Here is a 128,499-nt window from a genome sequence, read left to right as displayed (position 1 = left end):
CCCACCCAGCCTGTCAGGCTGTCATGCATAATGTGATGGTCAACAGTGTCAGATCTAGCATCAGCAAAACAGAACATTATCCTGAATAACTATACATCAAAACGTCATTGGAGATTCTAAGCCAGAATGAAATTTATCATTAATGCGGTATTTGTAGTAAATGTTATACAGAATGTAGCTACCTGTTGAAAGATTATTTCTCCACATAGAAAATCTGAGCTTTAGAATGATCCCCTATGATCTAAAACAAATAATACATCTACAGGATTCCATGAAGAAGAAACTGAAAGCTTGTTTTTCTAGTGTATAAAGTTTATTTGGCTGAAACAGAGGACAATTTTTCAACAGCTGTTGCAGAAACTGTCAGATTCTATACCCATCTTGTGAAACATTTGTGGAAGTTAAGTGATGCAAACTAAATATTAAACATTGAAACTATAATCATTACTACTGATTCATAAAGCATTCTACTATATAAGTATACATATTAATTTCTATCATTATTGTAAAAGTGCTTTTAAATAAAACATAATGTGGGACATCCCTTGAGTGTAATCATTTTTTTGCCAAGATAAATTGTACATATTTTTATACCTGACAGCTGGAAAATATGTATAGCCCCCTGTGTTTACTTGCTCAGATCCAGAATCTCCTATAATCTGCAGCACCGTGTCCTGACCTCATCATGCTAACTTATAAAATGTGACTTCTTGAACAAGGCCTGAACAGTATGCTATTTTTTTCTTGCCAAAACACATGAAATACTCTTCTAGATATTCCATTCACACACACATTTGTCAGGCCTCCCATGTAGTCCAGTTGTGTCGTGTCCCTTCATCCTTCATTATTTTCACAATTAGGGTGGAGTTTCAGGATTTAACAGTATTTTCCCTGGTAACACCCACTGTTTATAATACAAGTGTCTCTATGGTTGTCATTGTGAATTTTTCAAGTCTAGGAAACTGAGACCATTAGTGGAAAGAGAATGCACTGTCATATATACAATAAAGGAGCTTCTGTACTAATATTTATGACACAAGATTGTGTTAGTGAAAGCTGGTGTTGTCCTGTTGACGTGTCAGTGGTGTGCTTTAGGTCCCAGCAGATGTGTGAAGCTATGAATTGCAGCCAAATTTTAAAAATCTAGAAGCATACAAAGATAAATATTAGCAGTTAAATCAGACAGACCATGGGTTTCGCTTTGTAAAAAGACATTAACTCAGACATAAAATGATATAATGCAGGATAAATAGGACATGCATTATATTACATAGCAGAATGTCCTGTGGGTACGCATATCAGCATGAGATCTGGACAGAAAAGGAATTTGCTATTACCAAAACTAATTCACTGTGGTACTGTATATGCATAGCCATGTAAAACAGTATACATGGTAAAGAAATATGTAACAAGCTGTTTATCTGGCTCTGTCCTCAGTCTCTCGTACATCTGGCCCTTAAATTACAGCTGCTGAAAACAGGGAGAAATTTACAGTGATCCTGACAGGGTTTCAGACTGGGCACAGAGCCCAGACCCCTGCCTCACGCAGGCTTGGAGCCCTGAGCACACATGGGGGCCATTATTTGTAAAGTAGCTGTGGTGGCACCAGGGAATGATTTGAAAGTAGCTTGTGTGTGTGTGTGTGTGTGTGTGCGTGCGTGTGTGTGAGAGTGTGTGAGAGAGAGACTGCATGTGTGTGCTGGAACATGCAGCCTGAGTATGTTTACTCTTAGTTATCACATCCACACATCTCCAGTAAGTGGCAGGGAAAAAGTGTGTCGTGTAGAGCAGGAGATATGGAGAGATTATTGTGCTGTTTAAGCCCTAAACTCTCCCACCCACTCCTCTCTCCTTAAAAATGGATTATCTTTTCAAGTATTGTAAAGCACTTGAGTGAAATGTTCACACACACATTTATCTCACTTGCCATTTGGCAGTGAAACTCTGCCAGATGTGTTATTATAGCAGCAGATAGAGCGCAACTTAGCAAGTGTGCCTGGATAGCAAAGAGATCTGGAGGTTTAGAAGTGCTACTACAGTTAATTTAAAAATAGAATATTAAATAACACATTAACCTGGAAAAAAAAGAATTTAAACGAAAGCCAAAAGAAAGAGGGGTGGTGGCTAAAGGAGGGGTGATATAATAATAAGGGAAAGGGGATAATATCTCTGGCGTGCAGCCCCACAGCAAAGCCACTGGTTGGTCATGGCTCTGGGCTGTAGACGGACCGTCTCCTCACAGTGCTGGGTGAATTAGGCTGTGGTTCCTCAGCAAACCTCAGCCAGCCTCAGCAATGTGCTAAACCCAGACGTGACTTATGGCTACCCACCAGAGATTTGGCCTTTGGACCCAGGACTTACACCACAAAAGAGAAAAGCCAAAAGAAATTTATATCACAAGCATCACCAAAAAAAGTGGGACAATGCATGACATATGCACTGCCATGGTAAGCTTCATACAGTATAATTGTTCTAACTGAGCATGGTCAAATGCAGAAAGTCTCAGTTCTGACCAGCCACTGCCTGGCAGTGTTCACATTCGTGGTCTGCTGGTCAGTACAAAGCCACAGGGCAGAGATGCGCTCCTGAGACTTCATGACCACAGCTCAAAGGGATACTCCCAAGTAGGACAGCTATGAGTAACAGTGGTTGAACTGGTTTAAAAACATGATTTCTTTCAATGTACTGTAATGCTTGCCAGTCTAAATTTTCCTAAATAAAGGTTCATCATCCTTGAAATGGAATTTTGTCTTTCTAGGAAGAGCAAAGAATGGATTAAAGTTCATCCTAGCATGGAACTGTGGCAAAACGAGAGACTGCTTCATGTCTGCATGTGTACAACCAAAAGTAAAGCGGAAACCTAAAACCTTCTTGTTTCATTTCCAGTCACAATTAAGTCATTACATAACAAATAAAACTGCAGTGTCAGTGCTGTCTTAAGCATACACTGCATGCACGCCAGAGTGACATTAAGGTTCTTTGCTTGTTAGAACATGTGCTGATAGTTTAATACACAACTCTGAATGTCACTTGATATGGGACTCTTTCTCTTTTCATATATTGTAGAGGGAGTAGCGCTTGATTAATCAGACTCATGTATCAAGCATCTTGCTTTTCTGCTTGCAATAGAATCTGCATTTCATGCTTCAGCTAATAGACGCCATGTCCTGCTATCAAGATAGAGTTTGCTTTTTTAAAAAAAGAAAAAGAGTTTGCTTCCGTACCCAGTGACTACTCATTTGTTTGTCGAATCCTCTCTGGGATTTGACAAACTTGTACCATATTTTGTCACTTTAAAACAATCATTTAAGTTAGAGTTGTACCCTTGGATTATATTAGTTAGCGTATATGCTTGACATAAGAATGATGAACCACCATTGATGAGATTTACAGTTTAATTTGCAGCACGCAGTCATTTATTGATCTGGAAGAGCTTATTAGCAATCCCATCCACATACTTTATCAGCCACATGTATCTGTCATCCCTCCTAAGCAGCAGGTTCCTATGAGAAATCTATGGCTTTGTCTGTCACTCTGGGGAGTTAAAGAATGTCCTGTCACAATACACAGCTGTCTATTTTATACAATATACATCATGACACAGCTTCAGGCTATGCTCTCTCTATTCTGCATTTTGGGGCAAGGACATCCTTAAACTCACTTGGTGTTCTTTTTCTGTAGATTAGCACCAAACACACCATCAGTTCTTTCTAGTTAAACTATTAAAGGTTCTATTTGTGCTTCTATCGTTTTTATTTTTAAACTATAAATTAAAAAAAAAAAAAACAAGTTGTCTGTGTCACTGAAGTACAACATGCACCTGACACTCTTTTGCATTTATGTCTTGCCTAAAAGGAGAAATGCAAAATTGTCATTTATGTGTTCACAGAAAGAGCTGAAAATTTACATGTCAGTCAGCTATGGTTGGACAGTAAAGGTGAAAGGAGGCATACTTTTACTTTACTACTAATTCTATCTTCAGCTGAGACTAAGCTTGAAAAGCAATAACTCAAATTTGTATGACCTGTGGAACTCAAGTTGATTCAAATCTTGATAAATCATATATTGGGTATCCCACTTGTGTTTGCGATGATTCAGTGTCCAGAGCCTTACCAAATATACATGTAAGACAGCTAATGTCATTGACTTGAAGCCTCATCCTTGCTTCATGTTTGAATTTTAAAACACGCATTTATCCCAGATCATTTATACAGCTTCACTCTAACACATTTATTGGCCATCATCAGTCTTGCTTAAAGTATCCATGCATTAGAGATGGGGTTGCTGGGGGGGAAATTGCCCTAGTTTGATAATGAGGCCTGCAAGAGGTAGGCTGATGGCAGTGGGTGGGCTTGGGGAAAGAGACTCAGTAATTAAAGCGTACAGGTGATTCATTCAAAGAGAAGGCAGAGTATGGGAATGTGACAACATTGCAGTGAAGATGAAGCTTAATTGCAAATGTTGGCTATCTCTGAAATGAATTATACTTACTGGGGTGTCCGTCTTAGCAGAAGCATGCTGTGAGGATGAGTTTATCTATGAGAGCTTTTACTGCCTTTACTTTGTTTGTATGTGGAAATATGAAATATATTTATAAGTTTTTAATTATTTTCTTCACACATATAAATGAGTCACATAATGTTCATCAGACTTGTTTACTGGACATTTTCATAATATAAAAACTTAAAATATGATATTTCATATTTTAAGTTTTTCTCCTATTTCACTAAATATCCCACTGATTTCTTTAGTATCTCAATTGTACAGCTTACCACCAATAAATGACAACCGTCATATCTGTATGCAATGTATTTCATAGAAATGGCATTTACAGAGAAGAATGTAGCCTTGAATGCCATAATAATATGGCCTATGCCCGTGCACTGAACTGAACACTAATCTTAAATAGCTTAATATCATTAACTTGCCCACTCATTCTGTTTACAGCCTGAGAACCATCATCTTGTGACCAGTGGTTAGGAGATGCCATTGTAAATAGCTAATGGCCCAACATTTTTTAACTGTCCACATGCAGAGAAATCTTGTCTCTCAGTGTATTAGTTTTCTTCAGCTGGACAGCATTAAAAAGTACCCTAAAATATTCCTTTTACTGGATTAATATTCTTAATAAACACCAGATTCATTTAATAAATACTTCTGCTTCTATTGGTTCTGAAAACAGCAGCTTAAAGAATTTCAGTAGTTATTATAATTGCACAAGTTCTGTCCTCCTAAGATGGAAAAATAGCTGAAAAGTCAGAAGAAGGAGAATTCTAAAATGCAAAGGAAAATTTAAATATGAGGTCTCATATAAAGTAATGGATTTGCAGAGTTTAATCCCTTATTAAATAGACTGAACTAGTCCTTAATCTAGAGGAATTCACAGCCCATTTCAGATGTTTGGGTATAGTGGATCCACACGGTTGTCACTGTAATAACCCTGAGTAGGAATCCAGCTATTCCATCCACAATAATTGCTCTTATTACCAAGAAATGAATATATGGTCTATACTTATTTAAGGCTCAGCTGAAGACATTTCTCACATGAATGTGTTGATTTACTTTGATTTCAGTGGAAAAGACTGACACAAAATATCCAGTTCTTTGAACAGCAGTTCTGAGAATAGTACAGGGTTCAAAGAGTCTGTGCTATGTAACCTTTTTACAGATCTTTACACCCACACAACTATAAACAAAACATTCAGAGTTTCGCCATATTATTTCCCACATGCTACATGCTACATGCTATGCAAGACATGCACATACAATAGATAAACATTAAAGTTTTTATTTTATTTCATTTATGTATTATTTAAAGTCTATTCCAAGCCCCTGAAAGGGTGGTGGAAATATGGAACACCATTCTTCCAAAGACTTTTGATGATGATGGTGGACATTATGTTACAAGCTCTGTGTTACTGGAAAAGACTACTCCCACTACAACTTAACATTGATTTATTCCCTCTAATGGGACACATGAACCCAAATACGTATATACAGCTTTGTACGCTACAATTAGAGAAAGAAAAGCAAGAAAAACACACAAACTAAGTTTGTGTAATCAAAACATAAAACCTGTAGTGGAATCTTTTGTGGTCAGAGAGGTAAGTTCCGCCAACATGCTTCAGAAAGAACTCTGCATTGCTTTTTAACTGTGAATAATTAATTCCAGAGGCTGAAAAAAAATTAGCTATTCATGACCTTGATAGTGCGCACATTAAAGAGGGTAGCGTTTGCTAAACGTGAAATTATATGCGACTAGAAAGGCATAGCTACATCACTGAAGTCACCCCAGAGTAAACAAACGAGTTCAGCAAGCAGAGGAGGGATTACCATATCTCCACTTAACTTATTTTATCCTGTGAGAATCATCAATATTAAAGGGTAAGGAGAGGGAGAGAAACTGCTGAGGTGGGCTTTTAGCAGCAGGATGAACCACTGTGTTTAAGGAGAGATAAATGAGAGATCTCACTGGAATCTACAAAGAGAGTAAACATAGTCGTTTCATCTTTTCTTTTAACTATATAAGGTCTCTTCATTTTTAAATGGTTTAACACAGTTTGATGTAACAATCGTCCACATTCACATCCTCTCGTGGTATTGAATGGTGCCTAATGGTTAATTTGTTTGTGTTTTCAGACATTTTGTTTTCCTGTGCAGAAACATATGCACAAATATTGACTTGACATTGTTTTTTTTTGTTTTTTTCGTGTTTTTTTTTTTTTAACATATTTATAGTCATGTAATATTAAATCAATCATGGCTACATTTTGCAGCTCATTGCAGTTTTTACACTTAAACACAATGATTCTAACTGAGAAGTGACCTGTGTTTTTGTGCCTTTGGGCAACAAAGCCAGTGAATATGCTGTGCTTGCCTGTCATACCAGTATTTTGTACCATACAGAGGTAGACAGTGCTCCAGGGCTATCAGAGTCAGCATGATGTCTTTGCCAGATAAATAATCCTGCAGGGACAAGTAGTGGATTGCAGATCTACGGACTTTTATTCTGTTACTTTAATTCTCTTACCTTACCTGTCAGTCAAAAAAGTGTTGGACATTAAACAGCACTATCCCCTTCCCCCCACGACCACACCACCAATACAGTGTTTTCACATATGCCACACACATGCTAGTCAAGGCAGACACAGCCCAGTAGGAGGCCACTTGTTACACAGCCCAACCTCCAGCTGATATTAGTTATTGATAGTTTCCTGGCTGCTATTAAAACTTTAAAGAGGTTGTGATTAGATGGCTCTTAAAGCCTTTATTTAACTGTATAAAGGTGTCCCTGGTGTGTAGCACTGTGGGGCCATACAGGTATAAGAAATGAGCATCTGTGCTATGGCCCTCCAAATCTTGGGTTCCATGAAAAAAATGTTATTATTTTTTTTCTAAAGTTGTTCATTTATCTGCTTACGGTAACTTAAACTCAAGAGAAGTGGTCATTTTGCCATTTTACAGATTTTTCCTCTTATATATATATATATATATATATATATATATATATATATATATATATATATATATATATATATATATATATATATATATATGGGTGTGTCCCTTTGTTGTATAAGACAAGCAAGAATTATCTAAAAAAAAAAAAATTCTCCCAGTGTTGCTTACAGTGAAATTGCATTATACCATACCAGTTACACTCATGTGTCTAACCATCTGGAAGTATTACTAATGGACAGTCTTCAATTCAATTCAACATGACAGAAATTAGTGTGTTTCATTATCCTCTAGGACAGTCCTAAAAAACCATGACTGTGGTAGTAGAGAAAGTTGAGGGTCATTTTACTGCAAATCAACAGTGCACTGTGAGATACACTGTATAGAAAAAAGTATTAGACCACACCACTTAATCTTTAAATTCACGTTTTCAGTCCATTTGCCAAAGGTGCTTAAAATCCAGCACCTAGCCATGCAGTCAACCTTTACAAACATTTGTGAAAGAATGGGTCACTCTGAAGAGCTCACTGTACTTGAGTGTGTTACTGTAATAGGATGCCATTATTGACACCAGTCAGTTGGTGAAATTTCTTCCCCTCTCAATATTCCATGTCAATTGTGAGTGGTTTTGTTGCAGAGTGGCAGCATTTAGGAACCTCAGCAATCCAGCCACAAAGTGGCAGACCATGTAACATTACAAAGCGGGGGTCACTGAATACTAAGGCATATAGAACATAAAAGTCAGCAACACTCTGCTGACTCAATGACTGCAGTGCTCCAAACCTTCTCTGGCACGAACATCAGCACAAAAACTGTGCAACGGGAGCTTCATGGCATGGGTTTCCATGGCTGAGCAGGTCCTGTAGGTGTACTGTGTAGGTGGACCAATTCTTTTGCCTATATAGTGTAGTAACAATGGTGCTCCTGCAAGGCATCTTTGCAAATTCACACTAAGTAATGGAAGCAGCACAGTGTAATACAAATTGGAATTGATCCCCTCAAGAGATCACAGCCTTGGTTTGTTTTTACATTTGAATACAGTAATCTCTCACTTATCGCGGGTGTTACATTCCAGGACCACCCGCGATAAGTGAAAATCTGCAAAGTATTTATTTTAATACTTATACATTATTTTAGTAGTTATACACTATTTTAAGTTTTTATAAACCCTCTCCACACACTTGCACACCAAATATATACATTACTGTACAACAGTACTATGCATGTGAAGAACGAGTAGCGCAAAAACCCGTGAAAGCAAAAATACCGCAATAAATATTTTACACTAATATTGATTGAAAACCCGCGAAACAGTGAAAAGCGAACCGAGAAGTAGCGAGGGATTACTGTACTGTCACAGTGGTCATACAGTGCTTGCCTAATTGGTATGTAGCAAGCAAGAATGTAGAGCTATTGCTGCTTAATGGAGAGCTGACTAGCAGCTAAGACTAATAAAGCAAAACCAGCTAAATCCAGAGGTTCTTTTTTGCAAACACACTGAGCCGCCAACCCACCCGGCTTGCTCCGCCACTTGGTTGCCCCGCAAATGAACCATGTGAGAGACCCTCAGCAGAAAAGGAAGCTGGCTAGCAAGTACGCTCAGCAGGTTAATCAACGGAAATCTTGTTACAACTTTTACTTCCTTTAAATTGTCAAGTTTGAATAATGCTAGACTCACCTACAGCTGTGCTTATAATCTGATCACCACCAACAAAATCTGGCTCCTCAATGCAGCGCAGTGCACAAAATACTTAAATTCATATGATTCAATCTTGTGTTCTGATTAGTTCTAGGGGTGTAGAGGCTTTTGCAGGCAATGGGAAGGCTTTTGAGAACACACAGATAATTCAGACTAGGCGAAAATGCAGTGGGTTATGACATGAAATGATTTGATTGGTGTATAGTACGTGTGGAAAGGATTCTGTAAATATTGTTCTCATTTTTGACTGAGGTGGTGTTTAGTGGCTTTTGCATTTGAGCTCTTCAAATATTTTAGACACTCAGCAGAACCTGGTGTAGGGGAAATATCTTTGTGTAAGATTATCACTATATTACTTTACACTGTATACATTTTACTTTATATTAATTTCTATTTAGCAGGAAAAGGTAAGCTTTTTATATAAACAATCTATATTAATGCTTGATTTTTAAGCTATCCACTCTCCAATAATGAGTGTCTTGTTTCTCTTGATTTTCAGTTAAACTTAGACCTCAAAAGTTATAGTCTTGTACAGTAGTGGTAACATTGTACAGCAGCAGTTCATAATATTACAGTATCTAGTTATGGTATGGTAGCTAACAAGCTAACTAGCAAATGCTAAATCTAAATAATGGTACTCACCATCTGTGGCTTACTTTGCATATTATTCAGATATTCTTCAATCAATTTGCTGTAGCTTTTCAGCAAATTAGCCAATAACTGCCATAATGTTGTTTTGTATCCTTTGATCTTATTTTTGGATTTTCAATAAGGCTGACTTTGTGAATCAGCCACATATGCTTGATGCAGCTATTCCACATTCTTTTTACATTTATATGCATTTTATTAATTAGAGCATAAACATTTACCTTGTAAGCATAATGGCTGGTGGGAACCCCTTGCAAGATGATCTTAATCTGCATTGCAACCCATTGTTATTAATAATTGTTAAAAAAAAAATTTCATTGGACCTTAAAGGCCTAAATTTTTAATACAGTTTTCATGCAGTATTGCTAGCTATTAAAATTGATTTAGTTGAATGTTGTGTTAGTGCTTATCTAAGAAGGGCTGTGTGTGGTTGTATTTGTATATATGTTCATAGATGATTTTGTACTATATTATTGTTCACAGTGAGTGCACCAAAGTTGGAATGGGAGCTGAGGAGTAGAAGGTCTAGTTCAGGATCATTTCCATGTCCTCTGATGACTGTTATTATAGGGCAGCTGCAATGAAGAGGAATTTTAACATTGTGGTTACAGTAACAAGAGCAGGCCACAAACAACACCCCTTAGTCTCAGTTCCTCTTTATCCAACTCTCCTTATTATTTTCCCCATTATATATTCTCTCACTCACTTAATATTCTTTCTTTCTTCTGCCTCCCCTGTCTTTTGGTCTCTCCTTCCTCAACACCCACTGAAGCCCTTAAGGTTGTGGGTAGTCTGAACATCATCATTCCAGACCATGCAAGGTTTAGGTGAAAGATGAGCTTTACACAAAACAACTATGACAAAGCTGTCTGTTATATTAACTTGGAAACAAAGGCTTTATACAAGCCTCTGCAGTTACCCTGACATTAGATTCTAAAAAGCTGCAAAAAAAGAAAAAAGAATGAATTATTTCCTCTTTGAAAAGTGAGTCCGTTAACCCTAGATAACATCACTGTATCCACAAATTCACAGTACCAGTCAAAGGTTTGGAAACACCCATGGGTGAGTGTGTTGAAACCTTTGACTATGAGCTGGGTCCAGAAAGGAATTTACAGAAACACCAGAGGCGCAAAACACCAGCTACTGGTTGAAAGAGCAGTCACTCAGGACTGTAAGTCCATCCTGTGCTCTGCCTGGCTTGACTATAAGAAGCCTATGACTCAATGCCTCACACATGGATCCTGGAATCCCTAGAACCATACAAGATCAAAAGGAATCTAAGAGCCTTCATCAGGAATTCAATGGGGGTGTGGAAAATAGCGCTAGAAGCTAACTTCAAGTCAGTTGCACAAGTCACCATCATCTGCGGGATTTACCAAGGAGATACTCTATCCCCACTCCTGTTCTGCATAAGCCTGAACCCCCTCAGCCAGATCATTAACAAGACTGGCTATGCATATCAACTACAGAATGGAGCAAACATTGCCAGCTCTTCTACATGGATGACACCATGCTGTATGCCAGGAGTGATTGAGATTCAATTCACTGATCCACACCACTACCATCTAGTGCAACGACATCGGAATGTCATTCAGACTGAGGAAGTATAGTCAAATAGTAACAAAGGGAGGGAATGTAGTCAGAACTGAGGAGCTTGCACTACCAGAAGGCAACACTGCAGACAGAGTATAGCTATAAGTATCTTGGCAAATGGGAACTGCGAAGAGGGCCCTAGGAAACCTGCAACCTCCAAATACCTGCAGAGAGTAAGGCAAGTCCTGAGAAGTCAGATGAATGGGAAGAACAAGATCTGGGTAATCCGCAACTACGCCCTGCCGGTTGTCAGAGATGCTAGCAGGCAGGGCATCCATGGAATGCCATAACCAAGTGGCTGGCAAAGTATACAGGAACTTCTGTGCCAAGTATGTCCTGGAAGTCCCAAGGTCAAAAGTTTCAGATTATGCAGACTTCATTAAATCTTTAATTTCTGATAATCTAGTAACCACTACAGAAGTAGATACAGATAATCGTGCTGCACTACTGACTGGAAAAGTTTATTACTTTCAGTTTATGGCAGATTGCTTTTGTATATTTATTTTTTCTGTGTAAAGCTTTTTGGGTAAATGGGGGTCTATTCTAACTTCTTATATTGGGGCAATTATGAAACAAACAAAAAAAAAAGGTGAAATTATAATTAAATGTTCTAGTTATTCATTAAATATGTTTCAACAGCTCACAGGTAATTTTGGTTAGCACTTTTATGGTATTTCCTCGTTTCATACCTGCGGATTTTAGACTACCTTCCACAAGACACTGAATTGTCTTTCAGGCTACTTCATCCCTCTTTCTTCTGTTCCATATTACTTGTTATTCCTTTTGTCTTTGCACCACTAGTGCTTCTCTCTTCTTTCATTTTCTTTCTCCGTTTAGTCTTTTCAAGCTTCCTTTACCTTTTTTACTCTCTTCTATTAATTGCACAGTTTTGTGGGCTGTTACCATTCCTGGGGGAGGTTCTACCATGAAGAGCAGTTTTGGAAGTTGGCTCTTTCCACAAGAACCAGGTCCAATTTGGCCCATCTATGGTGGAAAAGCCGAGTGGTGACCACATAATGACCACTGTCTGAGGGCCTGGCTAATTTTTCATGTTCAAACAGGCGGCTGACTCCTGGGCCCAGACAAGGGCTAATGTACGGTTTGTAAGTGCCTCCAGAGGTCATAAAACATGGCAACCTGTGCTTCTAATCTCTTTTATGCAATCTTAACCATGACTTTCATAACAGCCTGCTGTGGCAGTGATAGATTTACCAAAATACATTAGAAAAAGTTCAAACACATTTTCCTGAAAAAGTCTGTCTTTATTATTTGCTTTAACATAAGTCTGCTTGACATAAAACAAACTTTTGTCAATATGTTCTTTCAAAAAAAATCATTCAGTTTGGGATTATGCATTTTTTAAAAATCTAGTCTGTTCTTCTGCACTGATTACATCAGTCCTGAAACAGAGGGGGTAATTTAGGTGGTGTGTTCACCAAAATGACTTTTCCCTACCACGCACTCATCTGACAACACCCAGCTGGGACCACTTGAGAGCATTTTGGAAGCACAGCGTTTTGTCACCTATGACACTTTGGTTGCTGTGATACAGAATATCCACCAAAGTAATGTGTTGGAAAGTAAAGTACCAGACTGTAGCTGTCTACTGCTAACCTGGTAGATCCACAGTGACCTCAAACCAGGAAAACACCAAGTGCATCTCTGTAATATTGTATCACAAACACAGTTTTGTTCCATTCTTTTATTTCAAAATTTGATGGGATTCTCTATGTCTGACTTCCTGCTCCTCATCACCTGCTCTGTGCAGCTTGACTGGAACACATCTGAAATGTGCACTATCTATTGGAACTCCAGGCATTATTTTGATTGGGTGCAATCAGCTCTGTCAGGTTAAAATGGAGCTGAAATGTGACCGTGCTCGTTGTTTTAGTGAGATAAATGTTCTTCCATAGTATTGTCATGGGTTGGGAACAGGTAATAATATTGTTTCTTTATTGCTAATAGCACTTGAATACTTGAAGCATGACGTGATGCCAGTGAAGCTTTAGTACCACCCCACTTTCACTGTAACTGGATGCCTGGGTTAAAAATTACAGTAGCGAGCCCCTTCAGTTAACTCTTGGAGATTGTGGGGAGGGAAAAAAAAAGCATTATAAGCACCTTGCCACATTGTTTTTAGTATCTTGTAAAAACCATTGCCAGCATAAAGGATGGATGTAGCCACAGTGACATCACCCATTGGTTTTGGATTCTGCATTCGAAGGTTCAAAGTTAGCACTTTGGCCGCCGCCGTGTTGCTTTTTCAAAGCCAAAAAATAGACCTTATATTTACAGCTAATGTAGTTAGCTTGGTTAGCAAGTTACTTTAGTTAATTGTATGGGTGCAGTGCAACATACAGACACACCGATTAATTCCAGTTAAATGACTAATAAAATCACTCACCAAAACTGAAGCACAAACTTCTTGGATGGTCTGTACCACACAGAAAGCCAGAATAATAGTCAGTTAATCAATTAAAATGTTATTAAAGGCTTCAACAGCACACACATGGTGAAGAGGTTCAGTTTAATGACTCAAAGCAGTGGATGAGACCTTGCAGATGCCTGTCAATCAAAGCGGCCACACCCCTAACTCAATTACCCAGGTGAGGAACTGCAGTTCCAGCCAGTTCTGCGTTGGTTTCATGTTTCAGCTCTGGAGGTTGCCCCATGTAAAAACACAATGCTCCTAGCGTGTTGGCCTTAAGAAAAACGCTTTGGTGTAAATGCTCCCTTATGTTAGCAGTTTTAGTTTAGAGCCTGAAAACATGTCAGCTAACCCTCGAACATATTATCTGAAAGCCAAGGCTATTAGTCTTGATTCTGTCATGTTCCCATTAGTTCAGCGATAGGTGTTTATGTACATTTTCTTTTGACCACAGGTCCCTGCAGAGCAGCTGCTCTTAGCTTTGGAGGCCTGTTGCTTGAGTTCTTCACTCTCTTTCCTGCCTATCCTGGTGACGTTGCTTTTGGCCTGATTCTGTGTGGTTTTGCTCCAGCAAACTGCACACAAATCATGCTTCCAAAAGGCAGAAAGATAAACATCCTAAATGTATTAGCAACAGCGTTCTCACTGCAGTATGGCAAAGAAATAAAAATATGGTTTTGGAAGGCAGTGCATCATAACTGTTAAATACAGAGTTGGCTACACTTTATGGGGTCACTTCAGATTTTAAATAGGTTACTGCAAAGTATGCAACAAACACAAATGTATTGTGCTATCTCAATACTCTAATTATTAGTAGGTATAAAAAGAATAAGGCGCACAGATGAGCTGGAGTAAGAATAATAGACCACCTCTATTGTGACCCAGATAATCCATTATGTAGATGGAAATATTCACTGCTTGTATTGTGTTAGCTGTCTATATTAATTTCTACTGTGAGCGTCTGTGTGTGTGTGCTGGTTTACCTCCTTGAGTTTACATTGATGTAATAAAACAAGATATATCCACAATGAAGGATTGCCCCTTTAGTATAATGCTTATACAGTATAATAAGCATAGCTTGTTGTCTAAGAATATGTTATTTACTACTGTCTTAATTATTGTGAGCGATCACCTTTGCACTACTTTGAGATGTTCTTGTGTGTAGCAACGGAATTAGTTTGCCACCCAAATAGATTGTGTTTTGTGTGTACTTTTATTTGCTATGGCAGAATAAGGTAACCTACTGTTGTGGTATTCCATCATTTCAAGGGACATTCCACTGACTTCTGGGAACTTTGTGGAGAGTTACCCTAATCTTAACCACTACTTTTAGTACTCAAAACTGACAAGATCCTAAACTTAAACTTAAGTCTTAACCCAAACATTGGATGAGGAAAAGAGTCACCACAGTGAATATGTGAACATACACAGTCACACAAAAAGATGCTATGATGCAGTCCAAAGATAAAATAAATAAACTGCTGTAAGTTGCATTGCAGCAGATTATCTCACACACACACACACCTTCACAGACACACACACATACACAGAATTATGATAAAATTATAATCCTTCGGGCAGATCACTTTGGGTTGTACACCATCTTTTAAACCATATCCAGTAAACATACAGATAAAAACTGTTAATTACTGCACTGACAAGCTCTTTACTCGAAATGTCTGTTTGTGGCTTTCCTGTGTGAGGAACACAGACAAGTCAGCTTCTCAATGAACCCGGACTTTTTCTTGAGGTCTTCCAATGAAGGCTGTTGTTACTGCAGTACAGGATGTAGATCACTGGCATCTTCATGTGCAACTTACTTGAAACCCTCTATGAAAGTACCTTGTGGCCTCTTGGAATGTGAATGAAGAACAGTTTGTTTTTTAAACAAAAACTACAAGCAAAGGAAAAGACAGTGAGAGAAAGTTTCTGCTTGGGTAGTCATTTCATTACTATAACAGTTGTGGTTTTAGAAGGTGATTGTACTATATGCTCTGCAAATTAATGTCAGACTTAAAACATTGTACATATGATCTTGAATATGTTAAGCAGAATTGCTGATTATAGGGCAGTACTCAAGGACAGTTTAGTGGGAGATGTGTTTTCTAATGCCATATGTATTAAAACTGGCCTATGTACTCCCAAAAGTACTATAAGTACTATGCGTTATATAAGAATTTGTGGATAGAGTGATGTACTGTAAGTTCTTGTTTGTGTGTGATAAACACCAAGGTCTATACAGAGATATATTAATTTCAATATGTGGTTTTAAAAAATGTCTGATACTCAAATGCTGCACTTAAGGAAGCATGGGTTTCTCATTGCTCTTGCTGACACACAATATCCCAATGATTGAGTTGTGTTTATGCCAGTAGCTGGAAATCTAATGCAAATGTGACGCAAAAGAGGGCAAACTAAAAAGATGGTTGGAAAAAGAAAAGACAGCTACTCCACTTCTGGGATTGTGGCTACACAGTAGCTGCCAAAACTGAGACAAACCCAGTAATTCAACCAAATGTTAGTCTGTTAATTTATGGTATCTATACCAGATAACTGTAACATCTATAAGCAATCGAAAAGATACTCAGAAATGCACACAAAAAAATTTTGGAGAAAAGAAAAAGTATTTTCAGATGTGAAAAGTTGATGTTAGTCAAAAAAAAAAGCATACTTGCACCCTTGTACACAAAAATTCTTACCATCTTTTTGTACAACCTATATTGTTTCATGAGCAAAAAATAAATAAATAAGTAAATAACCCAGAAGCTATTCTTTTATAAAATGCTCTTCATCACACAATACTAGTAAAGGATTGGGAAAACGAAACTTGAGAGAGAGAAAGACTTATTAACAAAGACACCTCTAAATTTAAAGGACACACATTTGTTTATGTCTAGAAGTGTGTATATTTTTTGAGTGGGGGAGGAGGAGCTGTCAGTGGCTTGTCTCATCTGTTGGCAGGCCTTCCATCCATCAGGGCTTAAGTAGTTTTCCAACAGTACATTGACCTTGAGTGCCTGGTATTGATTTCCTGTGGTGTCGCACTGAGAGGGGTCGTTACCACGTGGCCCCTGCCGTGGGGTGTGATCAGGAACAGATTCTTGAAATACCGATGCGATGGTGATGGATTGGCAGCCTCTGCAGACCATCAATCCTCACCTACCGTAACCAGGGTGACACCTGAACTAAATTTATCATCATACAAGCCACAGATGTGGCAAAGACAAGGATGCAGTGATACATTGTGGAATAAACTTTCACACAGGTAAAAACAAACACACACTCAGTTGTGTGTACAATATCTGACCTTAGCTGAGAGCATAGCCCTTTTCTATCTACGGTGAGCCTGTGATTAAACAGAGGATAGAATTTAGATTGCTGATGTGACAAGATGATGTATGACTAGATAAGAGTGTGTCCAGATATAGCTGTTCAGCTACATATAAAAGGCATCAACACAGTTGTAAAGATATCCTCTCTGTCTATGTGACATTGTGAAGAAGAGAAACTGAGTGAGAGCAAAACTTCTTTAGCATTTAAATACAAAAAAAAAAAAAAAGAACTTACATGACCTTCATGTCCTGTCAATCTGATTATTTGTCATCATTGGCTGTTATGAGCAAATTTATTCTTAAGAGAGAAAGTTAAATGGAGACTCAAGCTGTGCAGTGGTTACCAAATAAACACTGATTTTAAACTTCCATCTCTCACTTTCTCCATTTTATCGCCTTCCTTTTTTTAAAAAAATATGTAGCACATATAGTTTCTGTCTTCTTCATCTCTCTGGGCAACAAACATGGCTAGTACTTGTTTTGTCCTAGAGGGTGAAGTCTGCGGTGCCCTCCAGACCACAGCTCAGAGTCACAACTGTAGGCCCCATGTGGAGAACATCAGCTTACAAGTTATACCCATCAGAACACTCCCACAGTACAATGCTCCTTTTCACTGAGTTCCCCAATAGGCACCACACAAGCCCACTATGAGACTGAGCCAGAGATTTTAAGAGCAGGCACGCACACGCGCGCACACACACACACACGCACACACACACACACACACACACACACACACACACACACAAACACACGTTCAAGTTCTAATGTACTTATTTCATTAAGTCTGACAGCAAAAGAGATTAATGTAATGCATCAGTAATAGCAAAAAAAAAAAAAGAGCAGGATCTAGAGGCCCAAAACTTCTCGATATGCAGATGCCTCACTCTCAACATCCTCACAGTAAGACGTGGATTAGGTTGCATCAAAGGAAGAAGACTGTAATCAATAGATTTCTTTTTTATCTTAATTCCTTCACCAAAAGTAAAACTTCATATTGCTCCTACTTTCTTTCTTCAGTTAAAGTTAGAAAATTATATTTGTTAAAGATATGGTTTTTGTTCTATTTTTCTTTTTAACAAAAAAATTGGTCAATAATTTGCAATATACTGAAAAAAAATGTGGCAATTAAATTGTCAGAGTAATCTTTTCTGTGAATTCTTGTGATAAACTGATCCACAAGTACAACTGTTGATTAAACATAAAGTCGGATCTCGCTGTGATTATTGCACAAACTAATGCCTATATTGCTCTTTGATCTTTTCAGTTTGACAGTGGACTGGCCCCCATCTCACCAGTTTGATTGAAAACCAAAGAAGACAGGACTAATCTATCCACACATAGAAGATGGCCTCGACCGTGCTTCAGAACAGCACGCTTTGATAAGGAATGGCTTTGAATGATTCCTTAAACTATTGATTGGCTTGGAGTTGACATCCAGCAGCAGAAGAAAAAAGACCAAAAAGAAAGATAAAATCCAGAGACTTCTTACTTATAACGCCTTGAAGCAAAGGTTTGTGTATGTGTGAATATCTAAGAGGTTTTCCTTCTCGTTTCCTCTAAAAATCAGCTGCACTTGAATATCACAATTTATTTTTATTTCCATAAATGTTTAAATTAAATATCTTAACATTTTTATGTAATTAGGATAAATTTAACCAAGCTGTAAGAGAGTTTGTCAAATTAAGTGTTGAATGAAAATTATTCTTAGTGTTAGAAATATATTGATATGAATTAATTTAACACAACCCTAATGGTAAAGTGCAGCACTTAAAAATAAACCTATGGTGGCATCAGCTTGCATAGTTTCCTTCATATTTGTGGTTTCAGTGTGGTACAGCAAATACATAAATAAAGCCATGGGGTTGGAGGGGTTGCAATGGTTCTTCCTGTTTCCAGTTGTGGTGTCCTTGTCCGTGGTCTGCTTCTGGCTGCACAGTGCGCTGTAGGAACAGCTTCTCTCTGTGCACGACATAATTCAGCCTAGGAGGTAAGATCACCCCCTACAGCAAACTCAGGACAAGACATTGCTCAGTTCTTCCACTACTCCACTACATGAATTTCCTTTCATTGTTTTTGATGGAGAGTAGTTAGGGGATCATGACTTTCCAGGTTGTTATATTTAAAAGCTGGAAACATACAGTATGGCCTAATAGGTTTTATTAAAAAAAAAAAAAAAAAAAAGCAGTATGCTAGCAATAACAGACAATTTTTACTAGTCCCCAATTCTTTGTTCATATGTCTGTGCCCTTCCAATCACTGTGCTCCATTCCTCTGCCTCTCCCTCCCAACATTGACAACATTGTAATTTGAACTGCTTTTCCCTGGAGCCTAATCTTTTACTTCCTGCTTGCAGAATATGCAGGTATTGATTAGATATCAGAGCCTAATTGGGGTGCAATCGCTATCACCCTCAGATGTTCAAATCTATGATGGAAATGGCAGAAAGTAAATAAGCTAATAATACTTGTAAATAGTTCTGGCAACATGCCCTGCCACCACATAACTACAATGTCCAATATTTCTTCTTTTAATCATTTCAGAATATTTTAAACCCAGATATTTTAGACCCAAACAGTAGTTGTGAACTAGTGTTGGATATTCTAGTTTTCACTCTGTGCATTGTATGTAAAAGGATTGACCTACATGTCCTCAAGCTCCAGGAAGCCTGCATAGCTTGGCCTCTTTGGAATATTGTGGGCGGCTCCAACCACACGGTGCAGAGCATGGCTGGAATGGGAATAGACGGTTAATGGGCACTTACAGGATGGTGAAAACATTTTCCTCTGGAGATGCAGTGGTTTGGAGATTTCTCAGCAGGACACAGCCTAGCCAGTGTCCTGCCACTCACTGTCTCTGTGTCCATGTCTCTTTTTTCAGTGCACTCACCCAGTTTGTCTTCATTTCTTTGTGATTACCACCATCATGTTGTGCTTATACCGTTGCAATAATATCCTTACCCCTCTTTGTGGTACAATGCCATTCAGCTGTTGGCATACCTGGATGGTGAGTTGCAATTATTAGCATGCCGTTTGCTTATACCTGTCTGTTCCCCAATTGACTTCATTTTTCCTTCATTCATCCCATGGCACTCCACTGCACAGGTTTGGCAGACACCAAAACCATGGTGTGTCTGTAAGGGTCTGGATTACAGTGGAGCCTTTCGCTCACTGCCCAGCAGCAGTGTCTGGTGATGGGTACTGGCTGAGCCCCAAGCCTCACGTCCACTCCAGCCCAGACATATAAGAATGCCTTTGAGTCTGGTGTCACCTCAGGATACGCTGGAGTCAGCTGCACATTTTCCAAACCCTTCGCTCTGCTTTTTACTACACTGCTATATCTCTGTATTGCATCCATTTGATCCACACCTCATATGAGTTTGGACCTGAACCTCAATCTACAGTATATTTTATGTTCCATAAAAAGTGTTTTCCCATTTTCATGCTTTTTTGTTGACTGAACATGTTTGTAAATTTTGGGTCAAATGTTTTCACTGATTCGTAATTTTCCACTTATTTTATTTTATTTATTTTTAAAAATGTGATATTTATATATTAACCACATTTTTATGTCAGTCTTTGTGTTTGACAAACAACAAAAAATTGGAGGCTTGGATCAGATTACAGTGTAGTCCAGTTGTAAACATTAAAGAACACACAAAGTCTAAAGATGGCTAATGACTGCTGACATCTCTGCCTTGTACACAGTTTTCTGCCACAGTACAGAATATGCCACAGAGGATTGTTGAAGTGTAGGTGCTTATTCTCCAAGAGTGAAGGATATGTGCGCCTGTGGGAGGGATGAAATCTGCAATGGGAGGCAGAAGTGTCCAAATGTGACCCCCTCAGCAGAACCATCCAACTCTAAAGGCTTTCTAATTGACTGGATGGTGCTCTCCTGCCTCTGTCCATCCTCCCCCCAGTCCCTATGGATAGACATCAGATGGATTGTGTGAACTTGCCCCTAATCAAGACCCATTCACCACTAATGAGAGGAGGGTTAATGACCAAATAATGTGTGTGCATTAGGTCAGTGTGTCGGTAAGGCAGAGGGATACATACAGCTCTAGACAAGCAAAAAAATCCCTGAAAATTAAAATAGACAAAATTGACTAATGGGAGGGTCAGGTTTTGAAAATTAATAAATTAACTAAACCTGAAGCAAATAATTATTTACTTTTTAAAAAATGTTTAAGCAGTTGGAAAATATGGCTGGAAAAGAAGAAAGTCAGCATTGATCTGTTTTCTCTCACATTTCTTGGTAGCATAGTTGCCATTTTGAAGAAACACTGCATTTCTAGCTCCTACAGGTTTTCCTTTCAGCAAGCTATAAGCAGATGTTACATGAGCTATCATGGCTGATTCCCAACCCTCAGATAAAGCTAGTATAAAAGGTATAAATCAATAGGTAATTCTGATCAGCATCATCACTTTAAAATTAATTCAATATCTGCTACCCTTGATGTAACCTCACATTGACCATGAACACCACAGGCAGCTCTGCACCAGTCCAACATAGTGCATTGCTGTACTGGATATTGTAGGGCTGTCTTGGTTGCCTCTGCAACTTTGCATGGCGAGCTGGAGCAGTGCCTCTGGATTGGCAGATTGGGGTGGTGGTGGTTCCCATCTTCAAGGAGGAGGACTGGAGGGTGCGCTCCAATTACAGGGGGCTCACACTCCTCAGCCTCCCTAGGAAAGTCTATGCTAGGGTACTAGAAACAAGAGGTCATCCATTAAGCAAACCTCAGGTTCAGGAGGAACAATGTGGTTTTCATCCTGGTCACGGAATGCTGGACCAGCTCTTTATCCTCTCACGTATATTCGAGTGTGCATGGGAGTTTGCCCGTCCAGTCTACATGTGTTTTGTGGACTTGGAGAAGGCATTCGACCACGTCCCTCGGGGTATCCTGTGAGAGTGTTGCATGAGTATGGGGTGTCTGGTCCATTGTTACGGGCCATTCAGTCCTTGTACAACTGCAGCAAGTGCTTGCTCCACATTGCCAGCAATAAGTCGAACTCATTCCCGGTTGGTGTTGGTCTTTGCCAGGGCTTTTATGGACAGAATTTCTAGGTGTAGCCAAGTGGCAGAAGACTTCCACATTGGTGACCTCAGAATCTCATCTCAGCTTTTTGTGGATGATGTGGTGCTTTTGGCTTCAACAGGTGGTGGCCTCCAGCTTGTACTGGAACAGTTCACAGCCAAGTGTGAAGCAGCAGGTATGCGATTTAGCACCTCCAAATATAAGGCCATGGTTCTCAGGCAGAAAAACGTAGAATGTCCACTTCGGGTCAGGGACGATGGATGGATGGGTGGATGGATGGATGGAAATACAAAAACTGTACATTTAACTAGCAGGACACAATGTGTGACAAATTACACAGAATCAGTTTACTTATATTTATATTTGTTGAGCTATTTGAAAAGCTGCATTTGAATTACCTCCCACTTAAAAAATGTTCCTCTATTTATGCTTGCTGCTCTTCAGTAGCACTAGCTGTATGCTATAATACCATGACCACAACATTATTGACATCCCCACCATGAATGCATTTCATTGATGAGAAGGGAAAAGGCATGTGTTAAGGGTGTAAGAGTGGCCATGGGATGTCATGCCATCAACTGGAAGCAACACCAAGCTGCAGCACACAAAAAGTTAAGTCAATAAATGCATTAATCTGCTAATCAGATTTAACTCCTCATTAATCAAAGGTGTTGGAACACTGTTGTTGGCCACTTTAATCTTTACTTTTAGCATGGAGCAGGAGATAGTTCATTTCAGATGCATTCTCATTACTGAAAACATTTGATTTAGGCAGGTGTACTGCCTGGATAAAGTGTGCAGGAGCCAGCAAACATGACACCTACCTACCCTAGGGAACTGGCAGAGAGAAAACCTGAGGTTCAGTCTGACTGCATCAGACATGTTTCTTGTTTACACATGTAGCTCCATCAGGCTATGACTATAAAAGTTCAAGAAAAAAAACCCAAAGAAAACAGCAATTAGAAGCAAATAGTAAATATATTATCAAATCAATATTACAAATTTAATAGTTAAATCTCTATAGGGTTACCACCACACTGTCGTCAGAAAACCACATCTGGTGAGGGGAACTGGTTATTGCAAAATGCAAAACTAGCCTGGTTGAGCAGGCAAACCTGTGGTGGCCTGGGTTTAACTCCACTTTAGATCATTTGCTGTCATTCTCCTTTGTTCTCTCCCTCTTTGCCTGTTTTTTCGCTACTGTCCCTTTACCACGAACACTAATTTAAAAAAAACTATGTTAACTAAAAAAAACCCCAGAGAAAACATGATAAACAAAAACTGTGTTTTCTGTCTCTATTATAACTCTTATCTTGGTATCCCTCTTTATAACCCCATAAGCACACAATAGTCCTCACACAGCATTTGTAGATCTGTTGAAAATTGGAAACATGGAAGTAGTGGAAGTAGGTCTTTGACTAGAACTTTAATGGGCCTTGAAGAATTTCTCTTCCACTCTTTGGTGTGCTAGGTGTCCCCATGAGAGTTTAGAACCAGACTACCATTTAAAAGGCCTTGGATGACCATTTTCCAGTCTCCAATACCCCTTTCAGAGTGCAGGATAGTGCATTAAATGGGCCTTTTTTAAGCTGATTGTGTGTCATCTTTGGAGTGGAGTAGCTAGCAGGCAGCAGGGCCTCTGGTGGAGCAACATGCCCCCTTCTGCCACAGGAGAGACAACTGTGAGGATTCATCCATCACTGCTTTTGTGAAGTCCTTTCGCAAGGGAATGAGCAGCTAATGACTGCTTTGCTAAGGTTGGAAATGGACCTCTGGGGTACATCATGGTCTTGATTTCTTAGAACTGTGAACTTGATCTGATTTTGATTCCTTGATTGTAATTAGCTAAATGCAAAGCAATTTCACAAACTGTGTCTAAACAGCTCTAAGTGTTAGTGACTGTTGCTTTTGCTTTTAGTAGCACACTATAGGGTTAAGCAGAGTGCTGCTCAGGCTGGATTGTATTCTCTTCCTCCACATTGTGCAGGGCCAGGGAGGGGGAAGGGAAACAGAAGATTTATGTCCTTCTGTGACACATGCTGCTCTAGGTCTCATGTTAGTGGAAAATTGGATGTTTAAGAGTCTGGCAAAGAAATACAGCTCTCTTTAAATCCTCTGCTTGTCATCCAGTGTAACAGCATTATAACTAAAGTCCGGCATGATAATGCTCTTAATGACAGCAATATGTCATCTTTTCAGCAGACTTTCATGGTTCTTTTACTTTGCGTCCAAGTGAAGTCTTCTGCTGTTTAGAATACAGCTGACATGATGCTTCATGACCGGTCATGTTAGACACCTACAAGAAATAATTTAACATGATTTGAAGAAGCCCAAGAAGCTAAAAAAAAAAAAAAAGTGTTTCTGTGGCTGTGAACTGATTACTATTCAGACAGCAAGTTCAATGACAATGGAAGCCCAGTTTATAAATATGTCTACCCACTCTGCCTGTGCACAGAAAGGTCTGTGAGTGAAATGGGCTCATAATGCTTTACCTAAGGTCTGTGGGAAAGTGACTTAGGCCATAATTTTGCAATCTTTTCCAAACAAGAAGTCACAATTCCATACTTTCCACCCATGACAGTTAGCCTTTGTCCATCCAGTCTGACATTCCCATAATGCCCACGTGTTTCAGATGCCTCCCTCTTCCTTGTTTCTTCAATTCGGCGTCTGTTTACTTTCTAAAGGGCTCTCTCTGCCCTGTGTTCTCAGCCTTGCTGCCCACTGTTCTGTAGGAGAAGAATGGAGACTGTAGTAGCTGCTGGACTTCTCGATGACACTGAGGCTTGCGGCGCAAGATACACAGAGCAGAGGTTTTTGGACAATTACACATGTTTTTGTTGAGTTTCATCACATTCAATTTGAATATAAATTGTGGATGCTACACTAAAATGGCAACTATCTGGTTAAATTTGAATAAGTTTATATCACTATAGTAAAAAAGAAAGTGAATGTGAGATGTACTGTAAACTTTTTAGCACACTGTGCCATAATTGCTTTGTACAAAAGAACTAACTCATGGTTAATAGTTGATTGAGATTTGGGAGTGCTTTTCTGTTTCATCCTCTTACCAGTCATGGCAGATGGCCGCCCCTCCACGAGCCTGATTCTGCCTTTGGCCTCTTCCTGTTAGAAGGGAGATCTTCTTTCCCACTGTCACCAAGTGTTTGCAAAGGAGATTAGTTCTTTACCGTGCAGGACAAAGCACCGTGAAATCACTGCTGTGAACTTAAACTATATAAATCAAACTGAAATTGTTGATATAAGGAGTAAAGATGTGACCATGCAAGCGAAGGAAATGCTGGGAAGGGTGATATTGACTTGGGAGTTCTGGAAGGAAACTGTAAAGTTGCATATTTTCAGGTTCTTGAAATTATCAAATTAATCTGTACAAATTCAAGGCTGAATATGCTTAGTGAAATGTAAGTGCTCAACGTGAAACACACAGCAATAGAAATAATAATAAAAAAGAATGTTGTGTAACATAAGTGTAGATTTAGTCTTTCAATCACAAAGATCCTATGAATGCCCCTTTTAATAGATGTGTGGAAAATAGGCTAAAATATCAACTGAAGCAACAAACTTAATGTAGAGCTAGTGACGTCATAGTACAGTATCTCTGCACCAAGTTTTATTTGCATCCTGTAGTTATTAAATGCCTATGATGCAATTCAAGTAGACTATTGAAGTAGAACGTGTCTATACATTTACCAAGAGACTGTAGTTTCACGTTACAGCTGAGCTGTGACTGTAGTAGAGGAAATCTGTGACCTTATAAGGAAATCTGTGCTGACATCTGCTCAATACTCTGAAGCTTGAACTTTGCACTACTTTTACAAATGGGTGCCCAATGGTTCAGAACTTTGGTGACATATAATTACTCAACATTGTAACATTATACATACACAATAATATAAGGGAAAAACATAATAGGCCCCCTTTAAAGTAGTCTGCTTTTGGGTCCTTATCTCTTGAATGAAAAGTTAGCAGGTATGATAACATCTGAGAGAGGAATCATAATGCACTCAGCAACGGAAAAAGGTTTTTTCATAAAATATCAAATATGACAGTTATGATCTACTTCTTCTGTCTCTGCTCAATTACTTTTGTACTTTTACAATAAAAGATTCAGATCTACAGATCTAAAACTTTTAACATTTTTTAAATAATTAATTTGCTTAAATTGCTTAATATTAGTATTACTAGTCAAATTTCTAGGTCATGCCCAAGTTTAGAACTCTGCCATAAAGCAGTATGATATTTGTAGGGGTTCAAGCCTAATGTGATTTGATTTACAGACATTGTAAATTCTTTAAATGTGTACTTCTGCTGTTAATGGAAATGCACATCAGAACACGATGTAACTTACACAGTTTGTTTGCTGCTGAACCACAAAAGACACATTATCTCATCGTCTCATCTGTAAAGGCCTCAGTACCATCATCAGACTTGCAATACTGCCTGGAGATGGTTATCACCACCGGACATCCCTGTTCAAAACTTCAAACCCAGCTCACCCTCATCAACCAACCAATCCCTAAAACAACAATAGGGGAGATAAAAACAATGCTGTATAAACCAGAGCAGCTTGTCTTCCTCTTGAGCACAAAACCTGTTACCACTGCTTCCTGGGTCAGAGATTGCGGCCGGATTTCATCCAGGAAAGGATGAGTATTCTCTTAGCTAATCCTACTTCTATGGTTGTTGTGAGAAAAGCTTGACAAAAGAAAAACACTGGACTGTAAAAAGAAAAAAAAATGAATAGAAGAGTAGCTGAAATTTTTGTATATTATGTGTGGGTTTGTGCAATTACCATCACTTTTTGGGTCATTTGATCCATGAAGATGAACACAGTGGAAAAATGTTCTTCAGATGGCATTTAATACGTGATTTGTAATGCTATAGCTTAGAGATTATGCTGTTTGTATACCACACAAGGCCATCCTATTTAATCTCATCAAACATAACAACCCATATCATGTCTTCTCTGCCTGGCACTCCTTAGAGAAATACATAGCCTCATTTATCTGGTCTGGAATAGGTCCAAAATCTTCCAGCAAAACCTAAATTTGTGTAACAAGATCTGGACCTTGAGATGCACGCCTGCCACAGCAAATTGGCCTCATGTAGAGAGGAAAAAAAGAGGTGAGGTATGGGAGGGCTGCAAAGCTAGTGAAGATGTAAGCTAGCAGGGGGAGGTAATCTTAGATCCTACATGGCCTGGAGTAGCGTGCCCCCTGATGCTAAACGTTTGGCACTGGACCAAATCGTGAGGACAAACACCATGTCTTATTCAATTAGACACAGTTCTTTCCATATAAGCACAGTATATAAGTGGGTCTTCTATAAGAAAAACCAGGTGTTTGATCAACTTTATCTATTTTTTTTTTTTTAACACAGGCTTGCCGCTCCCAGTTCATCAGTGAATTGTGAATCCTGCAGTAGGTACAGTTAGGTTTCTTTTGCACTTGATAGAATGTGTGGTGTTTATCATTGTTACCGTTCTTTGTATTGGATTCTGCAGAGCAAATGAAAATTTGAAGCTTGATTTCAAATGGAGAAACATGCTCTGTCATTCCATGAAGTTTCAAACTGACTGGATGAAAATCAGACATCCTCTCACAGGAACATTTTCTGTGCAAATTTCTGTAGTCTCTCTTTGTTCTATTTTTCTTTTTCTGTCTGAAAGCAGATGCAGGTGTGAGATGAATGTGTTCTAGTAGTGTGCTGCATGGCTTGCTGCAAATTCAATGCATATCCTTTTAAATCTGAACTTGCTCTTGTTTAGGTCCAGTTCATATCCACAGCCTACTGTTCATTTCTACTTTTCATTTCCCTGGCCATGTTTTTCTTGCAGTGAAGGTGCAAATTAAATCACTTGTCCACCTACCAAAACATTTGCAGCTGCTTAAACAACAATACACCACTCATTTTTACATGCCTCAGACTTTCTGTTGGTGTTTTCTTATAACAAATATCTTAAATAACCATGAGTTGTTAATTACTACCAGCTTCCTCTCCTTTTGAAAAATACTGTAGTGTATTATTCTGCCATGCTATGTAGAACTAAGACTAAAAATGTCCTATAACGTCTCTGCGCAGCAAGTCTGGCCAAAACGCTTATTTCCAGAAGTGATCCGTGAGGCCAAGCAGACACTCACCAAATCATCCATCTGCCTGAATTATATTCAGATGCAGCTTTTTTTCCTTTTTTCTTTTGTTGGCATGAATGAACCACTACAAATATTACCACTACAAATATGCCCTTGCAACAGTTTGGTTGGGGCAGCTGCTGGGCATACAGAGTGCAGCACCATGACACTAGAGACAGTTTTCCCATCTATGATTAGGTTCACACAGTACAGTAAAAGCACTTTGGTTAATGTTAGGCAAACACTGTGGCCATGGTTAAAGGTTGATAAATACAGGCAAAGTCACTGTGAACTTCCATGTGTTAGAAATCACCACAATCATTAACTAACCTAGGCCAACTGGGTCAGTGGCTAAACATAACCATAAAACATTTTGAAATTTCACTCAAGTGGCTATTATACAGCAAGAGCAGATATTTTAGCAGATGACAAATCCATTGTCAAATATATTCATTAGTATTTCTCCAAGTTTTTAGAAAATGTAATCTGTGTGCCTATCCCTTTTTTCAAAACATGCTGGCTGTTAATAATCAGCTGTAGCTTATGTAGACTGAATTTCTAGAAACGGGGTGGCTCAAATAATCAAAGGGCTATATCAGCTAGTTTGTTGAACTAAACTTTCTTTTATGTGTAAATCTACTACTTTTAATACATAATACAGATTTCCTACATTATTTTCATTGCATTTTTTTATGCAAAGGCCTAACCTTTGTGCTGAATGCAAGAGCAAGGCCGGATTCATGCCACGAGCTGCAGAGCGCAAAGAAACATCAGCTCAATTAATGTAGCCAACACTGTAAAATTAACCCTTTCCATTCCTGGAGGTATCTTTCCTTTGACCATTTCTTGTTGAAGAGTTATTGGATATGTATCTCTCCCCTTTGTGCCTCCTGAATGCAATGGGTTAAACGCAGAGACTTCCTGTGTTGGCAGCAGTCCCAGATAAAACATGCCTCTGCACGCAGACGTGCAGAGGATGAAACATCTGTGTTGCAGAATTGACACATGCATACAACATTTTACAGTACTGCGTGCGTGCTCCCCACAAATCTTCTTTATTGTTTGTCTTTTATCATATTTTTAGATGAGACGATAACAGTGCGTGATTCACCCATTCATTTTAATTCAGAATTGAAAAGACAAAAAAGACTGAAGCTTTATATAGCAAACTTCTAAGTCATGTGAAAGACTGAAGAAGCTATTCTGATGTCACTTACCAAGAAAATAAGACGTTTTAAAACTGCTTTTAAAAGAAATAATGATTGAAGTAGCTTTAAACTTTTTGTTTGAGGATTAAACACAATTGCATTATCTTTCTAAAAATCATTTCTTGCTACAATTTATATTGCTTGTTGCATTTTTATTTATTTTTAGATAGACTAGCCTCCTCCCTCTACATCTAGAATGCTCAGACAAAACTCCTGTTAAGAAGCAGTCAAAAAAACAAACAAACAAACAAAAAAAAACTCAAATCAAACGTTTATAGAGCTTCACTGATGGTGCTGACTGTAGTTTACCGATTTGTAAAGTATCTCTTGCGGTCACAACTATTGAACAATCACAATTACGTTGCATTTGGAAAAGTGGGATGTTATTAGAACAAATGACTTCCTGTGTGTCCCTTGGAGATCAAAATTAACATGTTTGATTTGATCTTAAGCTAAGCTATTAGCTTCGTTATAACTTGCTGGAGACACTGGTGACATTAACACTAAGCCTCCAGTAATCCATGAACTTTGATGACAGCTTATTTTTTCCATTTCTTCCCCATGTCTCCCACTTTCTAAAAGTGAACAATAAATTGCACTTCGTATAACAGAGACCTTTTGTTTATTTAAGTGTTGCTATGCCAGACAGGCATTGTGCCACACTAGAGCTGCGGTGCCCTGAAGCAGTCAAATTAATGAAAATCAAAACAACTGTGAGCAGCTGAAACAGCTGTTGTGCATATGCACTGGTGAAGGGAAACTGAGAAAACCGAGAGGAGGTAGTCCCCTGGTCTCCAATACAGTGGTAATATGAAGGAAACAATAATTTACAGTATTAGTTGCCACCTGTTAAACTTCTCATCCCATCTAAACTATAACTGTATCTCCCACTTGATGCTTGTCTCTAGGTGCAGGGTGTTGGGAATATCTGCCCCAGGTGGAATTACCACCCTGACCATACCACTCGACTCGCTCATCTCCCGCTACAGGTGTGTTGTCTGATCTGGAAGTCTATGGGAGTCAGTTCTCTCTTTGTTCTGTTCCCCCATTATTTTCTGTCTTCCAGGAAAGGTACGCCTCACAATGCCAGTAAGGCATCTAGTACAGATGTCACACCCCCATCCATCGACCCAGATCACGTCACTCACTAAAGTGAAGATTCACTGAGATACAGAACTTCCGAAAATGACTTTATGCTAGATCAGCACTACAACGCAATGCTAAACCACACAAACACAATTAAAACAATTAGTCACAACCCAGCTATGGGGTTTATTTAAAAATACATCTTTTTTCTTTTTCCTCCATCTCCTTGGGGATTGAAGGGGAGTAAGCTTCACAATGGAAATCCCTGAGCTGGGTCAGCGAGGTTTAAAGCCTTCAGAAGAATAAATGCTGTAACTTTTATCAGACTGTTCCCCACAAATGACAGACTGTTACAGCAACACAGGAAACATTGTAGTGTTTTAACACGTACCAAGACTGGGGTTCCCCAACATCTCAGGACGTTATATGTGAACTTGCGGCAACACATCCTGCCTTCCTCTCACTGCTCTACCACATCACATTAAAGAGAACATATGCACACGCACGCACGCACGCACACATATACAGACAAAAGAGTCAGATAGACATATGCTTGAAAATATTCCCACACTGTGGTGTTTCAGTTTTGTTTTCTTTGCCACTGCACTTCACCTACTTTCTAGGCTTTTTTATTGCTGATTGTTTGAAGCTTAACCTCTTTAACCTCCTTTTGATCTACAGTATTCTCAAGTGAATTTTGCAGACCATGATCTTTATTCAGTATGTCAAAAGTTGAAAAATTGCTTAGCATGGCTGCTCCTGAATGCCCTACATTGCAGTATAACAGTGTAGGACATGTACTGACAGACCTTGCGAATATTAAGATATCTTTCAAAGGGGTATAGAAGTGTGAAAATGGAAATCTTAATGCAGAGAAAGAGATAAGTTTCACACTGTCTATGTCTGACTCCATGCTCAGTGTGCAATAATGACAGAAGTAAAGCACACCACAGCGATCAGTTGGGTAAGCTCCTAGACCTCCTATACACTCCTCTTCACTCTAATTGACGAGTGTAATTTGATGGCAATCGTAACAGAGTTAGAAAGCAATTAGCGTCATGGCCCATCGGCACAAACAGTGCAGAGAGGCCACCTGTGGGTCACTTTTTAATTTGGTGAGTGCTTAGTGCTTAGCGCAGGACTATGCCTTTGATATACTCAGTAGATGGTAAATCCTGTTAGTGCTAACTTCACAAACTACCCCACCAACCAATATCCATCTAATCCACTGGTTAGAAGCTCACCAAGCCACACAACAAATTATTAGGGTGTCATCTGGCCTAGGATTAAAATCCAGGCTCATTCGCATAAAAAGAGAGAAGAAAAAGTGGAGATGAAAGGGAGGGGAGGGAAGAAGGACAAGGCAATGATGGGGGAGGGTGTTTAATTAAAGCGACTGATCCGTGCTGTTTGTTGAAGGACTAATTGTCTTTCCCCTGAGAAGGCGGTTTCCTCAAGGAGCCTCTCCAAATTATACTCCAGACGGTAAATCCTTCTTGGTGGTGAGGACTATTGCGCTAACTGGAAAGAAAAGAATAATTTAAGGAAATAAGTTTATTTCAAAACAATAACAACATACAAGGAGATTTCCTTTGTTCCTTTTGTTCTTTCTAAGTACTGATGGTCCCCGGTGTCTGTGTTTGTTCTAATTAGGCCAACAGTGTTGATCTTGCCAGACATTGTGCTGTCCCTTTTTTTTTTTCCCTGGGGAGTGTGTTTAACATGTAGCCTCCAAGCAGGGTACTTGACCCAGAATGACCTTTAACCTCTAATTAAACCAGTTTGGGTTTTCCTTCCTAGCTGTTATCCCCTGGCCCAGATTTCTGACTTTCCTGCCTTTGACTGTAACCCTGCCTTTGAGCAAAACTCCACATGATTCTGGAGGACACAGTATGAACTATGTAAGTCAGTACGCATGTGCATTTTAATGCTGACAATTAAATGTGGGTATTATTGCAGTGTATTATAACAAGATCAGCTGTATAGTGGATAGAAAAATACAGTATCTGACTAGAGCTTCATATAGTCTTTTACAAAGAACTGTCAGAGGGAGTACATAAGAAATCACCCATCAGATGTTTTTAAGGATCCTTGTTTTCTTGTTTCCATGATCTGACCCAGGCCTTAAGCAGGAGTCCAAATCATATTTTGTCTAATCTGGTCAGGTAGGGGTTCTGTTGTATTGTTGGTTTTCAATATGACTAATTCCTTGATGGAGCCTAACAGACTCCCTATTAGCTCTGATCAAGTGGTGCACCATTATCATCACATGTCATTTTTTAGATGAGACAGAAAGTGTGAACTGATGGGAAAATGACATTTATTCCTGCTCATTTTGACCACAGCTGCTCATTAATGAGTGGCGCGTGATGCTGCTGCCAGTTTTAGTGTTCTTTAATTGGGTCTGTTTGGGTTTACCGCAATTTCAGATCTAATTATCCTCGGGTTCGACAGTCCTCGGGTACCATTTGGTTCAGGTCTGTTTTTTGAAAGCTGATTCAAGCACATCTGGTTCAGGGGAGTTCTTTGAGAGTTTAGAATTTATTTAGAACTTGTAATGATAGAAAAACTGGCACCGTAGAGTTTAGAATCCATAACTCTTCCTTTGGCAATTCTGATCAAGAATAGGCTTCAGCAAAGGTTAACTGAGCTCAACACCGATACACAAAGGTATGAGGACAGATTTTGGGAAATTAAATTTATGACTAATATGAACAGGAAAATTCCTCCAACTGTGAAGAGTTAGTGTTCTCGTTTCTTTGTTTCTTTGTTTTACACAAAAGTCAAACCATGCAACTAAACTCAAATAATCACCAAATCAATATATTGAAGCACTTTTGGGTTTTTTTGTTTTGTTTGTTTGTTTTGTTTTTTGCTTTGCTTATTCAATTTTTAGCATGTATGACATATATGACACTTTATAGACTTAGAAATTCTTGCACAGCCTTTAAAACACAACTGTACATAAGCCTTAGATTTTTTTTTCCAATCGCTCAGTGCTGATGATGGACTTCACGTTGTATGATTACATCATGTTTTCTTTCTTTCTCTTTTTTAAGCATATAAATCCAACAGGTCCATGATAAGTTACATGCTCATTTTCAGTATGGCTTCCAATTGGTGTAGAACAAACTGTTACTAGGCAGTTTTAGCCAGTTGAATTTCTCAACACTCCACCTACACAGACAAAGCCAAAGCTGTGGCCCCCACTTGACCAAACAAAAGAGGAGAAGAAGAAAAGAACTGAGAGATCCCACAGTGCTGGACAATGGCACAGTGTAGATTGGACATGTGTGAATGTGCGGATGCTGCATCAGCTCTTTGATTTGAAGCTGTTAAAAGCCTGAGTCATAGGGTTGATTTGTAACTATTCATAAAAAAAAAAAAAAAATCCAGTTATTCTTTTCTGATAACATGACTTGAGAGAAATATTCTAGTGGACAGAATTCTAAGTTCTGGTAAAATAAGTTCAAATGCTCTTTTTTTTTTTTTTAGCTTGTACTGCATTACTGAAAATCCTTCACAGCATAAATTCAAAACCCACTGTCCTTTTGTACATTATGTTTCCAAATCCTGCAGACTAAATCAAGATACTCCGCTGGGCATTAAATCACAATTGCATGCATATAAAATGTAGTGGTCTTGAATGCATCCGTTCTCCTGCAGTCTGTAGCTGAGGTTTTTCTATGAGGTCTGTGTGGACGTGTGAGTCTAACTGGCACTCTTGCAATATTTCCAGCCCGCACTAATGTCTTTAACAGCCAACTGCGGCCTGAATGGGGTGAAGCAGGAAACACATAGCTGTCATCAAAACACACTTTTCTACTCAGGGGTCTTTGTGATAAATAAAACAGATTTGATTTATACAATGACTACAATTTCGTGATCCCAGAGAAAGCTGGCAGTTCACTGTCATAAACTGAGTGCATTTATAGTTTTTATTTTGCATTTTCTATGGAAGAGAGAAAGTTAAGGAAAATCCAGTGGCTGCATATTCTGCCTTGTAATAGAGTGAGCAGTACTGCGTCTTCACTTCAACTCTGCATGGAGTGGGAGCAGCAGTCACAGATGGTGAACAAATGTCCTATTGAGGGAGTGTTGCACAAGACTAGGTTCATACGCGACCTAGCAGCAAGCTTTGCTGCTGATGGTGTGAAAAGCAGCCACCAAAAAACACGCTCATGGCAAACAAAACTTCTTCCATTGATTTATGGTGCAATTTAACTCAAAGAGTGGGATACATGTTTGTTTTATAGCATTTTTCACTTTGTTTGTGGCTGAACACTTGCCAAATCATTTTACTCATCGATCAGTATTGATCGGAGGAGCTTAATAAATCAATATTCTGTGAAACTAGTGTCCATAAGATACAGTCTCTAGCACCACTGAGTCTGGTTTTAAGAGAAATAGTACAAAAAACATTTCTAAAGACTGAAGTAGGGCTAAAGCTATTTCCATTACATCTGGAATATTTCATCTCACACTGAATAACAAACCAGATTTTGCCCACAAAATTGCAGAGCAGGCCATTAACACATAATTACTTGGTGTGAATAATGGGCGTAATATGAAATACAAGCATTTGGACAGCATTAACTTTTTTGGGGTTTATGTGCCTTAAAGAAACTGAGAAAATTAACAAAATATGTCAGGAAAAGGAGACTAAGTACCAACAACCCTTTTCCAAAATAAAATTTAAAAAACAGACAGTGTGTAAAATTTAAATAGAAAAGAAATAACTGCATTAAAGAAGTTTTAAAATTTGATATTGTCAATTTGTTCAATACAATATATATTCTATTTTACACAGTGCCCCAGATTTTTTTGGAAACAGGGTTATATCAAATATGTTTTACCTGGACAAAGCAGTTACACTTGTGTTCATATACTCTACATTTTATATAGTAAACAAAAGTAGTGAATACACCCCCGTGCAGATGCCTGAACATTATATCACCTTGGACTAATTCTGTTTCCTCTAAGATTAACAGTAAGTATTTGCTCCTATGTAAAATTAAAAACTAATCATTTTGATTTACTATTTAAATAGTACAGGCACCATGATAGGAAGTCAACAAACCTTTAATTACTGACACTCAGATAGCTCTCTCTATTTTTGTTTATCACGGTACATTTAGATACCAGTGTACTGATTTATGGAGAAGAGATTTGCAGAGATTTCGTTTTTTTTTAAATACAGCTGCTCTTTGGTGGAGAAGACTGACACATACATGTTGCTCTATATTTCTTTCTAGTGTTAAAAGTGTTATATTTGATTCAAGTCACGTAGCATACTTGGCCAGGTCATAGTTTTCACTTATTTCTTCTTTAGAAAGCCTCTGTGTGATTTTGGCAGTGTGCTTTAGATCGTTATCATGATGGAATATTGCTCTTCTGTCAGACCTTTGGAGAGTCGGACTCGTCTCATCAGCCAAAATATTGGAATTATCCACAGGCATTCGTGGTGCCATCAATAAATTTTATCTTCCGAACACCTTTTGCACTCCATATGCATCACCATATTGTCATACTGTCACATCCCTGCTTCACTTGCAGGACTATGCTTTCACTTCAGCAGATTTTGCCAGGCACATGCCAAACATGCCGGACACCACGTGAATTTGTCTTTGTGAAGTTTCACAATCAGATTTTTCAGTTGCTCAGAGAATTCCTTTTTTGTGGAGCCCAGATGCAGTCACAAGGTTAGACACATCCCATACAACTACTGCTCACAGGTCATTATATAAGCATCTTCATGAAATTATCTTAACTGGAAATCATGGACATATTCAATTTTATTTCAGTGATCACAATTTCCCTTACTTGTGTGTCTGTAATCAGAGGTGCATTCACTTTTGTGCAATTGATTTTCTAATTTTTTATTTTTGTTCCTTTTTGATTTTTCACAAGAGGAATTTTTACTTTTCAAATGAGAGATTATGAAATAATTAAGAGGTGACAGAACCTTGAATTGTCTGAATTGTGTTAAATGATGTAGCACAGGGTCGTAGTCACTTTGGTTGCATAATGTATATTGCGTGACGTGATACTTTATAACAAGAAGGACCCCTGATTTTGCTCTGACTAGACAGATGTGCACTGTGTTATCTATGTTGGTACTTAACAAAACCAAAGGAAAACAAAGTCCCGCAAATGCAGAGCTCTGGAAAAATCATAGATGAATTTGGAAACAACATTAATTGCTATTGAGCCTGGCTTGACAGCAAACACACTGCCAGGGCTTGTTGTCATGGCCTTTACATTAATGTGAGAGCATGCAATGACTGAGGATTCTTCTAATGAATGAGTTAAGATTAATAACAAGATTGGACCAGGAGCAGAGGGGAAACGTGGACAGAGTAATGAGGGTTGCCCTTGTGTGTGAACAGTTATGCCATTGTTTTTGTGAGTAGGTGTTTTGGTCTGGATTGGTGGGCCCTGTGCTGTAATTGCAGCTTGGAATGTCAGTCTGGTTAGAGGATGTGCTTGGACTACTGGGTGTCATTGTCTATGTGCACTCCAATGACAGAGCTCTGGAGTCACAAACTACAATTTAGTTCATGAGCTTTTATTAGCCAATTTAGTTCCTATGTTGCCATGGGAAGTGCATCTAACACAGAAAGACAACTGATTTACTGCTCTGACAAGCTGGAGCGTACAACAACCATGCCTAGCTTGAGTATTAGGCAAGCTAGGCATTTGACAGTACAAAATGCATAGTATAGTTTTAGTGTGTGTGTGTGTGTGTGTGTGTGTGTGTGTGTGTGTGTGTGTGTGTGTGTGTGTGTGTGTGTGTGTGTGTGTGTGTGTGTGTGTGCGTGTGTTCTCTTTGGAACCATGCGTTACTGTGGCTGCCATATTGTTCTGAGGGAGGCCTCTTGATGCGTGAATGTCTTTTCAAGAACAAAACGCACAAAGTGCTTTACAAGACAGAACAAGATACAACAAGTCAGAAGGTATAAATATATAAAACTACAGTACATAATGGCAAGCCAGCACAGGTGAGTCTTTAGTTACTTTTTGTTTTTTATTGTTTTTTTAAGGTACTCTATGAAGGCATCTGATCACAGAAGGCTCTGAAAGTGATCATCAAAATTTTAAATTGAACTGTGAACTTTGTGGGGATCCAGTGAAAGAAAGAATCTGTGTCACATCTAACCTTTTAGGGGATCTGGTGAGCAGCATCGCTGCAGCATACTTAATCATTTGTAAGCAATCCAGGGATGATTTGCTCAGGCAGAGGAATAATGAATTACAATAATCAAAGTGTGATGAAATCAAGGCCTGTATTATTATTTCCATTTCACTTTGAGACGCAATTTATTTAATATGGGCAATGTTCCACAGTTGATAAGATTGTATAAGACAGCTGAATGCCTGATTAAAGGTAACATCCATTTTTGTCACAGTGGGAAAAAGTGAAGATGAAAAGTTTCCAAGATTTTCAATTACTGTGGGAACAAAGCTGTAAGGGGCACAAATCAGAACTCCAAGTTTTCGTGTGTATTTAAAGGCCAATAATTTGTTGCAATCCACATCTTTATAAAGTGTATGCACATTTGAAGAACAGATGATTTCGCTACATTCTGAGGTTTGAAAGACATGTACAACTGAACATTATCTGCATAAGAGTGGTATGAAATGTCTTCAAAATGATTTGCTATGTGTCTAAGTGGGAACACTTATAAAGGAACCAGGAGAGGTCCTAGGACTGAACCTTGGGACACACCAAAAGATAAAGTAGCAGGAAAGGACACAAGAGCTGACCCAGAGATGCCCACCCAAAGTTTCTCAATCAGGATCAACTGTTTCAAAGGCAGCTGAGAGATCCAAGAGTACAAGGACTGAATATTCACCTGCATCTCTACACACTGGAATATCATTTGAAACTCTAAAAAGAACTGTTTCAGTAGAGTGCATCTGGCAAAACCTAGACTGAAATATATCTCAAATATTATGAGCAGAAACTTCAGCAACTGATTTTTAGCAATGTACCGATTCCACAGTTTAAAAACTGATGGGATTACTCCATTCATTTAGTTGTCTGTCCTGCCCTGTCTGGCTTTGAAAGAGAGCTGCAGACCGGTAATTTAGTCTCCACTGTTCAGCACTGTGGACAGGGAATGTCTTCAAACTGTATCTGTTGGGGATACACACAAAATACACAAAACAAATCCATCTGAATGCTATGTAACTAAATGTTTCAATTCAATTCAATTCAATTTTATTTATATAGCGCCAAATCACAACAAACTGTCGCCTCAAGGCGCTTTGTATTGTGGGTAAAGACCCTACAAAAATACAGAGAAAACCCAACAGTCAAAACGACCCCCTATGAGCAGCACTTGGCGACAGTGGAAAGGAAAAACTCCCTTTTAACAGGAAGAAACCTCCAGCAGAACCAGGCTCAGGGAGGGGCAGCCATCTGCCGCGACCGGTTGGGCTGAGGGGAGAGAAAGACATGCTGTGGAAGAGAGCCAGAGATTAATATCAATTAATGATTAAATGCAGAGTGGAGTATAAACAAAGTAAATAAGGTGAATGAGAAACAGTGCATTATGGGAACCCCCCAGCAGACTAGGCCTATAGCAGCATAACTAAGGGATGGTTCAGGCTCACCTGATCCAGCCCTAACTATAAGCTTTATCATAAAGGAAAGTTTTAAGCCTAATCTTAAAAATAGAGAGGGTGTCTGTCTCCCGAATCCAAGCTGGGAGCTGGTCCCACAGAAGAGGCGCCTGAAAGCTGAAGGCTCTGCCTCCCATTCTACTCTTAAGTATCCTAGGAACCACAAGTAAGCCAGCAGTCTGAGAGCGAAGTGCTCTATTGGGGTGATATGGTACTATAAGGTCTTTGAGATAAGATGGTGCCTGATTATTCAAGACCTTGTATGTGAGGAGAAGAATTTTAAATTCTATTCTAGATTTAACAGGGAGCCAATGAAGAGAAGCCAATATGGGAGAAATCTGCTCTCTCTTTCTAGTCCCTGTCAGTACTCTAGCTGCAGCACTTTGGATCACCTGAAGGCTTTTCAGGGAGCGTTTAGGACAGCCTGATAATAATGAATTACAATAGTCCACCCTAGAAGTAATAAATGCATGAATTACGTAGCTTTTCAGCATCACTCTGAGAAAGGATGTTTCTTATTTTAGAAATATTGCGCAAATGCAAAAAAGCGGTACTACATATTTGTTTAATATGTGCATTGAAGGACATATCCTGGTCAAAAATGACTCCAAGATTTCTCACAGTGTTACTGGAGGCCAAAGTAATGCCATCCAGAGTAAGTATCTGGTTAGACACCATGTTTCTAAGATTTGTGGGGCCGAGAACAAGAATTTCAGTTTTATCTGAATTTAGAAGCAGGAAATTAGAGGTCATCCAGGCCTTAATATCTTTAAGACATTCCTGCAGTTTAACTAATTGATGTGTGTCATCTGGCTTCATTGATAGGTAAAGCTGAGTATCATCTGCGTAACAATGAAAATTGATGCAGTGCTTTCTAATAATACTGCCTAAGGGAAGCATGTATAATGTAAATAAAATTGGTCCTAGCACAGAACCCTGTGGAACTCCATAATTAACCTTAGTGTGTGAAGAAGACTCCCCATTTACATGAACAAATTGGAGTCTATGAGATAAATATGATTCAAACCACTGCAGTGCAGTACCTTTAATACCTATAGCAAGCTCTAATCTCTGTAATAAAATGTTATGGTCAACAGTATCAAAAGCTGCACTGAGGTCCAACAGGACAAGTACAGAGATGAGTCCACTGTCAGAGGCTCTAAGAAGATCATTTGTAACCTTCACTAATGCTGTTTCTGTACTGTGATGAATTCTGAAACCTGACTGAAACTCTTAAAATAAACCGTTCCTCTGCAGATGATCAGTTAGCTGTTTTACAACTACTCTTTCAAGAATCTTTGAGAGAAAAGGAAGGTTGGAGATTGGCCTATAATTAGCTAGGACAGCTGGGTCCTAGCTAATTATAGGCTAACAGCTGGGTGTTTGTAGCCACAATTCAGATATTAGTGTTATTAACATTCAGAGAGATAACTTAGAGAATTTAGGTATACTTAATACAATGACACATGCAGTGGCATCGCAAATTGACAAATATAATTTTCACATATTTCTGATAAACTACATGATTTGAAATTTTCATCCGTTTTTCTTTACATGACATAAGCCAGTATTAGCTTAATTATCAGGAGAGTCACTCAAAAATAACTTCAGAGAAGAATTACTTATTGTGACATATCAAATTAAATATCCATAACACAAATAAAGTGTCACCTGTTGCTCTGTTTTAGCATTTGTTTCATTAGAACATGAAATCCCACAGAAATCTGGCATTTAAAATTGGGTTAGGTCCGAGACCATAGTCATGTGGCAGCAGCAGAAACACATCTTAAAAGTCCACATGCAACATCTAGGTGTATATATTTATGTATGACAAGTCAATGGATATGCAAACTTTAAATATGTTAGTCCACACATTGATAATATAATAAGGATTTGTCATACTACTGCTGAAGAAATACCTGATGAAGTTGCACACCAAATTCAGACCTGTCATGTAATACAACTTTTGAGATTCTATTTTGAAGCTACCACAGAGGTACTGGCTTTCACTACAGTACAGAAATAATGGTGTCAAGTGCTTTTGACCTCTGCTGAACATTATCAGTCATTAGTGCCTCACAGTTAGGTGTCCTTTTTTGAGTTGTCATTCTTTTATTGAGTTGTTGTTGTGTACTCATACTTATAAAGCTTATTCAAACTACTCCTAATATGCTATCATTGTGTATGTCATACTCTAAATTTCCCTTCTTTCATTCTTTGCGTGGGGTACAGCAGTCTACAGTGGATCAATAGATGGCCAGGCTCCAAGCGGCTGAGATAATAATGTTCACTTTCATCACGTCTCAGACAAAAATAAATCCTTAGCAATTCTTCACTCTTATGCAATAACAATAATAATAAATACATAGTTTGTGTAGTAAGTTTTTGTCTAAAAGTTGGTTGTCTCAAAAGCCAAAAATACAACGCATGTATTGTTCAGGATACCAAACAGCATTTGGTGATAAGTCTGCGACATGCATTTTACCTCATACAGAGATACCTGCATTTGTCGTGTGTGTGTGTGTGTGTGTGTGTGTGTGTGTGTGTGTGTGTGTGTGTGTGTGTGTGTGTGTGTGTGTGTGTGTGTATGTGTGTGTATGTGTGTGTGTGTGTGTATGCCTGGATACAAAGAGATGTTTTGACACACTAATCACCACATTGACTGAATTATCATCATGTGTTGATTGCAAGAAAGCAATGTGAACTTTTATCAGTTTAGCTGCCAAGAGGTATAAATGTATGCATTGTGCAATGGTGATCTATCGCTTTATCTCTCTGTTTTTCTCTCACTCAATCTCTCTGCCTATCTCCCTCTGTGCCTCTGTCAGACAAGCCCAGGAAATGCTCTCACGATACACACTGCTGGCTTGTATACTCTGGATTTAACCCATAAAACGACATCAACATTTAACTAACCAGCTCCTGTTTGCTTTATGTTGATGCCCCATTCCAAATACAAGCTGTATTTTGACAAACTACAACCAGGTTTTTCAAAAAAAACTCTACTCAGATAGAAGATGAAGCTCAAACTGTAGGAAACAACAAGGGCCATTTAAAAAAAAAGAAAAATAAAGATATATTATGCCTGTATTTTTGTTTAACTTTTTGCTTTTGAAATTAAAAGATAGAGTTCTTTTTTATTTTTTTGTCTTTGAAGTTTCAAGACACTGAGAGGGTCACAGGGAAAGCAGCTACTGCTTCTGCCACTCGTAAAGACTAACAATTATTTACTTTCATACACTGTGTCTTTCATGTACAAATACACTCTTAAAGAATAGAGAAGGAAGACTCTTTACAATGGATGGTGCCGGTGTGAGGATATCACAATATAGCAATTTCCAAAGGTTATGAAATTTTTGCCTTAGTTTAACATGTGTCTAGAGGAAGGGACTTTTACAGGCCAAACAGCCCACCTGCCCTGTAAATATTCTCTCATCTTCTGCTTACCTATTCCTCTTTTGTATGCGTGTCCACACTCATCAATCTCTATACTAAAATCTTCATTAAAATTGACTATTAAAACACACTTTTGAAATTAACTAAAACATATATTTTGAGGAGCAGCAGGCCTTTGACTCAGCATTGTTCTGTGCATTTTTTAGGATCATTTAGCAGTGATGGATTTATTTATTCACAACGTGCTTCTCTGATCTTTTTATCAGTCCTGTAAGCTGAGAATGGGCCTGACTATCAGCCTCTGTGTTAAGCCTCGTCAGTATCTTCCCATTTCATTAGGAATCACTCAGCACTTCAGAGAAACATTCAATTACGCTCCAATGGTAATTAAATGTTCTTCAAATGAGTTCATTTAAATCATCGTCATTTGGCCTTCAGTTGGGTTTTTAATGCTGTGTTCAACGCAGAGCTCAAATGAACGTTAAGCGCCTCACCCAGTGGGAGTATTTGAACGGCCTTGTTCACAATCACAGTCAGATGACTTTTAACCAGCTTAGCAACGTTAACAATTGAGAAGATATTACTAGGAAAAGATCAAGACTGCAGGATTTAAACATGCAACAGCTCTAATAATATTGGTAACTCTCTAAAGCAGGTGGTGTGCACTCGCAGGTCAGAGATGATTAGTGCAACCTCGCAGTTTCAATGTCACAATCAGTCTTTTTGCCACAAGAGCAAATGTGACATTACCTGCAGTTACTTTGCTCACTGTGTTAGATTATGTCTGATTTGACATGGGTAATAGGAATGATCTGAGAAGGACAAAACTCATCTACTCACGTTTCACTGTGACAAAGGTTTCCCTATTACAGGTTTAGAATGTATGATAATAAAAGGCTTAAATGTCATTGCAAATCCTATGATTAGACATGGCTAAAATCCAGGACCAGAGTTTTAACATTACAGGATATTATGGAAAAAGTTAAATATGATGAGGGAAAGCCCATAATAACACTTTGTACTCTTTCTTTCTTTTGCAATAGGCTTTCTTTGGTTAATCAGACAATTCATTATAAAGTCCACAGGTTCAGCTTTACAGCAGCTAATGCACCACTCTAAAGGCTGTAAGGTGTTTTCTGGTGGTGCTCCCTTCAGAGTGGAGCATAAGTGTTGCGTGTATTCACAGAAAATAAACTTTTAATTGTTCGTATTGTGTGTTAAAAGGACCACCTCCTACCACAATGGACCAGCCCTGTACAGTCCAACATAATAAATGCAATAATTATGTGTTTCTGATATAACTGTAAATCATTTAATGACCCTACAAGCGAGAGTTATTTTTAAAAGGGGATTCATCAATATTCTCCAGGGGTGTATAAAGAAAGGTCAGAAAATCTCTCATTAGGCTTGAGCATGCGCATGGGTGTGCGCCTCTCTTTGCATTCGTATACGCCCGCATGCATTCAGGGATAGGTTGCTTCTGCTTGTGTGGATTTATTTGGATAGAAGAACCATCCTTATCACCCGTTCACAAATATGCACACAAATTTCATCACTGAGTGGTCGTCTGTCTCACAAGCTTAAAAACGAAGCTGCTGCCCACACCTGTATATGAGAAGCATTAGATTTATGTACCAATAACGCACTGCATTTGAGAGTTCTTCTAAAAACGCAGTGTGTCTTATCAAACTGTTGTTTGTTGTAAGCAGACTGTTTGTCTTCACTAAGTCAATGGTCTGTATTGGCATATTTGACAAATACTGTGTTGAACACAATAAAGAGATAGTCTCATTACGTTTACTGTAATGACCATGTAAGAGGTGACAAATGAATGGGAAAAATAACATAAATCAGGAAATTTCTAAGTGTTAAACTAAGACTAAAGCACTTGTGTTGAGTCACGTTGAAAAGTATAACATTTGATGGTATTATATTATTAATAGTAATTATTATACTACCACAATCATCTGCTTAACAAGAATGACAGTGGGAAAAGGTATCAAAATATATTTTAGCTAAGAAAACAAAGAATTTTTTGCTCTCTGATATTTATTGTGGATATCTGCTCTATTTAGCTTTTTGCATTTGTGAAAAACACACAGGAGGACGCAGAAGCTGGCAACTTTCCAGAAGCTTCTGTAGAAAGCAACAAGTCCCCTGAACAGTGCTGCAATTCCTCTTGGCTCTGCGCAGATGCAAAATTATACATCATGATACAATATGTTGCAACATATTTGCAGCATGAAATGTTTGTAGCCTGTATTGAGAAATAGTAGCTTTGCATCATGTTTACTTATAGCACTTATCACTGAACTGCCATATTGCACCTAATACATATTGCTCACCAGTGCATACAAAAACACCAGCTACCTGATTCTAAAACAGTAAAACAAACAATTAAGTCAATATGTTTCATATTCATTTTTTTTTCTAAATACAAAATATGGCACTCAGAATTGTTTTCATTTCTCACAATGGCCTAAAATGATCATATGAAGTATGAAGTATACCTTAGCTTAGATATGGTAGAAACGTTTAGCCAAATCAAAACTTAAACACACACACACACTCACAGAAAGCCATGTATCAACATGATCACATAAGGACATGCAATAGCAAATTGCACAGGTAAAGGGACACACTCAAGCATCGCAGGCACACCACACATTTACACGCGGAGTTAAAGTTCAAAGTCCAAGTCGTGTGAAATCGTTGAGGACGTCCAAAGGAGATAACCCTGGAAAGCTATCCACAGTTAATATATCATTTAACTGTGATACACATTAACCTTACACATGACAGTAAACCAATACATTATGTTCATGGGAATGTAATTATGGCTAATATGCAAACCACTCTGCCAACTCTTGTACAATATTGACCAGTCTTCTTCGATTACTTTGCATGGGGTGAAGAGAATAGCATACATTTACTGGCCACATAATATTAATTAGCAACCGTGTCACTGAACCTGACAAATATTCAGCTGGAAGGGGAAGGCAATGAAATATGAGAGATGAAACCTCAAAACTCTGTGTCATCTCTGGGTCGTGTGACACTGAGACAGTCTAGAAAACATGTGCGACTCTGCTGTTCACAGTACTGTAACACATTCACTGGTTTACTGCTGGTTCCTTGCCATCAAGCCACAGAACTGATACTAACTCAGGTTCAGACACCAGAGTTCTCTGCTTACATGTAACCCACTAGCTGTAGGCTATGAAATATTTTTCATCAGTGCCAGAGCGGCCAACCAAACTCCACCTCAGACTACAAATCTGCTCTCATGCTGACCTTGTTTTGTCTTCTCTGTCCTCTATCACACCCTCTGCAGCCTCACCCTTCTTCTGACTAATGGATTAAGGTAATTGTGACATGGCTGTGCCCACATTCTGTTGGTGCAGTGAAAATTGATATTCCAGCTTTGTTGTTCTCAGTAAACTGTTGATGAAATTGCATTACAACAGAGCAATAACAGCTCATCTCATTGGTAAAGATGTGAAGCATGGGTTGCTTTTCTGTCTTCTTCATGTTACATGTTGCATTTATAGTAATGCGCAGTATGTTTTTTGTCAGTTGAGAGCCTGTTTAACTCTTTTTTTAAAAACTAAATTTCCTGCATGGTAGCAGGTGCTATCGGCTTTCAGGTATTCATGAGTGCCAACATGGACACAATAACAGTCTCTGGTCAGGGGCAACTTACAAACGTGCAGGAATGCAAAGAGGATGATTAAATGGCCTTATCAAGCCCTGCCTGGAACTGAACAACCCCTAACCACCACACATACACACACTCATACACACACAGAGAAAACAACTTACTGACCTCTGATCTTACCACTCAATTGCCTTTATAGCAAACCAGAATGAGAGATAACAGCAAAAGACCAACTTAAACGACAGCCTTCATGGTAATGCTGAAGTTCTTCTGAGGCTACAACTACTGCACTTTGCAGCGGCACTTTAGACAAGGAGTCACACAACAGAGGTTGTGTGTAGAAGTAAAAGAGCAGTACATTTGATCCCTCATCTTACTAAAGGCATTTTTAATATTGTAGATATGTTGAAGTAAAACTCTTCTGTTGAATCAAGATAACATTTTGAAGTCATCGGTCTTTCGTCAAGAGACAGACAAGTGGACATACAGTAGATAGTGCTGGTTAATGTAAATATTTCTATTTTTCACAATGTGTAATTACACTGTCGTTAACATTTTCATGCCTTGTGGGCATTTCCTTCAGCAGGGTCTCCAGACATATGTGAAGTGGACTCATAAAGTCAACAAAAGGCCCCTCAAATGCTAAGTTTCATAGTAGGACAACCCTAAGCCCTTGGCTCCATAATGCAGTGTTTAACACACTTCCCTAACACCTGAAAGATCCCTGGCTCAAGCTGGGAGGGGACACAAATGTCAAGGAGGGTTGTGTCAGGAAGGTGTAAAAATCTATGCCAAATCAAATATGTGGAGCCATCCGTTGTGGCAATTCCTCACAAATAATGGAGTGGCTGAAAGAAGTTTTGAATGAAATGATGACATGTCATTAGTGAGCCACAACACTCCAGTTTAAATAAAATGTGTTTAAGCCACAATGAAAGTGAATATGTATAGATGTAACATTGTGAAGTCATGCCTCACAATTCTTAACTTTGGGAAGCCACTGAAACCCAGTGAACACTAATGACTACAGCACCATATTTTGTACAGCATTCTAACAAATTGCACTCTTTGGTTTCATGTGGCTGCTGTGGTTTCAAAAATCTTCCAGATTTACAAATTGCCGAAAAGTCTGAATGGAAAAAAAAAAAAGAAGTGACCTATTTAATGATAGTGGTTTCACATCTTTGTAAGACAACCTCACATTGCTGTTCCATCTCATCCCATGAACTTCTTTCTTTCTGGTTTGATAGGCTCTCTTCACAGCATATACTGATCTCTCTCCATGTAGATCTCTCTCAGCTCTGCATCATCAATAACTTCAAAGGCACAAAAGCAGCTAAATTAGGTCCACCACTTTCTTCTGTCATGACTAATGAGCTCTCCCTTCGTTTGTATATTAGTCTCACTCTGCTGTGGCCATACCCCGGGGAACGGGCCACTGCTGTGCCTTCCTGTGAACAGGTAAGCCCAAACAGATGACAAGGCAACAGAATGGAAATGGAAACAATAGGGTTTTGTTTGAATTTTATTTGAGCCATATGTAGTACTGCATTACCATACAAATCCACTTACCCTTTAATAAAATGTTTGGTAACTGCAATGATGATGTTTTTACTTTTTTACTTTTAATCAACAAGAGACAAAGTATTTGAAAGTTTGTTCTTGTACTGAATATATAAGAACGTGAGTCCCACAAAACAGAGAGACAGGAAAAGAGTCCCCCCCCCCCTCCCCCCGCTACATTTAAAACTTAGAAAAGTGAAAGACATAACCTGAGCTACAGTTTTGGTCAACCATAGCAAAGTGTTGAACTGCCCATGGTTATGAAAATATCTGGTTTATTATCAGGATCATCTTCCACAGCTTTTGGCAGAATGGAGATGTCTAGTTTGACGTATCATTAAGTAGGATGCATTCAAAAATCTAAAAATACACATCGTTTCAAGGATGAGATCATACACTTGGAGAGCGAGTGGAAAACAGACTATGATTATAGGCTTTTGTCACAGGAAAGAAATGGTTATTTGTCAGCACCATGTCAAAGTAGGCCACAAAAGAAATCAACACTCTTACTGGCCAGTAGGATAGGGCCTTAGTTATAGCTTGCATCATAATTTCCGTAACAAATTGCATTATTCTTGAGTATGCTGCTATTAGTCATTAGTTAATTGCATTTTGCCAATATAGTAATAGGAGACTGAAACTTCAGGGTATACAGCCCTTACTACTTATTCTGACAAAAAAATAAAGTAATGCTTAATCTACTGGGGTAAAGACACTATAACCACCTAACTGGACAGGTTTTAGGGTGCTATAGGAAGTTGGATTACCAAGACTGACTCGTGTTAATGCTGTACACAAGTCAATTAAATGTAGGAGACCTCTGAACTGAGATAAAGTGCAATGTACAAGACTGGTTTATATAACTGCTAAAACAACGCCTGGGCCAGTACTCAGATAAAGTGATTTTTTTTTTTTTTTTTATGGCTGTGAGACAGAATATTAGTTTGCACTGGGCAACGGGTTCACTCACATTCACTTCCTCTGATATGACTTCTTCCATAAAATACAAAATCGACCTCCTTATGTAAGTTGTTTGAAATTCAGGAGTGCTGGTGTATTTTCCCAAATTAAATTAAGAAAACGACACACTGACCGTGTATGTGCGTGTGTGTTTTGTAAACAGCATATGTTTCATTCAACTTTTGTTCTCTTTGAAAAACGTGTGGATTGGATGGGAGGGAATCCCTTGCACTGGCATGCCCAAAAGGTGGCAGTGTTGAGTTTTATAATGATGTGCAAAAACATGACAACCTCTTCAATCCGCCTTTCATATAAATATATATATATTTCTTTTTTTCTTTTGATCAAGTGACTACTCAGCTTCGTTCATATATTCCACTTTTGTTTTATATCTAGTTAATACAGAATCGTTTCTACATGTTAACTGTGCTATGTATTTAGATAAATACTAGACATTGCCATTAGTAATTTGAAGTTCTTTTTATTTGTTTTTTTCCGCATAAGGTTTAGATTTTGTCTGAAAATACAACCAATTATATAAAGGGTTATCTGAACTGCATAAGAGCTATTTTGTGTGCTTTTCTCGCCTTTTTTTCTATATGCCATGTGTTAACAACTCCCATGAGTAATGAATTCAGACCATGCAGGCGCTCCTTCGTTCCACTTGCAACTTATGCTTTGAAAATAAATAAATAAATAAATAACTCAAAATTAGAATCAAAATTACGATGAGAAGCGCAAAAGAATCTGTCTCGACTGACAGTCAGCTGGTGGCGATTGACAGTGGGTAAAAGTTTTGTTTCACTGGGCTACTAATATGTTAATTAGCTCTCAGAGTGTGCGACCCTATTGGCTCATCGTCCGAGTCAATTTCCCATTTTAAGCCTGACGTCAGAGCGGCTAGACCGCTTAAACTCATCTGCTGTGTGATCCCACTAAAAAATCGCCCCACCAGTCAGTGGCTTATAACGTGCAAGTGAGCTTTTACTCCCTTACTTTCGGTGTGTTTCCTTCTCCGCGTGCGCAATGTATTCATGAAGAAACCGTAAAGTGTTAAATGTTTGAAATCCAAAACCGCCGAATTTCACATGCTGAAAAAGGACTCCGCTACTCGTACGCGCGGCACTGGTGTGTCAGTGCAATAGACTCTGCAAAGAAACTCTACTCTCACACGCCTGCAAGTCCGCGGCTGCAAAAAGGACGCTGAAAACCTAATTTTTCAGTTTCAAGACAAACGCGTAAAAATCAAACTGGCTCACGTTCTTCCCAACCAACCCAGTTTGACAGCTGCTCTTCACCCCATTTGGAGGACTGTCAGCAGCAAGAGGATGGCATCAGAGCTGGCAATGAGCAACTCCGACCTGCCCACCAGTCCCCTGGCCATGGAATATGTTAATGACTTCGATCTGATGAAGTTTGAAGTGAAAAAGGAGCCGGTGGAGCCCGATCGCAACATCAACCAGTGCAGTCGCCTTATCGCCGGGGGATCCTTGTCTTCCACCCCGATGAGCACGCCTTGCAGCTCGGTGCCCCCTTCCCCAAGCTTCTCGGCGCCCAGTCCGGGCTCGGGGAGCGAGCAGAAGACACACATTGAGGATTTCTACTGGATGTCCGGTTATCAACAGCAGCTGAATCCAGAGGCGCTGGGCTTCAGCCCCGAAGACGCAGTCGAGGCGCTGATCAACAGCAGTCACCAGCTCCAGTCTTTCGATGGCTATGCCAGGGGCCAGCAGTTTGCTGGCGCAGCCGGAGCAGGAAGCACTATGGCCGGGGAAGAGATGGGGTCCGCCGCGGCGGTGGTGTCGGCAGTAATTGCTGCGGCAGCTGCTCAGAACGGAGCGCAACACCACCACCACCATCATCACCACCACAGCAGCAGCCACCACCAGGCACCAGGCGTCCAGTCCAACGGCTCTTCTGGGACAAATCACCCACACATGCGCTTGGATGAGCGGTTCACAGATGAGCAGCTGGTGACCATGTCAGTGCGGGAGCTCAACCGGCAGCTACGGGGGGTCAGCAAAGAAGAAGTGATCAGATTGAAACAGAAGAGGAGGACCCTAAAGAACAGAGGCTACGCGCAGTCCTGCCGGTTCAAGCGGGTTCAGCAGCGGCACGTCCTGGAGGGAGAGAAGACGCAACTCCTGCAGCAGGTCGAGCACCTAAAGCAGGAGATCTCCAGGCTGGTCCGGGAGAGGGACGCGTACAAAGAAAAGTATGAGAAGCTCATCAGCAACGGCTTCAGAGAAAATGGATCCAGCAGTGACAACAACCCTTCATCTCCGGAGTTTTTCATGTGAGTTTCGACATTATCGCGAAATAAAACTATATCAGATGAGTAACTCACCCCGCTTAAAAAGTTTTAATTATGAAACTTTTTTCTTTTTTCTTTCTTTTTTTTTTTAATTATTACTTGACGCAAAGACCGCTATATGCCTAGATCAAGAACTAATTTGTCAACGTTTTGAATTTTTTTTTAATTTTATATATTTTTTTAGAACAGGTTCCCTCAAGTCTACCACTGTTGCAGATTTGGAGGGCTTTGTTGTCCGCATTTTTTAATCTAGGAGAGGCATATTGAGAAAACTTTCTACTTTTTGCAGTCATACTGAATATATTACACATAGTTTGTCTGTCAAGATTTTTTTCATCTCTGTTCATTAGATTTGCAGTGTTTGATACCTGAAAGTTGATCAACTTTATGCCGCAGTATACCAAGTGTGCATGCACTAAGTATACTCCTTTGAAGTTCATCAACTTGCCCCTTTTTTCATCATTTTACTTTTGATTCAATGTATAGATTCTTATCAAAAGTGCATCCATCGACAATATGTTTTGGCTTTTTTTTCTTTCTTTCTCCTTTTTTGTTTTTTTTTCTTTTTTGTCTGCCAAACTTGGAGGATTGCGAGCCTGCCGTTTGACGCCACCTCATCTCATGCGTTTGCTTGTTATTGTGTGGAGCAACAAAAGACTATGTTCATTACAAACTCTTCATTGTTTTAAAGAGATGTGTTGTTGAACTGCCCTGCATGCTGGACATGTATGGTTTTTTTTTTTGTTTTTTTTTTCTTCTGTGCTTGAAGATGTCCTTTTCTGTCGGATGACTCCAGCATGGCACTCATACTTCATTTAGGCCTCCTCACTTTTTTGGGACAGCGACAAAAAAGTGACAGGACTTCCCACCCCCTGTAGTGGTGCATTTCAGCTGTGTTGAAGTGCACCACCATCGGCTGTCATAAGACTGCAGTGAATGCGCTGGCATTCCTGATGGAAGTTTATCGGCGGGGACCCTGGGAGGGGAAAAAAAAAAGGAGACTTCACTATGAAGGAGCTTACCAATCCATTTCCTGGAAGTTTAGTCTGTTGCTAAGCGTATGTTGTTATTTAAATATATTCCATTGTGTATTTGTCATCATTTGAATAATTTTTAAAGCGTAATTTAAGGACAAAGTTTTATAATCTAAGTTGCAAAAGATATCATGTGCTACAGCTTATGTCATATAGATTTCTAGGGTAATTAATAATGAGATTGCTGCCCAAAACTATTTTTTAACATTGATTTAGAGAAATTGGCTCGGCTCCAATTTATAGAGTGAGCAGTATTGTGCAGTGCATAAACAGCGCTTTTGCAGCATGTGCTATGAACCGAAGTGTGAGAGATCTGGTGTCCCCCACACGTTTTATTATTATATTTTAAATAACTATTAAAAGAAAAAGTATATTTGGAGAAGATAATTCTCACAGCCGAAGTCTAAGTAAATTGCCATGCTTTTGAAAATGTGTTTCTTGATTGAACTGACATTCTGAACAGAAATGCACTAAAAAAAAAAAAAAAAAAATCTCGCCTGGTGTCATGTGGAAGTTAAGGGGAAATTAGCTGTCCACCTCTATAGATTTGACATGCGTTTACGACTTAGTCGTAACGTTTTGAGATATCAGCATTAGTTCAGGAGATACTGTTGTTTTCTCTGAAATAAACGTAAAAATTTGCAAAGCAATAACTAATTATTATAATCTATAATGTCCGGACATTATTAGATCGTCAGGGAGTGTAACCCTGCATGTATGAAAGGGGGGAGTACCATTCGCCAATAAATCTTGAAAATATGTTAATTAATCTTTCATTTTACATATAATATATCTATATATATTTTGCTGTGCAAAATTATTTCATTCACTAACCATATGTGATGTTCATATGTGCTCGTTTTTCATTTCATACAATTAAATGATATGCAATAAATGTATGTAACTGTCTTCAATAAGTTTCTCACTTTTCTTTTGACTTGTCCTGAGACTCTTTGTTGTTTGTGACTGAAACACACAGAAATGAAACTAGAAAACATGTCATCCCATATTTCTGCACTACATTTTGACACTGTTTATAGCAGCTCTTGTTGCCCCTTTTAATGTGTTTCTGCCTGAAGAGCTGCTTAGACCACTCTGAAAGAACCTGAAACATAAGGAGTTAGTTGAACCATTAAGAGAAGCAGCTCAGGCTGACAGTTTAACCATTCTCAGGCATGAATGTTGCACCTAAAAATGTGGTGATGCAAGTCCTTTATTACAAACAAGTTAATGAATTCTGACAGTAATAATAATGCTCACATTGGCCCACAGCTAACTGAATATTTCTGCTCTGACACTCTATTGTATCATAAAGACATATTTTTCTTTACAATACCCGAATTAACACCAAATAAAAACATATTCATTATTATGATGATCCTAAAACTGAGACACAGACCTTACCTGCTGACATTTCGTATTTAAACTCCTACATTATTCTATCTTGATAATCAAATAATTACGTATCAGAAACATTATGTTTGCATCTCAGTCCATGAATTCCATCCTCACTTTTATTTACAGAAGTCCACTTTGCTTTTATTTCTGATATGTGCATCCTGTTAATTTTACTGTAAATTGTGAACTGTGATCAGTGGATGTGTGTGAGGCTTTCTCTTTGTGTATATGTGTGCTTGCCTAAGTGCTAATTGTGTGGGAGTATACAAGCATGTCGTTGAACTTAGGTGTGAATCTGAATGTGTGTGTGTGTGCGTTCCTTTAAATGGCAGTATGTAATAATGAAAACTCTGTGGATTTGTGTTGGCCATGCACGGTGCATGTTCTATATTTGTACCCTCCATTTACCCTTTTTTCACATTCTTTGCTGACTTATCTGGTATGCCTGCTTACTGTGTTTTTCGGACACTCTGCGCTCACTGTCATTAGCATGTCATCATTTGTCTTTCTTAGTCTTGCCCAGCTCTATCCTGTTTGTCAGTGGGTCTGGATGTTGGCCTGAAGCAGACACGCTGTGGGAGAGGGGGTGCAATGAGGGCACAGCCATGTCAGGCATGTCAGGGGGCGCTGGAGAAGGTGCCAATTTATGTCAGCCACTGTGGTTAGCAGAAGAGTCTCCATACTGCTGTATCCAGCCTTGCATTTCATTTGGTGTTTTTACATTGTATGTTGAATTCTTTTAACATAACTTTGGCGCTGCAATTGTGCATGAACTAAACCTGACACTTTTCAGAAAGACAAGAGGAAAAGTTCTTTTTTAAGTTCACGGAATAAGCTTGTGGGCATCCGGAACAACTTGTTTGTTGAAACAGGAAGACCAATGTGCCAGAATACACTTTGTGGAAACACGACAGTTTCTGATTTGTCATCTGTTTCGCAGTTTAGCCACAGATTACGGGTGTCCAACGGACATGCACAAAGGACGCCTTTCATAAAAGCACTAAGTAATCAACTGCTAGTACTCTTTGCCGTTATAAATTTCATACATGTTAAATTTACAAAAAAGTAAGCTTCTGCATCATCTACCACTGATGATGTGCTACACAGCTCATCAAAAAACAGAGAAAGGGAGCGCAAGAGAGAGAGAGAGAGAGGAAGACAGTTTTAACCCAACATCTGAGGTGTGCACTGCTGCTGTGGTGGCTGATTTGCCCAGAGTGTTGGAGAAGCTGAGACAATAGTCAGGCTTGGGCTGAATTAAATGATTTTGCTGATGATTAATAGTGGTGTGGGCCACTGGCTCCTGCGATGTAAAGATGATAAATCGTGAGTGTAGCTCTGTGCAGCTGTGCCAGTGTTGGGTCTTAGCATGTACACACCATGCAATTTACAGCCAAGCCGTTCTCCTTCGTCTTCAATTTATCTAATTACATCTAAAGCAGTAGCACTGTTATAGCATGATATGTCGCATTAACCACAACAATGTATGAAGTGACTTTAGAGAGGATAATCATTTGCTTTTCCCCTTATTTAAGGGACATGTTTTTGCATTTGCCATTTCAAAGAGGAAATAATTTCCTCTTTACTTAAGAGTCTATTCTCTGCTTCTCTCATGGCCGTGCTTTAGTGTGGTGGAGGGTTTTTTTGATGTGTTTTGAGTGGCATGTAAAAAATGAAAATATGCTTTTTTTTTTTCTTAGGACTACTTTATAAGACTCTTAAACTTCTTTATTTTGATTGTTTCCTCATTGGAACAGATCATTTAGACCTTTAATGCCCATGTACTTAAACACACTCACCACACGCATACTAGACATGAAAACACACTCACCAACAACACAAAAGCAAACGCACAGATTTTGCCCCAGTCTTTTCTTGCAGAGCAGTGTTAACTTGTGTTTCTCTCTTTCATGGAATTTGTGTGACTCAAATAATACTTGAGTCCCCCGAGCTAAATGGCATTTTTGCGAAGACAGATCTAATTTCTAAAAAGATGTTTCCTCTTATATCTGTGGTGCCCGTGCGCAGTGGTTATGCAAGTGATAAAATGATCGATCTTCCAGCGAGGCACTCATGTGGAATGCTGGTGCTATGCAGGTTGACAGCATAAGATGCAGCACAATGTTCAGTTAAGTATCAGTACACCAGTTGACAGAACCAAAAATAAGAGCTGGCTAGGGGTTTGAATTCTTACAGGCTTTAGAAAGTGCCCGAGGAATGACTGGAGAGGATCTTTTTCTTGCTGTTTGTATTTGACTCTGTATGTCCTATATGTGTGTGTAGGTGTAAATGCATGAGTCCGTGTGTATGTGTGCATGTATGTGTATTTCTCTTGTTGTCTTTTTGTCAAAGAGGATGAGCAGAGGTCAAAAGTTACAGTGCACAAGGCTGTTCTCAAAGTCATTAGAGTAATCCCTGCCCTGGGGAACTCATACTCATTTCCCCTGCCCAGAACCGACTGAATGAGATGTACATGCACACATCCGACATGGCACAGTACCCAGTAAATTCAGAACGACTCACTGCCATTTTTTTTTTAATTTACTAACAGCCTGTATTTCACTACTGTCTTCACACTCTTATAGCATCAGTTTTTAATTTTTTTTAATTTTAACAAAATAAAACAAATATTAGACAATTTTTTTACTGTGAAAACAATATTATAACATTTGAATTACACCCTTTCTCTCAGATCACAATAGCATGAAGAAAAGGTGTTTAAATCCAGGGTGCAGGACAACTGTAAAGGGCAGGGGCACTTGACTGAAGCCTCGTGGGTTTATTTTCACACTGCCATTTATTCTATTTTTTATTTTTTTTTTTTTAACCTCACTTAACTGAGCTGCCTGTGAGTCACTCTGAGCCTTGTAATGTTTGTGGCACACACGATGAACATTTAATTTTGTTCTCACACCCACTTCCTTCAAGCATTTTATTGTGGGTGTTGCAAAACAAAGAAGCCAGTGGAATTTAGGGTAAATTCATTGTGCCTCCTGTTAAATATCCACTGACTCAGAGTGGGTGTGTTAAGCTGTGGCTTTCAGTCACGTTTTACACAACTGGGGTTAATAAAGACTCACAAAATATCAGAAGTACCAAGTTTCAACTATATTTTTTAAATGACAGCGATTTATTCTCTGTCATTGTGCAACGAATCCAAAACTGGAAAAAGGAGCTGCATTTTTTTTTTCTTTGAATTTTTACACTTGCTTGTTCCTCCTACCTTTGCATGAAATTTACCACACTCCCTCCTTCTTTCATTTTTATTCTTTCCATGTTTCTATGTTTGTAGGGTTGAAGCATCTCTGGGCACTTGTCATATTCCTAAACATGTTTGGAAGCCATCATAAGACCACAGTCATCTTGCGCTTTTGTTTTTTTATCGTTAGAAAATTATGTATATGAGTTTGGTTCTGAAAAAAACACCACCGCAGACAGAAGAATGCAAGAGAGGATGTGCAGCAACAGCAGTCAGGTGTCTCAACACAACCAGGTGGCAGCCACATCTGTGAATGGTCTATCCAAGTACAGAGACAACAACAAAAAAAAAGAAACATTGTTCTGACTTCAGAGTGTATAAGAGAGGAATAGTGCAATTCACTGGGAATAAATAAATGCCAGGAATCATAACTTATTTTATATGTTTTGCTGTCTGTGGTGTCTGTACGTTTCTTTCTTTCTTTTGTGGCAGAAAGCTTGCTTCAAATAGACATTAAGCTGATACATGTGGTGTCATTAGAGAGTCGTCCTTGAAAGACTGGCTGCAGGTTATGTTGGTAATGAGGTGGTAGGGATTTGCTGGGGTAATTTTATATGTCTGTAAATGGACCCAAACCAAGAGCCTGTGACTTAAATAAATGCAGCCGTGCTGAAGCAAAAGGTGACAGAGTAACAGAAAAAGTGAGGCAAACAGTCTTTCAAACTGTCATATGTTTGTAAAAGTTCTCCTAATAAAAAATTCGGTTATGTGAATGAAATCACTCTTCAGCCCACAAATGTTATGTTTTTTTAAGACATCAGATCCATTCCTTTGGTTCCTCGGGTGTAACTTTGAAAGTAGGTTATTATGAAATGAGGAGCTGAATGAAAAGTGATACACACGGCATACAGATCTAAGTGAGATTTAGTCATTTATATAAGTCTAAGTAATATGTCAGTATATGTATTTTTACATTGACAGTATTCTTTTAATAGTATAATAGTTCAGAATGGCAGGTTAAATAAAACATACCTGAGACATAAACAAAATAATTTATATATCTAACAGGTGATATGCACTCATGAGTTGATTGGTTACTGAGCGCAATTAAGCACAGTTAGCAGCCTTTTGATTTTTTTTTTGTAACATCTGTCATCATAACAGCTGCCTCACTGCTTTTATGCTGGTTCTATGAGGCATTTATTTGAAAATCCAGTGATTTAAAATTTCCTTCACGGCAGTGTATGGGCAAATTACTTCCACTGCTGTCATTTTCCAAGCACTTTAAAGGGACCCGGCTTGGAGTCTTCACAGGGAGCTAAGAGCTAAGCTAATGTTTTCACTTGGGTAGCCACATTTATAGGGGATATGAATAACTGCATCTGGACCTCTCTAGAGCAAAATGCTCACTTATGTTTTGTTTTATCGGTGTACTTATGGAAGTTTCAGTCACAAGGTAGCTGGGAAAGCAAACTTTATCCTCCTCCTTTTTATTTTCTGGATGATTCCTGCAACATCAGAACAATTAATTATCCAACTGAATGAAATGAGAAGGAATAAAGGCCTTGGCAAAAAAAAAGACCCCAAACATTTTGCCTTGTCTGTGTGATGGCACTCTGTACGCTTAGATATTTTAGTTTTGTCTCTTGTGCTTACAGTGTTTTGATGCATGGGTTCCGCCTGTAGAATCTATTTGCATGTAAATTTTTACAATTCCCCCAGCATCAAATGCTTACTATGATACATGTAGTGTATTTCACCAGAGAGACAAGGTGAGAGTGAATCTCGCTCAGAATGAGTCTACTTGTTTCTTTGTGATTGTTTGTGTGGGTCTTCGTGTGAGTATGTGTGTCTGACAGGGTGACGCAGACAGAGGAGACAGAAGAGGGAGAAAAGGTGACACCGTGCATATTTCCGCTTATATTAATTTATCTGATCTGATACGTCTGTCCAATCTTTTCTGCTTCTTTAGGTCATCAAGAAAATTTCTCCATCTGTGATTTCAAGCACCATCCCTCCGTGCCCGAGGATTCTTGAGGTAAACATATGATATCTTTGGGCTTTTCAAAATATTTTTTTAATTTTAATTTCTGCTTAATAACAGCAAGTGAAATCAGATTTGTAGAGTTCACAAAATATTATTTCTTTAGAAAAATATTACAGCTGTGTGCATATTATCGAACACAGCTACACTATTGAATTGCACTATGAAATCCATATTCATTAATATCAGACAGTCACATTAAATAGAGGAAATAGTCACCACATATGCTACTGAGTATTTTAATACATAATGCATATTTGTAAGCATTTTCTAATGGATACATAATGTATTGTAGCTTGTCAGCTCTTATACATTGCTAACACCTTCCTAATGTTCGCAATATCGCTCTACATCACATCTATCTCCCCAGTGCAATAACTTTGCAGGGTATTGTATCCATTATCATATTGTATTTAAAATCCACAGATAAGAAAAATCACACAGCACATGAAGTATTGAGTTTAGAGCAACATCCTTCATCCTTCTTCCCTGATTAGGACAACCAGCAGATTATAGTCACTCATTCAAATATAAATAATTATATGTTTGGGTTTTGCTTTTTTCCTCATACAACAGCAGAGACAAAGAGTGAAGAATGAGATTCTAGGCTTGAAATCAATTTGCAGTGAGAAAGGGGAAACTGGACAAACATATATTGCAAACCCAAATGTTCCTGTAATGATTCGACTGATTGTTTCAAAGTAAATACCTGTGATGTGCTTAGTCATGACACATAAGAGTGAAACAGTGCTTGCAGAATATATATGTGTATGTGTGTGTGTGTGTGTGTGTGTGTGTGTGTGTGTGTGTGTGTGTGTGTGTGTGTGTGTGTGTGTGTGTGTGTGTGTGTGTGTGTGTGTGCATTCATACATGTATTTGTATCTGCTGTTATTTACTTGATTGTCTCTAAGTGAGGAGCGGGATCAGTAGCTGGCCTTTCTCCAGATCCACTTAACTTTAGGAGGGGAAGCAGGACAAAAGCCATCAGGGAAGACAAGGACAAATCATCTTTAGATGAAGTGTTTTAAGTGCTCTGATTCTCCTCCCAAGTCATCACTGTGAATTAGATGCCCTCTGCTCACTGCTAAGGGGTGTCGAATATAAACAATGCCATGGGAACGGATGTTAAACGAATTAAAGTGGAAAACCATGAGGGTGTCTATCTTACGCAGCCTCGTAAATCTCAGTTCGCCTGCCATGCACTATAGTGATGTTGTGCTCTGACAACCTGCCGGCTGAGCTTGTAGGGGCTGCGTACAGTGTGGTCTGGTTGATCCCGATCTTAGCAGTTTCAACCATGGCAGACATTGCAGGCAGAGCCATGTCTTTGTTTTATGCAAATCCATGCATATGAAGAACGGGGGTGGGGGGTGTGGGGTGATGAGCAGTCTGGCCACGTAGCTCCAGGAGGACAAGCTGAGTGATGGAGACGGAGAGCCAGGTCTTGGTGTCCTTGCCTGGGGAAAGAGTGTCCTGACTCCAGCCTGGACTGCCACCAGGACACTATGTCACTGCGCCTCTGCCTAACTAGTTCTACAAGAAAACCAGTTTTCCAAGCACAAATGTATTTATTCTGCAAGATGCAAAGTTGGTGTGGAGATATAGTAAATAGAGGTTAACATTCATATGAAACTGCCAGTGTGCCTCACCTGTGTGTTATAAAGGCAGGCACAGCTCAGGGGATTGCCATGCAAAGAGACACTGGAGTTCAGAGCCCAGCAGGGAGTTGAAGGACCCAGAATATGCTGACAAAGATAAAATGCCAGGTGTGTGTATATGCAGTGTAAGAGGCCATGAGAAAGAGAGTAGAGTGCGCATATAGATTGGGGGGAAAAAAGGGTTGAAGTGTGTGTGTGTGTGTATGTGTTTTTGTGCTCACATGAAAATACGACATACAGTCATGTGACCAGGGTGACAGGGTGGTTTTGGTGAAAACTACTGAAGCAGCATCACCCACATACCACAACTTATAACAGTGTTTAATTTCCCATCTTAACAAGTGTCTTTCGTTTCTTCACATTAGTCTTGTTCCTCTGTGCAGTAAATTGTGTCTTTTTAATGTTCTCAAAATAGTTCTGTTCCCCTATTTTCTCTTGCCCACCCCTTCTTAGAGTTGCATGTTAACAGTAATGGTTGGTAGGAGGCTATTCTATCACAGTGTGCTCTATTTCTGGGTGCCAGGATGTTGGTCTCAGTCGTTGAGGACAGATGAAATCGATCCAGATTAACCTGTCATGTGGAGAAGAAAATGAATGAGATAGAGGGGTGCAGAGGCCATAGAGCGAAAGGGGGCAGTACAAAGTATAAAAACAACCTCCTTCTCCATATGGGTCAAAAGTTGTGGGATGATTTATTCAAGACTGGGTGCTATACCCCCACCCCCCACCCCCCAAACCAACTTGTATCTGCTCCACCTGCCTCTCGGAAAGGAGTGAGAAACTGGAGACCGTTCAAGAGGAGGTGACTATATTTAGCCTCAGTGACCAAAGACACTGTGGTCTAACTTTCAATTTAAAAATACATATATCCATGTAGAGAGAGAGGGACATAGTTTACGTCATTATGAGAGACCTAGCACAAATTTATCAGCTTGAAGTGACTCAGACTGAGGAAAGAGTGCAAAGCAATATATAGCTTTCACTAGATGCCTTTTCATCAAAAGACAGTGTATTGAGTTTTCCTGCACTTAGTACCAATGATTAAGCTCATGTTATAAAACTGTAGCATGAAGCAAAAAATTTACTCCTGATTGTGAAAATGTTGTTTTCCTAACTAGGGAAAAAGGAAAGAAACAAACAAATAAATTAAAAGAGAAGGAAAAATGTATATTTATGGTTCCATTTGACTGTGAAGTACTACGAGATTTAGCCCTGTATGTTTGGGCAGAGCTCCACTTGGCTAATTATTTTCCTGTGGCAGAGTTCTCAGCATGGCGCTCCTTTCTCACTCTGAGAAGAGAGACTCAGTGGTAAGTGCTTAGTCAGCCCTACTCTGGGTGTGAGATACTGTTGAGTCTCTAGTGGACTGTAGGGAGGCAGAGCAGCGTGGGACCAAAGCCATCACAAGGTGAAGCCTTTAAAGTGAGGGCAGGCCCATCATCATCCATCAGTGAAAGGAAGTGAGGTAAAATATGACAGCTGGGGACACTGATCAAGATTTCTGTTTAGTATCTTTCTTATTCTGCGCGATTAGGAAGTGCTGAAAGGAAGTCTCATTACTGGGTGGTTTTGGTAGTTTCCTGATGCCTCTTGCAGAGGCCTAAAGAACCCAGAGCTGTTGTAAAATTCTGCAAAGCCAGAGACTCCACTCATTACCAACTAGCAGAGGCATGGACTTAAAAATGTATCAACACATCATCATCAGATTCAAGTTATGACTTGGTGATTCTTGACTTGATCTCTGTGGAAATCCTGTCTGCATTCTGTTTCTCTCTTCCCTCTCTATTTATACTCCAATGTCAAACTTGTCCTTCTTTCTATCGCTAGCCCTCTTTTTAGAGAGCCGCACAGCTCCTCCTCTTCTGTCTGCCCTGCTATCCTCCAAATGACTCTCCTCCCAAACAAACTTAGCTTCCTTCCCCTCCCCTCTATTCCCAGCGTCACTTTCCCTCTCTCCCTCCCTCTCTCCCTTCACCTCACACTGCACCTGCTTCCCTCCCGCTTTCTGTTCCCTCTCCAAACGTCACTACCCCCCCCCCCCCCCCCCCCCCCCCCCCCCCCAACTTCTATTCTCCCCCTCGTTAGCTTGATGAATGGCTTCACTGCAGGGAAAGTGCTGATTTTCATCCCTCTGTCTGATTTCTGCTGGCTGTTATTAATTTCAAACACTCAGAGAAAAGCAAGTGAGTCAATAAATAAGGAAATGAACACACTTCATCCTGCCATATAGCAGCTCTTGCAGTCATTCACCCAGGGTGCGGGTCCTCTGTGGAGGCCAAGTCTGCATTTACACTGATAGAGTTCAGCTCCCCTCTTGAATCACAACATGGCTACATATTTTTTAAGGCAAGAATAAAAGTCATCCAGTAGCACTGCATCATATCAAATGTGCCTGTAATATTTTTAGTATCTTGCTTCAGCAGAGCTAGGGGAAACAGAATGGTACAAAGCTAATAGCTTTGAAGAGACTTCCATTGTCTTCTCTCATCTTTCCTCTTTCACCCTATAGTGCTCCATTTAAGAAATGTACACATCGAGTGACAAAGAGGAGGAGAGAAAGAGAAGCAATGAGAAGCAGCAGGCTAACAGAGTTATTGCTGCACATTAAACGGTGCTGTCCGCGCAGTGTAGTTGGGGCTGTACGTCTAAGCGCGCATTACTTACATTTCAGGCTTAATGCATTGTGCTTGCCTGTTAATGCCAAACACAAATAGCCTCTGAGAACAACACAATTCTCTCAATTTCTTGTTGTCAAATGGGAAAATTTGAACCAAAAGTTATTCTTTACTTAATGGTTTCAATTAAAATGTGAGGGTATTTAATCAGTCCAGGATCCCAATAATACATGCAGAGGGACAGATATTAGGCCTAAAATATTATCACACTGTTTACAAAGTGTTAAGGCAAGCAATCAGATGGGAGTCTTAGTCATGTACACACGTCCTTAGATGTTTAGTCGGTTCTCTGCAGCCACAAGGCTTATGTGTCTCTTGGCAATTAAAACAATATTTGGTTTTACTTTAATAAACATACAGGGCTCCTTAATTAGCTGATAAATTCCTGATACCTTACTATGTAAGTAATTTCAGCTTCATAGAGCTCCTCAGCTGAATCACTGTAGTGTTAAGCAGTTTTGGAAGTGCAATTACCAATGCTATGATAAAGACACATTAAAATAAATAAATAAAGACACATGGCCACACGATGCACAGTCAGACAACTTAGTCAGTGAGAACAGGTATTTCTTCTGGGCGGTCAGAGGAAATACCTGAACTGGTAAGATTAGATGTAGTTAAAAGCTCATAAAGAAAACTGTGTGTTAAGTTGACTTTGATAAACTGAGGAAATTGTGTAGCATGTGGAAGAGAGAAAGCTCCATCCCCCTGTGATGTGGGGACAGGAACGCTGTAACAGAAGAAACGGTTAGAGCATTTAACACTTTGTAAATAAACATCAGGATTCCAAATGCAGGTCTGTGGCTAAGCCAGAGCCCATTTAGGGAGGTGAGAACAGAAATAACATACAAGTATTTATGTTTGAGAATGTCTGGGCTCGTAGTTCAGCCAGCGAAGAACAAAATAACATAAAAAAGTGTGTAATACCTAAGAGACTGCATGTTTAATTTGAACAACAGTGTCGTACTACGCTCACCATTTCAATTTTTATTCAAGCCAAATGCTATTTGACAACTATAGAAAGCAATGGATTCCCAGGGTTCTGTTGCTTTCTGCTTACACTGATTATAAAGCATATAAGACTAAATAGTGTAGAAATAACAAAGTTGTAATAGCTGCATAGAGCATGATGTTAAAAATATACAAACTTTGCTTTTATAAAGTGATAACATACATACAGGAGGAGAGGAGAGGAGAGGAGAGGAGAGCTGTATTAGTAGCTGCAGGGGTAGTGGAGCCTGTATGTCTGCTTCATGGCTCTGTGAGCGCAGACATAACTATTGTGTTTACAAGGCTGAGTTGCTCTTACTGTTAAATTATCGAGGTGGGGGCATGTTAAAAGAGGAGGAACAGAGGGAAGGAGTGGGGGGAGTAAATATTTGTCCGTCTCTCATAGTTCTGGTTAACCAAGCTGAGGAATTCTCTTTGCATCTTATAATTACAGAATTTGGGTAGTGTCACTCTTGGAGAGTGCATGGCCTCAGAGACCTGAAAGAGGAGGCATCTCTGATGCAATGTAGAGAATGGACCTTAAAGTGTGGAGGGTGGGGAGTGGCACACTTCTGCATGTCACTTCTGTTAAAGAGGCATGTGTCAGGAGATTAGTCTGTGAAGTTAAACACCGTGTTGGTCACTTTTTTCTTTCCTTTTTTTTTTTTTTTTTGGCTTGGAGGAGTGTGAGACCTTTCGGAAAGAATGTTGCGGCTGAGGCAAAAACAGAAATGAAGAAAGAACCACAGTCCTAGTTTGCTCAGTCTTTCGCGGAATGGAGGAAGCTCTCTCCTCTCCCTCGCATTCTCCAGCGCAACCCCTTTAGTGAACAAAATCTTCTCTCCTCTTAGTTTTTATTCCTTCTTCCTCTCTACGGCTTGTCCATTAAAGGAGAGGTGCAGATTGGACTCGGAATACAGACTCAGAATAAAAAAAGTTAACACATTTATTTACAGTCAGGTGCAGTAGAAGGAATCTCAGTTGGTGGGTCCAGAGCTCCAAACACAGACACGTCCACTGAATAATTTCTCCACAGGGAAAATAATCTCTCTCTGTAACTCACTCAGATTCAATCCCAGGTTCAGATGAGGCAAAGTCACAAACGTAAAGATTGAAGGAATCAACTTCACTGTTTCCAGTGTAACAGTCAGGCCCCGAGTGCAGGGCTTCATCCATCTTAAGTAGTGACGATCAAATCAGACAATTACCAACAGGTGAGTTCATCACTCCCACATGTGCAGGGCTCCAAAGGCGGGAAACAGAGGAAGGCCCGCCCCTGAAACACAAGGTGTGGTTATCTTACACAAACGCACACATACACACAGACAAACGGAGAGGAGAGAGAAAACAAAGAGGGGAGATAGAGAGAAAAAGGGTGAGCCAGCACAGAAGGACAGGAAGACCATGACAAGCGGGATGAGTTCACAGCTGATAGTGTCTGGTTGCAAGGAGCGGACAACAGTATAGGATGACATTATCGGAAGCGGGTGCATATAGATGCTAAGACCGAAAAAAAAAAAAAAAAGACACAAACAGAAAGAGAATATTATGGCGTACTTCTCTCAGTATAAACTTCTGTCTGCTTGAATTACAGTAATGACCCCTGACAAACCATAATAAGCGACATGCATCTCTATGGATACAAGCCATGACCAAAGGAATGGCTCTCTGTTTACTTTCCAGTTTGACGTTCTGGAGTATGAGACTCTTGTTAGCAAAATCTCAAACATGATTAGTTTCCTGTTGTATCCTAAAACTAACAGTACAGTGCTAAACACGCACGCACGCACGCACGCACGCACGCACGCACGCACACAAAACAAAACAAAACAAACAAAGAAACATAAGGATTAAAGAAAGTATATTAGTAACTTGGAGACAAATATGGCACAACTACCATTAGTGAGAGAGATGTGTAAGGCGGGTGATGGACGGAGTTTACCCTCTGTCTCTGCGGCTGAAGTGGAATAGTTGTGGTGACGGGTTGTGACAGCCGAGGGAGCGAGGGAGCAGGAGGGGAATATCACTCCAAAAATCCCCAGGATACAGAGGAGGAAAGAGTAATTTAGGATGAATGGCCTGCCGTATTCTCTCAAGCAGTTTCTGTTGTCTCTCTCACTTATGGATATAGAATTGCATGTGGACAAGTCTATTTCTCTCTGACACACACGCACACACACACACACACACACACACACACATACACACATACTTTGCGTAATAGATATTTACTGAATGAATTTTTGTATTAACTCTCTAGTCACTAGATTATCATAATGATTCAGCCAATAAGTATTAATACTGGCTCCTTTGCTGGATCCCTCAGGTCAAAATTAGACATACATCACACATATGCCATAGCAGAATGAGATGCACACAAGTCCAGTACACTGACTCTCATTTCCTTCCCTCGTCTCTTGATAGTATCCCTAATAGACTTCTCTCCCAGTGGCACACTGCTGTTGCAACATTCACCTACTATTGCTTTAATGAGATGTTTGTGCCTGTATGAGTGTGTGTGCATGTGTCTGTGTGTGCCTGAGAAAGAAAGATGTTAGCGATCCTTGTGGCCCTGTTTATCTCCACGCTTGTGTTGGAGTAGAGGGAGGTCAGAAGCAGGGCTGCTTGTATCCATCTCCATTCCCACGGCTGCTGTCTCACAGGCACAGTGGTCACAGGAGGATGAAAAGACTATGGATTTTTTCTCCTCCTCCCTACACTCACCAGAGCAGGAAGATTAGACAGAAGATGAGCACAGCCTGGCCCATTCAAAGCAGCTTTAAGCCCAACACTGGAAGTCTCTGACCTGAGTTCTCTGGTTCATGGAGCACAAGTGCGCACAAGACATACATTTGCACACACATGCACAAATCAACCAAGAAAAGATTTCTTGGTTGATTTGTGCTTTTCTGGTTCAGTGCTTAGTCCTGGGTGTTAAATGCTGACATTGTGGCCTGTGTATATTAAGATGCTCCAAGCGCACACAGGTACACACACTTAAAACACTGACAGAAATAAGCCTTCACACTCCCTGCTCAGCAGCCCCAGATGGAGCCTGACAGTTGCATGTGCATAAAAAGATATTTTAGGGAAAACTTAATAGACAATAAGGTGAAGTGAGTCAGGAGAGAAGAAGGGGGGTCATATGGGGCGGGTTTGTGAGAGAGAAACTCGTAGGCAAACAGTAATAGGGAGATAAAATTCAAAGCTCTGCAGCTCTCACTAGCAATTAAAATAATTTCCGTATAATTTGAGAAAGGCCTGACCCGCCTTATCGGTTTTCAGATAAGTCTCCTCCCCCTTCTCCTTTTCTTCACCCAAATGCAGAGGGCCTGATGACTGAAAACCGACAGTACACTGATAACCACTGCCATATGGGCTGTCTCCTCTCTAGTCAATTCATTTCACTTGCTGCTCTTCCCTCTGCACAAACACTTAAAGATGCAGGCACTCACACGTTCACACATGCAGACACGAACCAAGCACTATTTCTTGGTTTGTACGTGTGTGTCCATGTGCATTTCATTTTTATAATTTACTATTCTTTGTTTATCACCTCAGTTGTGAAGAAAAAAAGTTAAGCATTTATTCTTTTTTTTCTCTTTTTTTAATTGAATGGAAATTCTGATTGAAAAAAGAGCGTAAGATTGAAAGAGTGGAGCACACAGTAGGGAAAGTGTGGGTGAGCAAAGCGAAACTAAACAGGGCCTGAAACTAGATGGTGTCTCTGTTTATGGGGCTTACATGTAAAACCAAATATAGCAGCAGATAAAACTAATGGTGTGGGCAAAAGTGATGAAAAAGGCTGCAAAAATTAAATTGGCCCAAGCGGCATGAAGTTGAGGCATCATTTAAATATATTTCATGGGACTTGATTAGGTTGCTTGTGAACATCTGAAAGTGGTGACAAGGAAACTGCAAAGGTGTAAAGAAAAGAATGTGCATCGTCTGTTCTCCTACTTCACGCCTTGAAGGTGTATCGCTGGGGAGCCAGGGAACTGCAATGTCAAGTTTGAAATTGCTTGCTGGATGAGCAATTCTTATATTTTAGTTAAAAGTCGTTTCCTGCTACTATGGGTCGACTGCTTTGCGCTGCTGTGTGTGTGGGAAGAGAGTCTTACATACTTTTTGGTGAAACTGACATACACATACAGTGAAACAGCACGCAGAGGAGAGAAGAGAAACTAGTGTGGTTGCAAATGTTGCAGAGAAAAAATAAAAAAGCCATATGTGAGGGGCAAATAATGCAATTAAGCCAAAAAAAACAGAAATTAAGTCTTTTGTTTATAAACAAAATTTGTTTATTTTCTTTTACATTTTACTGCTTTTTTCCCCACTTCTATCATTTGGATGATCGGTTCTTGAGAAAGTTGCAACATGCACAGGAACATTTTAACAGGCACTGCACTTGCGATGACATTTTAACCTGAGAGTGCGTCACACCTGACTTGAGTCAGTCTTGTGGGTAAACAGGTGCCACCAGTAACAAGACCCATTTTTGGGAAGCCAGCATGTAAGGATTCCAGTATTCTAGTGATGGTTCTACACACATGAACAGAGATAACTGCTAAGTTCTTCGTGTACAGTCTACAGAGGATTCACTGTAGTCAAACTGTTGACACTGTTCTTGGTAGATGATATGATTTGACAACTGACTACAGACCTTTTGCTGCTTTACATGAACAGCTGTGGCAGGAAATGGTCAGTGGTGATGGAGTTTTTGGGTCATGTGTAAAAAAACGATATGCTACTGTTGTTCACAAATGGTGTTTAAACCATCACCATCTGTACGTGTGTGATGTGCAAAAGAGAGAACTAGCTTTTTCCAGGAAGCATCTGTTTAAATTAGATGCAATTTGATGTGCATTATTAAAAATCAATATGAAAAATGATAAAAATAAAATGCTATCAAAAATTTATAGAATAACCTGCTCCTATGTATTGGGGAGTTGTGTATCTTTTTACCTGTGTGCACAGAGCAAGGCTTTGAAGATGGTAGCATGTCTGAATCATTTGGGAGGTTTTGCTGTCACGGACACACAGAGGGCAACGTTCCAGTGAACAGGAGGTGGGTGTAGTGACATAAGCGGGACGCGGTGCTCCTAGTATACGCGATACTCTCACAACACCTACATACGGAGGGGTCAAGGACGTGCACACACTAACTAATACACATGCATTACCGTGAGGTGCAAAACATTTCACATAAGAACCCTGACTATTTTAATAATCAATTTGGATACAATTTCTATGCAGCATTTCATTGCACTGTTATATTGTTTTTTAAAGTGACTACAATTTTTTTTCAGTCTGTGAACAGATACAGTACAATACAGAGCAAGTCTGGTTCCATATACTTGGCAGCATCCTGCGCACACACTGTGTGCGTGCTGTAAATAGCCAGAGTGTGTCGTGCATCTCTGCTGTGTTTGGACCTATTTTAGAGCTGACACAGGAAACAGGGCCATTCTGACAGCCACCCTGCCAGCCGGTACTGCACACAGCAGCCCCGGAACCTTCTGTCACACACACACACTAACACACACACACACACACACACACACACACACACACACACACACACACACACACACACACACACACACACACACACACACACACACACACACACTAGATATTTTTCATGTTAACAACCTACCAGCCCTTAATCCACCTCATAGGCTTCCACAAATCATTTAATTTCCTGTTTAAGACAACACTCTTCCTTTCATCCCTCTGTTCTTTTGCAGTTCAACACAAAGGCCTCCAACAAAAGCCCCCTGCTGTGGCACTTGGTGGTCCCCTGTCCTCATACATCTCCTATCGTTCCTTGATTACTGTCCATTTCAAACCTTTCAGTGCAGATGTGACACATCTGACTCAACTAGAAAAAAAAAATTAGCTGCTCTTCTGTGTTACAGATCCTTGCATAATGGTAAGCAAAATGATAACTTTGGCAGGGGGAAGCTCAATTACCCAAGACACAGGTTTCTGCTTTCAGCTACATGAGACAGCTGGAGATCCGGTCCACAGTTAATTTAAAGTTAATTCATGTTGTTCAGTGTGTTTGCTATTCTGGTTCCTCGTTTCTGTACCGTTCTGTTTTTTTTTATTTATTTATTTTTTATTTATCCACCAGGGTGATGTAATTTAATTCCGCATCTTTGTAATTCATTCATTTGGTAAATATTTTGGGGACTTAGTAATATACAGGCACTGACTCTAAGAGTTTAAACCTAAATTAAGCTGCATCTCAGTGATATGACAGTGCTAGCTCATTTAGAGACAGTTAGTACACAGACATAAATGCCTCTTCAAAGGCTGCAGCAGAGTCCCACTCACCAGCCTCTCATGTTTGGGGTGGAAGATAAATTCTGCAGGCTGCTTCTGCCTTCCTATGTAATTATGTGCACGGTGATGTGCCTTTACAGCCTGCCTAACAGTCGGAAATTATCTCCCGGAAATGAAGTCCAATTAATTGTGGCACTTTGCAGGCGTACGTGTGTGCAGAAACACTGTAATGACACTTAACGGGAAATTGGCTCCTGTTGAAATATTTAATGAATAACTTGCAAGGTGAAACAACCTCATATGATACTGACAAATATAGCTTGTTCTTTCAGCTTTTTTTCAACATATATACACACACACACACACACACACACACACACACACACACACACACACACACACACACACACACACACACACATTCACTTCAGTTTAACAAACTTCTCAATTGTATGGTGTTAGGTGTCACACTAACCAGTAGTTAAAAGATGCATATCATGTAAATATCACATGTTTACCTGTGGCCCTTTGTCACATGTCACCCCTTTCTTTCTCGCCTAATTTTTTCGGTTGAATAGAACTAAAAATACCCGAATTTAGTTTTGTTATTAACAGAAAAAAAAAATAGGCAGATAATTTTTTTGACTTACACACAGCTTTACAGTATCGATTCGACCTAAAATGGAAAAGTCTATAAAAGGAAACAGCAGTCTTTTAGGGTCAGTGACACATCGTGTCACACCACAGCAGCTCTCTATTGTATGGCACATTGTGATGAGTCAGCACTTTTCAGAGAATAGCACCTTTTGTTTTTGTCTCTGGGAGTCTGGGTGTTCTGCCCAGAATTACTGTCCAGACACAAGCCATTCAGGAATTAGATGTGTCTTTGTAATGAAAAAAAAAAAAGGACTTGTTTCTTAATGTGCTTATTTTCTTAGCTACCCTCTGAATGGATTTCAAGCTTTAATTCACTTTTGACAAAGAATACTCTTCCTATGAGTTCTTATAGCTGAAATTATCTAAACTCAGAGCAAACAATTACTTATAAAACAGCTTTCAAGCTATAATTTTAAAATTAAAGTAAATTTTGTAGTCTCGTACAAAAGCTGCAGTGGATTTGCTTGATTGCTGACATACTCCTCAGCAGCACACAGGAAATGAATGCATTCAAACATACATCAGATCATCTAATTGGCTTCATATTAGAATGCCTATGTTGCTCCCAAAAGTCCCAAGTTGCAGGAGTTGTACTGGCATTGTCATACACTAAGGCGTTCATTTAAAATTTGATGTATTCACCTAATTTTAAAAATCACATTCTACAAAACAAGTTTTCTCAAATGTGTACAAAAGGATGTGTGAGTTTACAGTCACCTCTACATGTTTATAATGCTAAATTACATTAGGGCCATTGTGATCTGCTTGGTTACACATAATAGAGTGTGTCTGTCAATGTATGTGTGTGTGTGTGTGTGTATACCTGCCATAGACCCGTTCAGCTCTGCAGTATGGCACATAAATGGCCACAGAGGGGTGCGAGTGTCAGCCAGAACGTGTGCTTGGCAAGCAACGGGCTATGCTATTAGCAAGCGCTAACAGTTTTATTATTAGAAAATAAACGGTGCGCTGCAAAACTCTGAATGTTATTAGCACCTCACCATCTGGGTCTGACAGCTGTGTTCAGCCACCATCATGGCTGAACTGCTAAAGGCTGTATCGGAAATCGCCACTCTTTATCTTACAGCGCTTTCACAGTGGCTCTGTGACTGTCAGTTTCCTCTCTTTCGCTCACTATCTCTTTTTCTTCCTCTTGTTGTTTTTCTTGCAGTCATAAAGATGAGTGGATAATAAGCAAGCACAAGCTCTGATTTCTCACACTGAAAAAATTCAAACAAGCTCTTTTTTTTTTAATTCTATCAACAGAGGTGTTTTAGGCCTGTGAGATGTCTTGTATGGCCATTTGTTCAGATGGTAAACTGATGCACTGAGAGTTCATTTTAAAAAAGAAAGAGACTAAACCCAAGCCACAAAAAGTATTCTCTTGTTTCCCACTGCTAAGTCCCTCTGTTCTCACAGAAACTCAGTCCTTCACTGAGTTTACTAATGTTCTATTTTGTATAAAACACATCTTACACACAACAGACAAACAGAGCATCCCTAAAGGGTGGAAACAATAAGTTGTAATGCTTTGTAAAAAGAGACATACTGTTTGTGTTTGCTCGTGTGCGACCTCTTGCACACTAAAATGCATTGCCTTTTTTCAAGCGCTTGAGAGTGTGTCTGCAGGGATACCTTTAGATTTTTTTTTTCTGCATGTGTGTTTTCTCTCCTTGATCACACAGCTTTTGCAAGGCTTTATTTAAACAGATAACCTGCTACTAGAAGCCCCCAGCATCCCCCTGAACCTCCTTACTCCTCTTCTGGCCTTCTAGTCTTTAACAACAACCCCCATCAAAAGGAGACACCTCCAGAAATTAGCACTCTTATTGCAGACACTGCAGAAAAGCCTACCCTCCAGTCTTTCTCTTTCTCCAGCAGAAAATACTTTTCTCCACTAAAACAGGCCAAGTGCTTCTAGGCATGCATCTCCTGCGCCCGACCTAATCTACATGCATACTTACCTTCCTTTATACTTAGGGGCGTCGCTACCCAGAAGCGTGAAGGACTCTGGATGGCATAAGAATCTATTTCACATATAGATGCACAGGACTAGCGTACAGGAATAGGAGAGAGAGCAAGGAAATACGAAATATGTTTTCAATTTCACTGACCCTCCATTGTATTGTGCCATGGTTACCTGCTGTCTAATTCTGTTTATTTAAGTGTTTCTTCACTGTCTGGTGGGTTTAGAGAACAGTGTTAAATAAGTTTTTTTAAAATTAAAAAAAGATGATGACAATAATAAATTATTTAGTTTCAACTATGATTCATTGATAATAATGTTTACATAAGCAGTATATACAGAAAATCCATAGCCCCAGTTTTGGACAAGCTAATGCATAAAGAGTTGTAAGTATTTACTAGTTAAACTTACAGGTAATTTAGGCTGTGTAAATGATGTTGATACAAGGTGTTGCTATATTTTAGAAATGGATATCAACAAAAGACAGACAAAAATCCTCCAATTTCTTATGCCATAGATAGACAAACTGTGTCATGTGTACATTTTTTTTAAAGAAAAAGGCTCATTTGAATGTGAAATAAAGAGCACTGTACAGTGTGACACAAAAGCTGTGTCCAGTGCATCTCTTGAAATTGATTGTGCTGCACAATATACATGGTTTTTCTCTGGTTAGGTAAAAGTGGTTTATTTTTAAATCTTCAAAAGCAAGACTTCAGGATTCAGTTTTAGTACAAACACTTGGCTTTACTTTGTAATAATTATGGGAAATGACATATGGATGCAAGAAAGAGAGCAATTTATATAGCCTTTGAGTGAGTAGTGAGCAACTGAGTCATTCTGGCAGAAGAAAAAGACAATATTTGGCTCTGGACTTGTTCAAATAAGTTACACAGCACTGACAGTATGCTTGCATTTTCTTCAGCAGTATGGTCTAAAACAAACAGCTTTTGAAACGCTTTCAGACACAGGGAAAGCAAGCACACTCATTTCACACCGCCTGAGGTTTGCAAAAGGACCATTTTGTTTTGATGGTGTGTGTGTTTGTATGTTTATGCAGCTAAATGTAACATCTGTGTGCAACGTGGTAATGCACTTGACATGAGCCTGACCACAAATCAAAGTGATGGTTAGTGAGCACCACATAAGAGAACAGAAAAGAAACAGATAAGATTTGAGATCAAACAGACCTTCCCCAGTCGAAACTCCCCTCAAGGGGCAGGACGGCTACAAAGTGCTACTTAGTGTATGTCTCATTTAGTGGAGCCAGCACTGCAACCACTAACGAGGTGATAACACAGACAGATGATAAGTTATTAGGAAAATGAAATAAGACCTGTTAAGCCACTTTTCTTTGCACTCGCTCTCTCTCTCTCTAACTCTCTGTCCATTACTGTGTCACTGTGTAGTATTTAATGGCATCTTTCAGAATAAATTCTGTGTATAAATACATACTCTGATTTCAGTACTTCAGTGACTACATAAACTGCTGTTCTCAACTGAGATCTAAGCTCAATTGGTCCGAACACAGCAGACAATTGGCCTCCGAGGACAGATGAGGAATGGCATTGATGAGAGGTTTTTGTCACTGGCTGGGAGCCAGAACTTAATGTGGATAGTGGAGTATTTGAGTTTGACAAGACTGAACACTGTTTGTCTGACAGCTTAATGCTCTGTATATGACTCTAGATCATATCCAAAAATACTTCTGCACCTTCTGCTTACCAGTAGCTTATCTGTTTTTTGTTTTTTTTTTCATGCTGACTGAGATTTTCTGTTTTTTAAACCACATATTAGTATGTTCATGTTTATTTCAAATTGGTGCAATTTTCACCACTACAAACTGAGTGAGGCATATTCTGTTGAAAAAAAAAAAAAAAAAAAAAAGCCTAAACATTGACATATGCAGGAACACTGTCTCTTGCATGGATTCACGTAAAGGCAGAGCAATTGCATTGTGGAATTATGAATGAAGCAGTCCCATTTGTGGAATAAGTCTGATAAAGCAAACTGTTCTGAGACAACTATGGCAAGGTGCCAAGTGAAAGGGGTTGGGAACCAGTGCTGTTAGCATCACTGTCTATGTGTAAACTGTTACCCCTCTCCCCTCTGTTGCTGTTCAATGTATCATAGGTAGCCACCATTCTTCTAAGAACTGGGTTTTTGGCTGGGTGACGGAATCAAAGGCAGCTTTATAACAGTTATCTCCCTGTTGACAGCCAAATTGTTCTGTCGGAGAAATCCTGACTTATCTTATCCATTGTTCCTGTGGTGCAAATTCAACCACAAAGCAGTGAATACAATAGCACACTCTTACACTTTAAATAATTTGAATTCAGCTTCCTCTCCTTTTGTTGTTGTTTTTTGTTTTTTTTTTTGCAGCGTAATACCCTAAAGACACTTGGGATTTCAAAGAGGACAGATTTGATAACTTACATCTCTACTGGAGGAAATACGCAGAGTGTGCGTGTGGGTATGAAGGGCGATGTATGTTGTGAGTAGTGGATTGAGAAAATGTTATTACATAAATGGACTATGCAAGACAAAGACTCTGATATTATCATAATTAAAAGTGAGCAGCACCATATGGTGAGGGAGAGAAAGCGGCTCATAAACAATCAAATTGAAAGCCTCTCGGTAAACAGAAATACATGAAATGCTCATTTTTCAGCCAGAAGAACAGACAAAGTCTAAACATACACTTTTCTATAACCTTCTCCTCTCCTCGTCTCTTCTCATCCTGTATGTGAGTGTTTGCTTGGTCAGTGCCCTGGTCTGCTAGGGGTCTACAGTATGCTCCAGGAATAGTCCAGTCACGTGGACGCTCTGTGGGATCTGTTCCCCTGGCAGGAAGCTGTTATATGGTTACAGTTATTTTTGTTGTCTGTCTGGGGATAGTTTTTACTGCGCTCCAGAGGATCAATAATTGTCATAAAAAGACTGTGTCACCTGGTGCCTTTTTTTTGAGCAGGACAGTGAGGTGGTGTGTGTCTGTGTGTTTACATGTTTAAAGTGTACATTTTTGGCTGTACTGAGATGTGTGAGCAGGCAAGACTGGGTGAAATGTGTGGATCTTTGTATGCACTTGTTTCTATGCATATTAAGGTAAGGTGTGATGCAACAAGAAGGGCCGGTGGTCTGCCAATTTAAGTGTGTGTGTGAAAATCGTGAAATATGTTTGTTATGTGAGAGGAAATAGGCTGCAGACAGTGTGGTATCTGTGGTTATGAGATGCTTTTAGATGTGTTACATTTGATATAAGAATGAGGTGACACAGGTCACTTACAGTGTGGGGCTGAGTTTGACCACAGCCTGCAGCCTTGTGATGGTTTCATACGTGCTATAACAAAAGCTCCGTGACAGTACATATTGCCCTTTACCTCTTTGACCTCTTGTGCCTGCCTGCGCTCTAGTCTGTCCTTTTTATTTATTTATTTTTTTGTCCGGAAGGCCACACCACGTCCTCGTCTGTAGCATGTCTGCTAAGTATCTGTGTCTCTCCTATGACTTGTCTACTGTATACAGTAGATATACAGTATATGTACCACCATAGCCCTGAAGCTGAATTCAGCCCTGGGGACTCAGAGAGGAGGTCCTATAACAGCACAGGCAACGGAAGCTGGCTTCTAGCTAATTGGTTCCTGTGTTAGCAGCACACAGAGACGGTGTCAGACTCAGCACTTTCCTCCCTCGTTCTCTCTCCTTTTCCCTATCTCCATCCATCCATCCATCCCTCCCTGCCTGCCAGCCACAGATGCCGCAGATTTAACATCCCTCTAGGACACATGCCTGAGCTAATATGTGCATTGCTTCTGTGTGTTGTGTGTTGGCGGAGAAGTTAGGTGTGGCCCAGCAGCTAATAGTTTCACAAAGAAATCCACATGGTTCAAAATGAAGAACTTACTCTCTTAAATGTTATTTCCCTTTCAAGGAAATCTACACCTTGGTCAGTGATGTCCACATTCATTGCTGCTAATCTATCCATCTATACCTGCAATCTTGCCCATCAATCTCACCCGTCATTGTCTTCTCTGTCCTTTGTATCTGTCTCAACCCACAGCCACAGCCCTCTCCATAGGTACAGCAGATGAAGGTCACTGTCTAACTCTGTTTATGTTGCCCTCCCCCCAAACACTCCTTCAACTGATGGCCTCAATGACAGGGAAGGCAGACTCTAGACCAGGTAATCACAGCTTGTAGGTGTCTGTGTTCTGAACTGTATACAGTGAGTGTGTGCGCCTTTTCACACTGTGAGAGGAGATGACTATGAAGTGAATCCCACTGAGTTAGAGTGGATTTGAGGGAAGCAGGCCTTTTCCTGATCTCACAGAGTAGGTGTCTGGTTGGCCACTGCCTGGTACTGTGTGTTTATCATCGCAGGATGCCCTGTCACAAATAGGCTCAAACTTTGTGAGCCACTTGCTAACTCACATTCATAAGGTATTATAGCCTGCATTCTTGTGTTCTTGCCAGAGGGTAAATACTGTACATCTGTGCTGGATTGCCTTGCAGTTAATGTTGATGGGAAAAAATAATCATGTATTTTGTGGCCACACAGACAATCTTAGTATTGCTTTGTCCAAAACTGAAACAAACCCTGCCCCAACAACAACTCAAATTTTGTAAGAAGTTTAAAAATCAACATATGTATATTTTTTCAATATTTAATCCTCTGAATTTCCTAAACATCACCATAAATGTTGGCAGTAGGCAGGAAGAAATATTGTGGGCTAGGAAATGTTGTCAATGAACAATTTTCATTAACTGAATTTAAATATTTCCCTATGGTATTGCATTTCTTGCAAAACGCATTTGCTAATTAAAAAAAAAAAAAAACATTATGCATGGAAATACTTTTTAGGCTGCTCTGCTGAAACAAAGCTTTACAAAAGTCTCTGACTTCTGAGATGGAATTTCTCCCACGAGACTCTCTGTGCGACAGACCCTTGTCTCCTGTCACGCTCTTTAAATCGCTATGGTCTCCCCTCACCCTGTCGACTCCAGAGATGACCTCCTGTATGAGGGTGGCAGCACAGGCTTGGCCCCTTCTCTGCTCTGCTGCATTAAACATTGATGGACCTGTAAGGGAAGGCTGGAGCCTGTCTCCCACTGTGGTCTGGCCCTTGCCTATAGCAAGTCTCTTCTCTGTCTGCAACCTGTCTCCTTTCAATTCCTCTCCCTCCTTTCATGATTTATACATTTATTACTGCTGAGGTTATTTGAATGTGGTTGAATGAAGCTGTCTGCAGCAAGTGCTACTCAGTACAAGGAGACACATCAAATCTCAAGAAATGAGAGTGATAAGTATGTGCCTGTGGCCAGTTGCACAGTACAACGTGACTTCCTGGAAATGACTGCGTGTGTGCGTTTGTGTGTATTTGATTTCTGTATTTGCATCACTGTCTAAGTGTGGTGCATTTATGTTATGCATTATGACTTTTAACCACAGAGCGCAGCTATATGAAAGGAAGTGGTAGGAGACACAAGACGGCAAATACTTTCCTTTCCTTATCACTGTGTCTGTGCTTGTGTGTAGCAAAAGCGGTGCATAACATCAGACCATGATCTTAGCGCCCTGCTACTGCTTCAATTTCACAAGATGTTCAATGGCTTCTAAAGCATATTCAGCTGCGTATAAATTATAATTACCATACAATTATAACTACCCATAATATGCGAACATGGAGTGAGTCCCAAAAAGTACTAAGTATCAGTAATAAGTGAAATTTACTCATACATTAAGCCAGTAGGACAACATGTAGTGACAAGTTCAAACACGAATATATCCAGGAGGGATTCAGTTACTGCCACCCTACCTCACCAATCTGTACCCAGTGGAGCCTTACCATGGGAGATCTGCCATACAACCAACAAGTGGTAAAGTTCAGCTGCATACCAGACCTGTTAAGACTGTAAATGTATTTATAGAGTGCAATATGAGCTGGGTCCGGGTATTGGACAGTAAGAGAATGAGACTTTGTAATCTAGTATGTATGAGAATCAATGTCTGGTGTTAGTGTGTGTTAATGTGCGAGGTCTGGCAGAAATGTGCTGTGCTCTGTGTGTGTGTGTGTGTGTGTGTGTGTGTGTTCCTGCAGTTAGGGAAAAGGTTTGTGTTAATTAGGATCATGCCTAATTATGTGGCCCTAAGGCATGGAGAGTTTATAGATAATCACAAGTGTTTTGTGCTGGCAGGCTAGTGTGCTGGGTCCTGAGAAGGTCTACTAACAGATCTCTCTGCCAGTTACCTGCTATATTAGCCCTCAGGCGAACGTCCATTCAACACACGCAGGAGTACAGTAGGACTGTTCTCAGCTCTGAATTACACAAAGCAGAGATATGATACATCCGGCAAGCGCTGAGTATTACAAGCGCAGCACACTTTTGAAAATAAGATCATCATGATGCAGTGCAAAAACACAGAGGAGATAACAAGGGTATGACTCAAATAAAAAACACTCATCTGAAGCAGTACATTTCTGAGTTTTTTCAAGTATTTTAAAATCATCTGAATTGGCAAAACTAAGCGTTCTCATTAATTTGAGCATCTCAGAAGAGTTATCTGCTTTAAGATGAGCGAAACACATGAGAATAAACCTAAGTGAAATAATCACAGCTCTGAGCAACAGTAAACGTAGATGAATAAATAAGGCTGACTAAATAAATGATCAGTGATTGTTTGGCTCTAAGTGCTGTTGCTGTAGCTCAGCATCCTGATTTACTTGAAGCCTTCAGCCATCCCTCAGTGGAGCTATGGTCTAAGCGGAAGAGAAACGGCTAAAAAGCCCCATTCTTCTTCATACCTTCAATATTCAATGAGAGTGCTAATTGCAACGTGCTGAAAGAAAGAAAAAAGGGAGGGAGGTGCAGTGGGGAGGTGGGAGGAACATACTGGCTGATGGTCCGTAGGGGGAAAATAAAGAAGAGGAAAAAAGGGGGATTTAAAAAGTTAGACATATCCTCAGGAGGTTCCTTCTTCTGTGTTTTTACCTGTGCGTCTCTTAACGCTAATACTAATGCTCATTAGCCAGTCTGTGTGATATCCGCCGAATCACGGCTACTCTTAGCCACCATCACCAGGAGCACTCTGGTGAGGTGAGTGCATCGAGTGGTTACACACATGCTCCTCTGTTGTCAGCCGGAATATGACTACCCCCCCCCCCCCTTTTTTTTTTTTTGTTTTACCTCAAAAGTTAGTTGGAAAGATAGCTTGGAATATATTCGCTCAAGGTGCACCCATTTGTGAAGAGGAATTGGGGAATGCATATGCATTAAAAAGTCTTTGTATGTATAAAATGCCAGCACAGCACTTTACCCTTCCCTCATCCTTCTACCCCTGTTTCTCCCTTTAATCTTTGGCTGAGTTATAATACAATAAGTCTCTATAATCACTGGATCTACTTCTCTCGACTTTGCTGGGATAAATAGATGGGCTTAAAAAGAGGTAAAGGAAACAGGAAAAACAAAATGATGCAAACTTAAACTTGAAATTAATCATTATAAAATAAAAAGTGATAAAACATCATTAGGTTTCATGCTTTTTGAATTTGAATATGCTGCTTATGACCACCAGAGGCAGCATTTACAACAAGTCTTTCTGAGATACTTGGCTCTGGTGTTTCCTTATCCTCTGCCTTGCAGTCAGTCCTTTCACTGTCCCCTGGTATACAACAACTGAAATACTGCTGATAGGAAGTTTTTCTCATAAATCATGCCATTCACCAAACAAAGCAATAAAGATGTTTGTTTGCATTATCGAAGGAAAAACTATTGCCTTAGGTCAGCTTTAAGCAGTGGTGTGTGTGTGTGTGTGTGTGCATTCTTATAATTCATGTTCACTTGGTTGTTTTCCTGCCAAGTATTTTTTTTCCAGGTCTAAGGAAAGCACATTCTGGTCATTTTCTTGTTTTTACTCACAGGATCAGTAATAGTATTTTTGATTGCTCAGCCAATCAAAAAAACAGCAGAGATGTATATGTGTGTCTGTGTGTGTGCTTGACTGCTAAAGTGGTGGTGGGAAGGGGGAGGGGGGGGGGGGGGGTACAGTATAATGCACAAACTTAAAATATATGTTTGGCTGCATGTCCGTACTTGTGCATAAGAGCTGGTCCACTTTTATGTTCCAGTGGGATCTTTGGGGATTATTTACAACTCTTGACAATTTTATAACAACCCATTTGGTGCTATTTATATTGATCACACAGGCTGCCAAGCACAGACTCAGAATAAAGGCTCTTCCTGAAATGTACTCTTTCTGGGCCTTTCACTATTTCCCCCTCTTTTCATTCCCTTACTGCAGTTCAACTTCCTTCATTTTTTTAAGTGATGCAAGCTCCCTGCTAATACTTGTCCCTGTCTTTTTTCACTTAGGTGTATCATCAAATGATATTCTGAATAAAGTTTAGATTGTGGCGTGCTAAAATATATATACACTCTGGAGTTACAGGCTGGTTATCTTATTTGGCATACAGAATTACAGTATATAATATATTTTCAGTTTGCAAATATTCAACATGTGGTGAAATTGTGCCTTTTTCATCATAGTAATCTCAGTCTAAAAAAATAAATATTAATAGCTAAGATAATATTTGAGCTCTAACTGATGATCCTCGCATGACTCTTTGCCCTGTTTGTGTTGTGTAGCTTCTTGCTTTCTATTGGTGAGTCACAGAGATACAAAGATAAATACACAGAAAAGCACTATGTGGTTGTGTGTCTTAATTACTGAAGTGAGTCAGGAAACTGAAAATCATAAAATAATGTTTCTACAAGGATCTTTGCCATAAAGGAAAGATTTCATATTGTCTATTTGACAATATGGCAAAAGTCAGAATACAGTCAGTACCTGTGTAACATAACTTCCACTTCTACTTGATAATTAGAGAGCAACCCAACCCAGGACTCTATCAATAGGATCCTCTGCACAGTTGGTCAGTAAACAGCATTCCAGATTAAGCTTGAACCTGGTACACTCGTTAAAATCAAACCCAAGTATTTGGTTTCCCGTCGTGACGCTTCCATGTGATTCATCACTGCATGTGTTTGTTCAAGTGTGATGAAAGATTATAGGCAACGTCCCCAGCTGTGCTGTAACTTAACCTGGTCCATGGGAGTCTGTTCTGGGCTCTTGACTGCACTCTCATGGCCTTCAAGCATTCAGCACATCATCAGAGGAGGGGTTTGTGAGTGCTTTGCATGGCCAAAATACTACTTTTATCCTGAGACCAAAGGGGAACTTAAAACACAACCTGGGAAAGTTAAAACACAAATAAGAATATGTGAGGTGATGCAGGTAAAACGTGTGCACTGGAAGACGTGCATCTAAGAAACTAAAAGACCTTCAAGAAAGGCATTACCAGCTTGCCATCCACCTGCTTTAAAAACTTTTTATGATCTTGTTTATGCTGCCTCCTCATCCTTGCCACTCCTCCCTCCCATTCTGTCACAGAATGACTGATAGTAAGTGGCTTCAACGAGGGTACTGCAGAGTGAGGGGACGACAAAGTACCTGCTTTTGTTATCTTAACACCCAGCACCGTGAAAGAGACAACCATCAAACATCCTGCACCACACTTGACAAGACCAACTTCTACTGATGTGGAGGGAGCTGGGATTGACATGCTTAGTAGAGTGTGCTGCATCCTGGGCCTGGTAGCTTTACGAGTCCAAGTAGACCATAAAGACACAGGCTTCCATGCCCTCAACTGCTCCCTGGGTTAGGGTTAGAAAAGCATATAAAACAGGGACAGGATGCCTGTTTGGTCAGAGCTCAGTCTTATCTGAGCAAGCTCTTCCCATTCACAGAAGCAAGAGTAATCGCAGGGCTGCTATAACTCACTAAGGTCTGGACTTAAAACAACATCTGTATCCACATACTACCACTAATTTTCCTCTCAAGTTCACAAACGTGTATCAAAATGAACAGTGTACCTTTCTACAGGAACAAAAATAGGCAACTACACTTCAAACAAATGTTACACTATACTGTATGTAGACACAGTTATGACCACAGATAGTACAAAAAGATAAAAGAAGCTACTGTGACATCACTTGTTGGTTTTGGACTCTGCCTTCTACACATACAGTGTTAATGCTTTTGTCTGCCGCCAAGTTATTTCTTTGGAGCCACAAATTATCATATTTGGATGAAACAGCGTGCCAAGTTATCAGCTAACACTTAAAAGTTTGATTAGCAATCTGCATCCATAAACCCTATCGGTACAGTGCATAAACAAAGATGTCAATTAATTAGCATGAAGTACAAACACTAAAATTTCACTCACTAAAACCGAAGTGCAAACTTCTTGGATTGTACCACACAGCAAGTCAGATAATCCATTAAAGATGCCTCAAAAGGCACCAACAGCACAAACAATGCAGCAGATGGTAAGTGCTGGTGGTGAAGTATGGCTAAGGGCTGAAGAAAGATAAGCATGCAAGGAGCAACAAGAGAGCTAGTATCGATAATGCAATGAGGCCAGTCAAGGTAGCGCTGCGGTCAGACAGACAGGATGTGCATGAACCTGATGCACACAGTTACTAGTAAGCAGACTACAAGAAAACAAAGAACTAGGACCTGAGTGTAACCAATGAGAAACACAGGAAATAGAGGGATAAAGTACAGGGAAAGGGGGAGAAAACTGAAGGCACACTCTGAACAATGACAGCCACAAATGCACACATGAACACATTGGAAGAAAAGATTATTTCCTGCTTTTCACATACCTGTGGCATGTCACTGACAGATGCTTGTGTCAGTGTTTGTTTTAGCAGCTAGGTTTTTAGATGACAGGAGGAAGCTCTGGAAGAGCTCTATCAGTGTTTAGACAGATACCACTGGGCCTGAAAGGCACGCATGCTATCCTCAGGCCATCAGGTCACTACTCATGGAGCAAAGTAAGTCGCCACAAAATATGGACCTTGGCCAATTTATAATGCCAAATAATTTGATGTAATAGATGGATCGTTTGACTGGGTCAAGTCAGTTTTCACTTTCTGTAATTGAGAAAAATAACAAATTTAAGAAGTAAGTCGTAATATATTGTTCATTAAAACTGATTGCATGGGTTGTGCTAAACCCTGTCAATTTGTAGCTAATACCATTAGGTAGATGACTTATTTAACATGACCAGTGATTGATTTGACAGTGTGTTTGCCCTTGTTTTCCAAGCTTTCATTGTGAGTGGAGGTGGCCCACATGGCAGAAAGTTGAACAGTGTTTCATAAAGAACTCCTCATTGTGCTAATCTCTTCATGTTAGGGAGTTAACAGGACCAGGATGAGGAGCGGGAGAAAGAAGACAAGAAGCACAGGCAAGTTTAGACACAATGAGAACACACATGTAGGCCTACATAGGCATCTGTTTCTAATGAGAAACTCATGAAGAACACATCTTTACTTTCTGTAGTTTGAAGGTACTGAGACACACAAACTCGTGCTCAAAGCTGCACTTAATGCACAGAATACATGCTCAGCCACGTAATACTGATGATGAACAAGTTTTAAAACATTTTAGGGATGCCTTTCAGCATTGTTAAGCTGAAGACAACAGGGCAGTACGCATATCTAAATGCAACTGGCCGAGAGATGGTGGAGACGTGAGTCAATGTCAGCCGCCACAGTGCAATCGCACCCTGTTTTTCTAGGCGTGTGAGTGAGCGTTCCCTTGACAACCTCTGACAGTAAAGTGTGAATCATCAGTTGTTTCATCATCATCACACTCCTCCTCCACAGCACAGTATGGGGGTTGGGACAGCTCCAATCTTGTTTTCTAGTAATGCGTTAGCCAACAAAGCTTCATACACCTTTCTTCCTACTTTCTTAAACCGCCCTCTAGTTCTATGACTCTGCCATGCTTACAAAAAAGATCAGCTTCATCTTTATGTTTTTAAAAGGAAATTGATCTATGCACTGCAAATTACATCCAAATTTTTGTCTTTGACATTTACACTAGGCTTTTCTGCAGGCTAGAGTTTATACAGATTGCGATCAGGTGACCTTTTTTTTTTTTTTTTTTTTAAAAGATTATCTCATTTCAGAAATGTTGCTCTTAAAGAGGATTCGGATTAGGAATTGTAATTAATTCAATAACTCTGTGGGTCAGTGATGAATAATTTGAAATAGTTAATGCAATAAGAAAAACACAGCTCTGTTACTTGTCTCTAACAGCTCCTGGAATTAGGATGGGGTGTGGGGTGAGGGGTTCCAAACACAACCTGTGGTAAAGGTGGTCACACTGAGGTTCACAGCTATGTGAGAGTGCTTTACTGCATTTGTGTATATGAACTTGCGCACAACTGCAGGCGCAAACCTACATCCGTGTGGGGCCGAGAGAAGGGAGAGAGGCAGGTAGTGAAGTTTCTGTTGCCACAGATAGTGTATCAATTCTCACCACCTCAAAAGTCACCGGAATGCGAGACTGCAGCTTCTGCCACTGCTGTGCAAACAAAAACACTAACAGACACTGAACATCTAAAATGCCCGCTGACATGTTCCACTGAGCAAGCTAACATAATGAATGTTGGTTTTCAGCAAACTGTCTTGACAATAAATTAACTGGATTTATTGCAATGGTACATAGTGACCTGGGCTTTCTGCTGTTAGAGACAAAACACTAATGCATCCAGTTATGTAGCCGTATTGCCTTTGTAGCTGTGTGCATTTGTGCCTGTTGTGGAAAGGTATTTTATTTATAGTTATATTGTTTGACATTTCTAAAAATGCATTATATGTGAAAGGGGTGCATTAAATTGCCTTGGAGAAAAGTTGGTACATGAGATTTAGGATGGAGTGTAGTGCTTGTGAGCTAAATATCAGCAGGCTGTTTTGGCACCTGCACACCAGTGCTGCCGTGATTCACCCTTGTCCTGTGCACAAATGAAAACAAAATGCCCAGTTCATGTAAGTAACAGCTGCAGTTGTGTAACCCTTTGTAGGTTTGTATGTGCAGAGGCATTGACAAAATCTGAAAAAAATCGCTGAGGTGAAGAGAGGCCAAATGACTACAAAATGAAACAAAAATTTAGAAAAAAAAAAAAAAAAATCACTCTCAAAATCAAGACTGAGCACAGTACTTGAACTGCTCTGTTTTTTTTTAATCCTCAGATTACAGCAGATGGTCGGTGCTGACTGCAAGCTTTGCTGCTTGACTTCATTTGTCACAGTCAGGTTGCAGACAAAAGAAATATTTCTGGTCACTTTTAATATTAACATTGATAAATTCTGTTTACTGACTTTACGATGAACCGTGAAATGTCTAATTTCTTCCAATTGTGTTCTTTTTTTTTTCTTCTGTAATGCAATTGTCCGATATGAGCTGCACCTTCCCAGCATTGCGGAAAGGATGGTATCTATTTCTTCTCTTTCCTGCCATGGCGTTTAGAGCAAGCATCCATATCTTACCAGAACCCCATCATAGTTCTCTCTAGCCTGATATCTTTCTCAACCGCAGTGAGTAAAATGCTGTTTCCTGTTTGGGCTGTCCAAGCAGTGCCAGTTCTCTCTTACTGGCTGCTCTAATGTTCCTATGTCAACTTTGACCCTGCTTAACTGAAACCACTGTTATCAGCCTAGTTTGCCCCAGTCACAGGAAGTCATGCACTGAACTCACGGCCTAAGACAGAGTTATGAAAGTACGTCTAGAAAAAAAAACAAAGAGCGAAAATGTGCACTTTGTCCTTTCAGTGAAGGCAGCCTGCAGCAGAATATGCACAAATGTACTTTTTGTGAAAAACTGAAACAAAACAAAACCAAAAAAAAAAAACCCAGAAAAAAACAAAAAACAAATTTCCTATCTCAGTGATAATACTATTGTTAACAGAAAAGAGCTCTATAAAAACAAACAAAAAAACCCCCCAACAAAACAAACTGAAATGATGTTGGTTTTACTGGGCTGTATAATTTATGCTGTGCAGAATGGGTTTATGTGTATTGTGTTGCAGTCCTTTTCTCATTTAGATTAAACAAACAGCTTAAGGTTTCAATTGCTTCCGGAGTCGGTCTGGCATAACCATCGTCATTTCATTCACGCTTTCAGACACGATTCTTATTTGACTTCCTCTTCCATCCTCCTCCATTTCTGGTGTACTCTAAACCGCTACACTCCCACACGGAGTGCTGCAGCCCAGCAGCTGAAGGGTAAGACAATGAGTAAAACATTTAAAAAGACAGGCCTCCTTTGGCTTAGTTACAGGGGCAGTCACACACAGCTAGTAGGTGCTAAGTCTCACGCTGAGTCTGAGGACAGAAGACTTACACTCCTGCAAAGCTCTGTCTCCTGAGTTATAATGTTGCGTGCTTATGCTGTTAAAGAGCCAAAGCTGGACTAACTGACAAAATATCTGCTGGGAATCTTTGATGAGTAAAAAAGTTTTAAACAGTAAAAGTAGGAGTGACAACAAATTTCATGAGTCTATCTCAGGGGGAGTGCATAAGGGACAGCAGAAAAAGATGAAGAGACCGAAGATTCAAAGGAGGGACAGACAGCACGACAGACCACTGAGTGTCCATGAAAGTGAGCATAGCACCATCTCCATCTTCCTTAATAGAAACACGCACTAGTCCATTATGGATAGGTGTTTGAGAATAAATCATCTAACAGGCCCCCTTTCAAAGCATTACCCTGTCAAACCTAATCTAACCTACCTCTGTCTGCTCTTTCCTCCCCTCCCATCCCATGCCGCACTCCCTCTCCTCCCTCCCTTAGTGAGCAAAGCCGTTTGCTGCCTCAGGCAAGGGCTGGGAACATAAGCAAAGTCAGAGCAGAGTCGTAGATTCGAGTCACCACCACAGTGTCTCCTCTCAGCATGCTTTGCCTCACAGAAACAGGCCTGCATTATGAACAGAACCCTCTGGGTTAACACCATCAATTTGTGTTTGGTCACCCATCGCAATATTTAGGCCTCAAAAATGACTTCGCTTTTTCTTTTCCAAGGACATTGTGAGTGCAGGATTTGTAAATGAATTTGTTTGTGAATTTGCAGAGATTTTTAGATGAAGAATGCCGGAGCCTTTGGTGAACCAAAAGAAAACAAGTTAATAGCCTTTGATGTGACCACTGCTGCATTGAACATAGATGAGAACTGCTTTCCTCATGTCTCCTCTGTGTCTGTCACACAGTGTGGTTTTCACCACAAGACACATCCCCTATCCTTCTGGGAACCATAAGGCCAACTTCTATAACAGAATGACAAAGCAACAAATAGACTAGTACACAGACTCTAAATAATAACAAAAAGCAGTTTTTGGAGAAACATGCAGACCGATGCTATCTCTTGTGTGGCTTAAGGGGGGGCATTTGACTCTTTCTCATTTCAGTGGACTTTTTCAAATCAATTAAGTTTGAGAGTATAAAAATTAATTTGTTGCTTTTTGTTTTTTCAATCTGCGAATTCAGACTTAACAACATAATGATTTGGTAAGGCTTCTGATACATGAGAACTGTTTTGCACAGCTTTGCACTTCCGTTCTCACTTAAGGACAAGCCCCATTGATCGGTCGGGATATCGGGCAATAAGCCTTGTGTGTTTTTCCATGGCTCTCTCCAATGCTAAAGCACGCTGATGCACAGGGCTGCTATGACTGAGACGGCTCGACCCACTGACTGACAGCACTGGATAAGGGATAGTGTGACTGTCCTCAGTGCCAGCACAGCTAGAAGTGATAAACACCAGAAACCCGATCCAGAGACAAGAGACGCCTTTGCCTCCGACAGAGCTAAAACTTAATGCACTTCTGTTCTTCTTAGCCAAGTCCAGATTTGCTTGGCTCACTTCTACTGAGTTCGATATACTAGGGCCAGGTGGAGGTCAGTGGACGTTATTCCAGTAGTTTTTGTCCACTTCTAATTGGCCCTTCCCATTGCCAGTCTATCTCAGCACTAGATAGACAAACCATCACAATTTCAATCTGTGTGCTGCCTCTGCATTATATTGTGCCTTTCAGTCTCCATTATTCCAAAAGCTTGTCCTATATCCGATATTCCTAAAGGACAAACAGGACTTGAGCATTCTCTCTGGTCTGGAATATTTATGGAAAGTTTATTTTATCTGTTTTTTTTTTATTGCTACTCTTGTGCAAATAGGCCCCCATAGAGTCTCTGGTCCCTGCCCTTGCAGTAATGGCAATGTAAACATGGGAAAGTAATTTGAATTCTAACAAAGTGGAGATTAGCTGGTGACAGTTTGTGGCATGGGCGATTATTTCTAAAATAATCCTGTTTTGATATGCATCTGCGTTCTGGCAGGGATTTTCAATTTGTTTTCCCATTGCCGCATGTAAACAAGCTCTAGTGTCTCCTTATCATGGCGTCGCACGGACAAGGAAAGAGCGTATTCCCCCCACCCCTTCCATCTCGCCACACAACCTGTCTACTCGAGCCTGCATCTGGTTAGAGTCGCTGAGCACCCGCGCTTGTCTGGGTTTCAACAAGTCTCTTTATCGAGAGCAGGTAGGGGGTTTTATGTGTGTACCTGCAAGTCATTTGCAAACATGAAGTCCTCAAAACGCACCTCCTGAATATGTTCTGCTTGAGGGGTTCTGCCCATTCCCCGTCTGAATAGGCAAATATGCAGCATGGCAAAATGGCCTCCTGTCTGCCAAAGGAGCCATCCTACCCACAGGTCTGGGGCATGTGATAAATGTTTACACTTTTGATTGTCAACCAGCAGTTCAGAAAGAATTGACTATTAAAATGAATTACTTGCATTAAAAAAATCCACTTTAAAGTTACAGACTTAATCCAAAATATTACTGGAAAATGCTGTATTAGAAAGATTTATTGTTGCAAGTGTTATCTGGCACTTCTGTAGATGTTGACTAGTGACTGACATTTCACATGGTATCATTTCACATGGTGCCTATAGAAGCAGTAAACCCATGGTAAGTCCTAATCAGCAATATATTAGCTGTTTACTTGCCCTTCTTTCATGTGGATAGAAAGCCAGGGGGCTATTTATCTTTCTCTGATTGATTGCTCCTGCCTGAAGCTGATCAGCATGTAGCTTGTTGTTTCTTAATGTTTATGGGGATTAAAGGAGGATAAACATGGTAATCCCTAGTGTTGTGCAGGACTTCCAATTATCATGCTGCTTCACCAAAAATAAGGTCACCATAGATTTAACCTATTAATGCGATATAAGCCAGCCAACATCACTCTGTTGTTCACTTCACCAAAGTTAAACCTGACATTGTACCCAGATCCAAACCCACAAGAACAGGCTAGAGCTTATAGGTGACTCATCTCCACTACAGTAGGTTGTGACTGGAGCTGACCAGCTGGGTTAGGCTGTGGTCACTGACGTGCCTGAGGCAGGCTTCCTTACAGATAGAGATAACAGGCAGAGGTGAATGTCTAGTCCATGCTGACAGTCTGGATCGATTAGGGATGGATCACTTACACGCCGAGATCGTTACAACCCCACCCCGGCACTCAGGTGGAGTCGTGGAGTGAGTCACAGCAGCACAGTAAGGTGATGATCCTGATTGTAGTGCGTCCTTGCCCAGATAGCTACCATAGTTATATGTTGCTCTTTGGTGGAGGTGGCATTTACATGAAGTTACATACACACAAGAGTCGTATCCAAAACTGTTGTCAAAGGTATCCTACAATGTCTGACTGACACAGATCACAAGATTGATATACCTTCACTTTTCATACCATTAAGGGTGTGTGAAAGGCAGAGTGGACTGGCTTTCAGTGCAAACCACCTCCACATCCTCCCCTCATTAATCTACTCTAATATATTCGGTGCAAAGAGCTGCTTTCCCGGGGAAGAGCAAGCAGGCCTTAAATTACAATACAGAGGAGTGGAATCATTACTACCTTTAATGTTCCCAATCTAATTGAGGTATTAATTTAAGTAGAGTCTCCAGTGAGGATTATTCATAACTGCTTTTTAATTTACAAGGGTGATCAGCAGAAATATTCCCAGATCAGAGGCAAAGTTCCTCCCCTGGTTTCCCATTTCACTGCTTTTGAAAGCCCCCTGACATTTACATGGCGAAGTAGGAAGAAAATACAGCAGAAGAGAATAGTCTGTTATTTTAGCAATGAGCACAAACAATAAATTAAATCTACTTTGGTGCGTTTCTTTTGTAATGCTATAGATTATGTGTTTCCGAATAAAGGGTGTTTGCAGCTCAGGGCCAAATTAAACACAAGTGACACTGACTATGTAAAGTATGCTAATCTAAATATTACTCGATGTCTCTAGTCGACTGATAGCGGAGAGGTTGATGTGTTAATTAGCTGCCTCTGATGAAGCATAAACAGTGGACTGAAGCACAATATCAGTGTTCTGTCTGAATGAGCACAGGCAAGTGTAACAGATGCTTTAGTCAAGGAAAATATATGCATGTATATATTATTCCTCCAACAGCAAAATGTTTTTGGAAATCTATGACAAGTTTTCCCAGATTGTATTCTTCCGTTTGAAATCGCTTACTTAAACAGTGAGGCTCAGCGGGGAGGATTATTTGTGATGGAACTCCATATTGAACCACAGCAGCCAAATTTGGCCAACAGGGAGAAATCAGCAGCCCAGGAGAGAAAGGCATTTGACTTTAAAACACATACCAAAAAAGAGCACTTAAGGGACAAGCACACATGCTTATGTACGCATACCAAAACAAGCACATGCACACACATGCACACGGACCATGCCCCAAGGCACTTGAGTCACGCCGATACTGTCGCAGTCCCCCTGTGGCACAAGAACCAGGCATGGCATGCCATCTGGAGTTGGGAGGAGGGTTTGTTAGAAGGGTGTTGAAACCGAGTGGTACATGCTTCGACCGTGCGGCTGACCATCTGGCTTGGCATACTGTGTATCAGTAACTTTGAGCATTCCTGCAAGAGGGAGGAGGAGGGGAGATGGATGGATGGAGACAGAGAGGTAGATAGCTGTAGGGTTAAAAGCAGCCAGAGCACAGTGGCACCAAGTTGATGGATGTATTCTGTGTTGGCTGTCTCTCTCTCTTTCTCTCTCGCGCTCTCACGGTGTATTTCTCTTTTGCGTTTGTGTTGAGAAAGGAAAGTTGTCAGTGTTGCAGGGACACAATGTGCACACTCTGTACATGTTTTCACATGGAAATTAAATAAAATTCTGGGCGCAGTAAAAATATCATCACTTTTGTTTAAGAGCTTAGTTATTATTCATTTGCTTGGAAATATCAGAAAGGGGAAATTGAGAAATATAATGTTGGATATTGGCAGAGAAAATATGTACGACTTCCAAGCTCTTGTGCAGTCCTGCACCCTTATACAGATGGTATTGCAAGAAAAGAATTACTGTGCAAAAATTTGAAAATGGTTTCATATTAAATAATTATTTTACATTGTTTGAATCCTAAGTAAAACAAGACATTTTAGAATTTAAAATAATTTTAAAAAGTGTGTTTGTCTGGGTCAAACTAGTTAAAATAATGTGAGGTGTAATAATGGTGGTTTAGCTGGTAAAGCATGTGGTTTTCAAAGGTAAGCCTAGCTGTTGAGCTAGTAACTACAAGGTTTGATCAAAAAAATAGAATAGAACCACAACAAACTTTACCTGATTTAAACTTGAGTGATATAGAATGTCAATTTGCTTTGCTTAAGATCATCTTTTTGGGCATTTTTAGATCACTACACACAAGTCCTATTACATTCCTTCAATGTGTCACAACATCAGCTGTTTAACTTGATTTTTATTTTCAGGAAATTGAAGAAATAGGAAATCTGGTTATTGATCCAGGTGGTGAGCAAAGAATTTTTTGGTATGGCCAAAAAACTTATGTGGTTTCAGTATACTGCGTGTCAGCCCTCGGTTTCACAGCTCACAACCCTCCAAATGTTAGAAAAAAGGATACGCATTCTCTTGGTCATGCTCCTTAATTGAGCTGCTGCCTTCAGGTTTAGAAACTTTGGACCCTTCTACTAAAAAAACTGCTCAGCTGTAGCTCAAGGCCCAGCTCCCATTCCTGCTGCTTATCCTTGACATGAAATCAGGGTTAGTTTGAAAAAGTTGTTTACTCTGCGGAAGTCTGAGGTGCCTAGTGAGCGCACAGAGCAAATGCTCAGAACAGGCCTTCCATGGAGTAATCTAAAACTAGCTTCTGCGATTAAATTTGTCTGGACATACATGGGAATATAATCTTGAATGGCAGATAAGCCATATACAAATCCATATATAAATGATTTATTTATTTATTTTTTTAGGGTTGTGCCGATGGATGATGATGACCAACATGATCAGCTTTACCAGTCAAGGTGATTTTTAGTCGAGTTCCCCACTGATGCATTCAATTAAAATTATCAATATGATATTAATAATGAATTAAATCCACCTCACTATAGTTTCATTTAGCTAACACTGTGTGTCTGGGCATGAGTGGGTGTGCACATACAAATTTGTGTGTGTGTATGTGTGTGTAGAGTGGGTACACTGATCCTTCAATATCATCATTATCAAATAAGAGAAGACTGAAAGAGTATATTTCTGACTATTGGATTGGACAATCAAAGAGATATCCTTAACTGTTTTTTAGGGTAATTACAGGGAAGCTAAATCATTCATTGTTGTATTTTCATCATGTAAAAGTCTCTTTACGCTGGAAGTGAGATGTAAACCTCCAGCATGTGGTCTTCTGTCACCTGTGTGCTGATTTTATTTTTTCCCTGCGTTTTGGCTGCATCGTACTTTATGCAGGGTGGATAGCACTACCCTAACAAGTGCACATTAACCTCCTCTACCATCCCGTCCCAGTGGTGATGCTACCGGTCACTGATGATGGCACAGGGGGACGAGAGAACATTTGGACTATGGAGCAGATCACACAGTCCTAATGACACATGAAAAGCTTGGCAATGACGTCAGATGCAAAATGGCTTTAAAAGTGCATCCTATGATCTAAATGTTATGTTTCATCCTGGTTAATGATAGGCATCACTGTTGCTGTGTTATAAACTTTATTGTTGGCTGCTTGGGCTGAATTTTCCTTAGTTTTTATCCATTTATGCTAAAGTAAAGACAAATAACCATGGGAGAATCCAGCGCTAAGGAAGCCCTGCTTGTGGTGTAACTGAAAACAGCCGATAGGCACGCTTTAAATCTGTGTAGCTTGAAGCTCCATGACATTTTTCTTACCACAAAGACTGACAGAGATAGTAAGGGAGGGAGAGAGCAAGAAAGCGATAAAGAGAGAAAAAGATTTATCTCGTGAGCCTATGTGTGGCCTGACTCATGTCCGCATTAAGCCAAGTGAGGTATCCACTTCCCCTTAATATTTTATGGTTTCCTTCAAAGAGGTCCTACTGCACATACTAAAGTCTCTGTAAGGGTTCAGTGCAAGAATTCAGACTTCCTACCTGGTATCCTGGACCTGTATAGAGTTACCCTCTCTCTCTTTTGCTGATCTCCTTCCACACACATTTAATTTGTATTTTCCTATAACAGTGATTGCGCAGTTAACATGAACTGGCATGTGTACATGCTGCACTGGCATGGCATACTATATATTGTAATGTCAGTGTTCTGAAAAACAGATTCAGCACACTGTGAATTAGGTCTTGTTGAATAACTCACAAGAAGAATATGATTAACTTATGAGGATAAAGGCCTCACTGTGGGAGTGTGGTAATAAAAAAAGAAATGGTAATGAAAAGAAAAGAAGATGCACTTTATGTATTTATATTGGTGCCCAATTACTGACCAGTGAAAGGGACGAAGGGATTTTAAGAAACACACAAAATCTGGTATTGCTTTAACTTCAAAGCCGGGAAAGGGTATAGAGTTCCTAAACACATCATGAATATTGCAAGATTGTAAAGTCACTCTTTCTGATCTGAAACAGAAACTTTTGAAGAGCTCCACCCCGCCTCCTCTCGCCCTCCAACTTACAGTAGCAAAGCGGACGGGCAGTCCATTAACTATTTAAATGCACACAGAGATGTGAGAAGTACTGGCCAGCATTTTAATGAAAAACAGAAAGTGAATTGGCTCCTGGCGGGACCACTCTGTTTCTGATTACCATTACTAGAGCTCACAGTTACATTTTATAGGTCTGGATGTGATTAGAGTTACATTGCTATTTTCTTTTCGTCTCTTTGAGTCTGCATATGCGTGCTCTTTTCTACAAAACCAGATGTGGGTACAGAGCCTTCGTGGCAGTTCCTTTTAATGTCTGCAAGTGTAGACGGTGACAAAGTGCTACCAAATACAAATAGGTTTGAGTCAAAGCCAAAGTGTCATCTATCATTCCTATTTTCTAACCTCTGAAGCAGTTCTCATCTCTCCAGCCTCCGTGGTCCTATCTTATGCTTGATACAAAAAGCAACCGCCTGTATTTACGCTCAGTTCTGGTTCAAGACTTGGGGTCTGTTGGGATGAGACATGGAGGTTAGAATATAACACATCTTCAGCCATTAACTCTTCCCACTTGTATAATTATGAGGAATGTGTTGTTGTAGGTCTAGATTATGTGCATTGCAATATAAAACACGTTAATCTCCACCATGTCTTCCACCAAATATTTTTCTGTCCCACTAGTTTATCAAATATGTTTTTGTTTGACAGGAATAAAATAGTTTGCACCAACAAGGTGTTTCCCAAAGAGCTATTATTTGGAAACTTGGCATATATTGGCATGGTGTGCAGTGTGTCCTTAAAACATCTGCGGAAACCGGACAAATGGAGGGCAGCCCTCAAAAACCTTTCTACAGGAGATGAACAGTATCTGAAAGTCAGTAAATCAGTAGCAGCAGTTCTTATAGAATGAATCCAAATTTGAAATTTTTTTTGATTCAAATTGTTTTCAATATATACGGAGGAGGTCAGGAGAGAAGTAGAACAATAAGTGTCTACATGTGTTCACATGTGTAAAACAGATCGGAGACTCTCTCATAGTTTGGGGTTATATTTTAGCCAGTGGTGTTATGGATCTTGTAAAAATTTATGTAAATACAAAAGCAGAAAAATATGATCAGATTTTGATCCACCATGTAATATCATCTGGAAAGTGTCAGATTGGCAGTGGTTTCATTTTTTCAGCATCACAGTGATCACAAACACAGTGCCAGTGCAATAAAAGCATATCTGGATAGAAACACACACAATGGAACACTATCACTCCTAGACTGGCCTCCCCAGAGCACAGTCCTCAACATTAGTGAAGCAGTGTGGGATCATCTTGACACAAAGCAGCCAACATTCAAAGAAGAGCTTTGAATGTCCTTCAAGAAGCCTGGAGAACTATCCCTAAAGAATACTTAAAGTAATTACAAGAAAGCGTTCTTAAGAGAGTGAAATGAATAGTCTTGGCAGCACTGTACCTTTGATACTCATGTTTGTTAAACGCAAACCTAACAGCTCATTATAAATTCAGCTAACATGTCCCAAATCCAACAAAAGCTGAACACAATCATTTTAGATTGTGAAAGCAATGCATCTCTGCAGTTTCTCCCTGTTGTTCCACTCACTGACCAGCATGGTCACTACTTTGTCTCTGATGTGTCCCAGTCTCAGCTCAGACTGGAAATTTGAGAGAAAATGTGAGTTTTTTTCAGGAGCTTATATGTTCAGTTCACAGTAAAAAGCAGCCCAAAAGTGGGAAAAAGGAAATAAGTCATCCAGGGAAGGAAACAGGATACGTACTTTCTTTAAAGGAATTCTTTCCCCACAAATTAATTGTTTGCAAACCTTTACAAATCAGCATTGAATTTTTTTTTCAAAAAAAGATCATTATATAATCTTAACTAATTACTGTGAATTCCCTGAACACAAAGAACTCTAAAATAACACTACTTAGATTTATTATTTCTCCAAATACATGGATGGTTTGTGTGCTGTCATTTTTCAGCTCTTTAGCGGAGCATGAGCTCGATATATGTTTATTCTCACAAGTCTGTTTGCATTGAACATTTCACATTTCACATTTTGTTGTTTCACATAAACCCATGTTTACACATCAGTAAAGTTTAAAATCTTTTTTTAAATTTTTTAAATATGAAACTGATATTTATAACAAAACTGAATTTTGTTATAATAGCTACAAAATTCAGCCAGCATTAAATTTCCTACAAATATACTATACGTGTGATTGTAAATCACATAAAATGACATATTTTAGGGATAGAGAAGAGCATCTTCAGATTACACAGAGATGTGTAATCTGATGTCCACTGTAAAGCCTCAATGACTCTGAGATTTTAAAAACCCCAAAGCATGTCTGTAACAGACACAAAAAGTCTGTTTATTTACCTTTGAATGGAGTTTTTGCATATCTTCTAACCAGTTTTTAACGCTGCCTCTTATTTTTTTCATCCAAGAATGGCGACTCAACAAGTCTATTAGTGCATCTAAGAACAGAGAGTGAACTTACTCCCGCACTAATGAAGCATTATTTCAAAAAGTGTCTACTGTCTTTTTAAGAATACAGATCTATCTAAAGCACAGTGCTATTCTTTATTTTCAAAGTGTCTGACTCTTTAGTATTTTTACCCAAGATGTTACAGCAACAGCCACTTGAGCTCCCTCAGGCAGGGTGCTAAGTGGCTGATAGGACTGGGAGCGCTTGTGTAGAAGACTAAAGACGTGCCTCTGTAGACACGCATGCATCTTTGCACTGCTCCTACTTCACACACAAGCTCTCCCCAGCAGAGTCAATAAACGGTTTGTTTTAAGTGTCTCTCTCACTTTCATTCACTCTGTGTATCCTTTGCTTAGCTCTGTGCTCATGTTATGAAATGCCTCTCTCTCTCTCTCTCTCTCTCTCTCTCTCTCTCTCTCTCTCTCTCTCTCTCTTTCTGCTCTTCTGAAGCAGTGCTCAATCTTGCGCTGCAGCGCAACAGGAAGCCGTTTAGAGTGAAGTCCCCACCATTGTTCCAGTCTGTTTCTCTCAAAAAGCTTTTATCGCTTCTTCTAAGCGCTCTGCCAGGGGGAGAAACAAAGATTTGTTGATGGTTTGCTGCTACTAAAATTGTACCCTGGAGGTCCGCACGCTTAACATGTGGAACATGTAATAAATTAGGAACAACGATATGCAAACGTGGATGATGGAGGATGTTCCTGTGAGTGATGACAGCGGGGCCTGTACCATGGCAGGGACACTGCCATTTCCTCTTTGCTATCTAAAAAACCCTCACTCAAGCTTTCCTGTTGATCTTAAACCTTTCTCTTCTTTTTTCATTCTCTCTCCTGGAAACAGTTGTGCCTGTATAAGCTTACTTTATAAGATTACTGGGAGGATTTAGATTAATTGTCGTGCTGAATATCAGTAAAATTAAATTCCTCAATGAAGCAAAAGGTTGTTGTAGGTAACACATTTTTTTAACATAGGATAAAACAATGATTTAACCTGTAGTCCCTACAAATCAATTGCCAGAAACCCAGTTACATTGCTCCTTGGCATACTGTCCAGCAGTCCAATAAGACTTTTTTTTTTTTTGTCATAGCCATCGTAAATTAAAGCGACAGTAAAACCAAAAGAAAAGCATTAAAACGTGTTTAAAAGTCTCAAAATTAAGCCACTAAGCTGTATCAATCCCCATATGTCCCCATATTTTTGATTGGGTTCCCAAAATAGTTTTCATCAATTCATTTAAGGACAAGACTTTTTTATATAGACTGTAAATGTGAACAAAACAAACCAAAAACCCAATGATGATAATCAAGAATATAAATGTCAAAAGTGCCTAAAATCTTTACAGGTTTTTTTTGCAATTTTAATTGTACTCTTTATGACATGAAACTTTATTATAAGACAGTAATTGTTATAGTTTTTTTTTAATATTCGAGTAAAATTCAAGCACATACATTCTGGAGTCATCAGCATATTACGTGTAGCAAAGACACACATGCTTAGAGGGGTGTGCCTTTCTCCTGACGTGTCTGCTTCTGTCTTGTTTAGTGCTAAGAATCTAAGTCTGTTCCTTGACCCTTGCTAGGGTAAGCTACTTTTGGATAATCAGTGAACATAAGATAAAGTTAATTGCCATGTCACAATGTCACAGACACCACAGACTTGCCATTGAGAACTATGTGTGGGAGGCAGTTGTAAGAGGATTACAGGGACCAGATGTCTGTCTGTTTAGTTTGGCTTTAGCCCAGACAGGTTCAGGTCAGACGGACTGCGAAGGTGAGTTCCCAGAAAAAATTTAATAAATTAATAAGTACATAAATAAATAATTTATGTTCCTGAAAATGCATCTTGTTTTATTATAAGTCACAGTGTTCCCAGACACTGATAGTTACACTGATGAAAACCATATCATAACACCAGTGAGAGCATGTAGCACAGCACATGTTATCATGCAGAGGTAGCAATATCACCCCATAACTTAAGGACAGTGCTACACTAACAGGCAAGCAAGATTTTTTTTTTTTTTTTTTGCATAATATTACACTATAACCTTTATGTAAATAATTTAAAATGCTACCTGAATTATTCATCAAAAGTGGCTATAAAGCCAAGGAAGCACTCAATCTGGCAGTATTCCATTTTTTTAATGTTCTTTACTGTAGTAACTATATGTATTTATTGAGAATACATCATTGCATTGCGCTGTTGATGCCTGGCTAAATGCATAATGTGAATGTATACAGTCTTCTGAGTGCAGATGAGGGCTCATTGGTGTTGCCACTATGTCTACAAGTCATGGTTGCACAGTAGTGTGCAGCTGTTTATGGTGCACAGATATGCTTTTAAAGCTATAGTCATCTGTAGTGAAGCATGTTTATGTGATGATGAAGAACCTCCTCTGGTTTCTACATAACTGTCATGTGGTGAAAAGCAGCTAAGACTGATCTGTAGCTGCTCACAGAGCAGCATGTATGCCTTATTCCTGGAGACACAGAGAGAGATTTTAAACGTATACTGTTGCAGTTGAGAGACCACACAAGATATTACAGATGTGCTCCCTATTTAAATCCCCAAACCTCCAGCTGTCAACTTTGTAATATCCATGCTAAAGTCCTTCTCTCCTGTTTTTATGATGAGGCATGTGGCTGAGGATAGACTTGCATCGGTTACAGTAAAGGTTTTGGGACTGGAGCAACCCCGGTGTTCGTACCTAAGACTGAAGGCACCCATCAAGCCTTTGTCAGCCTGTCACCATCTCTTTTCTGTATGACTTATGTCCCCTCGGGCATCTTTGGGCCTCCATTACCTTTGCATGTATTGTGGGAATGTCGGGACCTTCCTGTGTGTAGCGAGTGTGGCTCAGATTGATGGGCAGAGGTCTAACTGTGACCTGGCTCACTTTCACTTTTAGCACAGATTTACATGGTACAAGGATGGGAGAGGGGTACAAAGTCCCTCAAGGGGGAAAAAAATAGATGCCTTATTTACAAGCATACAGGTACTGAAAATTCTTTAAATTAGTTTTCTGTGTACATACACAGAAAAAAGTGTCATTAAACACATTTTAAGATGACAATCACAAGGCTCCAAACTGTAAACAGACATTTTTTTTCAAACATTTATGTCACAGCGGTACTGTTGTACTGATGACCTAAGATCTAAAGGTTAAAGTTAGTTTCACTTACGCATTGGGCAGCTGCACAGTGTTACATTGCTTTGAGTTAATGTCAAATTATAATGCTGGTGGGAGGAAATGTGTCAGAACTGTGGTCTGTTGATACTTTCTTATAGGGATTATTATAAACAGTCAACACAACACTCATTGTTTGCACATAAAGTGTGAGGTTTGCTACGCTGTCTGGGAAAACTATGCAAATCTACGATCTGTAGTTCCTTTCCATTTCTTTCCATTTCCACATTACAGAACTTGAACACATTCAGTTGTCAGTTCATAGGGTTGAGGAGAGTAGTGTTTTTTTTTCCCTCCAGAGAAGCTGTACAGAGCCTTGAGCAGAGAGCTAAGGCTTTGTAATCACTGTCCTGTCTCAGCCTCTGCATTTCTCTGTCCGTGTTTTTTGTTAGTATTGGAGCTGACAGCCTCTCAGTGGAGGATGGGCTTTGAACCTGAGGGCTCCTCTCTCTACCAGAGGCTAATCGCTACTTCAGAACATGGGACTGCCCCTAAACAAACATTTACTGCTGTAAAAAGAGGGTCGGCCCCTAACGATGTGGGTCAGCAGGGCTTTTTTACTGCACGGCCTTTATGGAGACGGATGCCAGAGATGAACAAATATCAGGACATTAGCTGTCAGCAGCACCAGAAGGGGCCAGATCTAGCCATACTTTAATAGCTGTTTGTTGGTGGAGAGGAAGAGTCTCATAAAAGAGAAGACTCTTATCTTTTGCGGACCCTGCGTGCTTGTGTCACAGCCAAGACTGACCACAATGAATCACCACCAGACTGATTCAGGCCAGAGATGGACTGCACTCCATCTAATTGCAGTGCATAATCCCATCTACATTGGCCTGCAGAAGGAATTATGCAGCTACACTGTCTCGGGTGTCTAGCTGTCTTTACAGCATATCCCACGTACATTATTTGTCAGCACAGCAAGTATATTAGTTTGGGATGGTGTCATGTAATGCTATGATATTTTGGAGAGAATAATCAGTTCATCCTACAAGATTTTATTTGGTGACAGCACTGAGGGTCTTTCTCAGCCTGAGGATGTGCGCTCCCCACCTCCACATGCTCACACCTTTAACGACTTCTTAAATGTCACTGAATGTCAGGCGGAGGGATAAAAGCAGAGGACCTCCTCCTGCTTGCCAGTGATCCTTGCTAGTTTTTACTATGCTACAGTGCTGCCGGGCAGGACATATGCACTCAGGTGTGGCCCAGATTTCACCGGACCGGCTGGTGACATGATTTAATGCACTCACTACTAAGGAGCCAAGTGAGAAGAACTCCTTGTCAGTGGAAGAACACTGATTGAGCACAGCATGCTCTAACAAATGTATCCTTTGTGCATGATACTTAGGAGAAAATCATCCATCACGTGTGGTTTCATACCACATAACACTGCAGAATATAAAGCATTCTCTGTATTGGCCCAACCAGAACCTTCACAAAAAACCACACTATTTATTTTCCTTTGTTTCAGAAAGATTTAAAATCAGTGTAAGCTGACTGTGTATTCCCTGGGGAACGGGCTACTGCTGTGATGAAATAAGCATCAACTCTGCTCAATTTTCCATTGAGCTAACCAGGCAGCTCATCTCCATTAGTGTTAGTCTAACCAGCTCTGCTCTGGATCTCTTTAGCTGTGATCTCGCCAGAAGCCAGCTGGGTGTTATGTGTGTGTGTGTGTGTGTGTGTGTGTGTGTGTGTGTGTGTGTGTGTGTGTGTGTGTGTGTGTGTGTGGGGTTGGGTTTGTCTGTGAGCTTGTGTGATTTTCTGAGAGCTCAGTACTCTGAGCCCTACAGCTGTGAGAGATCTGAGTGTAAGGCCATGACGGGGCTCAGTTAAGCTCAACAGCATGAGCCTGTATCAATTACGCTGCAACAGCGATACGGACACAGTGTGCGGTCTTCAAAGACAAAGACTTATGACCGCCCAGCGTCTCAGTTCCTCTGGCCACAGAGTCAGCTGGATAACCTTCAGACAACACACGCGCAATGGGGGGGAGAAAGACACAGAGAGATGATTTTAATGCTATGTGCTAAAAGCGTTACAGCTCACGCACAGTTCTTTTCTTAGAGATGTAAATCTACTCAAATAAGAGCTTACAGTTTGAACATTACTATATTGTTAAGCACGGTATTTTAAATTGATTGTGTTAAAGCACAGAACCAGAAGAAATTATCTAACTTTACAAATGTTTAGACTGTACAGTCTGTTCCAGTAATGTACTCTGTAATATTACTACGCACCTTTGAGTACCTAATATAGAAACCTTTTGCAATTAAGGAGTTTGAATTAAATAATGTAAGTGTTCCCTTGAAGGACAGTGCTACCTGCCTCACCTCTCTGTAAAAAAATCTGTGTGGTCCAGCTCTCCTTTGAACATAATATGGATCTAGATCCAGGGCTGGAGACTAGTGGTATAGATGTATAGATGAGCTATAATCCATGTAGGTGTCTCTCTACCTTAAACCTTCTTTCCAATATCTTTCTACCTCTTCATTCAATATTGCTCAAAAGGCAACTTGATTCCTTTGAGGATATCACAAAGTTTGAGACATCCCAAAGGCAAAACTGTCATGCATAATATGTGTGGTATTTTCCTATACTCCGGTTAAAGAAATGACTGCTGTATCAACCAGTCAGCTGTAGACTAGGAAATGTAAAGGTGTGTGAGAGTGTGTGTGAAGAGTGGTAATGAATGAAGGTAAATGGCAGGGTATGAAGCACTTCCTATCGTAATTTCACACTTGTCAGCTCTTGTGAGGAAACTTCACCTTTACACAAGGATAGCAGAACAGGCCAGACTATAGAAAACAGAGAGAATATGTCTTCATGTTGTGAGATAAGTTCTTGATACAAAGAGTTTCCCTTGCAAATATGCCCTGTTCTTAAATTCAAGAAAATAGTGGCATTTAGACAACTTTCCAGCTGTCAATCAAAGGATGCTTTAATGAATATACAATATGCATCTTAAAAATCAAGAAAAAAAGACTGTAGTATGCATTGCTTTACAGAAACAGGTGAGATAGAGTTAAGTTATCATACATGTGCACCCCCCCCTTCCCACACACACACACCCACACACACACACAATAAGTTGGGTGGTATCTCATTAAACTGTGAGGTGGGTAAGTTAAGTACAAGCACATGATATTCATTAAAGTCACTTCTTAAACCACATTAATAAAATTCATCATTGCCTGATGGGAACTGCTTTTCATTATTAATCCTTGTGCATGTATGAGTCAAATCCTCCCGCAGACTGTGGGATGAAAGGACCCTAACATATTCACCTGCCAGGACCATACAGCTGATATTCTCCACCTTAATGAAACTTATATATACGGCAATCAGGCTCTGGTTGGCAACAAGAACAGGAACAACACGACACGTTGAGCCCAATTCCTTCAGTTTAAAAAAAAGTTTATGCATTGTTTTATGCACTGTTTAACATACACAACAATAAACATTTATCCTCAGCATAAATTTTAGCTGTGGTCTGTTCAAACATTTATTTTCATGCACACTGCATTACTCGTGATGTATTAAATGAAAGACAGACATTATACAACTAAATATCTCTCTGCTGATGCAGCATTATCCATATTCACATTCCATACTTTTCATTGAGGCCTTCAAGCTTTTGTGTGTATTAGTAGGAATATCATTATCGTCTCCATATTCAATAAAAACAAAGCAAAAAAAAAAAAAAAAGATGTTCAGACATTAATGATAATGATTAAATATGGACAGAGTTGAAAAAAAAAAACACGTGAATCATCTGCAAGAGTCAACTTGGATCTATCTGTTTAATATCTGATGTACGTTAGGGAGCGTGAAAGTGCCACTGTGAGTGTTTTTGTGTGTGTGAGCACGAGAGAAACAGAGCAGGGAAAAGGAAGGGGTGAGTAGAGGGAGGATATGAGAGCCTTCTCGTGGGACCTTAAACAAACTGACTAAAGTGGTCCTGTTTTCTGATCAGGCACAGAGAGGAGAACACTTAGCACTGCTAGAGACACTCTAAACAGCCACTGAGGAATTAGCCTGTTACTGGGGAACTTCATAGCTCCAGTACTGGGCTGTGTCCCCAACTAAGTAATACAGAAAATAGAACAGGCAATAAACAGCAATAAACAAGTGCAAGCATGCACACAGCTACCCATGCTCCACCCACACTCACTCACACTTGCACAGGTGCAGCAGGACATACGCTATGTGTACCAATAAGCGCAGCACTCTGGATAGTTGTTTCAAACCTGCACAGATAAACATATAAACACACAAAACCCAGGATACCATATGCATAACAGTTTCTCTGAGGAGAAGTTGTAGATAATGAATGGGCCCCTCATACGTTTCATAAAAGTGTTGCATGTGACTTGAAGAAAAATGTTTTCACAGAGGAAAAGCAATGACCTTATTCCTTCTCCGTGTTCTCCGTATACAGTTTGCCTACATCGCCAGGTTTGAGCAAACAAAGATGAGCTTAAATTTAGGCCCCATGATGTCAACACAAACACAGGACAGAAAGTTCATCTTTAATTAGGTGTCCCCCCCTTTTCTAAAGTTCATTTCAATTAGTCCCACCTCGGCCCCACTTTCAGGTCTCAGTGATTTGTCAATGCCTCTACTTCTATGTAGCGCAGTGTGGTCACAATGCAGCATGCAAACAGGCGCGTGTATGTTTTTTTGCATGCGTGTTACTGTTTATTCTGTGTGTGTGTGACCTCAACAAAAAAAGGGACTCCTGTGCCCTTGACATTTCTTTCTTGTTCTTATGATGAATTGCAGGGGTTATTTACTAGTTCATAGGAGAGAATCACAGATCCCTGCTTTGTTACCAAGCACTCAAAAAGAATGCAGAGACATACATAAAAATAACTGCTCTGGAACTTTCACTGTCATTCCTAATCATAGAAGTAGAATTTTTGTATTCCTTTAATTTGAATGCTAGTGAGAAAAGCTAGGAGTACTCCCAATAACTACAAATTATTTTGTAATGGATACAGCATATGCAGAATAAGTTATAATAAATATATAAATTAGGAAATATACATTTCTAGACTTTTTATTGGTTTTAATAATGTAGATGGATTGTTGGTTAAAAGACTAGAAGAATAAGAAAGTGTGTACTGTGAGTCGCATCAGAGAAACAATTCAATTGTTTTTTTAATGTTTAGAATTTTTAGCATTTTTAATCAAACTCTGTCAAGCTATGTCAATGGGCTTTGTTTGAATATCTTACACAAGCAAGCATCAAGAACTATAGAAACATATAATTCTGATGATTTACTGTATATCTTTTTCTTATGCAGGAGCCTTGGTAGATAGCCTATATGTCCTATGTAGGATCCTGAAGGTGTACTATGTCTGCTCTGTCCATTTTGTGACACCCTCACATAAGCCGATCAATCAGCTGTAATGAAATCCATCAGGTCACCTTTGAAATTTATCATTTTTTTTGTGTGCGTAAAATGAAACGCCCCTTGATGGTATGGATGCTAAATTTAGATTACCTATGCTATATGCAAACATATGTCTTCCCCTCCTCCCCTCACAAAAAAAAGGGGGGAAAAAAGCCTATGAATTATGACACTAAGACCATATGCTCACGAACTTGTGGTAGGTAATACCAAAGTCTCAGATGAGACATTTGACTTTGTTATTTTTTATGTTTCTTTTTCTTTGTTGCAGCAACGGATCCATTTACACATAAGATTACGTCCGTTTCTGAAAGAGCAAATTCACAGAACATGAAAGTTTAAAATGTAAACATAATATGTAATTGTGCTTTGTTGCTCATCAACGAAAGAAAAATTGAGCAATCACCTGAGCGCTTGACTCCTTTTCACCCTGTGGTGTGCTTCCCTCTCTGTTTCTGTCGCTTGCTAAGGTTTGAGGTGCTTAGCATCTCTTGTTTGCACACAATCCGTCTGTGATTATTGCCCGCTTCAAGCTTCATGCACAGTGATGCGTCTTTTCACAAAGCAGCTTAATTTGCATAGATTTTGCCAAGAACCTCTCAAGTCTTTAGGAGTGTGCTTAAATGAGCAATCATAATGACAGATCTTCTAGTTTGGTAAAGGCAGGCGATATCAGTATCAGCCGAGTTGCACGCAGTAAATTGGCTCTTCAAGTCAGAGGAGGCTCACGAGAACTTATAAATAAATTCGTTCTGATGCGGTGGGAGGATTTCCGACACTTTAGTGGATTTTCCACAAGTTTTGTTGAATAGTGAGCCCAAACCTGTCTAAGTGCACTTTAGGTCCAACTATACGGTTCACTTTCTGCAGATGGCACACAAAAAAAGTCCTTATTCGAGCATTTGCAAAGAAATAAAGCTTCTCTTATGTGTTTGTTGATTTGTTTATTTATTTCTTTATTTTGTTGTTGTCATTTTTTTTTTCTGCTGAACACAGCTGCTTGGGCTCCACCATGCATAAAAGCCCAATATGGCTCTGTCTGTAAATCGGAGTCCGGGGGCCACAAGACAGAAAAGAGGGGAGAACCACCCGGCAAAATTTAGCGCACGATGGCTCCCAGCGGGCATCATTTGGGGACCGGAGAGATTTTTTTTCCTCATTCTCTTTTTCCTTTTTCCTGCATGGTGAGCAGGTTGGAAGGCTCAACCCTAACATTGCTGCTGACACAACCACTCGGGGACAGCTGTAACAGCTCTCTTAGCATGGCACCTGTTATTGAGCCATCAGAGAGAGAATGAGAAAGAAAGTATTTGGGGGGGGCAAGGAAAGAAGGAAGAGGTAAGCGTGGAAGCAGGAAAGAGTGAAACTCAATTGTAATTTCAGGCTTGTCACAGTTCTGAGAGCCAGTAATTCTGCTGCCATGTCAGCGAGTGGATGTACTAGACTGTCTCTTCGTGCTGAGACTGATCTCTTCTTCACAGTGCAGCCCACCTAAGTTTTCATTCACCTCAAATCAAGTAAACAAACTGATTATAATTATATTCACATCAGGTTACTTTGTAAACAGAGAGCAGAGTGTGCACGTATATAGCGGTCACACTCCTGCTCTTTCAGTTTCACTGTTGTGTTTCTCTAGCTTAACACATTTTCTTCCCACTGTCTCTTTTCCATTTTAATGTATCTAAAATTACTTGGACAATCCAGTGTGCCTTTTATGCAACTCCTTTTCATTTGTCTTCATGCCCTGAATACAATTGGTTTTTGGAACTGAAGTGATTCATAATGCTTTCATCAATGATTCTAAGACTCACTATGTCTCAAGTCTTACCAAGATAAATGAGCTAGTGTACAGTCAAAGAGGAGGTAATAATGACAGTGTTTTTCATTCATAATCTATTTTCTCGTGAAATGATAACAAGATAGAGGACAGAGACATTTTGAGGATTTCTACAACAGGTTAACATAACTGTCGGTAGGGGGAAATTGCACAAATATGAGGGAACAAAACAAAGACAAACAACATTTTTGTTTTTCTGTTTCAGCTAATCATAAGAGGTGCACAGTAAGTTGGTGTCCATTCAAGCAAAGCAGTTGCATTCCTCTGCAGAGCAATCAAAATGGATTAAACCAACTACGCTCCAGCTGCCTCCACGCAAATCAGATATGCCTGTGATGATGATAATCAATCCATAATAAAATAACACAACATAAATCTGATAGTGTTGTTCCAACAATTTTAATAACATAGATTTAAATATTGCCATGTGCACTGGAGTGATTTATTGATGAAAAAGTGCTATCAAGCTTATATACACCCCATTTCTGGTTGCCCGCCAATAATGCCATTAACTGCATTGTTCAAACTCATTATGTGATGAGAAACACAATAATAATCGCAGGACTACAAATGCACAATTTCTCCCATTGAGCTAATCACTTTCGCTAGCATTATTAGTCTCTCTTCCTCTCTCTCTTTCTCTCTTCCCCAGCTCTCTTTCGTCATAAATCCTGAGAGAGGCGGGTGTATAAATCCCTAGTGCTGAATTAGTATTGTAATTTCTGGTATCCATGCATGCTTTGCCAGCACAGACCTCGGAGTTATTAATCTGGGGAGACAGGTGCCACAGAAACAATATGCTGAGCGGTTGGCCTGGATACTGGGCCGACCCCACCCAAGCTAAAGTCCTTAGCGCATTCAATTAAAATTACAAGGTATGGACCGAAGCCCAGTTTTAGAGAAGATAAACAATCTGAGAACTGATGGGATTTTTTATATGTATTATCGTTGTAAGTTAAGCTTAAAATTTGCTTTTCAAAGCATGTTGAACATATAAAAATATCACACAGAACTTAAAGTAGTGAAAAATGGCTGTTTCCTCTTTTGAAATGTGCGTTGAGAGTTCTTTTTAAGTTCTATAATGTGTGAGACTCTGTGGTTTGCCACCTTTCTGACAGAACAACTGTTATCGCACACATATGGCCCACTGACAAACACAACAGATGAAACACTTTGTTTGCTTTTGTTTAGGCACGGGCGCGTCTCCTAATACAAGCCTTTTAAGTGATCAAAAAGGCCTGGCAATATTTGATGTTGTCTGCGGAAAGAGGGGGAGGCAAAAGAAGTGTCATCGAGTGATATACAGCTCTAGTCCTCTGTCACACAGCGCAGTGTCTGCTGGGAAATAATCTGACATCTTGCGCTCGACACATTCAAGCGATGAGTATAGCTGGGTGGAGGGGGGAAAAAAAAAAAGGAGGCGGGAGGAAGAAGAGATGGAAGGCAGAGTGATGGGACAAAGAGGCGAGGGAGGAGAAAGAGTCCAACAGAAGTGGGAGTGCGAGCAGGAGAGTGAAAGGAGAGAGAGGACACAATCAATTCACCAGCCCCGTCTCCATCATGTCATCGCCTGTCAGCATAGATTTAAGAATAAACCTTTTGAGAGACCTTCCAGAGCTTTAGTCTGATCAATGTCCTGGCAGTGTTGGCCCAGATGTCACTGACATGAATCACATGGCCTTCCATCAGTGCATCACTGGGAACTATCTGACCGTACTCCCCTGTACCCCCTTTGTAGTGGTATGTGGCACCTATTCTACAGGCTGCAGTCTCGTCTTATGAGACACCATCTAGATATAACCATACACAATCCACACTGACTAGGTAGCTGTTAACCTCACACCCATAACTAGTAATATCCCAATGGGACAGAAAAATGGAAGCACATATGGGCAAAATCATTAGAAAAAAACAAAAAAAAAAGCAGAGATGAAATGATAGTGACGGAGTGAATAAATTGAGTCATTAAGCATGCGTTTGTGGGAGCTTGACTCCCATATGACAGTGCAGGGTGGCAGGATGCTTCCTCCGCCTTTTGCCATAAACAGACAAACAGATTGGCTCCATCGTCTCCCTCCTCTGGGCGGCTTTTTGCCTCCTGCTTTCTGGGGACCACTTAGGAATTTGGCTTTCCTGACTCTCCAGAGAGACTACTGCTTGTGCTATATTTCAGTGTATGGAATGGGTTCTCTTAATTAATCAATCAGCTTTGTCCAATGTCAGACTGATATAAAAAACTATCAACAGTTTAGTGTGTAGCTGTGAATAAAAACGCATCTCATTTTGTAAGAATTAAATGAAATGTTTGAATGAAATAGAAAAACAGTTGTTCTCTTGTTCTTTTTCTTCCTTCGTTTTCCAGACTAAAGTATGAAGCACTTTTTTTTTTACACGCTGCTGAATACACGTGAATCATTTTTTTTCTTGTATTAAAAAAGTACTTTTGTTGTGCATGATGTTTTCTTGTCAGTTATACCTACATTTTCCTACAATCATCAGGTCATTTATATCCTCAAACTGGCTAAAATGTAAGGAAAACTCCAGGTCCAAATGTGCATACTTACGGCTTTCTGCTGACCCAGCCTTTTAGACCGTGGCTTCAGCTTCATCCAGAAACTCTTTCCCGTCTCTGTCTGCTGTAAACTTCCTGGAAATACTGCCTTTAAAAATTAAAATTGAAACGTGACTATATGAACTGAATGATTGAATATGCCATCTTAGTAGATCATTGAATATTATAAACTTTAAAAAAGCTGTATTTAAATGGAGTTCATGTTTGAGTATGCTATTATTATCTATAACATTTCTATTCTTCATTTTTGATACAGAAAATCAGGATGCATTATTAAAATAAGTGCACACAAAGGTGATGTTTAAGACTGCTCTGAACATCTCAGACAGTTTAGGTCCAATGCTAAAAATGTTAATGACTGGGCCCGGTAGTAATAATAATAATAATCCAGGACAAAATGAAGTGTTAAAAATCATATCTGTCAGCAGAGTGGAACAAATTCTCTTCACTGGGCAGTGGAAAGAGGAAACCACTGTGATTCCATCTCTGCAGTGCATAGAGGAAAATCTACCTCTGAGTTCAAAACCTTATGAAATCTTGAAAAAAAGAAAAAGTGCAGTTTCATCAATGAAACTGAGATAAAATTGACTTTCCTCTCGCTGTGTGTGGAAGATACGCGAACCGTTATTTTTATTCCTTTATTTCCGTTAGTTCAGTCCTTTCCCACCCTCTCACTCTGTCTCGTTATGTGAATGATAGTACCCATCAGTGTAGTGCATGTGTTGTAAAACTGTCAGCCACTGAAAGATTGACTGACATGGTCAACCCTTAGATTACCACCATAGAGCAAGCAGGGTTAGAGAGAAAAAGATATGGCGTGAAAGGCATGCAAAGCGGGAAAATGAGGGGAAACAGGTGCATTGAGACAGTCGTGTTTTATTTTGCTTTCTTCTCTGAGCACTGATCAAATCTGGCACTAAACTCAAACCATAAAACAAACACTGTTAGCATTAAAAAGAGTGCAAAGAATGAAAAATAAAAGACTGACATACAGACAAGGAGTGTTCCTGTGTAATTTCCAGCAGCTGTTGATTCAAAGGGAAAAACTTTATTTGGTCCAGATGGTCTCAGTCAGTGGCAGAATGAGAGAGCTGACTTCATTGGCTCCAGCCATGTGTTTTTCCTCCTGATAGAAATTAAAATGGTCGTTCGTTTGTCACCGCTCACTACACAGCTTAAAATGTAGCAATGAAACGTTCCTTGGCGATAATGCACCATAATTACTCAAACGCCTGTTCTTTATCTGCAGCAGAGGGAGGACAGAAGGAACATTTCCTCAGATGAGATTTTAAAACCCAGAGAGCTTTCTCAACCCGCAGCAAAAGATTGAGAACACAGTCAAAAGTATTGTTCGTTTTGAGCCGGAAAGAGCCATAAGCCTGTCATGTTCTTGTTCAAACCAAAGAAAATGAAAATCCAAACGGTATATGACTTTTTTCATTTCTTTTAACAGGAAATGTAGATAGTTCGATCAGAGATTCTCTAGCTACGGGATGAGCCTGAGTATCTCTGCCTCCAATCAGATGTAACAGGCAGTAGTAGCGTTGTGTAGTAAGTATCCTGCTGTGATAAATGTATTTATTTTAGCAGTCTGATGGGTATTGATCTCTTCAACGGCTTCTCCGCAGGTTAACATTATGGGACCTTGGAAAGGAAGATAGTAGGCGATTTTCAAAGAGCACAAATCTCACACCTCACAAATGAGGTGAAAAAAAGTCTGTTGTGGAGGTGTGGAAAGGTTAACAGTGGCCTCTGACTGCCAGCTGAATATAAAATCAGTCGTTTATCGGAAATAAAAGTAAGAGTATCTCAGCAGATGCTGATGTGCAGATGAAAGACCTAAAATGACAGAGGTTGAGTCACAGCAGCATGAAACTGACACACAGCAAAAAAAAAAAAAAACCTATTCACATGACATTTTTAGAAAAAAAAAAAAGCTGTGCTTATAAGTGGGAAGCAGAGGTATGGGCCGAAGAGTAGATGTGACCTGTGGTTGTTTGACTCAAGCATCTACTATAGCGAGGATTCTTGTAGCAACCATGAGTGTAGCTCAGTGAATCATAAAAAGAGATATTTTGAATGGCTGATTGTGAATGACCTAAAATTCGACCGTGGGCTCAGTCCAGTCATAGCGCTTTCACAGGCACTTGCTCTTTGGTTCAGTTTCACTTATGTATTTTTCTTTTGAACTCTCTAAGCCTTTTCCTACTAAAACTTTAACAAATGATTCACTCAGTTTTTTTTTTTTGTCTTTTTTTAATGCCTGCTGAAAATGTCAGCTGCCTAGTAAAAAGGGTTGGAAGGATTTAAATAAAAATAAATAAACAAGCTTTAAAAAAAAAAAAAAAAATTGTAATTATAAGAGTATATATTTATATACACTACCAGTCAAAAGTTTGGACACCGGTACTGTACACATGATTTTTTTTTCAAGGAAATGCATTTGCGTGTATAATAATCACAATTATACAATTAATTATTGGAATGCAAAACATAATAAAATAAAAGTGCAAAGGCAAAATTTATAAATAAATACAAATAAAAATTGTTTATGTTCTTGAATGACTGCTAAAAGTTATTTACCTCAGTTTGTTTGGCTGTGCAGATGTTGCTGAACAGATTATGAAACACCAAAGGAATGCGGTGTTGCCCTCATTGTGGCTGATTCTATGAACACCGGATCTGATTGGGTCACCTGCTATAGTCTTCTTAACAGAGGAACTAGAGAAAGTTTACCAGAACAGTGCTCATAATGTTCACAGACACAAATGCTGAGTACAAATTATTAATTTTAATAGGGAATTTCCAGACTAAAGGCCATCTTCCTATATGATAATGGTCTATTCTAATACAGTAAGTGATGATTTGGGCTCATTTATGAGCATGTTGGATTAGAGTTTCCATCACAGTGTGCTTTGCTTTAAGGTAAAGACAAGTGAGCTATAGTGCACTACTCACTGGAGTTTTACACTGACCTCACAAAACTGCTATCTGACTCCAAAAAAAGGGACACATTTCACTCTCCCATCTGTTCCTATAATATCTCCCAGACACTGAGAATATTGTAGCACAAGACACAGTGCAAAATGTGGTGTGCGTTTATTAATGCATTTCTGACAACAATCATTGTTTAAGAAGCTGTGAAAATCAAATCAATGAAAACAAGAAAAATGCGCGTTCCTATAAACTCACCTAACTTTATAGAGACCACTTGGAATGCTATATATGTTTTGTTTTCTGTCTTCTTTCTCATTTTCTTTGTTGTGATTCATATAATGTTACATTAAGTTTTTTTTTTTTTTCATTACATCTTCTGTTATCTTTTCAAGTTAAACTAATGTGCGCAGTGTTTGTGTGTGTTGCCATAGTTAACTGAGCCAGAGAGACACATAAAAAGGCTATCGGCAGATGAACCGCAAGCATTTGCATCTCAGGAAATGTGTCAGCCTTGTGGGACAGTCCCAAGACCAGGCACTGAATGTGGTCGTTTGTTTCAATTCTTTTACTGGAAAAACTATAACATTTTTCAGAGATTACTCTGCGCAAGTTATGTCTCAAAACTACATTACCTTTTTATTAATTTTATTTTTCATTATCTTACTCGAAGTCATGCTATATGTTTCCTTCTTCCAGTAATATTGCATTAGATTTCCAATATTCGCGGTGTGTTTTTCCATCTTTCACAGATCAAGACTTCATGGGCTTTTTAGATGAAAAATTATCAATACGAGATGAAGCATCAGCAAAAAACCAGTGACACATTGCCAACATGCTCTTGTTCCCGGTGCCAGCATCAATAATTCAGCCACTAGCTCATAACTTTATTTTCAATGCATAATTGAGGCCAACCAATGATGGTCGGCCTTTCTTTATTCAGCCATTTATATGTTGAGCAATTTTTAAACAATAAGAGCAGCAGTCCATTAAGCTTTTAACATCTCTCTTTCATATTCCGGTACACGCTGGAAAGTATGGCCAGTGGCCTGTGGTGCTACTTGGTGCTTTGTCCTCAGTGCTGTAAGTGGTGGTTTGCTTTTTTTCTGTACGTGTACCTACTGAAAGCATGAAAATCTTAAAATGATAATTGTGGGAAAAGCTGTGGTGAGTATGTGAAAAAGTGTAGACTCCACATTTAAAAACTGTGGTTTGGAAAGGAAGGGGTCTCAGGTTGAGGTGAGACTTTGCACCTGCATTTGTAAATGCACTTCCATGTGTGCAGGGCATGGGTGTGTGTGTGTGTGTGTTTAGTGATTTACATCAAGCCAAATTTATTTTTTAAAGCTATTTTGTAGATTTAGAACTGCACAAATAAATCTCTGCACTGGAGAATGCATCTTGGAAGGGCACATTCACTATCCTGTGACTCATTATCTGACCTGACTACATTTCTTATTTGTTTTGTACAACTGCTTAATAAATATTGATTTACTATTTTAATTACATGTTAATCTCAAAACACATAGGTATCAAGGTTATTACTCTCTCAAGTCTTACTACAAATTTCCTGTTTGCAAATATTTGTTGAGGATGGCATCCTGAGAGGGCTATAAAAGTGAATAGCAATCATTAAACAGAGACTAGCTGTCTACAATATCTGCAAAAGTGTCAATATCAGCAGCACAAATTGACCCAGTCTTTAATCAATTGCTTGTACATTTCTTTTTCAAAAGCAATAAGTATCAGGGCATGCACACACAAAGATATAGCTAATATCTCAACAATTTCCTTTCCTTGTTTAAATATGGATAGAAGAAAATCTTTTTTTTTTTATTTCTATTTCAATTTCTGCTTAATGGAACCCAAACAAATATAAATTTCCTTATAAGTTTTTGAACTTTCCAGACAGAATTATCCCAATCAATTTAATTGAAACAGAATAATGATCCCTAAATTGTTTTGAGATAATTGCAGTGAAACGTTAATACAGGCCCAGTGCAACTCATGATTGAAAGTCTATTAAATGAACGCATGAATGAAATAGGGCTGATGAACACCTGGATTAATAGGTCCATTTTTATTTATTTTTGGATGTATTCATTTTACAAATGAAATTATCCTAACCCTTGAAGACTTTGTATTATTTTTGACAGATTAGTTAACAGGGTTTAAGACATATTTGAATCGAAGTCTAGGTAACAATTTAAAGAACAGGACTTTCAGTGAATCCCAAATTTCTCTCGTAAAGGTTACAATCTGTTCTGGTTGAGATGATCACTGATGCAATAGTTTAAGATAAAACAGATTTAAATTTGTGATCACCAAATAAAGATGACCAGCAATTTAGATAACAAGCATTAATTAAGCTGTGTGTGAACTTCTTGCTATTGTTATACTAAATTATTCTGGGAACTGAAGTGTAACTTACTTAATACACTGGAGGGAATTTTTCAGGCTTTGTGAGATATTGAGCCCAAGAGCCTTTAAATGGGAGCAAACAATGGGGCAGATAAGAGCTATGTTTTCCTCTTTCTACTACTTGGACAGCAGTTAATTGATGACGTTTTGTTTTTTTGTTTTTTTTCTCTGTTGTACACACAAGGGGCTTTGTGTGTAGCTGTAAACAATATTTCTTTCATTAGTGCACACTTCTCTTTTTAGTAATTCAAAATTCGTAGTTCACACTAAAAAAATTATAAAATGCTTGGAAATCAAACATGCAAACTAAAACTGCTCTGAGGTCAAACAGTTCCATGTGAAGGGACTGGAATAAATAAAATACAAACATGGAAATGACAACTAAGCAGCAGTTCCAACAGTGTTTCATCTTCTCTTATCGCTTTTGATTGTACACATCTGTAAAAATACACTCTATATGTTATTGAACTATACTGTCATAGTCTTTGTATGACATAAAAACCTGCAGACCCTTGGACCCTCCCTCCACATAACTCCTGTAATAACTATACTACAGCAGTGGTTGTTAAACATTTGTGGTGTGCTCTCTTTCAGAAGTCAGAAAAAGTGCAGATCTCACAGGTTGTACAGGCTGTTTAACAATCTTTAAATAATAAACCTGAGTTTTAGTGAAATAAGGGTGCGCATGACAGCATCGGCAGGCTGTTGTTAGTTCATCATATTTACTCTATATTTCTTTTTCTCTGGACGTCCACACCCCACCTACAGTGGCTTAATGCCCCACAGTTTGACTTCAGGAATGGCGCCTAAGAATTCTTGGCCCTTTCATCACAAAGATATATTGAAACTGAGAATGCAATACACTGATTGGGAAGATGAAAAATAAAGGGAAATATTGGAAGCTTTTTCTTTTCTTTTCATTTTCAAACAAAGAAATGCTGTAAATGAGGGCCAGTACACAACGTAATTTTAATTTCAAACCCGTGTGGGTTGACTAAAAGTAAAAAAATAAAAACATCTACTTTAGATGAGAGTGTGCAACTTAGAGTGTGTGTTTGGGAATAATCTATGCAGTATGTAGTATTCGCATGGTTTGTTCCCGAGATCAAGGTGGCTGGTTTAATTGAGCCTGTACTGGACCCAGGGCTGAGAGTGCAGGCAGAGGAACATCGATAAACTATAAAATAGTTCCAATATGGCTAATCGATGAGGCTTTGTGAGCAGCTCCCCTGGGGCTTTGATTTTCTTTCTCAAACAACAATCCAGGATCTGTGGTCTTCAAAGCTAAACTCCATCTTTGCTGTTATTGTAGTTGTTTCTTTCCCCATGTTTGAGTGATGTCACTGAGGTCGATTTCATCCCTGTCCATAAAGGCTCTCCCACACTTGAATCACCCAGGAGACAGCTTCGCTTGGTCTGTGCAATGGTAACAACAACCAATAAAGGTCAATCTCCCATGGTAATGGCCAATTGGGTTTGTTCCCGTTATTGGCCCTCTGAGCTGTGGTCAACAGATGGAGAGCTGGCATCACTGACGCAAGTTACACTCCAGCCTTCTGTATCCAGGCACTGCTGTGTGATTCTACTCATCTTCTCCCTCAGCTTGTGTTGGCCTGTACATTACTCTAACATACACAGCTCCTGTATAAGGAGAACCGTCACAGTAGAGTCACAGGAGTGCTGCCAGTGAGGGCTAACCGTCTAACCATTTCAGCTAATTGCCTCATTAATGATTCACTGGTGTTAGGCTGCTCTAGCACTTCGCTGTGGGGAGCAAATTGTTCTGATTGGTTTGCCTCTGTCAATTATTGATGAGGCAGTGAGCTGAAGTGCTAACACCTGGCTTTAGAAGTCCAAGTGGCCCTGCATTCCCATCACATACTCTGTTATCACACACTTTGGGACTACATTCTGTTTTGAAGGGATGGAGTCTTCATGGTTGCAGTTCTCTGAGAATGGACAAAGCATGCCCTGGGGTAATAGCTGTGATCTCGCTTACGAGATGTTAGCTCAAAGAACAAAGCTAGCAGCTGTGCAAAAGGTGGACAAAAAAGAAACTTGCAATGATTAGTACTGCAATAAGCAGAAGGAGAACACATGAAGAGGCACCATTTATGAAGCTGGGCTTTGTGCATGTATTTATGTGACTATGAATAACAGCAGTATCTAAAAATAACTGCTTGTAATGATGTAAAAATACAAGAAATGAAATCATATTCTTGAGTGTATATTTTATTCTTGAGTGTATATTTGTAACACATTTTACAAACCTTTTCTCGCTACTTTAATGTTCTTGGGAATATTAAATAATGTTAGCCAAAATTAAATAAAATATAAATAGATAATAATAATGCAATTTCCCACCTTTGGACAAATACAGTGGATACAACATGAGTAAGATTAAATAAAAACATATACATTCTACTGGCATCAGTGGAACTGTAATGGTATGCAATGCAATGCCAATACTTTGTTTATGGTGATTTATAATGGGTGCAGGCAGCACCTTTACAGTAGGGTCATGTAATTGGATCTCCAGTAGATAGCAGCTGAATTCCACTATAGTCTCTGTGTCTAATGGCCCACCCACAAAGCCCTCCTTCTGGCTACATGAATCATTCTTTCAAAGTGCACAAGATGCTGGAAGGTCTCCCCAAACTTCTGATAATTCAACACAGAACAATAAAGAAAATAAAGAATTTTCATGGTTCAAAAAAGTAAATCACAAAGACAGTTAAAAGAAATGAATTAGACTCACCCATACTGTTAGTGAATTTACTCATCTCTCCTTGGCCTTAATTGAAGCTGATTACAGAGCGCCCCCCCCCTCCCATGCTGACGCCACTGTCACTCTGAATCTCAGCCAAGTGGGCTTTCCATGTACACTCACAGGGTGGTCACTCTGCCTTTGTTTTTTACACTGGCACCAGTGACAGCAGAGCCCAGCCCACACTTCAAATGCAGTGATTGTTACTCACCGTGTGTCACCATAAACCCTGGACAAAGAAGCACGGTTCAGACAATGTGGACTTCACTCACAGTCTTGTGATGCACGGTGTGTGCGTGCGTGTGTGTGTGTGTGTGTGTGTGTGTGTGTGTGTGTGTGTGTGTGTGTTGGCATACATGGAAGAACAACAGTAGTGAATTGCAGTATGAGTCACACTTTAATTATTTTTTTCTTCTTTTCTTGTCCGACCCCCTCCTTCCCCCGTTTTTCTTCTTTCTCTTTCTATTAACAGATAACCTAACGACTGAGCAGTGATGACATCAGAGCAGCTGACCAATCGCACCGAGACACCTACAAAGCACAACATTCAAGATTACTTCCCGATAAACAACAGACAAGACCTACCGGAATTCCTCAAAAACCCTACAGTGAAATTCTTGAAAAGCCTCTTACTACTCCTAATTCCTTTCCCAGTATTTTACCTCCAGCTTTTTTCTACAAAACCACGAAAAACAAAAAAAAACCAAGAAAAAAACAGAGACTCATAATCAGGAGATGGTTGATTCTCTTCAGTGGAAGAACACAGATGCATGCTTCTGTAAATAGATCATAATAAAACCCTATTCTTATTCCTAATATAGGAAACATACCAAGTTGCTCTCACCAAATTCATAAACCTTCATTACTGTGAATAGAAAACACTCATGGTTAAATATTTTCCATATAAAATCAATATTCTTACCTATTCAGAGCCCATGTAGCTATCATTTCAAATATTGCTTCTCTAGTCTTTGAAGTTAATTTGATTGTAAAAATTGTACTTACAATTGTTCTTATTCTCAGCCTAGTCTTCCTCTCCAGTATCCACACTAGTAGGTGTAAATAGAGATGAATGACGACAACCGCATGGATCAGACTGTAGTGTATATTTGCCACGCTGTTAGATCTCAAATCTCAGTATGTGGATATTTCAGACAACATTTTTTAAAGTTTAAAATAGTTGAACAAGTTTTCTGATGGTCAATGATATAGTCCCAGATATCTGGACACTTTTTGAATAGATGCGTAAAGGTTATTTGACCGCATTACAATGATTGTAGAACAGAAACTCCTTTGGTATCATCAGTCAGTTCCTGAGAACAAAAAACAAGCAAACTGAACAGAAGAAGCAGGCAATTCGCCCAAGCCATGATTCTAACATAGTACGTTTAAGTATTAGGTTTAATATTTGATATATTGCTTTTATTTATTTACAGATTTCTCCTAGTGTCTTCTTATTTATTATTTTCTACTACAGTAACTGCCCTGCCCTCTCATGCCCAATTTGTAACTATTGTAGCAAAGCTGCTGTTAGCCTGAGAGGGATACATTTTTTTTTTCTTTGCATGGTTTGAAACTGTGGTCCAGTCCTGAGCCTACACAGGGGGGAAAGAACACCTCAGTAACTGCAATGTAGAAATGAGGATTCTGGCCTCTGTCTTCAATGGACTAAGAAGCTAACCAAAAGGACTGACAGATAACGTATCAAGCCAATGAAGAGATGACCTCAAGGATTAGGCCCTCACTGGTGAAGACAGAAATCCTTTGCATGGACAACAGGGAACATTTCTAGCTTTTTGAAGACCTCATCTCCACCATTGTGCATCCTCTACCTCTCCGTGTTCTGCTGTGCATCGACAAATCCATGTCTTTAGGCCAACCCCCTGTACTCCCCCCAGAGTCCACGTTTCTGCTGCATGTCCCTCTAGAGCCTCACAAGGAGAATTCAGCATTAAATGCTTTGGATGGATCTATATGGCAATGGGAGAAACCAAACCAATGCCCAACTACACACATATGAGCATGCATAGAGATGCACAATCATACACAATGCCTCTCAAATATGTTGCTGTATATATGTACAGTATGTCCAGTATGTATAGTCTCATATGCTGTACTTTGCATGTTGATTTGTAGATGGAATGTGACCTTTACTCAAACACAAGGATGAGCAGGTAGTGAGTGGGTTGATTCTCTAAACCAGTGCAAGCTCTTTGTCAGCTTTACATCGTCATATTTGATGGCAGGATAATTAAAGTAAGGTGGCAGAAGCAGTTTTAAAGTCTATTGTGACATGTTGTCCTCCACCAAACAGCAGTTCTGATAAGGTTTAAACTCTCTGAAGGGACACATACCGTCCATTCTGATGTCATACAGAACCTGGCCACAGTGAGTGTGGGTAGAAGAAGAGAAGGCAAACTGGGGCGCTCCAATTAAGTGGCAGCGCACAAAGTGGCATAGGGCATCCTGCCAGCAACTGTCTATTCATCCTGTGTCAAAGGGATTTGCACGTCTCAATGAGTGTATGACAGAGAAGTCCAAGAGCAGCGCAGAGGAGGTCAAAGAAAGAAAGCAAGGTTTTTTTTTTATATATATGTGTGTGTGTGTGTGTGTGTGTGTGTGTGTATGTGCGTGTGTGTGTGTGTATACACCAACATGTTGGACTAAACATGTTGCCATGTTTTACTGGTCGGTCCACCGATTTGACGTTTTTAAATTTTTCAGTAACCCACTGACCTCAAACCATTACACCATCATGCAACTCTCTGGACTACCATGACCTAATGTCCCGTCTAAGGTTAACTTTGTGTTAATGAGCATGGCCCTCCGCTCCACCAGATGTTCACCCTTGTGGTTAAATGCCCGTTGTGATTCTTTAATGCCTGCCCACTACATCTGCACTTTTTCTGGATGCTGCCACAGTAATAATTCATCAAACCATAACCATCAAAAATACAGCTGAAGTAGGAATCAACTTGAACTCTGCAGAACTGTTTTCTTTTAGAATCAAATTAATGAAAGATATAAATCAAAACACTGCACCCTAAAAATAGAATTTTAGCACAATACATGTGGCTGCCTACTTTTTGTCTTTTGAATCTTCTTAAATCAAATATTGTCAGAGCACACTGGATGTGTTTATAGTCAACATGTAAACAGACTTGAAATTTGGACTTCTTACTTAGCAGTGATTAGTCAAAGAAGATTTAAAATCCAGAAAGGATGAAGATGCCATTCAAATAGGAGACCGTGTGGTTTGAGTCTTACGCCTTTCCACTTTGTTAAGGGTGAAACAAAGATGACACAAGCTATGACAGGTTGATTTTGCTTTTCTATGTTTTTGAATGCAGTGTTTAAATGGTGGTCTGCCCTTATAGTCGGGCAGCAAGGGTGCTTTTATCTGGCAATAAACCTGGACAGAATCAGAACAACATACACAGGTGTACATCTCCACACACAAAATGTGTGTAAATGCATACAAACACAGAAGCATTGACACCTTTTTGTGATACACACACACACACACACACACACACACACACACACACACACACACACACACACACACACACACACACACACACACACACACACACACACACGCACACACACACAGCAAGCTAATCTAAACAGCAAGGCTGTATGTAAACAGATCGTCGACATAATGGGATTGTTCAGTGTGCAAACAATAAGCTGTTAGTGTAATCATAGGTCAAAGATATATTACCCAGAGGGCCATGCTGTATGTATATTAACATGATGGATATGTGGGAGAGGAGGGGGCAGGGATATCAGGGATATAGAGCTCTACTGATTCGGATTTACCCCCTACTGGGTCCTGTCCACTGCCTTTCTCTCCTCTGGCTCCTTCATATGGGCCCCACTTAATCAATCTTCTTCTCGTCTCGCTCCTCCTCCATTTACCCACCTCTTTCTTATACACCAGATTCTTCTATTTCTTCACAATGTCCCCATTTTAATACTAAATTCATGTCTTTAATACAATATCTTCACACCCTCCTTTCCTCTCCCATCTCCCTGTCACCCTGGACAGATTATAATCTGTTTCGACAAAGCAGTCAATCCGTCTCTGTGGTCAGTGGGGTATCAGGATAAAGTAGCTCTGCAATCTTGTTTTTGGATTAAGCCAAGAGAGTTCTGAATTATATTGGACCATTGAGGTGCTTCACCAATGTCTAAGACAAACACATGCACACTGAAAGCACAAGACTGAGACAGAAGACAGCATTTTGTAGCATCATGTTGGGGATGAACAACGTGTGTGATAAAGAGAGACTGATTCACATTCCGCTTAACCATGTACTGGGCTTATGTGTGTCAGTGAACAGCAGCATATAAGTGCCATTTGAGGCAAGATAAATGCTGCAGAGCTTACTTTGTATGCTCACAACCTATTAACTTATCTCTACTTTATTTGATTATCATCTAGCCCATTCCCTCAACTGGTTAATAAGTCCATGTCCTCCTGACTAAACACTTCATTAGTGTCATCACTGGCTAGCTTGTGTGTGTGTCCTGCGTATGCCTGTGGACCACTGAAGCAGGTGCTCATTGCAGCCAAGTGACAGAGTAAACACACAGACAGAACATTGCAGAGAAAAACAACCTATAAGACAGATAACAGGAACAAAGTGGGTCTGTTTCATTATTTTAAGCCTGTCTGCCTCCTGGATGTTTAGCTGAAGATTTGGTTTAAGTCTTTCATGTGGACAACCAATACTCAATCCAGAATAGTGAAAATGCCTGCAAAAATACACTATGATACACATTGATGGCTTCAGTCAAGTGATATCATTCTGCAATTCAGACATAGGTCGCTTTTACATTAATGTTCCTTTAGCCTCATTCAGATATGTCTACAACAGAGAGATCCAAATTATGTGCACGATCACAATCATGACTATTTTCAGCCTTTTAAGTAAGTTTAAGTGTCTGTTTAAACTTTTTTCCTCATAGATGTCACTGAGGCTGCACACGTATGTATTTCAGGCTTTGAAATTGTTGCTTGTTATTCACCTTGACAGGTAATGCAATGCTTTGCCAAACTGCATCGTGAATCTGTTACTTACTTGTGCGGCTTGCAGTGAAAATTTCAAAAATGTTCAACTTTTCAATCTCCAGCGCAGGGCCCAGCCAATCAAACTGTTTCATCAACTGCTCCACCACAGCCACTAGAGAGTTAAATTGCGTTATAAAACTATCCCCAGAATGTGAGGCAGTTGCTTGTCACAGGCAGCTAGCTAATCTTATGCTAACTGCAAAGCAAACCTGTGTTACAGTACCTTGCCTTGCGAGTGAATGGCTGTTGTTGCTAGGGCAATTGTGCCAGCAAAGATACCCTCCAAGCCGCAGGCATCGTAACCATCAAGCACTAACACAACATGTACATGTGACTCCTGCCAAGGGCAGTTTCTCTCTCTCGATTTGCTGCACAATGCTGTAACAAGTGATAGCTGCCCCCACCCCTGGCACACAGGCTCTGAGACAGAGATCACTTCTCCAGACTGGAAACAACAAAAATGTATCAAAAAAAAAGGTCTTGGGCTAGAAATGCAATTGTAAGAAAAGAGACGTATAAATATTATTACTATTTAGACCATACTTCAAACAACAAATAACTTTGTGAGCAGCTACCTGTCAATGCAACAACATGCAGCTTCTTATTTTTGTGCTAGTGGAGCTGCTATAACACTAACCTATAGGACATTAGCCCTGTGACCTCTATTTCTATGTTAAGTAACACTGCAAATATTGTTAAAAGAAAAATCTGAAATGGAAACACATAATTTTGGTGACAGACACACACTTGACAGCAGCTCTTCTGACTATGCAACTCTGTACTGCAGAAATATGCAGTGGCATACATATCCATGCTCTGCTCTTCTCTCTGTCACACACAGGCTCCCTTCACACACACAAAAACGCACACTTTGGCGGTCTATGTCTATGTCTGATGGAGTGTCATGATTAGCAGTGACCTCAAGCTAGACAGGGATGGGGTAGTGGGAGTGGGGTCAAAGGTGGAAGGATTACAGTGAAGCAACCCGTGTCAACTGCTCTACTTCAATCCTGACCCCCAGGCTGACCTGAGACTCTTGAAAAATGATTCACATGTATGAGCTCAACATACTGTGGGTACATCAACACATTACTCACAGAATATCTAACTCATTTGGGTATTTGAAGTAATTGTAGTAAAAGAGGACTCTTAAAATGCTTGAAATGTAGCATATGAAGTGGTGTGGATTTTGATGTAGAGAAAACAGTGGATGAGGGTTGGTCTAACAGCCAGACAGCAGCAAAGACAGAACAGCCCTCCTTATGTCACATAGCTAATGACAGGGATGAATAATAGAGCCTTTAAAACCCTTACTCCCACCTCATTCTGGCCTGCACATAAGCTTGAGCTCTAGGTGGGCAGTTAGCCATCAAGCCCCTTGCTGAGATGAAATGGGCTCCCAAGAAGATTGGGGATGGGGGTGAAGAAAATCGGATTAACCAAAATGCCTCAATTGAAAGAAATGGTCTGGGCTGACCTCATTGTAATACCATTGATAAATGCTGTAAACCAAATCTTTAGCATCTGACTAGATAATTGAGGAAATCACAACCTTTGGCTGTGGGGTACGAGAATGGTTCAAAACACACAGAAGATGAGGCTTTTATAAACAGTAGGGACTTCTACAAATACCCAAGTTTGCTACTATAGAAATAAATAAATGGGGAAATAATAAATTGCCAGAAGCTCTGGACAGGTGGCATTTCAGTCTGCACCGTTTAGCTGTGCAGTCTGGTTTCTGACAGCTTGATTTAGTCTCCTGCACCTGAGCCAGAAAACAGAGAGAAAATTAACGGCAGGGAAAACAGCTTAACTAGATTCCAATTTGCCTGCTTTGAAACACAATTGATGAAGCTAATGCACATGGAAAACACAGAATGGAGGTTTTGGTAGAGTATCAAGCTTACTTTGATTGCGCAAAGACTGTGCACACCAATTCAGTGTCAGACAGGAAGATAATAGTACTAATTTCATTTACCCCTTTTTTGTTCTGTTCTGTTTCAGGGGGAAATAAAGTTTGTCTTTAGGGTGTAAAACTGAGATTATAGTGGCTCAAGAGGAGTTAACATGCTGTCCTCCCCGCTGTGATCAGGGTGTAATCCTTCAGTTTTAGAGAAGTGAAAAGTTTTTAAAGTCCAGAAAGTTATGAATGCATCCCTTCTGGGCCCCCTACAGAGCAGAGAGTCTGAGACAGCAGGGGATAACCATATGCTATCAAAGTGTTCTTCAAAGCTCCCATCTTTAGTCGACTAAATTATACAGTATCATCACATATACCTGACAAAAATAGAAGAAACATAATTATGCAGCCTAATGTGCTAACACGTGGGGGGTGGGGGGCAAACATTACTTGAAAAATATGTTTTAAGAAGTCTGTTGGCTTTGAAAGGTAAATTTTTTTTCACTTGAATGAGTTTGTTTAAACTGCATTTGTGCTCCAATGGTGTGGGTCAGCTCATCATTTTGTTTTTACATGCTTTTAAAATACTGCTGCTGGTGAACAATTAAAAATTTATGATTCCTATCACAATGAGCCCCTTCACTGTTACCAGAGGTTAATTTGTGCTCGCCCCTCATTTCAATTGTACAGTAGTAAATGTCCACATTATTTCCCACATGGGCCTGGATGAGGGGTTTGATTATCTAAAGGTAGACCTTGGTTGGCTCTGTTATTGTCAGAGGGGCCGTAAGCTGCAGTAACAGCTTCTGGGGTCTTATTGCTATGGCGATCAGCCCCTTGCCACTTGGCCTCCATGACCCTAGTCAGAGATAAGCTTTATGGGAAAGCACATTAACATGCTCTGGCAGTCACCTCCCTCCTTTATCAAAGGCAGTTCTGTGAAATCAAGTGTTTATGGACCCCCAGCGAGGGGATAGTGCTGCTGATTGCCCATATTAGAGGTTGACTGTAAATGAGCTCGAGGTGGACAAAGGACTTGTAGTAGTTGGGAGAATTGAGGATGTGATACTGATGTTATTCTCGCTAAATGAGCAATATCTTTAATGACTGCAACACCCCATGAGCAGGTTACTAGCCCCTGGATTACAAATGCTGTCTAAATATATCAATGTCTTCCATTCTTTCTACAAAAACGGACAAAACTATAAAATGCAACATGTGCTTTTAGATATCGTGTAACATAATATTTGTAGTTATTTATTCTATTAGCACTATACTGTAAGTGGCAGCTTCTTCTTTAACTGTCCTCTACTTTGTGTTGCACTAAAGCCATTAACTAAAATATCTTGAGGGTTTTTTTCTTTATTTCCAAGCGCACTGATACGGGCATTTTTCTGTGGCTGTGAAAGGCACAAAGAGCGTGTCAGTGTTGAGTGCCTGCTTACAGCCTGATCACTGATGTAAGATCATCTCAGCATGTCTGCAATGATGGATGGTGATAGCCCTGTGTCTTTGTACAAATCAAGAGGCCCTGCTGTTGTCACTGACTGGACAGATAGAGGAAGCATGAAAGAGAGAGATGCAGCCGCAGCTTAATGTCCTTCTCTGGTGCTGTGCATGCTCTTTCCTATTTGCTTTTCCCTTCACGGCACGGTTAACATCGTAAATTAACCTTTCCAAGCCCCCTGTGCTCAGAGACTAGTGCGCAATACAGACAAAGGGAAAACTAGATCTCTGTTATGCAATGCGGTAGCACTGGTCAGAGACAAAGCTTGTTACAGAACTGAGCTATTCCTTTTTCAGTGAAAGGGAGTAAAAACAACACACTTTGTTTAGTCAAGCAAACATTCTCTTTTCTGTGCATGTCCCGTGTACGCAAATCGGTATGAGGCTGCTTTTTGTTCTCCATCCTAGAAATGTAAATGAAACACATGAAAGAAACTGTATTGTAGAGCCTTTTCTTCTTAGTTCAAGTCTGTAAATAGGATGTAAATACCAAACAGCTATGCATGCTAATATACGAGCAATTTGTTCAGGTACTTTTGTAATCCAGACTTCTCATATGGCATGTAATGACAACAAGAAGCAAACACCGAAAAACATAAGAAATTGTAAACACGGATATGGTTTGTAAACAACTTCAAAACTGAAAAGTATATGTCTTTGCTGTTAATGTTTTCTTACTGATAACTAATACACTGGCCTGCCATTTACTACACTGCTCTGCTCATGTTACTTTTTATCTTTTTTATGTTTCATAAGGGAGGGCTGAGGCAAAAAAAAAAAAAAAAAAAAAAAAAAAGATCACTGGTTTGTGGAATAGTTGGGTCGGGGATAAAGAAGATGAGGGAAAGGCAGTCGGATCATGTTTGTAGGTTGGGTTTTTTGTTTTGTTTGTTTGTTTGTTTGCTTGTTTGTTTGTTTCATTGCCACTGCATGTTTACATGCACACATTTAATAATTAATTACATATCCTGAATGTCTTCCACAATGAATCAAGTGTTGTGGCAAAACTGCTTAACTACTTAAAAGTAGTAAAACTGCGGTGCAATTTTAGTTATCTCACCAAAAAAGTCTTATCACCAGCTTTAAAGTGTGCTCTTTAAAAAAAAGGCATAAATCTGTTTTCTATGAACTAAATTCAATTTCTGTAAATGTCTGTAAATTCTGATTAACAACAAACTATGAAGCTGGTACAACAGACAATTATGACTCCAAATTGTCCAATTCATGACTTGCGAAGGGAAGAGTTTTTGAAGTCTTTGATATTTTTTTTTCTGCATTTCTAACAATGAAAAAAATAATAATGTTCAGTGAAAAAATAATGATCTATATTTCAAATTTGCCTCTGCCCTAGCAACTCTAATGTGACATTTTATGAAAACAGAAATGGGGAGAAGTGAAAATAAAACTTGGTTTTTTTTTTCTAGAGTATTTATTTTCAACCATGTTAGAACCATGTTAAATCCCGA

The 128,499-nt window shown here is 39.6% G+C and overlaps 1 protein-coding gene across 1 annotated transcript; it reads left to right on the top strand.

The window, feature by feature from the left end:
- The first annotated feature begins 49,790 nt into the window (after window positions 1-49,790).
- mafa (MAF bZIP transcription factor a) lies at window positions 49,791-119,208 on the top strand. Its single transcript, XM_030757816.1, has 3 exons — window positions 49,791-51,146; window positions 58,768-58,833; window positions 119,020-119,208. The coding sequence occupies exons 1-2, from the start codon at window positions 50,179-50,181 to the stop codon at window positions 58,793-58,795; spliced, it is 996 nt and encodes a 331-aa protein (XP_030613676.1). The 5' UTR covers window positions 49,791-50,178; the 3' UTR covers window positions 58,796-58,833; window positions 119,020-119,208.
- Window positions 119,209-128,499: the final 9,291 nt, after the last annotated feature.

Source organism: Archocentrus centrarchus, chromosome 3, assembly GCF_007364275.1.
Source record: "Archocentrus centrarchus isolate MPI-CPG fArcCen1 chromosome 3, fArcCen1, whole genome shotgun sequence".
Lineage (NCBI taxonomy): Eukaryota > Metazoa > Chordata > Actinopteri > Cichliformes > Cichlidae > Archocentrus > Archocentrus centrarchus.
The sequence above is the reverse complement of the archived record's forward strand: the minus strand, read 5'-3'. Positions and strand labels throughout refer to the sequence as shown.

Bases quoted from the DNA above. Each gene is read 5' to 3' on its own strand.
- mafa (XM_030757816.1), top strand. From the start codon at position 50,179: ATGGCATCAGAGCTGGCAATGAGCAACTCCGACCTGCCCACCAGTCCC. The intron at 51,147-58,767 runs GTGAGTTTCGAC...CTGCTTCTTTAG, and splicing joins TCATCTCCGGAGTTTTTCAT to GTCATCAAGAAAATTTCTCC.